The sequence below is a fragment of the Lissotriton vulgaris genome, chromosome 5, assembly GCF_964263255.1.
Source record: "Lissotriton vulgaris chromosome 5, aLisVul1.2, whole genome shotgun sequence".
Lineage (NCBI taxonomy): Eukaryota > Metazoa > Chordata > Amphibia > Caudata > Salamandridae > Lissotriton > Lissotriton vulgaris.
Genome location: NC_141693.1, coordinates 1575238546 through 1575382724, shown reverse-complemented (window position 1 = coordinate 1575382724; position 144179 = coordinate 1575238546). Strand labels below are relative to the sequence as shown.

Genomic DNA, 144179 nt, shown 5'->3' with positions numbered 1-144179 from the left:
TTTTAAGGGTTCAGATATAGTTTTGGGTTATGGGGTACAGGGGTAGTTTTAGGGTTTAGGGATAGGTATGGGTTTTGGGGTAAGGGGTAATTGTAGGGTTCAGGGCTAGGTTTGGGTTTTGGGGTATGGGGGTATTTTTAGGGTTCAGGGGTAGGTTTGAGTATTGGGGTACAGGGGTATTTTAAGGGTTCAGGGCTAGGTTTTGGGGTACAGGGGTATTTTTAGGGTTCAGGGGTAGGTTTGGGTTTTGCGGTACAGGGGTATTTTAAGGGTTCAGGGCTAGGTTTGGGTTTTGGGGTACAGGGGTATTTAAGGGTTCAGGGGTAGGTTTGGGTTTTGGGGTACAGGGGTATTTTTAGGGTTCAGGGCTAGGTTTGGATTTTGGGGTACAGGGGTATTTTTAGGGTTCAGGGGTAGGTTTGGGTTTTGAGGTACAGGGGTATTTATAGGGTTCAGGGCTAGTTTTGGGTTTTGGGGTATTTTTAGTGTTTAGGGATAGGTTTGGGTTTTGGGGTACAGGGTATATTTATAGGGTTAAGATGGATTAGTGTTTAAGGGTGTTGGGGTATTTTAAGGAGTAAGGGTGGGTTATGATTATGGGGTGCAGGGTTATTTAAAGGGAGCAGGGTGGACACCCGGAGCTGGAATGTACAGAACCTGGGTAGAAAAAGCAATGAAACATTGGGCAAAACGCTTGCTTTTTTTTCCCGTAATCCCGCGCCCCATACACGCCCAGGCCCCCAGCACACGATATGAGACGTGGCATGAAGGGCGGAACGTACCACACGCCCCAGCATTTGTCACGCCCCCAGAACACGCCCACAGCACAACGCAGACACGCCCACAAGGGACTACTTTGCTGGCACGGTTCTTTTACCTTTTAAATGTATATGGTGGGCGTCTGCATAGCCTATATCCTTCTGCTGCAACTGCCCTTTCCAACGTTGTATTGGGTGTTGTGATTGGCGCTGTGGTTCCTGAGATTACCCGCCTCAAAGGTTTGGGCTCTCTCTTTATTATATTAGTATAGATAACTACTATGCATCCGGTCACATTCTCGAAATAAAGGATAGTCCACTAGTGTGTGTTTAAAATTTTGGTATGAAAAGATGAATTTAAATAGTGTGTCAGCTGGTCACTTCAAAACAGCTAGGAGTAGATTATGGGCGAGATAGCGAAAACCAGAGGATATCGTCATTTAAACCTGTGTTGTTGCTCCTAAGTCTATGCACCCAACGTTGTTCTTTGTTAAACAGGAACTGTGTAATATTCGCAGTTGATAGTGGAATAGCTGGTTCGTCCAAGACCGTCCATGTTAGTTCATCAGCCTTATGTCCCATATCATGAAAGTGGGTTGTGATGATATGGGACCATTTTGAAGTGGCCAGCTGGCACACTATTTAACTTCTTGTTTTCATGTCAAAATTTTACATGTCAGTACTGATTACTGATTAGACAGATCCCTTACACCACTACAGCAATGCCCTTTCCAAGTAAAGGTGGGTCCTTCTGTTGTTTGGGTAGTGGCCACAGTTCCCTTTAATGCAGCTCCTCTTCATTCTTGATGGTGCACAAAGAGGCATTTACTGCACGCGGACTCTTTAGTCAGCACATGAACGCTAATTGCTTTTTTGTCAATGTTCTGTCATTTATTTGTGTGAGCTGGTAAATGTTTTTCAATTAGTCCGGCTTTCCTTTTATTTAAACAGTAAAAGTTAATCAAAGGCTGTGAGTCTTCTTCACTCCGTGGTTTTACGTGCCAAGAAAAGTCCATTCACACTTTTCTAAATAAACTAGAAAAAAAGGTCAGAGGAAGGAGATTACCTGCATTGTGTTGCGTCCATTGGTTATTTTTGTGTGAGCGTGTGTATAGATAGATAGCTAGATAGACAGATAGATATTTTTTCACTGAAAAACAAAGGTTAAAGTGACATTATAGTTAGGTGTTGTAATACTTCAAAAACTGATGTTTAAATACGAAAAAACTCAAATTCATCAGTTACAATTTGCAAAGCTAACTATAACTTGAGCTCCCGCTATGCACTTCTTATAACCTCACATATTACATCATTCATGACATGTTAAATGACATCACTGATGACATCTCACAATACTATATCTATCTATTTATCTATGTATCTATCGATCAATCTCTCTCTCTCTGTAGTAAACACATTTTCTACAGAGGATACTGCAATAAATGAAGTAAGCAGGTGTTTCTCTTTGTCACAGAAATGATGATAAATGTGTTCAAAAGCTAAAATAAGAACACATATTTTCCCTGAGTTTTTGAATGTCTTACTCATTCACGTCATTAAAACATTCTGGCAAGTAGAGAAAAATATGTACTTTCAACACCTGTAGCAGTTTGGCCACTATCTCTCTAGTGATTAACTAAAGCTCCAACACAGAGCTCTAATGAACTAGAGTGTTAACATTTTGTATTCAAGGCAAAAGTGAGGCACTCCTGAACACCATTTTGTTGGAATAGGAATTGTTGAATGTAAAGCCGTTCCTCTGCTGCTAGCTGGCTGAAGTAAATGAGCACTGAGATATGAAACCTGTGATAGGACGAATGGGGTTTCAGTTATTTGAGCATTGAAGGGGACGTATGGAGTTTGAATTATTTGAGCCATAATGTATTTTTTAAAGGGCTAAAAATAGTTAAGGAGGGAGACATGTCTGCATAAATGCAGTATCTCTTTACACATCTGTTTACTCACCCTACCTATCTTCACAGTCACTTAACAGTTTCCTAATGTTAAAATAGAAAAAAGATGTAATAGACAAACGTTGTGCGCAGTGGGGGCTGGCCACCCCTTGCTGGGTTGACCGCAGGGTATGGCCTTGAGGGCAATTCCCTCTAAGCACTTTGTTTGCAGTAATGGTTGGGTGCCCGCAAAGGATTGGATGCAGGCACAGAGGACAGCCCCAGGGGAGTTGCCGCCTGCTGAGGGTTGAGTGCAGGGCTGGTCCTTGAGACTCAGCTCTGCTGCCAACCCCACCAGTGTACAGGCAAAGGCTGTGCGTAGTGAAGGGTGGCAGCCAGTGGAAGGTTGGGTGCTGGGCCAATTTAGAATACAATTTAAAAACAGAAATTCACTGAAAAAATCTAAGGTTAAAGTCACCATATAGGGCCAGATGTAGGTAATCACATATTACCGATTCCTAAATACCGCATTTTACCGATTCGGTATTTAGGAATCTGTAAATGTGATGTAGCTAATGATTCGGTGAATATTTCCGAATCAGTAATATTCGGTATTTACCGATTCTGTAATTACTGAATCGGTAATTCCCATTCATTCCTATGGGCCTGGAGACCCATAGGAATGAATATGAATTACCGATTCGGTAAATACCGAATCGGTAATAACGGGAAGACTTACAAGGGTGGCAGGGTGTCACATTGACACCCTGTTGCACCCCTGAATAGTGCGTGGGTGCACATGTGGCACACATACATGCCCTAACGGCATGTATGTGTGCCACATGGCACTGTTAAAAAAGCCTAAAATTGCTTTCTTAACGGTTTTTGATATTTAACACCAACTTGTAGTTGGTGGTAAATAACGAATCCTTAAATGAGGAATGCACTCACTTGAGTGCTCCCTACATTAGGGATTCGGTAAATTACCGAATCGGTATCTTAAGGATTCGGTAATTTACCGATTCCTTAAATTACCGATTCAACAAATTACCGAATCCTTCAATTTGGCCTCCTACATCTGAAAAGCCTAATACCGGTCGGTAACGGCCGAAATTCAGTAATTTTGGCCGTTACCGACCGGTATTAGGCTACCTACATCTGACCCATAGTTAGGTGTTGAAATGTGACAAGAACCCACATTAAAAAAAAACGAAATAAGCCGGTTATAGTTTAGTTAACTTTAACTGAAGTCCCAATAATGCACTGCCTGTGGCCTCACATATTACATCACTCATGACATGTTAAATTACATAATTGATATCACTCACTACAATTAAATCATAATATTGTTCAAATTAACAACAAGTACCACGGTTCCCAGGGTAACATGTGAGGTCATAAGCAGTGCATGATAGGAGAGCAAGTTATAGTTGATTGACTGAACAATATCTTTGTGTATTTCAGTGTTTGTTTTAACATTATTGTATCATTTCAACACCTAACGGTAACGTCACTTTATTATTTGATTTTTTCAGTGAAAAGATATACATATACATGCCTGCGTGTGTATACATATGTTTTTGTGTGTGTGTGAGTATATATATATAAATATAAGCAAGCTATTACTAATAGGGACCAGACCTATCCAGTAGCCCATCAATTTGAGACAGAGCACAATAGTAATCGAGACCTTCTAAAATTCAGGTTCAGAAGGATGAGAAAGGGGGTGACGGAACTAAAAGATTGAGGATTCTTGAATCTAGATACATAGTAGAGTTACAGACTAAGGCCCCTGGGGGATTCAACAATGATGAAGAGTTATGGGTACATATAGGTGAAATCGGCTTGGCGATATAAACATACAAAGAACTGCATCCTACCTCCTGATAACATAAGGATATTGCATCCCTCCTTACTGTCATTCTGCATTCTCACCAACTTCGTCCGGTTCTCAGAATTCCGCCTGCTCACATATGCTCTGTCCTGAAGATGATCTCAAATCACTGAGATCGAAACAACGTCGACCCCCTACAACAAGTACTCCATGCATTTTTTTATAATTTGTTCAAGAGGAGTTCTCTTGTGGGTTGTGTTGTCAATGCGATGTACATATTTTAAAGTCACCCTCACTTATCACATCACGCTTGCTGTCACTTTTTTATGTGAACACATGAACTATTTTTAATATTGTTGAAAATAAATAATATATGTTATTTTGATTGGAATGTGTCCCTGGTAACATATTACCTTGCTCCTTCTGGCATTAATTGCCTACCCTTGATTTAGAAATATTGTTCTAAATTCTGACGCAACTCTTGCCTCTTTCTTGGACCATTTTGGCCACATAGTAACCATTGTCCTCTAAAAACATTATATCACCCCAGGTTCTAGTATTGGGGTACCCTTGTTTACCTTACTACGGATGGAAAGGGAAGACACTCAGCATCAGCATCTGATTAGCCTAGAAACCAAAACAAACTTGCGCATATTAGTTCCAGTGAAACTGGTTGCCATGAGGCTGTATCAAAACTGCGGGAGAAAATGCCCTTAGAGATGACTGACTATCCATGAATATTTGGCGGCAACTTTGAATTTGTGTTGTCACTTGTTAAGAATACAGCTGCCACTATTTTAGATACAATCTGAGCCTTTTGGCTTATACATTTGTCTTCTTTTACTTGAAGAAGTTCTATGCATCTGTCTAGAGCAGGCCGGAACCGGAAGCAAAGTTCTGGGCCGTTTCACTTGGAGGGACAAGCGTGGCTCAGTGGTTAGAGGCGGCAGACCCGGAAGCTGAGAGCGGCCCTGGACCAGGGTTCGATTCCCCGCCTTGGCGGGTCTCGGGCTTAAAAATTCCACGGACTCGATAATTCTCGCGCCGGTGCCTACTCGACTCACGGGGTCACACTCTGCAACTCTGGGCAATAGCTTGCTTAATCTCCACTACGGCCCCTCGCGGCGGGATGCCTGGCTTTCACCTTGTGGATACCCTGCCGGGGTATCTCACAGGGGAATACCAGGACGGGTTCCCTAAGCAAGCGCCCTGAGACCTTCGGGTGATTTGTGCGCTATATAAATCAAATACATTACATTACAAGGCCTATACCCCCAGGGCTGAGGAAAGATCCTGCTGCTGCTGCAGCTGCCAGAGAGAAGAGAGAGAAGATAGACTGCACATTGTCAGGAGAACCGGCCTTGTCTTAAAACAGAGCTTAAGACCATGGATCCTGGCCTCCGAGGCAAGGAGCTTGTGAAAAAAACTTATCAAGAACAAAGGCTAGAGGTACTGCCTGCCCCCTACAGACTTTGCAGACGAGTAATGGTAGAGAAGAGAGCATGCATGCATGCTTGTACCTCGGCTGCATCTGTGAAAATGAAGAGTGTGAGGCTAAAGTGCACGCAATAGCGTGTCTGTGCCTCCCACTGCATCTGCCTGCGAATGAGGATTTGGGGGCAGCCGACCACAGGGAGGTTTGCCCCCTGGATAATTTGGGGACGTTTGAGCACTCCAACGACTGCGATTTTTGGATTACTTTTGTAGCCCAAGAGGTATATACCCGGGCATTTGGTAGGTGCCAGCCACCATTTTGTTTTAGTAACATGGTAGCTGGTACCTAGCGAGTGGTAGGTTTTGCGGATCAGCATTTATAGCATAGTTAGGAAAGGAATGTTGTTGGCCTTTGTGTGGAATACTCTGTTGGTGTCAGCGAGTTCAGAGCTTACCGTTATGGTGTTGTTCAGCAACAAGATGGTGGCTCAGGCTTTAGAGCTTCTGGAGGCCACAGGCGCCTTGGACCTCATCGCAGAGGGGTGCCGCAGCGTGGCGGTCGCCTCATGAGGAAGGCCAGAGGGCATCGTGGCGGCGGTCATGGCATGTTCTCCTTCGCACCTGAGCCCTGATCGTGACAGTGCTGAGGGTGGAAGATGGGGCTGCTCCCATGTCAGAAATGTGGTACCGGGTACGGTGGAAGCCTATAGGCAGGCGGCGGGAGGAGCACCGATGCGGGAAGGCGCACAAGGCCTTCTCCACAAGTAGCAAGGCCTCGCGTTCAATTGTGAGGGGTGGGGGCCCTCACAAGCACTGCCCCAGACAAGGGGAGGGGGAGAAAGAGTGAAGCATGTGTGGGCCAAGAAGGCCGTTCGGGTTCATGCAGGCACAAACTGGAGGATGGTGAGGCTGGAGGGGACAGCCTGTTGTTAGAAACAGTGGATCAGGGACAGAGCAGGGAGGTTGAGGGGCAGGAGATAGACTTTAGACAGGTCTCCCAGCAGCTTTTATTGGAAAGTGGGGATGCTCATGGGCTGGATAGGGGTCTGCAGGAGGGGGCAGGCACCACAGGCACCACTCTGAGTAGGACAGGTGGGAACGGAAGCAGGAATGGCCAGGGCGTGCTCCGGGCTCGGAGCCTGAATGCTGTTCCTTGTTAATTGCTCTTGGGGGTGTCGGGTGCTGGACACCCCGGGGAGGGGTCACAGGATGCACCTGGGGCTTTTGTTAACCTTCTACCTTTTCTCGCGCGCAGAATTAAGTATTGTCACTCGAACACACCAAAGCTCAAAAGTCCGACACCATGCCTTTGTAAGTAAGTACTGTGATCGGGGTGGTGGCAGAGTAGCTCGAGATGTTTGAGTCATTGAGGCAACCCAGACACAGGGGAAACAGTGGGCTTTCTGACATGTCATTTCTCTCCGTAGATTGAGGGATTCGTGGGATGGTCAGTCCAGCATGGATGGCCAGGGCGCTTTCCCCCTCCCACTTTTTTCATGCAGACAGTATTTGCTAATGATTACAGTTTACTAGCGTGTGTTCTTGTGCAGCACATGCTGTGGCACACTAGTAGTTAAGTTAGGACGGTATTTCGGGGTCCCTCATATACACAGTTCCCCTTGCCTTCCAGAACGTGTGCACCGCTGTGTGATGGTTTCGAGTAATGGCTCAGGGTTCGTCCCCCTTTTCTTGTCAATAATTGTACGTTACATGCAGTCCCGATTTTCATACCACTACCATGTGTTCAGCTGATCGATTTTTGCTTTTGAGGATGCCATGGGGTGGCGGCGTGTGTCTCCAGACAGGACACGGGCGCACTGCGAGCCCATTCTAATCTCCAACAGCAAGGAGGTTTGGGCCCAATGAGCATGGGAGAGGTGTCCAGATTTCCACTGTCACGGTTCCACCTCATCTGAGGGTTTGGGAGACACGGGCCGAGCTTCAGCTCAATAGGCAATTCACCTGTGGAAATGCTTAGAAATGTTGTCTATGCCTGCCATTTTCGGTGCCATGAAACGCTTATTATTCATATTGGTGGTATTTAGATTTTATTTCTGCTACGTCTTGTGGTAGCTTGCATTATTCCAACAGTGACGTGAGACATGCTTGTGGACATGAATGCATGTTGTCTTTACTCGCTAACACCGATCAGGGGTATGGATCTATGGCTTCCAGCAGATAGATCAAAGTTCTTTGACATGTCCTTGGAGTCAATCGCAAGTCCGTCACTATGTCATTATCAACTAGTGATACGAGTCAAGGATAGGACGCATGGGGGCATTTTCAGTGCTAGATTGGCTATGTCATGCAAATCATTGGCTTGCGTCGTGGACGCCTGCATGCGCAGTCCAGGTGCTAGGGAGCTGCTGTTCCATTGTTTTGTTGTTAACGGTTGCCTGTGGAGGGTGAGCTGTTCCGGTCATTCCACAGTGGTACTTCTGTATGTATTGACTGTCAACACAGAAGGAGCAAGGGCAGCACAGCCGGGTGTACCATGCTCTTGCCTGCTCTGAATTAGGGATGGACTTCCGGGTGTGCTGAAAACCGGATGGCAAATAACCTTCTCATGTGAGTAAACTCTGTTATTTCCAATTTTTCGAACGGAGAGGCGGACAAAGTTGGCAGAAGCACAACAAGGGGATTTTGTTTGCCTTTTTACAGGTAGTAAGCGTTGTAACGGGCCCGGACAGATTTAAGTGAATAGGTTTGAGAATGCCAAATCAGGCCGAGCTAGTTGGATCGGATTTTCCTCTTATTGTTTGGAGAGGAAATATCCACTGAGTTTGGAGGGGCACTGTCTATTATAATAGATTGGGGGCCATGTCACCCACATACAGTTTATATTGGGGGGCAATTAGAAAACCCGGTTTAAACCTCTTGCAGTGGAGAGTAGAAGCGTTGTTAAGTGTAGCGGTTTTGCAATTACACGTCAGCCCCAGTTGTGCTTAATTAACTTATGCAACTACAGGCCTCAGCTCATAGGTGACAGGAGGAGTAACCATATGAGTAGATGGGCAAAAGACTTGTATGGTACTCATTGTGGGGTGCCTAGGGGACTTTTCCAGAAGTTATCTGAAGAGCAGTACTTGTGACACACTATGGGGTTTGCACACAGCAGGGGAAAGGGCCTGTCCAGGTAGTCACCGGCAACGCTATTGTCCATTGTGTACCTTGTTTAATCCCTCAAGGTGAGAAAGACAAGTCTGGACTTCTGTAAGCGCGGCTAGGGCCCTCCACAGATTTTTCGCAGCGAGTTCCCCTAAGCTATATTTGGCTAGGTGGTTTAATAATGTTGTTTCACTAAGTAAGTCAAGATCATGGTTGACAATTGCCTTCGGCCCAGGCCATCCTTTTAGCCTTAAGGCGTTCCTGGTTCGCTTCATTTGACACGCTTCGAGTTGGATACAGCAAACGACCTCAACGAAAGGCCCAGGCCTGACCGTTACGGTAGCCATACACTCACAGAACTATGTGCACCGAGGCCCAATAGAGCCTTGTGTTTAAATACCATGAGGCGTCCAGTGCACCTCATTTTCAAAACCAGAAACAACAAAAATAATAACTTGCTCCATCTTCCAAGGCCAGACCTAGTGGTTTTGCCAAGCTTGTTTTTTTTCTTTCACTGAGGCACCTAAAATAGTTATTATCTACCATTGTATCCATTTAATAGAGGCTGATCACAACAATTAAAAGATTTCCACGTCGGGGAGATTATAGTTCATGATGCCCAAATCTACGCTAATCAGAGACTATGGCAAGATGTTAATAAAGTTTGGCGTACAACGAAGAATGAACTGCTTCTTGGCGCTGTGAATAGAAGTTATTGACAAGCTTGTGCGTGGTACCGCTATAATCCTGACCAGAATTTGAGCCGGTGCAAGGCAGAATGCACACTTCACCATAGTTTACAAGTGGTTCCATGTGGTGGAACACCTTTAACCAATCCCGGGTTTGCGGCCACCTGTGAACTGCATTCTGGGATTTGAAGTCTTAATTTTAACAGGGTAAGCACTGGTTCAAAAATACCAGTGTGGACATTGACGTTGGCCTGAACAGTCACTACCGGATGACGGTATCGGGGATGACACTAGGCTAGTGGGCAGTTCTTCTTTTTTTTTTTTTTTTTTTTTACAGAGTTTTATATAGCGCTAACTCGGCCCAATAGTATCGGGTACCACAGCGCTTTCCACAAGCACGAGTTACGTTACATCATGAGGACACATTCATTTTTATCAGGCACGAACAGCCTATTATTATGACAACAGGCACAAAGTTCCCTGAGCTGCCAATACTTAAACCCAGAATTGTTGAGAAGTGTGTGAGAAGTGTGGCTCAATGTTTAGAGCGGCAGACCCTGATGCAGAGGTCTAGCCCGGGACCAGGGTACAATTCCTGCCTCGGCGGGTCTTAGGCTCAATTTCCTCGGACCTGATAATTCTCTCCTCGGTGCCTATTCTAATCATGGGTCCCACTCTGCAACTCTGGGCAATAGCTTGCTTAATCTCCACAATGGCCCCAACAATGCTAGGATGGCTGGCTTCACCTTGGGGGCGCCCAGGAGTGGGCACCTCACAGGGAAAATCCAGGAAGGGTTCCACAGCGGTATGTGTACAAGCGCCGAGATACCCTCATGGGTCAATTTGTGCGCTATACAAGTACTACTACATTTACATTTACAACAATAACCCCTTTGAATAGTTCAAGGCATGTTAAAGATGAAGCCAACTTAAGTGAAAATCTCTAATCATTCAGTTGTTAAGCCATTAATCAGTTACCAGTAATGAGATGCGTAAAGGTTACAGGATAAGAGGCAATCGGCATGCAGTTACTCTGCTCAACCTACCAACAATGTCTTCAAAAAGGTACTGAGCGATTAAAGAAAAATATGAATACGGGTTCAGAAATAGCTCCGGCGCAGACCTAGCACCGTGATAACTTCCACACGTGAGTAGCCAAGCATGAGGAGGTGCTCGCCTTCTCCTCCGGGTTGGAACTCTGCGCAGAGATGATGAGAAGTTCCCCATAACTTTTTAAACCAAGTTGACCAAATCCATTTTATTTCAGCTCCTTGGTGAAAAAAATTGAAAGTTCTCACGTCTCGAGCGCCACAAAGCCCAACAGGGCGCTTCGTGAAAGGAGCCAAAGAAATCCGAAATATTAGAGTAACTGAAAGTGGGATCTACCGCCCAGCAGAGAAAGAAGAGAGCGAAGATTGTTTGGCAGATTCCACCCACCCCTTATTTAATTGCGTTTTTTTCAGCAATAAAGGAGCCAGTTAAACTGACAGTACTGCAAAGAGCAAACGATGCCCCGAAGGGTCAGGGCGGCTTGGCATCATTCCAAGACCCCGGGATGTGCTCATTGTTGTGTCCTGGGCGCTGAGGTCGCAGTCTAGGGGCTGAACAAAGGGAGGTGTGGGGCAGAAAGACAAAGCAGGTTTTCATTCATCTCCATAGTGAAGTGTTGCAGGAGGAGCACGGCCGTTTCTACCATTAGGCAAGACTAGGCGGCCACCTAGCTTTACTTTCGTAGGTTCAAATAAATAAAAAAATACCCCTTTTGCTGCCCCCTCCCTTTTGCCGCCCTAGGCGGCCTCCTAGTCTTGCCTAATGGTAGAAACGGCCCTGGGGCATGGAAAAGTAAACCTGGGTTGTATCACATGCGGGGTGTGGTGGTCCCGACCTCATTTCATAGGATCACTTTTGTATTGGGTCTAGCTATGGATCATCTCAGTTGTCTTCCAATTTTCAGCCCCTCGTTTTACCATCTGTGACTAGGTTGACCACGGAAATTAATAAAGCGATGTTAGGCATGCCCAAGTAAGGGTTAGAGGCCAGAAGGCGGCCCTGGGTTCGGTGACTAGCTTGGCTACGGAACTTAATAAAGCGATGTCAGGCATGTCCAAGTAAGGGTTAGAGGCCAGAAGGCGGCCCTTGATTTCAAGTTCACAGGCCTGTTGAGCGGCAGAACTGTTAGGACTTGTGTTCGACCTCCTAGTCACAGGTTCAGATCCTGGTAGGTCCACTAAGCATTTCATTCATCTGAGGTCAATAAATCAAGTACCATGGAGTTGAGTATCACTAAACATAGGGGAATTCTCCCGCCCTATAGCCTTAGCGGACAGCCATGCAGGGTGGAAGTTGTCATCCAACAAGTGTGCTATGGTCCTCCAACGAGCACAGCCATGGGGACCTCGCGCAGGAGGGTAAACAGCGTCATGCGTATAGTCACAGAGACTAGGGGTTTGGTTTTAGCCGGTATGGGTTACTGCACGCCGAGTCCACAGTGTGTTTAGATCCAGATGGGATACACCTGTCCAAAGGGGAAATGGACCCTTTCTTGTTTGATCCTGGGGGAGGCCTTGGAATCAGCAGGGTGTAGGTAATTAGGTCTATTGCGGTGGGGGGCCCTGGGGTGACGGTGGCCACACCCAGTGCCTTGGCGGAGTTACAAGGCAATCCAAAGGCTGTAAGATACAGATGCTTACCCTCTACAGGAGCACAGTAAGGGTGCTAAAGCCAATTATCCCTAGGGAGGTCCTCGCGTGGGATCCTGGAGGAGCGATGGTGCCCCGTTAGTCCTACGGTCGGTTGTAGACCTGAGCAACCGGGGGTTGCCTGCAACTCTCTACCCCCGTAGCGGGGAGGGGCATGAGTAAGGGGTGGACTGGCGGTCTGCCAGAGGGAGGGGCTATCTCCTCCCCCAAAATTACAATACTGGTTGGTTAGGGCCACTGGGTTTTATGGCTCATCATGTGGGCAGGCGGCGAGGGGCGGCCTTCCCTGGGATCGCCCGTACGTTAACCCACCATGTTGGCATATTGTTATGCAAATAAACCTGCAGCAATTTTCTCCACCAAAATTGTGTTGTCTATTTATTACATTTATTGCTGTAGGAGGGCTGGGGAGTGTGCCGATATTGGCACTAAGACTTTAGACAGGTCTCCCAGCAGCTTTTATTGGAAAGTGGGGATGCTCATGGGCTGGATAGGGGGCTGCAGGAGGTGGAAGTGTTGGCTGGGACAACCAGTGACAAATGGAATCCCATAGATTGGGACAGTGTTGCCTGCCTCAACAGCCAGGCAATAGGGCCCAAAAGAGAGCAGAGGACAGAAGACAGGATGGTACAGGAGGAGGTGTGGGGTGAACCCCTCTGTCAAGGGGGGCGTGGGACATCAGATGTGGTGGAGCGGGCCCTCTTCAAGGGGGCCTGACTCCAGTAGCAGCTGCAGAGCTGAGTCGGTGATCGGAAGGGGAAAGAGGAGCGTACTATGGGGGTGTCCAGGTGGGGGCGGGGCTCAGATGAGCGTGGAGAGTTTCAGTTATGGGAACGTACCAGCACACAAGGCCTGCCTTATTTCTGACAGGTTGCCGTGGATGCATTGATAGCAGACCCGGGAGAGCTTAGTACGGCTCAGCGGCCCTGAGGTGAAGAGAAGGCTCAGCCCTGCGTGGCTAGCTGGAAGGCGTCGTTGGACCACAAGATCTCACCCCAGGATGGTTTGCCATGACCAAAGCGGTGTAACGGGCAGGAGGGTGGAGAACACCCCCAGACTGTGCTCCTTTATAGAGAAGTAGGTCTGTGTCAGCAGACAGGCTGGGAGGGCAGTCTACGTGGTCACAAAGGCAGCAGTACAATACGATTTAAGTTGACTGGTTTTGATGAATATAGCCTTGAGGAGGGTGAAGTGCGTGATGACAATGAGGTGCAAATAGTAGATGGGGAGAGTAGGCAGCATCAGGAAGGGCGAGGGAGTGCTACTAATCGTTCTGGCTGTAGTGTCTTGCAGGTGACAGGTTCCCGACACACTCAAGGTGGAAGTGGTGGAGCCAGCAGAGACTGGAATTTGCAAGACAGCTGGCCCACAGGAGGGCACCGACTTCAGAGCCAGGTAAGGCAGTTCACAGCGCATACACCCATGCGATGGTATCTTTAGGTGTGGAGGCAAATGAGTCTCAGGACAGTGGGGAGGCCCACCTGAGCAAAGGTCGTTATGTAATGGATACAGGTGTGGGAACACACGATCACACACCGGACACATGAGACACAAGTGCAGGGATCAAAAGCTGAGGCAGTTCATGTGAGGTAGGGTTGGCAGAGTCAGGGAAGGAACAAATGGGGTTATCTTTCAAAGGGTCTGGCAAGGCTGTAGGGGAGGAGAAGAACGCTGTACAGGATAGCAAGGCAGAAGTAGGGGGAAGACAGATAAGGGGGAGAGTAAGGAGCTGAAAATTTAAAAACTGCCTTATATGTGGATGTCAAAACCCTTAGGAGCACATCTCATGGCGGCCACTGTAGAGAAAATATGGAAGGATGAATACGTTGAAAATATGAAATTGCTGCACAGGGAACTAAGGTCAAAAGAAGGATCCAAAGAGGAAGAATTTGAACTCTCCAAGCAGCCGAAGTTCCCGGTCACCATTGAGAATTGAACAGCAGCTTTCCTTATTACTGCTAGCATATATTGCAAAAAGTACCCGGAGAGGTCATTCGCAATGTTTAAAAACATGGATGTGATTAGAAAGGCACAAATAAATTATGGGGAATACGCATGGGTACTGTACGATGAGGAGTCGGGCACCCCACCTGAGGAGGGATGGGGGCGCGGTAGAGGCCCCATCCCCAACAATCTATGCACCTGCTGGGGTTAAAACAAATAGAGCTGCATGAGGCAATATTGCAAAGTTCATCATGAGTGCTCCAAGTGTGCAGGCAGACACTCCCTGGTCAACTGCTTTGATACGGGGTCAGGCGTCAGCATTGCAGGGATCGCAGCAGGGATATGGTGGGAGTTAGCAGGGACAGGCAGCGGGTTACAGGGGGTTACAGGTTGGGAGGACAGAGACCTGTGGGGAAGGGTTTGAATGCCCATTAAACTGGACAGACTGGATTTTTGGCTTGCTCATATGACAAACAGGCTGATGCTCAGGTTTTACTGCAGGGGTTGACATGGGGTTCCAGACTGGGATACCAGGGCTCAAGGTTGAGATGCTGGGCAGATAATTTGAAATCAGCCAATGAGCACGGGCAGGCAGTGTGGGACAAGTTGGGAAAATAAATTCAAGAAAATAGGATGGTGGGCCATTTGATGATTGGCCAATGGAGGACTTAATTGTGTCTTCCGTCAGGGTGGTTCCAAAGAAGGAACCAGGCCAGTTCTGACTGCTTCAACATTTGTCTTGGCCAGAGGGCCAGTCAGTTAATGACTTTATTCCTGAGGAGCAGGTGACCGTCACATACTCATCGGTAAACATGGTCTTATATCTTGTGAAGAAACTAGGACGGAGGTTGCTAATGGCGAAGAGTGACATTAAGCCTTCCTTCCGTTTGTTGTCAGTACACCCGCACATTTCAGCTGTTGGGGATCCAGTTTGAAGGCAAATGGTGCGTGGATAAAGCACTACCCATGTGTTGCTCCATCTCTTGTGCCATGTTTGAATGCTTCAGTACCTTTTTTACAATGGCTGTTTATCAGATGTAAAGGCCATGACAATGAGACACGCTACCTTAATTACTTTTTTTTTGTGGGGAACCACGGATTGTCAGCATGCGCTGTCAAGATTTTAGGAGCTTATGGGGGACCTCAGGGTGCCGCTGGCACTGGAGATCGTGGGGCCAACTGCAGTGATCTCATTTCTCAGAATCAAAATCAACTCCAGTTTAATGGAAGCCAAGTTGCCTGAAGATAAAAAAACGTTGCCTGAAGATAAGAAATGATCTATGAAACAGATGCTGGATTCGATGTTGGGTTTAAAAGAAAGTGCAGTTAAGGAGGTGCAGGTTTTGTTAGGGCATTTGAATTTTGCATGCAGGGTGGGGAGAGAGGGTAGGAACTACTGTAGGAGACTGGGTTTGGCTCTTTCAGGGCTCCCATTGCTGCATCATCACGTACGATTGTCAGCTGGGGTGAAAGAAGACTTGAGGATGTGGAGGGTTTACTGCAATCCTTTAACAGGTTTCCCTTAGCATCATTGGCAGAAGCGTATTGGGACACTAATATTTTCTGTGACGTGTCGGGAGGTATTAGGTTCTGTCTATACTGGCAGGGGCATTGGTGTACAGAGGAATGGCTGCAGGCATGGAAACATGGAGGCTGCAGCTTTGCTTATTTGCTTGTGGCTATAGTGCTTTGGGGAGACATGTTCAAGCACAAAAAGATTCTGCTTAGGGTGTTGTGTTTATATCCAGGACCCTAATTCGATATTCTCGATGTATGCCCTTGTGGGGTTATAATCAATAATATCCTGATAAAGGCATAAGAATCAGATCTATATTCAGTAATAGCCCATGCAGTCCTAAGCACAGCACGGCTACTCCCATCGACTCCTAGAAAGCGCAACGCATTCTTTAAACAAACCAAGCCTCCAGCAGCCCAGGAAATCCCCCCTGCTTTTGTTTTGATTTGAACAAGAACTCCTAAAGTCCAGAAAGAACTGTTAGTTCTTAGTGACGTCTTATGTCCAACCTTACGTCAAACCCGGCACCTTCCAGGTATAAAATACCAACAGTTGCCTTAAGCAAACACACGGTGGTTTGGAGCAGAGCGGCCATCTACTTGCCCGAGAGCCCAGCTGATGCGAGAAGCCCACGGAAGCCGCCCCTCCTGTTTGACGCACTGAGAGAGACGCTGTCTTTTTCTCCAGCCGAGAAAATCCAGCTCCGGTGTTTCCAGCCTACCCTTGCAGGTTGCTGGGATATCGAGTCCTGAGGAAATAGATACCAGACCTCCCACATTCTATTACCAAGGTACGGAGCTGACTAAACCCTTAAGAGAATTCTTGAAGCAGATTCTTGGCAAAACAAATCTTAACCAACTTAACTTAAACTGCTACTTACTCATCCCTGCCCAAGTATTAGGCTTAGGTCAGGTACACAGGGGTAGGCTTAGTTAGAAGCACTAGTTGAATACGTTAGTCAATGTATTTATGTATGTATATATTTTATCTATTTTAAAGTATCATATGGCTAAGAAACCCTATCAATGCTTTTACAGTATTATTTCCTAATACTACTTTTACTGTACGCACTTTACTTTACTTCAAGTATTGCAATTGTGGCAATTCATTTCTCTTGCATGAGGAAGAAGACTGCTCAATAAATAACACCTTTTATTGAAAACGCCCGTCTCTCTATTTCTCTGCATTCTGGTGAAACTAAGTATGCACTGCTGACTGAGTGAAATAGCTGTCTATTGTTTTCACACAACTCTAGAGATACACTCTTATTCTGAGGGAACAAAGTTGTCATGTTTATGCAGTTGTCGGAAACCGAATCCCTTCTTGTCTGAGCCAGGGAAGTTCATATCTCCCTATTCATTCAAGAAAGTTTCCAGTGACCTCTGAGCTAGCTGGCGCAAACCTAAATTAAGTTTAACATAGTCAGTAGAGACCTATATGACCTCAGTCCTACGTCTACACTGCTGTTTATGTTATTCCAATGCGCAGAGCCTATTGGGAAAATAGGAACTACACTACATGGCGCCCAACGTTTGGTAAGGCGATAATCAAACGCAAGACACTAGAGTAACTCAGTCTTGCTTTTTCACACAGACCCCTTTCCCCGTAAAAACTCCAATAGACGTCTGGAGTGGGTGAAAGGTTAATATCCGCCGGAACTTAGTAGGATGAGAATCCTATGTATTCGTTTTTGGTTTGATCAACGTTGAAGGATACAGTGTTCCAAAATATTGTGCACCTAATCTTTGTTTCCTTGAAACTCGATCTGCAACAGAGAACTTTCAGTCAGTAAAATGACAGAAAGTGACGAAGAGAGAGAAAGAGAAGCCTTAACAGCTCGACTCTCCAAGACAATGACCCGAGTGTTATAATCATTCTGGTCAATATAAGAAGAACTATAACTCTTAAACTTATAGAAAACTGACTGACACCACGAGGTGGTACAGTCATATTTGTGGTAGGGGCACATGAATATCTACAGACAGAGGTATTCTATTCATGGATACATTTTCCAGCAGCACACGCTGTGACAAAACACTTCCACTATTACAAAATAGAGGAACCTCCGGATAAATACACTCCTTTCGAGGACGTTGAAATCCCACTCAATTACCAAGAGCACCTGCTCTGGTTTAATGGCGCCCTAACATAATAATCACATCACCAGGCTCGGTCCACTAGGTAGACCAGGAGCAACGTGGCCGGTCCTATGCAACTATGCAACACACCCAGATTACGAAATAATGTCAAGCGAAGAACTCCTAGTTAAACTAAAAGAATTAACAAAGGCATATAGAGAATTAGTTCAATTGGCAAGGGATGATATAAAGAACCTCCAGAAATTGAAGGAAACAGATATAGCAGATCAACCATTTGAACTCGCCAGAATCATAGAAAAATCCTAGGAAGAGCTAGGAAGAGATAGTTTGGGTGGGAAACCGGTAAAACCCCAACTAAGTGAAAATCCTGAAAAAACATTTATTAAAAATAATTTAAAAACTCCAAAAAAGAGTTGGGATGGTAATAGACAATCCACTCCCAGGGAAAAGCATTTCCAGTCCAGAGGAAGGTCTCCTCAGCGTAGAGAGAGATCTCCAGGCCGAGAAGACAAGTCTCCCCAAAGGGAGCCCTCTGAAAAAAGATATAACCTTAGAGATAGGGATAAAATAAGAAAACCAGGCAGATATCAAGATGCTGATACACGTCCCTCTCGATCCTTCTCACTCAATCTTTCTCGATCTTCCTCACAGAAATCGGAAAGAAGAGGACGGTCAGAACACAGAGAAGAGCACGTCAAGTCCAAAGACAAGGAACCTGCTCATCAAAGTAAAAAATTACAATTTCCCCGAAAGAAGGTAGCAAGTATTAAGATTAAACATGCCGAGAGTTCTGAGGACACAACTGAAAAACGGAGAGTGGGCACAGACAATGCTAGACAGCGCAGCAGAAGTGACCATAGCTCGCAAGATCCTGATGAATCTTCTGGAGACAGTGGACACGAATGAATACATTTAGGTGGAAACTGCAGACACACGAGTTAGTGTGCCCCATAAACTACATGAAATAACATTACGTATAGAGGGAGATAAAACTAAGAAAATAAAAGGCCTCTTTTGGGAAAAACGTTCAAAAGGCTATGACATCCTGTTAGCTGAGAAAGACTGGCCACCAAAGTTTGTCAAATCATATCCCGATTCATAAAAAATACACATTGGCAAGAAAATGCGCAGTGGCCCAAGCTCCTGCTTTATACAAAAATTATGTAGGATGGGATGAGGATTCACCTCACCACAAAATCCAGTTAAAAAATCAGCCCACTGCGCAAAGGCAGTACCCAGTTAAACAAGAAGCTAAAAAGCAAGTCAGGGAGATCTTAGATCAACTTGAATATCAAGGGGTGATCGAAACATGCACCTCTCAAATGAACAATCCTTTGTTTCCTGTCTCCAAGCCAGACGATTCATATCGTCTAGTTTTGGACTACAGACACCTTAACTCCTGTAGTAAAACATTTGCAGTACAAAACTCACATAGTGCAGCACTAATGAATAACATTGTGCGAAAAAAATATAAAACGACATTAGATATCTCTAATGGATTCTTCTGTCAAAATATTGCACCCGAAAGCAGGTATTTGACCGCTTTCTCAATAATTGGATCGCAAAAACAATTTTGCCGACTCCCCCAGGGATTCAAGAATAGTCCAGGATTATTCTCAGCGAGGGTAACAGAGTTACTACATATATATGATGATGAGGCATTATCCTATGTCGATGACATCTATCTCACAGACGATGACCTGGAGACTCACTTAAAAATGGTGAACACCATAATACTTGGGTTCGCGTCAGAGGGTTACAAATTCAACTTTAAAAAGTCACGAATTGCCCATCTAACTGTCCTATTTTTATGTAATGTAATGTAATGTAATGTAAAAAGAACTTATAAAGCGCGACTAACACCCAGCGGTTTCTTGGCGCTAAAGCATAAGGAAAACAAACAATCCGTGGGGCTGGAAGCATTAATTGTAGGTATTACGGAACAGGTGAGTTTTTAGAAGGGACCTAAAGTGGGTGTGGGGGAGGCTAGTCTTAGGCCTAAAGGAAGGGCGTTCCAGAAGGACGGGGCAAGGAATGAGAACCTCAGTCCTCCCTGTTTTTTGCGTTTGAAGGTCAGGATCTGGAGTAAAGCCAGATGGGAGGAGCGGAGATTGCGAGAAGGGACGTATGGGTGCAGTAGTGAAGAAATAAACAAAGGACCTGTGCCAGCAAGGGACTTAAAAATAATGCAGCCCAGTTTGAACTTGCACCGCTCAGAAACAGGAAGCCAGTGGAGGGATTTTAAAAGAGGGCGTACGTGTTGGTGTTTGGGCTGATGATGAACGAGCCGTGCGGCCTGATTCTGGACAAGTTGTAGTCTCTTTAGTTGGTATGCCGGTATGCCAACATAAAGGGAGTAGGGTGACAAATTTGCTGAGATCGTCCTTGTTCCAATTCCGGGCCAAGAGGTTGCCTTCCAGAGGTCTACCAAGGCCGGGAGTAGCCGTAATAGAGAAGGAGATTATGAAATGGTCTGACCATAGACAAGGTGAGATGAGAGGGGCAGATATGTCCAGGTTGGATGTCCAAATCTGGTCCAGAATGTGACCCTTAATGTGGGTGGCTGACTTTATGTGTGTCAGGCAGTTCAAGCTAGATAGGAGATCAGTAAATGAGATAGAGCAAGCATTCTCCTTTACGTTCAGAAGGCCAATAATTAAAATCGCCTAAGACCAAGATTTTTGAGTTAATAATGAGAAGTTGGGAAAGCATGTCCCCAAACATCGTCAGAAAATCAGGCATAGATTGGGGGGGGCGGTAGACTAGGACACAGATGGAGTAGCTGAGGATTCCAGTCTCAGCACAAGATAGTCGACTGAGGGGATGCCGACTGAAGTCAGGGCGGAGAGCCGGATGGAATTTTTGATCATCGCTGCTACCCCACCTCCCGGCCTGCCGGAAGCTCTGTTTGCCTGGATCGTCAAGTGAAGGCAAAAGCCTGGCAGACAATTTCTTAGAGAAATGTGCTGTACTCCAAGCACCAAAAACGCTGAAGAATTTACAATCAATACTAGGTTTCCTGAATTTCGGAAGAACATGCATTCTAAATTATGCTGAGAGAGTTAAACCTCTCTATGAGTTGATAAGACCAGATTTCAAACAAACCAATTGGACTCAGAAACACACAGAGATTTTGAGATCATTGCAAACAGACATGTTAGCTAAAACAAAATTACAAACTCGAGAAAACATACGCAATCTTGTAATCCGAGTCATCCCAGGAAGATGCAGATTCACATACCTGACCTCTAATGAGGGAGAAACGGTACCTATAGCTTACAAATCACATTTGTACACTGAAGCTGAAATGAAATTCAGCTCTACAGAAAAAATTCCGACTGCGGTTCAAACTGCTGTAGCAAAAGAAAGAGCCCTAGCCCAAGGCAGAAGAATAGCTGTTTTCTCATCAGAACCAGCCCTTGAGGCGTTAACAAGTCCACTTAATCTGATTAAAGTGGCCTTAGATCCAAAATGGATAGAATGGGAAAATTATTTTGCTACAGAGGACGTGAAATACTATTTTGACCTAAAACTGAAAAAACTAGATGATCTAGTATATGAACGAGAATATCCTCTGCCAGCTGAAATTCTGCCTCTAGAACAGTGTTCTTCAATCTGTGGGGCGCCCCCCCCCCCCAGGGGGGGCGCGATGCCATCCCAGGGGGGGGGGGGCGCACTCCACCCTCTATTCATACCATTGTTTCCCACATCGTAAGTCGTTTTCCTTCTGGTATTTTTTTACCCATTTCAAATCAGGATTTTAGATGGGCCAGCTCCGGAACAGCAGCCCAATCAACACATAGGAACGTCACCACTGACGTTCCACCAATGAGGCGGCAGTAGCATAGATGCCAGGAAGTGCCGCGAAATTTGCTTGCAATTAACTGCTGCATAAATCAACTTGTTTCTTCATTCCTGCTGTTTGTTTCGTGCCTGCTGCCTTTTCTGCCTTTTCTGCCTTGATTCTTCTTTGTGTGATGTGGGGGCATGCCTGGTTTTAGCGCAGTGCAGTGACGTAGTTTGCTGGTCTCTTGACACCTTCGAAGATCTCCAACAGGTACGTGGAATGGGCTTTTGTAATGGAATTTCACACTAATATAGTGCTGGGCCATTTAGTGCTGCCCAGTTTTCGAAGTCCGTGGGGGGAGGGTAGTGGGGGGATATGGAGGGGGTTCAGCGGTCACGGAGGGTTGGAGGGGAAATGTATGGGTCACGACGAGCCCATGCTTTTTGATTTCAAGGGAAACTTTGCCTCCCTTCTGGGAACCGTCCCGAGAATGGGTTAATTAATAGAGCTGCAGTGGGAGGCAGGGAGTCTCCTCTGCTATGAAACCGAGAGCAAACGAACAGTCTACAGTGGACTATTATTTTGTGTGTTGTTTCATGGCAGAGGAGACTCCCTGCCCCCCAAATGCAGTTGCAATGACTGTCTGTCCAAGTTTCTAAGTGCTTGGTGAAGTGGCATAACACAAAAAGTTGCCCCCCCTCGCCCTGCAGAATGTGTGGAGAGGCCCCAGAGTTTCACATATACCTATTGGTCTTGGGCTGAATGGGACGCCACCTGAATGGATGAGGGGCCCCTTGCGCCGCAGGAGTTGCAGGGGCCTGTTTTGCGCCCCAGGCTTGGTGAAGTTAAGCTGCAATAGTACTATTTAGTACAAAGTTAAGTTGCTTAGCCTGGGTGTATAATGTAGGTAGGGACTGTTCCATTTGCTGGGTAGGTATGGGAAGCATTGGAGTTTAGCTTACTTCCAAAGTGCGTTCATGAAACCTGAGATGGTCAAAGGATTTGCAAGATACAGTTAGAAAGAAAATGAGGAAGGAAATGCCTAAAGGTCTGCTGAAGGACATTTTGATTTCTGCTTGGTGAGTGAGTTAATCATTTCGCCCCTTAAGGTGGTGGTCAAAAGAAGAAAGTGTCCATACAGGCTGACTGACACCCTATCCTGGCCTGAAGCATAATCACTCAAATTTTTTTTTTAAACGTTTTTTATTGCAGAACCAAATACACAGTACATCATTCAATATGGGATCTACTCAAGCAGATTCGTCGCCCTCTGATCTCTGCCCACCTGCATTATACACAGCCATTCGGCCCACATCCCGATGGCCGGGCGGCGTCTTTTGTTTCCGTGGCGTGTTATTACATTGTCTATCAGTTACGGTCAATGTATGAGGCAATCCGCTGTCTGCTTTTCTAGTTTCCTCCCCGTTCCCCTCTGAAACATTCCCTCCCTCCTCCCCCCCAAGTGTTGTCGCCTGCGCCTATAGCGGAGATATAAAGCCATGTGGTGGTGGACAGAAGTTTCTTGCTATTTATTGGGTGTGTGTGTCTGGTGGGGGTAGTATCGTCGTGGCAGCCCCAGCTAGGCTCTCTGGTTCCCCTGTCTCCTCCTCTCCCTCTTCCTCCACTGAGCTGTCCCGTAGTGCCTGCACTAACATCTCCCAAGCCATCGCTGCCTCCTGGGCCCGCTCGTCTGATCTGCGACGGGCCAGTTGGTATCTAATCGTACTCTCGCTCGCCGCCCATTTTAGAAATTCGTTCAGCCATCTCCGGTGCGTCGGGCTCGCTTTCGACTTCCATCCCTTAGTTAGTTCCCTCTTAGTTAAGATTAGGCCCATGTCAATGAATTTGCTTGATAGTTTATTTTTGGGCGTGTGTGGGAACCAGTGTAATATACTGACCGCCGTGTCATATTGCAAGTCCCTGTCCGCACGTCGTTCAATGTGTTGCCTATTTCTCTCCAGTATATCTGTAGGTGTGGGCAGTCCCTCAGCATATGCACCAAGTCCGCTCCTATTTTATTGCACCTGGGGCATTCCGCATCCTCTACTCCGAAATATTTTGCAATATTGCTCGGGGTGAGGTAGGCCCTGTGTATAATATAATAGTGAATCAATTGGAAACACGCATTTCTAGTGCTCTTCCTAGCCCTCCGTACCAATTGGGACCACGTGGTGTCTGGGATTTCCATCTGTAGGTCCATTTCCCATTTGGCTTTTAGTGTCGTCAGAGGCTGTAAGGTCTCGCTCAGCAATCTCGAGTACAGGCACGATACCGCCTTGAAGGTGCCCGCAGCCATCATAGTGTACTGACAGGCCAGTGTAGTCGTTGGCTCTAGCAATTCTTCTCCCCAATACGCCTGAATGGCTCTCACCACCGCCGCATGCAGTAAGTGATCCCCCTCGGGAGGTCGTAGCGCTCCTGTAGAGTCTGATATGGGATCAGTACACCGTCATCGTATAAATCCCCCACCATCTGCAACCCTGCATCCTCCCAGAGCTGTAGTCTCGACCAATCCCCACCGTGTGGGAGTGCTGTTACCACGCCTAGTGGGATTTCGGGCGCATACGGGTGTCTGACTCCCGCTTTCTTCTGCGTGCAGTTCCAGCATAATCGGAATGTCCGTTCTTCTTGGGATAAAGCCCGGAGCACCAATTTCTGTTGCAGGGCAATGTAAGCCAGCACGTGATGAGGGGTACCGTTGTCCCTCTCCTGGTCCGACCCGCGGTAAACTCTCGCGATTTCTTGCGTAAAGGTCTGTAGTTGGGCAGCCAGGTAATAGAGCTTGAAATCTGGGACCGCCAGGCCACCCTCGTCTTTTGGGCGGATCAGCGTTGCTAGCGCAATCCTGCGTCTTCCCTTTCCCCTTATGAAGGATGTAACCATTGATCTCAACTGCCTGAAAATCGCCCGGGCACCCAAATGGGGAGAGTCCTGAAGTAGTATAACAATCGCGGCAGGGCCACCATTTTCAGAAGAGATATGTGACCCGCCACCGACAGGGGCAGGGTGTTCCAAAAGGACATACTGCCCTGCAGAGTGCGGATACCGCGACCGATATTACCATCCAGCAAGTCTGCGGGCTCGTGGTGTATATGTACACCCAGATAGGTCAGGCAACTAGGTTCCCATCTAAGTAGTGGGCGGGTCGGGGGCTGCTCTTCCTCCTTTCGTAGGGGAAAGAGGCTGGTTTTCGGCCAATTAACTCTTAGGCCTGACAAGTCACCGAATCGCGCCAACAGTCTCTCCGCGCCATCCACGGCCCCCTCGGCATCCTCCAAGAACAGGAGAATGTCAGCCGCATATAGCGAGATGAAGTGTTGGGTACCCCTGAATTCCAGGCCTTTGTAATAGTCACCTCGCCTAGCCAGTGCTGCCAGAGGTTCCACCGCTAGCGCAAACAGCAGGGGGGAGAGTGCACATCCCTGTCTAGTGCCCTGTCTTACCTCGTATTGGTGCGACACCAGAGTTCCGACCCTTACTCTTTTTCTTGCTGACGAGTTTAGTACCTTCGTCGAGTTAACCCCTCCCCTGCTGATGATGGAACCGCTCCGTCATCAGCTACGGTTGGGCTGTGCTGATGACGGAGCGGTTCCGTCATGGCCCGGCCGCCGCGCCTGCGCGGCGCTGATTTCGCGCCTGCGCAGCTGTTCTAATGAGCGGGGTGGGTCATGACGGAACCGCTCCGTCACCAGCATAGCTCAACCGCGGCTGGTGACGGAGCGGTTCTATCACCAGCATGCGGCCGCCGCGCGGCCGCCCCACCCCGTTAGCGCTGCGGCGGAATAGCCGCCGCAGCGAAAGGGTTAATGTAGCCCTCACCTAGACCAAAACTCTGCATCACCCTATAGAGGTACTCCCATTCTAGGCTATCAAAGGCTTTCTCTATGTCGACAGCCAGTACCAGGGGGGCCCTTGCTTCCGGGGGCGGATCGCCTATCAGTCTGAGCAACCGTCAGATGTTGTGCGTCGTGTTCCGGGTGGGTATAAATCCGGATTGGTCCTTGTGGACCACGTCTTGCATGTGAGTCAGTAACCTGGAAGCCAGCACCGTGCTCAGGATCTTGTAATCTGTTGTGAGCATGGACAGTGGTCGATAGGATGCCGGGTCGGTACTCTCCCTTCTTGGTTTTAGTAGAGGGATCATTATGGCTTCCCACAAAGATTGGGGGAGTCGGCCCTTGCTCATGGCTTCGTTGTACATTACTTGGAGCCTTGGGGCTAATTGGTCTAGGTATCGCCCGTAAAACTCGATGGGCAGGCCATCTATACCTGGAGTTTTATTACGTGCCATTCGCTTAACCGCTCCTCTTATTTCCACCAGCTCTATCTGGCCCCCTAGGGTGTCTGCTTGTTCTCTCTCCAGCCGTGGTAACCGCAGCTCGCTTAAAAAGGCGTCTATCGCCTCCCTCTGGTCCCCCAGCGCACTCTTATATAAGTCCTCATAATATGACCTGAAGCTGTCTAAAATGTCCGGTTGTGTATTGCAAATGCGACCCCCTTCCCCCGCTAAAGCCAGGATCGGGTGGTTGTTCCTAGTAGGGTTCGCTAACCAAGCCAGAAGCGTTCCAGTCTTGTCCCCCTCAGCATGTGACTTTGTTAGATACGTTCTATAATCAAAACTACGAAGGCGCTCCGCCTCCACTGCCACAGACTCCCGCGCTTTGCAAACCTGCTCCTGAAGTTCGGGTCGGTTAGGGCGCGCTAGTTCAGCCTCCCTCAGAGTGCCCTCAGCCTTTTCTATGTCATCCAGCAGAGTCCTGCGTGCTCCCGCATATTTCCCAATACATTGCCCTCTCACTACAGTTTTGAAGGCGTCCCACTCCACAGCTCTGGTAGAAGCGGAGCCCTCATTCTCTGCGAAGTATTGTGAGATCCTATCCCCCAGCGCCTCCCGGAAAGGTGGATCATCTAACGTGTCTGGCCGTAGCCTCCACGTCGGGATCCGCGATATTTCAGTCATCCATTCCAATGTCAGGAGTAGAGGATTATGATCGGATATTGTGCGCGCCAGGTACTCAGTCCGGGCCACCGCGGGAAGCACCGGCTGGGAGCACAGGAAGGTGTCAAGGCGAGCATAGAGGTCGTGTAGGCTGGAGTAAAATGAATAATCCCGCTCCCCCGGGTGTTGTGTGCGCCAAGCGTCTATCACTTCCCACTGTCCCTGCCATTCCGATCTGCATCTCGCCAGCCTGTGTATTGGGGATGTATGCAGTGGTGGATGTGATCTATCTAGTGCTGTGTCTGCTATAGAATTAAAGTCCCCTCCCATCAGGACCGGACCCGTGAGGTAACTAGCCACTACTCCGGAGAGCTTTGCAAAATAGGCTGCTTGGTCTATATTAGGTGTGTAGATACTACTGAGTACGATGTGCCTGCTTCTGAGAATGCCCTCAATCGCCACAAACCTTCCCTCGGGGTCCACTATGTGCCTAGTTACCTGGAAAGGGGTGCCCGCTCTTATCCATATTAGCACCCCTCTAGCAAAGGCAGAATATGTAGTGTTGAATAGGTGCCCCTCCATCTACGCTGAAGTGCTATTCCCTCTTTCTTTGTCAGGTGAGTTTCCTGCAGGAAAGCTATATGTACCCCTCGTCGGACCAGATAAGCGTGAATCTTGTGCCTCCTCGCCATAGTATGCAGTCCCCTCACATTCCAAGACACACATTTTAACGTTCTTGCATTAGCCATTGTCCCACAGTGTTCGGTACAGATCAATTGTGTTCCGTTTCCGGGCAGCAGGTTTGACACTGTTTCCACCCCCCCTCAAAACATTCCCTTCCCCCCCTCCCATCACTATGCCTTGAGCCACCCCAACTTCTCAAGGCCCCCCCCCTAGAACAGGACCTAACTTCAAAAGAGTTGCTCCGATCCAAACTGTATGTGGGCAAACGTGCTCCCAAACTACCTATTCCGCGGTCTGCACCGCAAAGGTCCTAATTCACGGTCGTAGCCGTGAGTGCATTAAGGGCAATCGGGGTGTGGACTAGGTCCAAAGGTAGAGACAGTCACCCTCCCCGCCCCCATTAGTTAGCAGCGGGCCAACAACCTGACAATCGACTCCCCACCCCAGTACCTCACAGTTCGCAAGTCTTTTCAGCTGCAGGAGTACTCCCTTATCGCCTTGTGCTTGTCAGATGCTCAGGATCTCCTCCGACGTTTGCGGTGTCACCAGCGGGCCCTTGGTGCTTGCTGTCTCGGAGGCCTCCGACTCCGATCCTGTGTTTTTAGCCTCTGAATTCGAGTCCTGTCGCGATGGGGAGGCGCACGGTCCCGACAGTGATACTACTGCCTGTAGTGCAGCCTGCCGCTCCGCCTCTGTCTGAGACACCGACGGTTTCTTCGATCCCTGTCGTCGCCAGCGCAACCTCTGTGATTTCCGCGGCTGCGTTCTTGTTTTCTCTCTCTCCTCTTGGACTCTGGCACCGTCCGTGCCTGCTTTATACGTTTCCCACCAGTCCCAGGCATCCGCCGATGTGGGGAAGAAGTGTGTCTTGTCATCCAGGACAACTCTTAGTTTGGCAGGGAAGAGCAGGGAGTATCGGATGCCTTCTGTGCGCAGTTCGCGTTTGATGGATAAAAAGGAGGCTCGCAGTTTCTGCGTCTCATATGTGTAGTCTGGGAATAGGGTCACTTTACTGTTTGCTACTTGGAAAGGCCCCGCATCACGGGCCCTCTGAAGCAAAAGATCCCTGTCCTTGTAGTGCAGCAGTTTAGCCACGACCGGTCGCGGGGGCAGGCCAGGCTTGGGGGGCCTAGCCGGGACACAATGGGCTCGCTCCAGGGTAAAGAATGGCGATAGTCCTTCCGGCGCCACCGTGGTCTTAAGCCAATTATCCAAATACCCGATCATATCTTCCTCCTCTGTTTTTTCGGGCAAACCTACTATTCGAATGTTACTGCGCCTGCTTCTATTTTCAGCATCCTCAGCCCTCCTTTCCAGCGTCTGTATCCTGCCCAGGGCGTCCGTGAGCCTCTCTTCCATATTTTTATGGGCAGGGGCCAACACCTCCATAGTGTCTTCCACCTCTTTGACTCTATCTTTGAGTTTGTCATGATCCGCCCTCATGAGTCCCAACCCTGACACCACCTGCGCGATGTCGTGTTGCAAAGCGTCTTTAGTTGCCGCAATGGCCTCCAGGATACGGTCCTGAAGTTGCTGTAGGTCCGAGGGACCCGCAGGGCTGCTCTCTGACGAATCCAGGGTCGCAGCTCCCTCGATTTTACCTTTAGTTTTCCCCATGGCGGAAGGGCGGGTCCCACACCAGTGGCCGCGGTCTGCAGCGTCGTTCTTCCGGGCTCAGTGTCGCGTGTTACAGCTACCTTAGTGTGTCAGCTCCACAGGTAGTCCCCTATCAAGGGGGGTGCGTTCGGTTCCCTCTTCAGGTAAAGCTCCGTAGGCTTCCCACTATTTCTCAATCCGCAGTACCTCAGTTTCAGTGGCCAAGTTGGCTGCAGTTCCTCCGGGAGAGCGTGGTTTGCTCACGCACTCTCAAGGGCCTGCGGTCTCGGTTGTCCGTGGCAGGGAAGAATTCCAGGGCTCAGGCCAAGTCCTGTCTGTGTCGCGATCTCACTCCTCGGTGGGGTCTTCTCAGCGGCCTGGACCTCTCCTCCCTGGGGCCATTCAGTGGGTCATAGGCCTCTCCCCCGTCGTCCGCAGCCCCGGCCGGCCGCTCGGATCCTCGCCCCCGCTCTGCGTTCCCTCTATGCTCTCAGGGTGTTGGCACCCGGGGCCCCAGATTCTCGCGCCGTCCTTAAGGGCAGGTGAGGGTCCGCTAGTAGCCGCCGGAGGTCCACACAGCACCCCCCACTAGGTAAGTCACCGTTCAGCACCCCCTCGAGAGCATCCACCGTTCTGTGCTCCCTGCTTCTTTCTACATGGTCCGGGTGTGGGCCCTCCGTGGTCAGTCTGCTCAGCGGTGCGGCAGTAGTCCCCCGGCTGCCCCCCCGGACCCCCTGCCAGTCAGAGACAGCACCGGTCAATGGGGGTAAGCTGCACCTCTTGCCTCGCTGAGCCTCCCTTCTCTGGCGGTCCCGGGCAGGCCCCCCACTCACACGCTCAGCATCGGAGCCGCCGGGCACCCACAGCGTCCGTGGTCGGCTAGCGGTCTTCTCCCCGGTCTTGGAACCGGCCGGGCTCCGCGGCGCTTTCCGGTCGTCCCCAGCCACTGCTCCCACCTCTCAGCCGCACAGGTGGCCGGCAGCGCTCCAGTCGCGCTCCGAGCGGGCCAGGTAACAGCCGGGCAGCCACCGCAGTCACTCCTCAGGCGTCCCCCGTACCTTCTGCCGCCATCTTGGCTCTCGGGTCGACCGGTCCGGTCTAGGTCGATCGCCGGCGGGACCCCCAGGGCTCCGAGACTCGCCACAACGTCGCTGGGTCGCTTATTCAACAGGGCGGCCTCTACTCCCTGTCTGTTCAGCCGCCGGAGAGATGTCCCCCAACTGGAAACGCCTCTCAGTTCCCCTCGGCAGCCGGGGCGCCCGCCATTTTGCGCACCTCCGTGGTCTGGCGATCAGTCACCTCTTTCTCCGCTGGCGGGCGATTTCACCGCTCCACTGGCATTACCGGGGGTGCAGCTCAGGTTAACACTGCCTCCGGTTCGTGAGTGGGGGCTCTCGCGGGCGTCACTGCATCGTTTTGCAGGAGAATCGCGGGGATCTGGCTCAGAACTCGTAGCTCACGCCGCCATTCCCTTCGGCTCCGTAGCTACGCCCCCCTGAAGCACAATCACTCAATGAATGAATGAGTACATCTGCCAGCAAAACTGAACAGTGAAATACAAGAACCTGCCTCGGGTAGTGGGGATGCAGCGAAGCTGACGCTGCTGAAACAGCCAAGTGCAGCATACATTCCACCTTTGCCTTGTTCTGGTTCACTCAGCAGGTGTAGTTGAAGGGCTGGAACATGGGGACACTGTGTTTCCAAAGGGATGTTCTGTATCATGACTACTTTTATGGCAGTTAAGTACTTTCAGGCAATTGTTTACAGTGACCTCAGGATCAGGACAGTTGATGCACTACTTCAACAAGTGCTCTTGGGAGGTATGTGAGGCAAAGGCTGGTGCAAGTATCCTGCAGGTGTTTGAAAAACACCAGAACATTTTTTGTCCCAGAGAAAACTAAGCCCTCAGACCAGCAGACGAAAGCTCAGCTCATAATGAATGTGAAATGGTGAGTGAGTGAGTAAGTGAAGGAAATGGTGGATGGCAGAGTGGTTTAGTGAAAGGGTGAATTAAAGGGTGAATGGACGGATAATGAGAGAAAGGATGGATGGGTGAGTGGGAGGATGGATGAGAGAAAAGGTAAATAGATGGATGTATGGGTGGATGGATGAGTGAAATGATGGATGGGTTGATAAGTGAAAGGGTGGATAGACGAAGGAAAGGGTGGATAAGTGAGTGAAAGGGAGGGTAGATGGACAAAAGGATGGGTAGATGAGTGAAGGAGCGAAAGGGTGGATGGATTAATGATAGGATCAATGGATTGATTCATGAGTGGATGAGTAGATGGGTGGGTAGGTGGATGGAAAGCTGGATGATGCTTAAGAGAAAGGGGGATGGCGAGAGAAAGGGAGGATGGATGGGTGGCTAAAAGGTTGAATGGGTGAAAGGGTAAATGGCTGGATGGATGGATGAGTATACAGATGGATAGGGTGAAAGGGTGGATGGAGGGATGGATGAGTGAAATGATGGATTGAAGGATATATGATGAATAGTTTGCAAATGGTGGAATATGTGTTGCCATGGATGGGCACACCGATGGAAGGACATGGTGAAATGAATGAATGGTGAAGGACTGAAAGAATGATTACACCCTGTAGCCCTCAGAACATTGACTTTCACATTTACATGAGTCATTGTATTTATATAATATGTGTGTGATGTAAAGCACTCCGACAACCTGCCGTACATACTAGGGATGAGTAGCACTATAAAAGAAATCAAATACACATGAGGGACGGTCTATGCGAAGATGAAGGGCGCCATTGGAGGGTGGTAGCAAGGCTGACTGGCCGCACCGAGTATCAGGCGTTTCCCTGAGAGGCTGGAAAGGTGGGGGCGGGTTTGTTACTGGGGCTGACATTGCAAAGTTCCTTGTATATCCAGCATTTTTTAGGCAACAATAAAAGCGGCATTACTTATATTTAGGTGTGGTTCACCAGGGTCTGGTGCCTAATGTACCTGCTGGAAGATTGAGTTTTGAGCTGTGTAATAAGCCTCCGTCATCTAACTACACCCACTCACAAACCTGCAGTTAAGTAAACCCACTTATTGTGTTGGACATTATTTACCAGATAAGGCCGGGATATGAAGGTGGCCGTTGGTTATGTGGTGTACGAGATTCCAGAAATTTCTGTCAGGTGGTGGGGGGGGGGGGGGCGACATTTAAAAAAAAGCAGCTGGGGGGGCTCAGCCTACAAAAGTTTGAAGACCTCTGCTATAGAACAATATACCTGCGTAATCTATATGGACAGATTCGCACAACACTAAGATGTAGAAAAGAAATCCTACGATGCAGCGAGCGTGATTGTTAAAGGTCGCTGGCGCGCTGGTAAATTCAAACCAATGATTACCAAAACTGAATCACTCAGGAAATGTTCAGCTCAGCGAGCTGAAATTAGAAATTTAAAGATGGCGCTTGAAAATGCCGATCGCGAATTCCCCACACTAATAGTGTGCCATTCGCATTTCTGCATCAAATCATACAACAGTGACATGCAGACATGGATCAAAAACGGTTACAAAGATGACACAGATGCCACAATAAAGCATAAAACGCTTTGGGAACAAGTAGTTCTTGTAAAGAAAGAACTACGAAAGACTCACGTGATACACACACTGAGTCATCGACGTGATGGCGTTCACGTTGCAGGGAATTAATTGGCTAATACAGCCACAGCGGAAGCGGTTCAACCGGCTTCCGTAGCCACGGAAAAGTGTTCAGAAAAACAAATAGATGGAGAAGCCATGCTGGCAGTAAAAGCCTCATTAAAAGGCGATTATGCAGCATTACCGCTCAACTATCCACTCAGTAACACATACATAATTGATGCAAACTCCGTTCCGTTTGCTTGAATCCCTGGAGCGGGGGATAGGGTAATTCCAAACACGACAAAATAGAAAATAGCAACCCTGCCCAGGCAAATATCAAGGGTCCCAGTAGGGATCCACAAGTTTGTAGGTGGGATGACTTCAGAGACACATCGGAGCCAAAGACTTTACTGGTATTTTAAGAACATAGTTCTTTTATTGATATTTTTTTATATACGTTTTTTGTGACACAATAATTAGTGTTTATAGGGCATATTTCATATATATACATTAATATTTTCATATGTGATAGCACACAAAAACAGCAAGTGGCTGTATAAACAATTTAAAAACATTCATAGGCATGTTCCTCAAACTCCCACACACACCATAACACCTCACACACAATCTGGGGCTCCCTTATTTAATCAATCTCACATTCATTCATACAAAAGACATGTGGAGGAAGGCACCCATGGCTACCATAGAGTAGAATACAGGTTATTTGCACAGGGGTGCGGATTCTGGACATACAGGAGATGATAATATATTCCACAGGGGGTATATAGCTGCAGTCCAAGATGTTTACGCCAACGCGCGTTTCGGTGTTTAGGGCCACACTAGGCCACACCTTCCTCAGGGCAGGGGTGTGTATGGACGAGGGGGGGGAACAAGCACACAAGTGAGTGTGGGTAAGATGGCATCCACACTTTTCTGAATCGGTAAGGGGTCCGGCAGATCAGTCCGAAGGTGGGTACAAAAAGCTGGGCGAGGACGGCGAGTTTCTATATTACCACCTCAGATAGCAGAGCTGGATCTGTGTTATTGCAGGGGTGTACGGATCAGCGTGAAGATGCTCAAATAGCGGGAATCAGTGGGAGGTTCCTTGTTTCAATGGGATGGACTCTCTTCTCCCAATCAGTACGGAGGTCGTTCTAAACCAGCTCTGTCAGTGAATTCAGGATCACTGAGGGCAGCGAGCCCAGGCGGATATCCTAGTCGGTCCAGCCGATATGCTGAAGATAATTTCAAGCAAGTTACACGGGATTTGCGCGCAAGCACTCGAGAAGCAAATTCCGCGATATCCGTCTTCGTACCTCCTCCCTGCGGCAAATCACTGGTGGTGCCTGTTTGCACAGGGTGGTCACTCCTTGACCACAGGGAGATTCTTCAGTCTTCTAGTTGCAGTAGAATGTCGAAGGTCCAGAGTTTTGTTTCAAGTTTCAGTTCAGGATAATCTAAAGTCTCTAGACTCTGCTCCTAGCTTTATACTGATTAAAGGGGCTGGATTACCTTCCAGGTCCCTCCTATGGGTTGGACCAGGGAAGGGGGTGGTTACACCCCTTTTCCTTTGTCCAGTTTTGTGCCAGAGCTGGGGCTGGAGTGCCCCAGCAACTGGTTTGAACCGGGCTATGCATGGAGCACCTTGTGGGCCCTAGGCAGTGTCTCGTTTCATTCAGTCCTCCCTGCCCCAATACACTATGGCCTGTCTGGGGTGGGGCTAGCACCTCCCAAGACAACAAACCTATTGTCCAGGCCTCCCTCGCTGGAAGGACTCCCAGCAGCAGGAGGTCAGATTTGTGTCTGTGGCAGCAGCATCCATTTTGTGTTGCTGAGGCTCTGGTTAACTTTAACGGGGATTAACAGGAACAACATGTCTTCTCCCTCTAGAAGGGTGGAAGGCTACCCCCATCACCAGAACTGGCGAGGGGGTAGTATTCCAAAGCGTATGACACCTTACATGACATGTTTTGATAAAGCCAAACCAAAGTTAGCATTAACCGCGAGGATTATAATGCACTTAAGAGTATATGGTATGGCTATATCATAGAACAGCTATAAGGACATGGTTCCGAAAGCTGCAGAGGGGCTCAGCTCATGCTAGAGCATCATCTCACATAAAACCAAGCACTCTGCCTTCAGGATTGGTAAGGCCTGCCATAGGAGTGACTTATTGGTGCATATGTGTCTATATATGAGGTTAGATATAGGTATACTATATCTAAAGCAAAGGGTGATTACACCACCTTGCCCCAGCTGAGTGATTAGCCAGTTATGTCAATGTGGATGGCCAGCCAGGGGTGGCATAATACATGCTGCAGCCCCTGGTAGGCCTTGGATGCACCTATGCCCTGGGTACCTATTGTACGCTATACAGGGGCTCATAAGGTGACCCAATATCCAATTGGAGATGTACCTAAAGTACATGGAGTCCATTTTACAGTGAGAGCAGATAGCCTGGGGCCCTGATTAGCAGGATCCCAGGCCAACTAAGTCGAAAACCAGCTAAACACTAGGCAAAAAGTTGGGGTAACCATATAGTCAGATATTCACCTTCCTACAAATATGACATCCAGTGCATTATTCATACGTGAATACAAATGGTGACATGATTTGACTACACTTTAATCACTATGAACACATGCAAGAAATGTTGCACCTTGAAGTCACTGGTGGTGGTATATCCGTGTTTCATAGGCTGTTTGAGAGTAGACAACATTTTTTTTCTTCACTTTTTCTGGTATCTGAAGCTCTGATGAAGTCGTGAACACAACGAAACACATGTTGGTTATTGTGAAGAACCATTGACTATTGTGAAGAACCATTTGGAATGCAATAAAGTGCTTGCAAAGAAAAGATTGAAAGAACAATATCTGTCGGAGACTACATTATTATTAAATACTGTTGTGTATATGAATTACGTGTGCCATTTATGTGTATATATATATATATTTATAAGTTATATCTAATGCAGTTGAAATTGGAGTTAGCTAAAGTATCAAAGATGTACTAGACAGACGAAGCATTGAGGAGGCAGAAAACGGTACAGTGCATCTCCTCTGTTTCTGGGTGGCAGTTGGCAGAGAAAGTGCCATCATTTAACAAACTTGGGGGGAGGAGCCAAGATGGCGACGGGAGCGGACGTGTAGTCCCTCGGCTCCTCGGTCCTTTGTCCCTCGCGACGATATCCTGAACTCTATCCTGCCACTGGGTGATAGCGAGAGGACGGCAAGCGAGCGTGGCATTGACTGGTGCTTCTCCCGGTGTCCCTGCCTGCCGGGATCCCGACATATTACCGAGTGTTTGGCGGCGTCCGTCCCTACCCCCGTGATTGTGACCCTGGACGGGATGAAGATATGGCGGCCGCCGGAGCTACGAGGGGTTGCTGATGCAGAGCGAGCCTGGCGTTCTATCTGGCGCTTCTGTCTACCAATGTATGCTACTACTCTCACCCCGTTCACTGTGTGCAGGCAGACCGAGAGTCCTCGCGGGTGCCGCCCCTGTCGAGATCTACAGGTGAGGTGCGCGGCGCTACCCCTGTAATGGCGGACACCGCCTTGGATACGCACTGGATTGTTCTGTGGGGCCCTGGGCACTATACTGACTTTGGAGCCGTGCCTGGGCTCGTGGAGAAGATAAATCCCCCGGCCGCTCTTACATACAGCTCTATCCTCTGCGCAATATACAACTTGCGGGCTGACATGCGTGAGGGCTTTCTGTCGCTGGGCAAGAGAATTGATGCTGTCACGCCCGGGGCGGATTGTACACAATTGGTCTTATTTCCTCGCCGGGATGCTCTGCCTATACTGAGTCCAGACCGGGCTACAATGTTGCCTCACGAGTGCCCTACACCTTGGCTCCTCGACAGTGCTGGCGCACGCGTTCTACTGCCTGCCTTTTCCGTCAGCGTTACACTGTATCCATCTCTTTCGGAACCTGCAATCTCTGCCTTGACTTTATTGCCGCTGGGAATGGCGCCGCAGGCGCAGAATCTGGTTGCTTTGATTGCTCACGCTCCGTTGGCCTTGCTTCAGACTTTTCTTATTTTGCTACACTGGTTGGCACAACTTCAGGATGTTTATGGACTTGGTCGGGAACGGACCCATCCATTTTCTCCTGTAACAACAGCTCCCTGCCAGGAGCGGCCATCTTGTTCCTTTGTTCTCCTAGTGGAGGTCGCCCCACGAGGGCTCCGGCGGGGGAGACATGAACGGTCTGGCCAGGGTTAGCGGACTGCACTTGGTAGATTATGCATTCCTGGCTAACAAGATCTCGGACTGAAGCGCTCCTATAAAGTGTACAAATGTGCCTCTATATGATCTATATGACGCTCGTAGCTCACTGCTTTTGCTGATATGTGTGTGGGGAAGTGACGGACTGGGTTTGATTGGCGGGTGGGGACTCGGGATGGGCCACCTACTCAGTGCGACCTTGTGTGATACATTTGGTCTCTCCCTATTTTATTCAGTGCTGTATGCTATTTATTCCTTTTTATTGTGTATAGGGTAGTAGACGTGGTATGGCGTGGGTGTCCGGGAGACTCAGTAATTGGTGGGCTCCTCCCCCCCTTTCTTCTTCTCCCTCGGGAGTTTCCCTTCTGTGGGTTCTTGGGGCGACAGGCACGTTAGTGGGGGGGGAGGGCCGTAGCCTCTTCAACGTGCAGGGTGGGGGGGTGGGGTCTCTATTTCTTCTTTCCCTTTTTCTGTTCCTATGGCCCTTTCTTCTTTTTCTATCTCCTAATTCCTTTTTCCTTCTTGTCTATCTTGGGTCAGACGGGGGGCTGGGTTTGGTTCTTTTCGGGGCGATCTTTGCGCTTTACATCTATGTCTTATTTCATGGTTTATTGTTTCTCCGACCAAGATATTGATTTATATGTATAGCCACTGAATGATAACATCTTTTGCTCTTTTTTCCCATCAATGCGATTGTTTGAGGGCGCATTTCCTCCCACGAATTCTCCCATGTAATAATGTGCTTTTTATGTGTTGTTATATCCTTTTATTGCTGCCATACAATGATCCCTCTAATATCCTATTATATCGTGGACAAATCAGATTGTAACTCCAGAGGTGATATATTGATTGGGCGGGCACTCACTGGGGCGACATGTATTTTTGCGCTTGTGTATCCTTACTGTGATGATTCACGTCAGTATTCTTATAATGATGGTTCTTTTTTGGATATCCCTTTCCGTGGTTCGCCCACTCAGCTACCTGACCTGACCTTAGGACGATTCGTCAAAATTAGAAAATGAAACCTCTTTATCCTTTTCCTTTGGTCCCTCGCCAGTCCACCGTAGTGTCGTTATCCTTGTCGTCTATTGCAACACGAGGTACCTTGGAAGATTGTATATTGTCATGGCGGCCGGCCCGCAGTGGTTGTAGGCAGACGCTGTGTACTATGGTTGCGATAAATAAAGGTTTTAAAAAAAAAAAAAAAAAACAACCTCTATTCTTGTTGACAGCGCCAATTCAGGCTGAAAGACAACAGGTAGATTAGTTCACGCCTGGACGAAACAGGAAGTTCAAGGTTATTCAGAAAGTCTACTTGGGTAGGGGATAATAGTTGAAGTAAAGGGTTGGGGAGTTTAACGGTCATATACAGTTAAGCAGATCTGGAGAAGGTACAATATTACTGTATTAAGTTATTGTGGGGGGGGGGATTTTGGCGGGGGTATCCTAATATGGGTGAGATAAGATATATAGTGAGATTTTAGTTTTGGGAGGCAAAGGCCTAGGTTGTTTTATGATGTGCATCTGTTTCAATAAAGTGGCCTTTTTTACACAATCAAGGTGTCAGTGGTCTGTGCTGTTCCCCCTAATCCCCAAAGCACATGAGGAAGAACTTGAGGCCTGTGAATCTGCACTGTCACTGCACTACTGAGGAGCATGAGGCTTGTGTGCCACTGCATGCGGGATTTCTTCAACCATGGCCTTAAAGAAAATCGTGAGGCCTGTGTGACTTGGGACCTTGGCCACACAACTGCTTCCTTGAGCATGGCTGACCACAGCCACCCTGAGCACTACTGGCCTCATCCCTTGGCTGTCTCTTCAAGCACACCGACTGTGGCTGCACCATCGTACATCCCTCTATTGCCCCCAGAAGTAACAGGAGGTCACCGTGTGCCACACTTGGTTATCGGGCTTCCTTTTCCTGAAGGAATGACCCAGATCATCAGACGTTGGATTCAGCCGGTGCTTGGAGCGGCGTGATCCTGAGATCACAAATATAGAATACATGCACTGAACCAACGTTGGAAATTAAACAGCCTCTCCAGCGGCACATTGCAGACCAGCAGAACGCTGCACTGTGCATGGGTGCAACATTGAAGAGGAGGACTTGAAACTGGACCTTTACTACATCTGGACAGAGACCCTTGTGAAGCTAGATTAAACCACCTAGTAACTGAGATACTTACCAAAGAAATGTTCTGCCATAAGAATACCAGACGTTAATGAACTAATTTCCTTAAGTGTAAAGTCTTACATCTTTATATTAAAAAGGATAACTGCTTGGATAATATGTTTCTGTATTTATTTATAGAGATGTACATATGCTGACTGAATAATCATTTGTTACAAGTCAGAGGACCAATTATGTGGCCTTTCAATAAACCAATGAGGTCGCAGATGGGATGTGTACATAAGCTGTTGTATAGCAGGAGGAACAGCAAGGACAAACATCTTAAAACACTACAACTTAAAGCATATACAAATGACTAGGTTAATGAGCAAGTAGCTATTCAAGAAGGTAGAAGACCAAATCTGGGTGGTGGTGGGTGGAGTGATTTAGGTGCACATACGAAGTTTTGATGTGCGTGTGTGTGTGTGTGTGTGCGTGTGTGTGTGTGTGTGCGTGTGTGCGTGTGTGCGTGTGTGTGTGTGTGTTTTATGTGTGTGTTTTATGTGTGTGTTTTATAGGCTTATATGATACCAAAGAACTTTTAAATTCATTAAGGGATATGCCATTTAATACAGAATCGCAGCTACTGACTTGGCTCAATATTGAAGCCCTATATACAGTTACACCCCAGGACGAGATACTATGTGCTATCAAAGAAATGCTATATCAAAATGACCCGGACCACATGATGTCTCTACACTTTTGGAATGAGTCAATTTCACCCTGACGAGAAAAGTTGTTGATTTTGAGGGAACCCTTTATCTTCAAATAAAAGGAACATTGACAAGCAGTACATTTGCACCAAGTGTAGAGGGCATTCTGTTCACTTTTCGAATAAAAATATATATTTTCCACACTCAATACCCTTTTTGGAAATTGATGATCATGGAAATGATACATAAATGACATTATGATAATCTGGCATTCTTTTCTACAATTGAACAAAGGATTCAAACCAAGGAGCCAGTTTCTTTCACCGACATCACATAAAACGATTGACACTATTGAAACCTTAAGCATCAAAGATTGGGAGAAATTAGATTATCGGAAAAATGTTAATCTAAACGTAACCAAAAAAAAGAATGGGGTATTCTGGAGATTTTACAAAAGACACCCCAAGCTACAATTTAAATTGGCTGACAAGGGAAAAGCACTGATTATGATGAACAAATCATTTTATATGGAAATGCTAACAGCCAATGTTTCAAATGAACAGATCTACATGTTACTTGATCAAGGCCCAACAGGTGCTTTTCAAGCATTGCTTGGTGCGGTTTTACATAAGGCTCTTGATATGGAATGGATCGCTGAAAAAACAAACAAAACAATTCTTGTATACTTCATTTCCACATTGACCCAAATTACATATGCTACCAAAAGATTCCGAAAGACTTACATAATCGTCCATTTCGTCCCTTCGTTTCAGCATGCCGCTCTATCCATGAGGCTTAGGGCAATATGTGGATGACTTTCTGCAACTGATAGTACAGCAAATGGATTCTTACTTTAAACACCACAGCTTTCCTCAACAAAATGAAAACCATCAACACTTATCACCACCATGAGCTTTGGTTGTACACGATTGAGTGAATTCACGGTATGCGTGCATCCCACATTCAGAAGCCAAAAAATGTAATGGGCTTACTAAAACAAGGTGAAATACGTGGCAACAAAATGTTTCTACTAGAAATCTTACATTTTGCGTTACAACACAGCTCCTTTCTATAAAACAATCATTCAATCATAAAACAATTTATGATTGAATGGAACATCTATAGGTTTCACAGGATCTAAATGTGAACAAGACTACATTCTAGATAATCAACAGTGGAAGGAAGGACAACTTCTGTACTTGTGTTTCATAGATGATATTTTTATACTTTGGCATAATTTGGTTGAAAAGCTAATCACCAAAATTGTTGACATCATTTTGAACAATCCAATATACATTTCACTCATCACCTCTCTTAGCACAAATCTCCCCCCCCCCCCCCACTGTGGTCAAGACACCGGCAACTAAGGATAGCGCCAACATGAATCCCCCAAAACACTGGTCCTCCTTCATCCCCATGCAGGAAACAGAGATAGTCAATCTAATCTCCAACGCTAAACCCTCATCCCACACCCTAGATCAGCTTCCCCTGAGCCTGGCTAAAGACCTGAAACTCAGCTTAGCAAGATCATTAACATCCCACTGAGTTCTGAAATCGTACCAGACTGACTCAAAGTAGGCCAAGTCACGCCACTACTAAAGAAAATAGGGCTAGACACTGAGGATATGAACAACTTTAGACCTTTATCGAACCTGCCTCTTCTATCCAAAATCCTGGAAAGGTGTGTACTCCCACAGCTAACCCAACACCTGGATAACATCAAGCTCCTAGACCCCCATCAATCAGGATTCAGAAAGGGCTGCAGCACCGAAACCGCAATCCTCAATGTCATAGACGATCTTCATAAGTCACTTGGCTCAGACCAATGCTGCCTTCTCATCCTTCTGGACTTATTGGCCGCTTTCTGCTCCTCAAAGTCCTTCAAGAAAGAGCTGGCCTTGAAAAGACAGTCCTCCACTGGTTCTCTTCCTTTCTCCTCAACCACTCGCAAAGAATAAAAATTTAAAACTTTGAGTCCGACCCCCACCCCGTCAATAGAGGTGTTCCACAAGGGTCAGTACTCTCCCCTCAACTTTTCAATATCTACATGGAACCTCTTACCACACTACTCAGAAATTCTAACATCCCCTTCCACCTCTATGCGGATGACACATAGCTTTATCTGGAAACCACCTCCATTGACGACATACCTAGACTAAATATCACGCTCAAAGAGGTTCAACACTGGCTCACAACTAACCACCTAAAACTCAATCTAGAGAAAACAGAAGTACTCCTGATCTCCAACAAAGATGAAAACCCCCAAATCGAAGAATGGCTCAAAGCCATTGAAGCCCTCAATGGCACCCTCACCTCGACGGACTCGGTGAAATCTCTAGGTATCACCCTAGACCCCAAACAGCCAAACAGTACATGAAAAAACACATTACAAGATCCACCAAAAGCGCTTTTCTCAATCTGAAGCTACTATACAAAATAAAACCCTTCCTTCCCCCGAAAGACCTTCAACAGACCACCCAAGCACTGGTGCTCTCCAGAATTGACTATTGAATTGCAGCCCTGACCGGGACAGCAAAATCACACTTAGGCCCCCTGAAAACAACCTTCAATGCTGCAGCAAGAATGGTCACAGGAATTAAGAAATTTGAGCACATCTATCGCACTCAGGGAACTTAAATGGCTCCCAATTGAATTGAGAGCCAGATTCAGAATGGCCTGCCTCACACATAAAGCCCTTCACACAGGCAAACCAGAATACCTGGCCGCCAAACTCAAAAGGGCCGGCCAGTCCAGGAACCTCAGGAGTTCCAACACTCTACTACTCATCCCACTGAAAACTCGGAAACATAAAACCGCAACTAAATCTTTTGCTGGAAATGCACCAAAAATTTGGAGCTCCATCCCCCCCCACATCAGAACGACCCCTTCATTCCCGAAATTCAAGAACCTACTCAAAGCCCTCTTCCTAGATCGCTCTCGAATGAAACGATAAGAGCACAGGATACACGGGAAATGGTTCAACACCTTACCGCAAATTCGCTTTTATTTTGGGACAGTCGTCTCAGAACTAGAAAACGTCGGTGTCACCCGTCTTGCCTGAACAAAAACAAATCTTGGAGGCTCGTCTTGATTGATAGACACCCTATTCGCTCCTAGCACGTTAGCTCCTTATGTGAGACCTTCACAGCCTGAACCCTCATGTTCGACCACATTATCTGTATTGTATATATGCCCATAATGCTCATATTTGTACATGCTTTGGATTGTGTATATGCCGATAATGCTCATTATTGTACATGCTGTGAAGCGCTCTAATACCCTCGGGTCCAGCTAGCGCTATACAAAACTCCTAAAATAAAACAAGCATTGGAAATGCAATAGGTCTCGCATTAGAAAAGTTGGAGCTATTGGTCTTGTAAATGACTTTTTTTTTTATTTATGTGTTTTTGAAAATAGCTAAATTAATCGGTTTGTCATTTACAATGCCAATAGTTATAACTTTTGCAAATGTGACACATATAGCATTTGTAATGCAACATGTTTTGTATTTACGTTACTAAGATGTATTGATATTACAAATAACAATGGCTTTTTAAATAATTAATACTTAAATAATTTATTTAATTTATAATGGCAATAGCTTAAACTTTTGTAAATAACTTTTGTGAAGAATATGTTCAGTGTATTTTATTGTGACGAAAATCCAAGAACAGAAGTGAATTATTAACATCTTTTTGTGACATTTGTAATAAAGCTTGAAACATTGAGAGAACATATTTGAACCAGTGATGCTGTGGTGGTGCTGAGTGATGCTGTGGTTGCGCTGAGTGGTGCTGTGGCTGCGCTGAGTGGTGCTGTGGTTGCGCTGAGTGGTGCTGTGGTTACGCTGAGTGGTGCTGTGTTTGCGCTGTTGTGAAATCAAATAAAATCACCCTCAAGATGTAGGAATCAAAGAAATGCAGCAGGTGAGGTGGAATGGACGACATAGTGGGAGCCATGATGCCTAAGAAAGATATAGTCATGGCTGGGGCAAGGAAATATCATCGAGTATAAACAGTTTGAATCATAAACAGTCGTCAATGAATGAACAAATCTCAGTGTTAGAGACCCCGATGGAGTATCAGCAAGCAGCGCAGGGTGTCATGGGTCAAGTGAAGAAACGGAACACCAGGGCCACATGCCGCAGAGAGCTAGCGGGCGTGGCTGAATTGCATATTGAAAAACATAGGGACATCTTACAGTGCAAATGTAAAGCAGCGACGTAGCGATAAAGCATGCGAGCAAGGGAAAATATACAAGGGAGGAAAGTATAAACAGTGTGCTCAGTATCGTAGTTGTCAAGCGTTCAAAGTGCATATAGTGTGGACGCTTGTATTTAAGGATGGAGACACAAATCAAGGTGCCATGCAGAAACAGAGCTATATATATATCAATAGTGAAGCTAATAAAATAGCAAAACCAACAAACAAAATGCGAGCGGAGCGAAAACCAATCGCAACCTGTAAAGAGCGCATATCAGTGGGCTTACCTCAAATGACGGTCTAAGCGTATCGGCACTTCCTGAAGTGATAGGATTTGCAATCACAAGCTCCTTATATTATGCAAGCCAAGCGCGCGAAAACCTAAATTGGAAGAGGGGCAAGGAAAAACAAGCAACGAGGGGGGGTGAGGGGTTCATGAACTCAAGCAATGAGGGGGGAGGTGGGTGAGGAGCTCACGCACTCAAGCAACGAAGGGGGTGAGGAGCTTACGCACTGAAGCAACGAGGGGGGGAGGGGGTGAGGAGCTCACGCACTAAAGCAACGAGGGGGGCGAGGAGCTCACGCACTCAAGCAACGAGGGGGGAGGGGGGAAGGAGCTCACGAACTCAAGCAATGAGGGGGGAGGGGGGTGAGGAGCTCACGCACTCAAGCAACGAGGGGGGGAGGGGGGAGGAGCTCACGCACTCAAGCAATGAGGGGGGTGAGGAGCTCACGCACTGAAGCAACGAGGGGGGAGGGGGGAGGAGCTCACGCACTCAAGCAACGAGGGGGGTGAGGAGCTCATGCACTCAAGCAACGAGGGGGGCTAGGGGGTGAGGAGCTCACGCACTCAAGCAACGAGGGGGGAAGGGGTGAGGAGCTCACGCACTCAAGCAACGAGAGGGGGGGAAGGGGGGAGGAGCTCACGCACTCAAGCAACGAGGGAGGAGGGGGGTGAGGAGCTCACGCACGCAAGCAACGAGGGGGGGAGGAGCTTACGCCCTCAAGCAAAGAGGGGGGCATGGGGTGAGGAGCTCACGCACTCAAGCAACGAGGGGGGGAGGGGGTGAGGAGCTCACGAACTCAAGCAATGAGGGGGGGAGGGGGGGAGGAGCTCACACACTCAAGCAACGAGGGGGGAGGGGGGGAGGAGCTTGTGAGAAGTTGGCCTGATATATAGTGTTCACTATTCTAGTGAGCACTTTGCATCAGTCCAAACAACCCTTATTGATGATTGGTTGTAAGTCAACCTTATAGACCAGCTATCCTAGTAGCATGGATACGAGCAGTCTTCGGGCTAAACTCTAGAGGGCGTGTTAAGCCAGCTGTTATACCATCACATATACCCCTTGAACACCAAGTGAAAGGACACCACACAAGTGTTATGAAAATAAACAGTGTATTTATTTAGATCACAACAGCCCTGTACTCTTTATGAGGACAGGGTACTAAGCACACAACAAAACTCTTACGAAAATACTTTAAGTTGCACAATTTACACAAATGCCCGAGGGGCACGAAAAACCATATACTATGAAAGTGGAATGCGAAATTACTAGCAGGTAAGTACTGGACTAATAGGCTTTGGAATCGCTAGGACTACGTTACTGAACCTTCAGATTACTAGTAGGAGGCCTAGGGGACTCGGGTGCAGAGTGTGCACTCTCACGCGGGATGCGGGACAAAGTCTATGGAGGCTAGTAAAAGCAAAGTTAGTGTTCTCGGGGGAACCGGACTAGTTAGGCTGAAAAACTAAAAGGATCTGGACCCTTGGATAGTGAGGCTATGCTGGGGCACCGAAATGCCGAAGTTACCTAGCCCAGGGGCTGCGGCTGCATAGGTCTGGAAAGACGTCGGGAATCCTCGTTGCAGTCTATGGAGCCTGAAAGAAGAAGTTGCTGGCAGGCGACCAGTGAAGATTGTTCGGAGGATCCAAGCCTGGATCGAAGATGGAAGACACCTGTAAGCAGAGGGGACCAAGTTCTGAATCACTAGCCAGTGATTAGATGGGCACCAGGATGGCACCGGATGGAGTCACCCCGACCAGGTGAGTGGGCGACGCTGGGCTCTGCAGTCTCACGGACCAGGAGGCGTTGTCGGCGACCAGGATGGAGGTGCGAGCTGTCCCACAATGGTTGCTGCTGTCGACGTCGCTGGACCCAGGATTGGGGCAACAAGTCTTGGCAAATTCAAGCCCACGCGGTGGACCTAAAATGGCGTCTGGAGTGGACCAGGAGGGTCCGGGGTGCTCCTCTTTTGGAAGGGAGCAAGGGCCAGTCTGGAGCAACCAGACCAGCAGTGGTGATGTCGTCGGTCGTCGTCGGGAAGGCCACAAGCCAGCGGGCTAGTAGCCAGACAACGCGGTGAGCAGCAAAAAGCAGAAGGGCCCCACACAGATCTCGTGGATGCTGGGGGGCTGGACTTCGGTGCTGGAGCTGCTCAGGGTCGTGGCTTCTCGGACCCCAAAGCACTCACCAGAGGATCCCTCGGCGGTCGTGCTGGATAGAAGTCGTGCAGTTCTGATGATAGCCGGTCCCTCGAGGTCTCGTCGCACCTAGGGTTCTCAGCTTAGCTGTAGAGGTAGGTAGAGGTCAGAGGTGCCAGTGAAGCCGGGTCTCGTCGTGCTGGTCAGTCGTATTCCAGAGGAATACGTACAGCAAACCGCTGTGTTCTTAGATGGTGCCTGAGGGTGCAGGGTGACTACTCCTTAGTCACAAGGGAGAAATCTTGAGAAGAAGTTGAGAGTTCCTTTCGTAGAAAGTAGTTTCTTGATTCAAAGATGATCTATTTTGGAAGGGTCCCCGCTCCTGCCTTTATCCTAAAGAAAGGGGTGGGTACGCGACTAGGTCCTGCCCTAGGGGTGGGACCAGGAAGGGGGGTGGTTACACCCCTCTCCCATGCCGGACTTTCCCCAGCTCAGGGGCTGGTGTGCCCCTGGAACTGGTTCTAGCCGGCAGATGCGTAGTGAGCACCGGGGTGCCACTTGCAGTCACCTTCCTCTAAAGCCCTGCCTACCCAGGATACACAAAACCCTGTCTGGGATGGTGCTAGCACCGCCCCTGACAGGAAACCCTTTGTCCAAGCTCCCCTCGCTGGAAGGACTCCCAGCTGCAGGGGGTCAGACTTGTGTCTGTGGTGGCAGCATCAATTTTGTGATGCTGAGGCTTGAGTTAACTTTAACCGGGGTTCACAGTTACAAACATGTCGTGTCCCTCTAGAAGGGTGGAATGCTAACCTCGTCGTGGCGAGGGGTTAGTATTCCAATTCGTATGACACCTTACTCGACATGTTTTGATAAAGCGATACCAAAGATAGCATATAACCGCGAGGATTATAATGCACTTAAGAGTATATGGTATGCGTTATCATGGAACAGCTATTAGGACTTGGTTCCGCAAGCTGCAAACGGGCTCAGCTCATGCCAGAGCACCATCTCACACGATTCCAAGCACTCTGCCTTCAGGATTGTCAAGGCCTGCCATAGGAGTGACTGATAGGAATCTGTGTGTCCATTTTAGGGTTAGATATAGGTATACTATATCTAAAGCGAAGGGTGATTACTAACGGTGGGCGGCCAGCTACGCTCCGTGCACGGAGTGTGCGTAGTGCCGCCTACTCCGCATTTTGCGGAGCGGGCGTAGCCAGGCGGCACTACGCACGCTCCGCAGACGGAGCGTAGCTGGCCGCCACCCGCCTCCCTTCCGCCCTCCCTAAATACTTTAAATAAAAGAATCAAATAATTTAAAATGCACTTACCTTGCCCGCCGCTGCCCGCCGCGTCCCCGGGGCTCGCTATCTTCCGTCTTCCGTCTTCTTTACTAATGCGCATGCGCGGGCGGCCGCGCATGCGCATTTTCTCGTGAGAAATGCGCATGCGCGGCCGCCCGCGCATGCGCATTAGTAAAGAAGACGGAAGACGGAAGATAGCGAGCCCCGGGGACGCGGCAGGCAGTGGCGGGCAAGGTAAGTGCATTTTAAATTATTTGACTCCTTTAATTTAAAGTATTTAGGGAGGGCGGGAGGGAGGCGGGTGGCGGGGCTGGTGGCCAGTGGTGTTTGCGGAGTGGGGCTACGCGGAGTGCGGAGGTGGGCGTAGTTTCTCGCCCACTTCGCGTAGCTCCGCGAAGCCCCACTCCGCCAACTCCGCCCAGGGTTAGTGATTACACCACCTTGCCCCAGCTGTCGTGCAGCCAGTTGTGTCAGATTTTAGATGGCCAGCCAGGGGTGGCATAATACATGCTGCAGCCCCTGGTAGGCCCTGGGTACACCTATGCCCTGAGTTACAGGGTCTGATAAGGTGGCCCAGTACCAATTGGTAAATGCACCTAAGGTACACGTTGTAATTTAGTGAGAGAACAGCTAGGCTGTGGGTCTCATTAGCAGGCCCACAGCCAGAGAAAGTCGTAAACCAGTGAAACAAAAGCAAAAAAATCTGGGTGATCATAGGATTACAGAGCCTACTCTCCTACATGACCCCCCCCCCCAAACTTTGGGACAATAAACTAACCTTGACCAGGTGAGTCTTCTTGCTCTAAGTGGAAATACCTGGAGAGCCCATCTGCATTGCCATGATCAGTGCCAGGTCCATGCTCCACTGTAAAATCCATCCCCTGTAGGGAAATGGACCACCTAAGCAGTTTGGAGTTTTCACCCTTCATCTGATTTAGCCACAAGAGGGGATTATGGTCTGTCTGAATTTTGAAATGAGTGCCAAACAAGTATGGCCTCAGTTTCTTCAGGGCCCAAACCACAGCAAAGGCCTCCCTCTCAATAGCTGACCAATTTTTCTCTCTGGGGGTCAGCCTTCTGCTTATAAAAGCAATGGGCTGGTCATTACCATCAAAATTCAGTTGAGATAGAACAGCTCCCACACCCAACTCAGAAGCATCTGTTTGGACAATGAATGGTTTGGAGTAGTCTGGACTCTTTAGGATAGGTGCTGTGCACATGGCCTGCTTTAGGTCATCGAATGCTTTTTGACAGCTTGCTGTCCACTGAACTTTCTTTGGCATTTTCTTACTTGTCAGTTCAGTAAGTGGAGTCACAATTGATCCATAATTTCTGACAAATTTCCTATAGTAACCAGTCAGGCCCAAGAAAGCTCGAACCTGAGTCTGGGTGGTTGGAGGAGCCCAGTCCCTGATGGACTGTATCTTGCTCTCCAGTGGCTGAACCTGGCCTCCACCTACAAGGTGGCCCAGGTATACAACCTGTGTCTGCCCTATCTGGCACTTTGTGGCCTTGATAGTGAGACCTGCTGCTTGCAGTGCCTCTAACACTTTCCTCAGGTGGACCAGGTGATCCTCCCAGGTGGAACTAAAGACAGCTATATCATCAAGATATGCTGCACAGAAGTCATCCAGCCCAGTGAGAACTTGATTCACCAGCCTTTGGAAGGTGGCAGGTGCATTTTTCAGACCAAAGGGCATTACCACAAATTGATAATGTCCACCAGGGGTTGAAAATGCTGTCTTGGGCTTGGCATCCTCAGCTAACCTGATTTGCCAATACCCAGCTGTCAGGTCAAATGTACTTAAGTCGTTGGCAATCTATAAGCTCATCTGCCCTTGGTATTGGGTGGGCATCAGTCTTAGTGACTGCATTGAGACCTCTGTAGTCTACGCAAAACCTCATCTCTTTCTTACCACCCTGGGTGTGAGGCTTTGGCACTAGAACTACTGGACTAGCCCAAGGGCTATCTGAGGGCTCAATGACTCCCAGCTCCAACATTTTCTGCACTTCTGTTTTGATGCAGTCTCTAACATGATCAGGCTGCCTGTAGATTTTACTCTTGACTGGCAGGCTGTCACCAGTGTCAACCTCATGGGTGCACCAATTGGTTTGACTGGGTGTCAGAGAGAACATATGTCTGAAGGATTGAAGAACCTGTTTACAATCCTTCTGCTGATGTTCAGAGAGGCTGCCACAAAAGACAACACCATCTACAGACCCATCATCAGGATTCTGAGTGAGCAGGTATGGGAGAGGGTCACTCTCTTCCTCTTGCCCCTCATCTGTGGCCATGAGCAAACTCATGTCCTTCCTGTCAACATATGCTTTGAGCCTGTTCACATGAAGCACCCTGTGGGTGCTCCTGGGAGTTCCAAGGTCCACCAGGTAGGTGACCTCTCCCTTTTGCTCAAGGATTGTGTGGGGCCCAGACCATTTGTCTTTGAGTGCTGCTGGGGCCACTGGCTCCAACACCCACACCTTCTGTCCAGGCTGGTACACAGTCAGGACAGCCTTTTGGTCATGCCAAGCTTTTTGGAGTTCTTAGCTAGCCTCAAGGTTTTTGGAAGCCTTTTCCATATACTCAGCCATCCTGGAGCGGAGACCAAGTACATAGTCCACTATGTTGGTTGCAGGCTTTTTGAGAGGTCTCTCCCATCCTTCCTTCACCAGACACAGGGGTCCTCTTACAGGATGCCCATACAGAAGTTCAAAAGGGCTGAAGCCAACCCCCTTCTGTGGGACCTCTCTGTAAGCAAATAAAAGGCAGGGAATCGGGACATCCCATCTACGCCTGACATTTTCAGGTAGTCCATGAATCATCCCTTTTAGGGTCCTGTTGAACCTTTCAACAAGCCCATTGCATTGTGGGTGATAGGGTGTAGTGAACTTGTAGTTGACATCACATTCCTTCCACATAGCAGTTAAATAGCTTGACATGAAGTTTGCACCTCTGTCAGAGACAACCTCCTTAGGGAAGCCCACTCTGGAGAACACTCCAACTAGGGCTCTTGCCACAACAGGTGCTGTAGTGGTCCTAAGGGGAATAGCTTCAGGATACCTGGTGGCATGGTCCACCACCACCAGTATAAACTTGTGCCCTGATGCTGTCTGGGGTTCCATTGGACCAACAATGTCAATCCCCACTCTTTCAAAGGGCACCCCCACCACAGGCGGCATTGGTATAAGGGGGGCCTTTATTGTGCCACCTGACTTACCACTTGCTTGGCAAGTGACACAGGAGCGACAAAACTCCTTGGTATCTTCATTCATATGAGGCCAGTGAAAGTGTGAGACAATCCTGTCCCAAGTCTTGTTCTGGCCTAAGTGACCTGCAAGGGGAATCTCATGGGCCAAGGTGAGAAGGAAACCTCTCAGAGACAAGGGGATGACCAGCCTCCTGGTTGCACCAGGCTTGGGGTCTCTTGACTCAGAGTATAGGAGTCCATCTTCCCAGTATACCTTGTGGGCACCTGTGGCGTTCCCTGCAGCCTCAACAGCAGCCTGCTGTCTGAGGGGTTCAAGAGAAGGGCAGGCTAACTGTTCCTTCCCCAGGTCTTCTCTGGAGGGTCCCCCTGAACCCAGAAACTCAACCTGATCAGGTTCAAGTTCTTTAGGCTCAGTTTCCCTCAGCTCTTTGAGGTCAGCCTCCTCTGAGACTTGATCCTCAACCTGGGGCAAGGGGGAAGGCAATGCCTTAACCCTCCTGCTCTTCTTCTTGGAAGGTGTCTGGTCCATTGTTCCAGGATCCAGCACCTGTTCAGTGGGGCATCTTCTGGCCTGTGACCTAGTCACAGCAAGCACATGTGCTGGAAAGCCTAACATCTCCATGTGAGTCCTCTGCTCCACTTCTGACCATTGTGATGACTCCAAATCATTGCCCAACAAACAATCCACTGGGAGGTTTGAACTAACTACAACCTTCTTTTGGCCATTTACCCCTCCCCAGGAGAAAGCAACAATCGCCATACTATGACTGGTAGTGACGTTGCTGGCATTGGTCACCAGGAAATCTGTACCTGGCATGATCTGTCCAGGGTCCACAAAGTTAGGTGTCACCATGGTGACACTGGCACAAGTGTCCCTATAGGCCTGAGCCATTTTGCCATTTATCAAAGGTGTCTGCCTGTATTTGCCCAAAGTATTGGGACTGACGTCAGGGGATATATACACATCCCCTGTTCAGACAAAGACAGCCTGAGTGAGTGTGCCAACTAGGTTGTCATACCCCTCAGAACCCAAGGTTAACCCAACTAATCCCTTGGGAGGTGCACTACCACTGCTGACTGTACTAGGGGGTGCAGTTGCCTTAGGGGCTGCAGTGGCAGGAGTTTGCCCTCCTTTCTTGGTGCACTCACTAAACCAGTGAGTTTTACTTTTACAGTATTGGCACCACCTTTTTGACTGGCCTTCTTGAGTCTTCTTCTTCTGGGAGGCCTTACCCCCACCCTCTTTGGTTTGTTGGGGACCTGTTGAAGACTTCTGGTCATTTTGTTCACCTTTGTTATCGCTACCCTTCTGGTCTGCTTTCTTCTGACCACCCTGGTTCTGGCCCTGGTTCTGCTTAACCCTTGTTCTGACCCATCTGTCTGCCTTCTTTCCCAATTCTTGGGGAGAGGTCAGATCTGAGTCAACAAGGTGCTGATGCAACAACTGGTTCTGACAATTGTTTAAAATCTGTTCCCTCATGATCAGATTGTACAATCCTGTATAATCAGTAACCTTACTGCCCAGCAACCAGCCCTCCAAAGCCTTAGTGGCACAATCTACAAAGTCAGACCAATCCTGAGACTGAGTTTTCTGGGTATCCCTAAACAGCAACCTGTACTGCTCAGTGGTTAGGCCAACCCCATCTATAAGTGTACTTTTCAGGACTTGGTAATTGTTAGCATCCTCAGCTCTAGTAGTGAGGAGCTTATCTCTACCTTTACCTTCAAAGGAGAGCCACAAGACAGCTGCCCACTGACTCTGGGGGACGCGCTGGACAGTGCAGGCCCTCTCCAAAGCAGTTATCCATTTGTGGATATCATCCCCTTGTTTAAAGGGGGGCACTATCTTACTCAGGTGTCTAGTGTCTAAACTCCTGTCTTTTTCTCTTAGGAGAATGCTGCCACCATTGAGATCTAACCCACTTAACTTTTGCTCTCTAGCAAAGGCAAGCCTCTCTTTGGCCAGGGCAAGTTCTTCCCTTTCAATCCTCAGATTGGCTTCCCTCATCTTAGCTTCATGCTCCCTTCTCTTAGGGGATGACATCCCTCTATGAGAAGAGGTCTGAGAGCCATTGGTTCGAATGGATCTGTTAGAGCCTCTAGATAGAGACCTAACTCGTCCATTCCCAATGTTAAGTCTGCCTGAGAGTGGCCCTGCGGGTCCCCCAAATCCATTCTCATGCCTACTTAAGTTGGTCCTAGTGAGTCTACTGACTTCTACCTGACCTTTGTCTGCCTCATCCTCTGATACCTCCTCTTCCTCCTCCTCCTCAGCATCATCTGCTGCCTGGAGGTGGCGGGCAGGGTCACCAGTGGTTCCCTCTAGGGAAGGCATGTTCCCATCTGGATGAGAAGGATCTGTGTTAGCAGCCCTCCTAGCATCATAAGTCTCTAAGAGACCAATCAGAAAAGGAATTGTAGAGTTAGAACCCTGTTTTAGCTTCCTGGATGTACAGATTTGTCTCATCTCCTGGAAGCTAAGAGCAGCATATCTGGAAGGGACCTGTGGAGGGTCCACAACCACAAGAGGGGTCTCTGAAGACTCTCCGTGGTTAGACATGCTTCTAGTGTGGTGTAAGTGATGCACCTACCTACACTATTTGTTTGCCTACTGATCCCTTGCTAAGAGTTGTAGTCAAGGTGTGCTAAGCCTTGTTGACTTACAACAGCTGGTTCAGTAGAACTCAGAGTATTCTAAGCTAAGTTATATGTACCTTATACTTATGTGATCTTTCACAAGATATTCTTAGGATACGTGTGGTAAAACAACAGCAAGCTCAAATCCCAACCGCTGCTCACCAATGTGAGAAGTTGGCCTGATATATAGTGTTCACTATTCTAGTGAGCACTTTGCATCAGTCCAAACAACCCTTATTGATGATTGGTTATAAGTCAACCTTATAGACCAGCTATCCTAGTAGCATGGATACGAGCAGTCTTCGGGCTAAACTCTAGAGGGCGTGTTAAGCCCGCTGTTATACCATCACATATACCGCTTGAACACCAAGTGAAAGGACACCACACAAGTGTTATGAAAATAAACAGTGTATTTATTTAGATCACAACAGCCCTGTACTCTTTATGAGGACAGGGTACTAAGCACACAACAAAACTCTTACGAAAATACTTTAAGTTGCACAATTTACACAAATGCCCGAGGGGCACGAAAAACCATATACTATGAAAGTGGAATGCAAAATTATTAGCAGGTAAGTACTGGACTAATAGGCTTTGGAATCGCTAGGACTACGTTACTGAACCTTCAGATTACTAGTAGGAGGCCTAGGGGACTCGGGTGCAGAGTGTGCACTCTCACGCGGGATGCGGGGCAAAGTCTATGGAGGCTAGTAAAAGCAAAGTTAGTGTTCTCGGGCGAACCCGACTAGGTAGGCTGAAAAACGACAAGGATCTGGACCCTTGGATAGTGAGGCTATGCTGGGGCACCAAAATGCCGAAGTTACCTAGCCCAGGGGTTGCGGCTGCATAGGTCTGGAAAGACGTCGGGAATACTCGTTGCAGTCTATGGAGCCTGAAAGAAGAAGTTGCTGGCAGGCGACCAGTGAAGATTGTTCGGTGGATCCAAGCCTGGATCGAAGATGGAAGACACCTGTAAGCAGAGGGGACCAAGTTCTGAATCAATAGCCAGTGATTAGATGGGCACCAGGATGGCACCGGATGGAGTCACCTCGACCAGGTGAGTGGGCGACGCTGGGCTCTGCAGTCTCACGGACCAGGAGGCGTTGTCGGCGACCAGGATGGAGGTGCGAGCTGTCCCACGATGGTTGCTGCTGTCGACGTCGCTGGACCCAGGATTGGGGCAACAAGTCTTGGCAAATTCAAGCCCACGCGGTGGACCTAAAATGGCGTCTGGAGTGGACCAGGAGGGTCCGGGGTGCTCCTCTTTTGGAAGGGAGCAACCAGACCAGCAGTGGTGATGTCGTCGGTCGTCGTCGGGAAGGCCACAAGCCAGCGGGCTAGTAGCCAGACAACGCGGTGAGCAGCAAAAAGCAGAAGGGCCCCACGCAGATCTCGTGGATGCTGGGGGGCTGGACTTCGGTGCTGGAGCTGCTCAGGGTCGGGGCTTCTCGGACCCCAAAGCACTCACCAGAGGATCCTCGGCGGTCGTGCTGGATAGAAGTCATGCACTTCTGATGATAGCCGGTCCCTCGAGGTCTCGTCGCACCTACGGTTCTCAGCTTAGCTGTAGAGGTAGGTAGAGGTCAGAGGTGCCAGGGAAGCCGGGTCTCGTCATGCTGGTCGGTCGGATTCCGGAGGAAGGACGTGCAGCAAACCGCAGTGTTCTTAGATGGTGCCTGCGGGTGCAGGGTGACTACTCCTTAGTCACAAGGGAGAAATCTTGAGAAGAAGTCGAGAGTTCCTTTCGTAGAAAGTAGTTTCTTGATTCAAAGATGATCTAATTTGGAAGGGTCCCCGCTCCTGCCTTTATCCTAAAGAAAGGGGTGGGTACGCGACTAGGTCTTGCCCTAAGGGTGGAACCAGGAAGGGGGGTGGTTACACCCCTCACCCATGCCAGACTTTCCCCAGCTCAGGGTGTGCCCCTGGAACTGGTTCTAGCCGGCAGATGCGTAGTGAGCACCGGGGTGCCACTTGCAGTCACCTTCCTCTAAAGCCCTGCCTACCCAGGATACACAAAACCCTGTCTGGGATGGTGCTAGCACCGCCCCTGACAGGAAAACCCTTTGTTCAAGCTCCCCTCGCTGGAAGGACTCCCAGCTGCAGGGGGTCAGACTTGTGTCTGTGGTGGCAGCATCCATTTTGTGATGCTGAGGCTTGAGTTAACTTTAACCGGGGTTCACAGTTACATACATGTCGTGTCCCTCTAGAAGGGTGGAATGCTAACCCCGTCACCAGAATTGGCGAGGGGTTAGTATTCCAATTCGTATGACACCTTACTCGACATGTTTTGATAAAGCGATACCAAAGATAGCATATAACCGCGAGGATTATAATGCACTTAAGAGTATATGGTATGCGTTATCATGGAACAGCTATTAGGACTTGGTTCCGCAAGCTGCAAACGGGCTCAGCTCATGCCAGAGCACCATCTCACACGATTCCAAGCACTCTGCCTTCAGGATTGTCAAGGCCTGCCATAGGAGTGACTGATAGGAATCTGTGTGTCCATTTTAGGGTTAGATATAGGTATACTATATCTAAAGCAAAGGGTGATTACACCACCTTGCCCCAGCTGTCGTGCAGCCAGTTGTGTCAGATTTTAGATGGCCAGCCAGGGGTGGCATAATACATGCTGCAGCCCCTGGTAGGCCCTGGGTACACCTATGCCCTGAGTTACAGGGTCTGATAAGGTGGCCCAGTACCAATTGGTAAATGCACCTAAGGTACACGCTGTAATTTAGTCAGAGAACAGCTAGGCTGTGGGTCTGATTAGCAGGCCCACAGCCAGAGAAAGTCGTAAACCGGTGAAACAAAAGCAAAAAAATCTGGGTGATCATAGGATTGCAGACCCTACTCTCCTACAGAGCTCACGCACTTAAGCAACGAGGGGGGTGAGGACCTCACGCACTGAAGCAACGAGGGGGGGAGGGGGAGGAGCTCGCGCACTCAAGCAACGAGGGGGGTGAGGAGCTCAGGCACTCAAGCAACGAGGGGGGAGGAGCTCACGCACTCAAGCAACGAGGGGGGAGGGGTGAGAAGCTCACACACTCAAGCAACGAGGGGAGTAGGGGTGTGAGGAGCTCACGCACTCAAGCAACGAGGGGGGGAGGAACTCACCCACTCAAGCAACGAGGGGGTGAGGGGGTTGAGGAGCTCACGCACTCAAGCAACGAGGGGGGAGGGGTTGAGGAGCTCACAAACTCAAGCAATGACGGGGGGAGGTGGGGGAGGAACTCACGCACTGAAGCAACAAGGGGGAGGGGGGAGGAGCTCACATACTCAAGCAACGAGGGGGGTGAGGAGCTCACGCACTGAAGCAACGAGGGGGGAGGGGGGAGGAGCTCACGCACACAAGCAACGAGGGGGGTGAGGAGCTCACGCACTCAAGCAACGAGGGGGTTTGGGGGGTGAGGAGCTCACGCACTCAAGCAACGAGAGGGGGAGGGGGTGAGAAGCTCACGCACTCAAGCAACGAGGGGGGAGGGGGGTGAGGAGCTCACGCACTCAAGCAACGAGGGGGTAGGGGGGTGAGGAGCTCACGCTCGCAAGCAACGAGGGGGAGAGGAGCTCACGCACTCAAGCAACGAGGGGGGCGGGGGTGAGGAGCTCACACACTCAAGCAACGATTGGGGGAAGGGGGATGAATGTCGAGTAAAGTGAAGTGTAAAGGGAATTAAAATCAGGATATGATCTTTATATATAACATACGTGAATAGTTGGATAGTTTTCATTGCATCCCAAAGTCAATGAGGTTTGCCATATGGTTTCTTTCTAAATGGTGCTCCATTCAATCTGTGCAAGCCCTTTTTGTTGGTGCAAAGTTCCTGTTTGGATTGCAGTCACGCATTGTGCAACTATAAAGTTTTCTGCATGTAACTATTTACTTGTATTTTTTTGCAAAGTACTGTAGGAATGCGGCTTATATGAACATGTAAATAAATACTAAAGTGAGGGTAAACGGCTGGATAGCAATAAAAACGCATGAAGCAAATTGTCTAGGGCAGTTGGGATAGACTCGGAGGAAAGGGCGTTGGATTAATCTCACTTAATGACAATGCATTGTTTCAACAGAGCAGTAAGAGTTGCACAGAATTATTTCCTCTTCTACGGCTCACTGTGCTTCTTTGTAAACGCAAGGGTTGGGTGTGGAACGCTAGCTGTCTTAAAACGCTTGGTGTTAGCACCATTGTTATCAGAGAGGTTTGAGCCCCGGAGAGGCGCGGAACAAGTAGGTGTGAAGAGCAGGAGATCGCCATCTTTATGACACACACGTCCGTGCTCAGGGTCACTGATACTGAGGAAAAGAACCCGACCCAGAGTCACAGGACGAAATAACGGGCGGCGAGAGGGGAGGCAGCGGAAGGAGTAAGTATGGCAGAAATAAAACGCTGGTACCGGAGAGTGGGGATGAGCACCGGTGCCGTGTTCTAGAGCCAGGCCTGCCATGAAGGGAACGTTTTAATGCTTTTTAAGGATAGAAATGGGTATAGCTAGGTTTTTTAACAAAGCCGAAGGAAGCACACGTGGCCTGTTCATTTCTTAAATGAGCCAGATTACTGTGCAGTACATAAAGTGAATGGAACCATTCTCGCTTGGCATCTCGGTGTGAAATTATATAGACTCATGGCGTGCAGTTAGTTAGGGTAATGGGCCCTTGTCACATTATTTATAACTCTCATTAAAGAGTTTTGCAAGTCGATGATTTCATGCCTAGAAGCAGAAAAGGAAGTTACTGACACGACAAATGGGAGATGAATAACCAAGGAATTCAACACCTTTTCTGGAGGAAATGGACACCTATGTGGGCACAAAAGTAATTTTAAATGTGGCACCAAATAGCAAATGGATGCCCTGCCATGTGTGCCTGTGTTTGTGGGTTCGTGTGCAAGGGTGCCTGTGTGTCTATTGTGTCTGTGCGCATGTATGGTTGTTAGTCGGTGTGAAAGGGAGCTTGTGTGTCTGTGCGCATGTATGTTTGTTGGTCCGTGTGCAAGGGTGCTTGTTTGTCTGTGCGCATGTATGTATGTTGGTCCATGTGCAAGGGTGCTTGTGTGCCCATTGTGTCTGTGCGCAGGTATGTTTGTTGGTCCGTGTGCAAAGGAGCTTGTGTGTCTGTGCGCATGTATGTTTTTTAGTCCGTGTGCAAGGGTGCTTGTATGTCTGTGCGCACGTATGTTTATTGGTCCGTGCGCAAGGAAGCTTGTGAATTTGTACGCATGTGTGTTTGTTGGTCTGTAAGCAAGGGTGCTTGTGTGTCTGTTTGGATGTTTGTTTGTGTCAAGAGAGCTTGTGTGCATGTATGTTTGGTGAGGCGGTGAGAGAGAAGCTCACAAACGACAACAATGTCCATCAAGAACGGGAGGAGGAGAGAAGCGCGCAAAGGGAGTGGGGCAGCGTTTTTGGGTGTGGGGCAGTGGTCTCTGTGGTGGGGCGGGGCACAGACCCCGGAAAGGCAGATAAGTGTTTAGGAATGGGGGCACGGACAGTGGAGGAGGGCGAGAGCTGATATGTGAGAGAAACAGAGACAACAAATGCTGCAAAGAGCAGAGACGGAAATATATGGAAGGGAGGGACTGTGAATGGAGGGGGAGGTAGGCAAATAGAGGGAGGGAAGGACTGGGGCATGAGAAACGAGCGAGGGAGAAGGGTAGGCGGAGAGTGAAAAAAAAAGCATCAGAGAGCATAAAAGGAGACACGGCCTGGCAGCCGTGAAACTGAAAGTTCGGCCGGCCGGCCGTGAATAATTAGGGGATGACCGCACGCTGAGAAGCTTGTGGGAGGGAGGCAGGGCTGCCTTTGATGTGGTAATGCGAGGCAGGCAGGCAGGCGGCTGGTGGCATTGTGCACGCGCTTTTTAGGGCTTGCGCTTGCGCAATGACCTAAAAAGCACATGCACTGCATGGAATCGCCAGTGGAATCACCAGTGGTTAAACTCTGGATAAGCCACTATAGAGCTTCGCCAGCTATGCGCAAGCGCATCAGCAGGCGAGCCCTAAAAAATAAAAAATAAATTGCATTTTGGGATATTTAATTAAGATTGATGGTGCCACCATTATCACCAATGTTTTCTGGAAGAGTACACACAAAAAGAATGCATCACATTATCGAAATTTCCATCCGATCTTGTCAAAACAGCACTTACCATATTCTCAATTTATGAGACTCAAAACAATAGCTTCCACTAGCGAATTCTACACATCTGCCGTACAAGAGCAGAAAATAAAGTTGAGCGGGCACGGATATCCCAAAACTGTCCTCAAAGCTGCTAAACAATCAGACCGGGCAAGATTTACTAGGACAATGTCAAACATTAATTCCATAAAGACTAGGTTTTATTTCTAAATTCCCAACAGTTAGTTCTATAATCAAAACAATCATTCATAAAGATGGGAAATTCTTCAAACTGAAAAAAGAATTCAAAATTTGCAAACATTCGTGACAAGAATTTTCAATTCTATTAAGGACTAGGAGGCGAGGATTATGCTAGTCTCATTTCTTTATTGAAATACCCAGCAGCCAAGTAAAAAAACACATTACCCAGAAACACTTGGGTGATAACCATAGAGTCTTGTAGTATAAATAAGCGTACAGACAATCCCACTTCCTCTTTCTTTGGTGAGGAGAATCCAGGAAACAGTAAACAATCCAAAACAGTCAATGCAACAGCAGAGTTCAGTCCATGGAAGGTAACGAAGGGAGACATCCCAAACAGCCGAAGGCAGAAAACAGGAAACATCTTCAGAGAAGAGAACAGGCACTCCTACGTGGAACCGGAGATGCATCACTTGGGATCAGAGCCTGAAAAGAGACACAAAGCCGTAATACACGTCCAATAAAAAACAGGAACATGTCGAAATAAGGGTGGGAAAAGAAGACAAAGCAATAGAGACTGTTGTAACAGAATAATGCATAAACAATTGTCAGTATCACAATGTATAATCTATGGGTGGGATAATCCTCGCCTCCTAGTCCTTAATAGAATTGAAAATTCTTGTCACGAATGTTTGCACATTTTGAATTCTATTGCAGGACAGGAGGCTCCGATTATGCTTGTTGAAAGCTCATCCAACACCACAGAAGCAACCGTAGGTACAGGTTTAAAGTAAAAAGTCTTAAACACAGAATCTGTCGACCAATCAGCAGCTTTCATAAGGTCCCCCAAGGTGACTCCCAATGAAAAGGCCTTAGAGGCCATGGCCCCACGAGCCGAATGAGCACCAAAAACAGAAACATCAATACCAGCCTCTCCCATAAGCCACCGTACCCAGCGAGCCAATGTAGCAGGAGTAACGGGGCGGAAAGGCTTCAGCAATGCAATCAACAACTGACCTTGCATATCAGAAAGAAGAAGCGAAGTACTCACCTCATAAGCCTTAAGGCATTGGACCACACAAAGGTTGGGACGAGCCGGAAAAGAAGGGTAAGAGATAATCTCAGTATCGGTTTTGGTGCGCCGGGAAAGGCGAAACGTAACCCCTTCAGGAGTAAAACTCCGACCAGCAAGATCCAATGCGTGAACGTCTGAAATCCGTTTGCAAGAAAGCAAACACAGTAACATGGTAAGCTTGGTCGAAAGTTGTTTGCGGGATAGCAAGGAATTGACCGGCCAGGCTTCCAAAAAGCGCAAAACTACCGAAACGTCCTATAAGGCCACATATTTGGGACGCGGAGGAACCGCCATACGAACGCCTTTAAGGACTTTGGACACCAAAGGATGCTCCCCCACAGGTTTACCATCAATAGGAATATGGCCCGCTGAAATAGCAGAGCGGAAGTTGTTGATAGTACGGTACGCCAAACCAGAAGCTGAATATAGGGAAGCCAAAAAATTGACAATTAAAGAGACATCCGCTGATGTCGGATCAGCTTGCCGTTGAGCACACCAATCACTCCAACGTTTCCAGGAACCTCTGTAACGTTTGTGGGTAGCTGGAGCCCAGGCGTTGCTGAGGAGTCTGGTAGCGTCCGTCGAAAGGCCTGACACAGCCCACCGTTCCCTGAAATCCGCCACGCCAGGAGAAGGAGAGAGCCTGACTGAACTAGGGGATGCGGATTCTGAAGCGGATCTAACAGGAGATTCCGCTTCTGAGGCAAAAGAAATGGCAATGCGCAAGTCATTTCCAGGAGAACAGGGAACCACGGTTGAGCCCGCCACAGAGGAGTGATCAGAATCAGCTCCGCCTGAAAACGTGTCACATAGGCCAGAACCCTGGGGATCATCATAAACGGAGGAAACGCATAACACAGGGATGTCGGCCACGGTTGAAGGAAAGCATCCGTTGCCAGAGCCTCCGGGTCCGGTCTCCAGCTGAAGAACCGGGGAAGTTGGGCATTGAGCCGGGACGCAAAGAGATCGATCTGACAAGGGCCCCAAATCCGTAGAAGTTGTCAAAACACACGCGGATGGAGTCTCCAGTCGCTGAAATCCCTCAGGTACCTGGAGTTCCAATCCGCCACCACATTGCGACAACCCGGAAGGTACTCCGCAATAACTGTGATCCTGTTGTGTAGACAGTAATGCCAAAACTCCTTGGCGATCTCCGCCAACAACCTCGAACGAGTCCCCCCGAGCTTGTTGATATAACGGACTGCTGATACATTGTCCATCCGGAGAAGTATACAGCAGCGGGACTGAAGTGTAGACAGACATTTGATCGCGAACGATCCCGCCAGCAACTCCAAACAATTGATGTGGAGAGAGCGTTCTTGGGGTGACCATCGTCCCCCGGTCGTGGCCGAACCGCAGCGGGCTCCCCAGCCCCACTGACTGGCATCCGACTCGATCACAATCTCCGGAGAAGACCCGAAGAGGGCCCTGCCGTTCCAGGCCTCCATGTGGTTCAACCACCATGTCATCTCCGACTTCGCCTCCTCCGACAGAGGGATGTGGTCGGAATAGCGAAGGCCCCTCTGAAGATGCTGAATCTTCAAGCGCTGCAACGCTCGGTAATGCAGCGGAGCCGGAAATATAGCCTGCAGAGAAGACGCTAAAAGACCGATAACTCGAGCTAATGATCTCAACGACACCGTCGGACTCGAGACAACAGACCTCAATTCCCGCTTGATGTATCGAACTTTCTGACGAGGTAGCAGAAGTTGACAAGAGAGGGAATTGATTTGGAACCCCAAGAAATCTATCACCTGAGTAGGTTGAAGTACAGATTTGGGAACGTTCACTAAAAATCCCAGAGACTGGAGAAGGTCTACGGTCCACGTCAGATGAGTCATAAGCTTTACTGGACAATCCGCTAACAGGAGGATGTCGTCCAAATAGATGATCAAGCGAACTCCGCGACTGCGGAGAGACTCCACGACCGGACGCAACAGTTTCGTGAAGCACCACGGTGCTGACGAAAGGCCGAAAGGAAGAACCTGATATTGATACCATATCCCCAGCCACTGGAACTGAAGAAAGCGACAATGGGGCGGAAAAATCAGAACCGAGAGGTATGCATCCTTGAGGTCTAGACGGACCATCCAATTCCGTTCCCTCAGGAGATCCCTCAAGAGATGGATTCCCTCCATCTTGAAGTGGCGGTAAACCACCCCTGCATTGAAGTCCTTCAGATTGAGGACCAACCTCGATCCCCCTCCCTTCTTCTCCACAAGGAAGATTGAGCTGGCAAAGCCCTGAGGATGGCGCACCGTCGGCACAATCGCCCCCTTCGCCTCCAGAGACCTGAGTTCCTCTGTGATGAACTCTTGACTTCGGCTTGAGAAATGGAGAGGAAAGGGAGGACGGGACTGACGAACAGGTTGATAAAACTCTAGTTTGAAGCCCTGAACCGTCTCCAGCACCCATGCATCGCTGGAGATTGATCGCCAGTTCTCTAGGAAAAGGCGAATCCTGCCCCCCAGAACAACACTGCATGCAGGAAGAATTCTCACCTGAAGTGGCGGAATCGTGGTAGCCGCCGGAGGATCCACCAGCACGTCCTTTTTTAAACTGGCCACGGCCTTTTCTGGAGGGATAGAAGTTCGAACGTGGGGTATATCCCGAATCCTGCTGACCACCCCGCTGGGACTGGTACCCTTTCTGGGAGGGCTGTTGCTGACCACGGCCGGAGGAACGCCCCCTACTTCTTCCGGCCCTGTTGAAAACCGGACGAAAGGTCCGGCGCAGAGACGCCTGTGCCTTATCCAGGCCGCTGAAGGTATTCACAAAGTTGGTCAGCTCTTTTAAAAATGGATGTCCAAAAAGCAGACCCTGAGCCGCAGGGCCCGACTCTGAAGTAGCCAATTCTTGCAGCTTAGGGTCCAATTTCAGTAAAATTGAACGGCGCCGCTCGGCAGAGAGCACACAGTTGGTATTACCCAACTGGCAAATGGCGTGTTGAGCCCAATTAATTAGCTCCTCCGGATCAACCATCCGATTGGTACTCTTTGCAAGAAAACCAAGGTCCAACATTTTGGTGAGGGGCCCCAGGAGATCCAAAACCTTGTCCTGGCAAGCCCGCCAGGACCTATCAAGACCCTTTTTGGGATCTTTCGCAAATTTGCGCAGGTACGTCGTCATGGTGGGATCCACCTCAGGGGTCTCCGCCAGATGATCAGCCAAGTCTGGTTGTGGGCATTCAGACCGGAGACGGGCACGCACCTCCTTTTCAAAGGGCTGACGTATGTGCTGCTGGACGTACTCCGTCACAGCAGGGGAAGGAAGCCAAGCCGTGGACTGGGGGTGGACAATGTCCGCCGGCTCAAAAGTAAGGACAGGTGGATGCGTCGACGCATCGACAAAATGTTCTTTACACTTCCTCTTCTTGGGAGGGGGAGGGGTGGGGTCCGAGGACGAAGAGGACTGCAGGTCATCACTCTCGTCCTCCTCCACAATAGTGGTAGGCTTGGTAGATGATAAGGACTGTGCCAACTTCTTAAAGTCCGAAGCATGCGGATTAGCAGGCGAAGAAGAAGAAGCTTTTTTAGCTGCAGGGACCCAACCCTGTTGTCTGGCATACTGAGTCAAGTGCCGCTTTAGAGGCGTTATAGCACGTACCATAGCTTTATTCATGGAGTGTTGAACTCCCTGGTCTAAAGCCTCCACAAGATTCTGCTCCATGGTGTCCGGAGCCTCATCATCAAACTCCTCCTCCTCCTCATAATAGTACTCACTCATGGTTCACAGGTGTTGTGAAAATTATGCCCACAAAGGAGGAAGGAAAAATAAATACAAGCCAAAGGCTAATGCAAAGGGGAGTGAAAAAACCCTCACAGCAAGCCCAACTGTAGACAAAAAAACTACAGGCAAAATACAATTAAAGAGTGGAGGGTCGGCTCACTGTATCAAAAAACGTCACTCTAGGCAAAGCCTATGCAAAATTATTACAGCCGGAGTCTTTTTCCAGGCTCCGGCGTCAACAGGGGTTAATTCTGATGGCCGTGGGCGCTAACGTCGTGAAAGACGTCTGTCAAGAAGCTCCGGTACAATGTAAACACAGAGCGCCGGAAATGGCACAATGCGCATGCGCGAAGACCGGCTGCCAAACAGAAGAGAGGAGAGCTCGCGCAAGCAGCGTGAGGCTCCCAAAACCCCCAAGGACCACTCCACAAGCACAGAAAAGAGCGCAGGCACAAAGCGCCCTACTCCTGGAAGGAGTAACCTCGCTCCCAGCCGCGAGTCGCCGGAAAATAAAAACGGGCGCAATAAACACAACGCGGCGAAAAGCGCAAACCGAGCGCACTACAAGGCACACACAATTCAGCAATGTAAGCACAACAAAGCGCAATAACAATGATAAGAAGGTAAGAGCACTTAACTGGCTGCGAAGCAGAAAAGAAAGAGGAAGTGGGATTGTCTGTACGCTTATTTATACTACAAGACTCTATGGTTATCACCCAAGTGTTTCTGGGTAATGTGGTTTTTTACTTGGCTGCTGGGCATTTCAATAAAGAAATGAGACTAGCATAATCGGAGCCTCCTGTCCTGCAATAGAATTTGAACAACTGTTCTTGGAGAAAACTATGTTTGCGTACCAAAGAAACAACAACTTTAAAGAGATTTTAACGAGAACCAACGTGAAACCTACTACTCCTGGAAAAGGTACAAGAAAATGCACTGCCTGTATACATTGCAACAATGTTATTGAAGGAAATGTGGTGAAACACCCCATGACAGGACAAAAGATCAGGCTGATTCACTCTGCGACGTGTGACACTAACAATTGCATACATTCTGGGAAAGGCCCTTATGGAATGCTTTTCATGGGAAAAACAGAAAAGAAAATCACAACTTGCATATCTGAACATAAAATGAACATTAGAAACAATAATTTAAAATCCAGAATAGAAACACACTGGCTTGAACATAATCACAACATCGGTCAACTATGGTTCAAAGTTTTAGAACTTGTGGACAAGTCACTTGAGATGGACAAAAACAAACATCTACTTTAAAGAGCATTCACGTGGATTAAACAAGTAAACGCTTTGCAACTGACTGAAAGGGAAGTCGAAGAACAAAAGAAATTAAATGCCGTTTACTATATTTTTTTGTCATTTGATTTAAGTATTTTCATAGTATTCGTGGCTGTAATGATGCCGTCGTCATTTGTGCACAGAAGTTAGAAATGGAAGTGTGAGCACAACCACTCCAATATGGCCGCTGAGTTTATGATTTGCATCCTCACAAATTCATTGGTGGAAGGTCACATGATGCATGTGACACGCTTAAATTTCGGAGATACTATGGTGTGCGATTCTGTCGGGTAAAACTATGTGGGTGAACCAGAAGATTGCACTCCACGGGTAAGCCTCATTGACATCGGGCATCTTGTAAAAGTGGAATGGTGCATGCTAATTCTTCACTTGATAGATCGATGTCACAGTGTTTCGCATTTCTATTTCCGCGTTTGCAAACAAGGCATTTTCTGTACAGGAAACGGTGCATGTTCAGACAAGTGTGTTAGGTCACTGGTCAGCACATGACCACGTCAGTCGCGTTTGCAACACATTTGATCATTCCATACATTCAGCAAAATCTTAGCACATAACATCATACTGCACACAGACTTGGCACTTTAAAAGCCAGCAAGTTGCGTAACTGTAACAACTAAGGACACATCTTGAGTAATGCTTATACAGGCGAGAGTGCTTGGGCGATACAACACGGTTTTAAAATCTTATTGGTGACAAACACAAGTTTTTATCAGTTTTACACACAAATTGCACCCTGTCACTTAAGAGGATAGGATCGTATGTACCTTCATAACGATTTGTATTATAACTACTTATGCATGGACAAAGGACAAACCGAAGGAAAATGTACTGTCATCCTGTCTTTATTTACTTACACCACTCATTCTTAACACTGACGGTATCGAGTGTAATCGGCATGATATAGCTATAGTGTATGTTTTATACTTTATTTTAATTTGCACATTGTGATTGTACTAATTAGGAAATTGCAATGATTTTAAATAATCATGCAATAACATGTTCATCCATTCATTCGTTCGTTATCCATGAAGCATGGTCACTGTTTCGCCACAGTTTAATAGCGGGGTAAATATAGAGGGGCAGATTTACAAGCCCCTTGCGCCACTTTTGCGTCATTTTTAACATGGGAGAAATGACGCCTAAGTGGCGCAAGGGGCTTGTAAATCTGCCCCTCTCGGGCTTTGGGGATTTTCTGCATTGATCTGTTAATGGCATGCCTGAGGCAGCGACAAACCCACACAGACGCACTGCGTTACAATGATTCTGATCCACTGTGACATCGAGGGGAAGGATTTCCGCAACATGAGGTGCATTCACTGGATAAGCGGGCCATTGTGAGAAGTTTACACAATTCAGTCACACTACACCTTTGTTGAGCCTTCCAAAAATATCCTATATAAATAGGTGGTTTTTGTTTCAGTTGTCCCCTAAAGAAGGACCACGTGGTCTGACATGCACTGGGGCAAATAATGGATCTTACCGTATCATTTGAAGAGAAATATCTCTCTAGAAATTAGCATTATATGTTGATTTTGTGATGCGGATGTCGTATTTCTGCACCATCATGAACTGAAATTAGGTTCTGTTTCTGCTCCAATCAGACGGATGAATTCAAGTGCTGAAATATTAAAATAGCTTTGAGAATTACGCAAAAAGAGTAAGGTTGGTTCTAAAAACAATACAGCCTGCACCCACCAGGCATTGAAGACAAATATAAACAATGGGACTACTCCCAGCCTAAGGAGCAGCTATCATTGTCAGACTTGGAACTGACACCTATCACAAACCCATAGACCGGAACAAACTACTGGGGTTTTACGGTTTCCCTCCACGCCAACTGCGTGAGAACCTACCATATTCTTCAGGCTACATCAGAACTGCAGCAACATGTCGGACTTCAACTATCAGGTTGGGCCACTGAGTGATAAACTCCAGCAAAAATTACACCTTTCCCCACCTCCATTATCAAAAGATTTAGGAAAAGGGGGCATAATAGCAGCAGGGAGTCACTTTTGGGCACCATTGGAAAACCTAATGCGTAACTATGTACAATATAATTTCTAATCAAATTAGGAACATTATAAAAGAAGAACTGGTGCATTCTGAATACAGGGAATTTGAATTTTAAAAAATCCCTTTTCCATTGGAGGAAGTTAGACCATCCAGGAGCTTCTGGTACACACCAGAGCAACTAAGCCCTCTCCAGAATACATTACCAACACAGTGAGGGGAATTATGCCAGTTACAGAGCAATATGCTTGTGGTAATTGCAGTGTCTGCCCTTTCACTAGAAGTTTCGAAAGTTTGAACTTGGGTCTTCGCCATGAGTTGGTCCTTAAAAACATACTGGCATCTTTTGGTGTGGTTTCCCCAGTCTTTTTGCTTCTGGCCTCCTGTTTTTGACCGTGTGCTACATTTTATTTTTGCTGGCATTACGACTCTGGACACTTTACCACTGCTGACCTGTGCTTAAGTGCAAGTGCTCTATGTCTAAAATGTCATAGTATTTGTTTTATCAATGATTGGCCTATTTGATTTACCAGCAAGTCCCTACTAAATAGCACTGTGTGTGCCCAGGGTCTGTACATCAAATGCTACTAGTGGGCCTGCAGCACTGATTTGCTACCCACATAAGTAGCCCTACAAACATGTCTCAGACCTGCCACTGCAAAGAGTGTGCAGTTTTTAACTTCCATGTCGACCTGGAAAGTACACTCACTTGCCAGGTCCAAACATTCCCTTTTATTACATATGTCACCCCTAAGATTGGTCCAAGGCAGCTCCTTGGGCAGGGCGCAGCGTATTTACAAGATAGAACATATACAGTTGTTTTACATGTCCTGGTAGTGAAAAACTACTTAGTTTTTCACTACAGCAAGTCCTACATCTCCCATAGGTAAACATGGGGATGGCCCTGTAACATTTTTTAAGTGTAATTTCCTAAGGGGAGCAGATAGAAAATTTGGAGTTTGGTTTCTCTGGACTCACAACTTAAGAATACATCACTTGGTAAAGGTGGTTTTTAAATTGCAGGTCTGAAAAGGCCATTTTCAGAGAGTGAGCAATTTCTTACTTTAATCTTTCTGTGCCTCTGCCTGTCTCTGAATACAAGCCTGAGTCAGGGTGACAGTTGATCTCTTGTGCATTCGCTCTAGATAGTCACACAAAGGGAGCGGAGGTGTGCCCTGCATATCCTGATGGCCCATCACCAGGATGATGGGCCTTCCTGAGCTAGAGTGGTGGCCTGAATAGAGCTGTGCCTGTCCCCACACAAAAAAGTCTCCAACCCCTGGAGCTAGGGCCAGGAAGGACGGGGTCTTGTGCACTACAAAAAACTTCCAAGTTTCTACAAGGGCTTGAGTTGAGCTTTTTCCTCCTTTTGGAAGTCTCAGGGCCATCAAAGACTTCATCTGCCAGCACCTGGGCTCCTCTGCTGAGAATCCTGCTCTGCCAAGTGGTGTCAAATCCAGTTCAGGGCCCTTGGAAGTGAGTTCTGGTGCTAAAAGAAGAAAAACATGCATCAACTCTAAGCGTCTCTTCGGAATCAGTGCAACCTTGCAAAAATCGCCACATCGCCCTTGCCTGCACCAAAGCTGTGGTCCCAGCTTGCTGAGTGCACGATGCACCAACCACAGTTTACAACCCAAGCTCTGACTTTGCCACAGGACCCCGTAAACCCGCCGCTGAGTGAGTCTCGAGCACCGCATCTCGCACTTTTCCGACTCTAACGCAGCACTTGTGGCTCCACATCGGCGGCACGGAATCGACACGTCGCGCTTTGGACATCGATGCATCATCAGTACAGCATGGTCTTCAGGAACCGAGGTATCACACTCTCAATTGACGCATTACCTCCCCTGTGCCTCGCATAGTCACAGGTCGTTAGTGTAGCGGCTCAATGACCGTGCATCGCCTCCAGAAACCGACGCATCACTTACTGCAAGCGACTCATCACCTCCTTTGTGTAACACATCGTCACTGAGCGCCAATGTGACAACGACCTGCATAGCAGTAAGGAACCAAAGCATCACCAGCTTTAGCAACGCTTCCCCTCTATTGTGCCACGCATCGTCTTTGATTTTTCACACATCGAAGGTACTTTGTCCTGGTCAAGCGCAACCATTGATTTCTAAGAGCTATAACTTTATTTAAGCTTGAAATTTCATATCTTGACTTGTGTATGTGGGATTGTTGTCGTTTTTGTCCTGTTTTAATCTAATAAATATTGTCTAGTTTTCTAAACCGGTGTGGAGTACTTTCGTGGTGTTTTCACAAATACTTCCTGTGAGGACTTCTCTTGCCAAGCTACCAAGGGAATGAGCACAGGTTATTTTGAGGGTGTCATTTACTTACTCAGGCTAGAGTGAGGGTCCCTTCTTGGACATCGTGCAAATCACTGCCAACTAGAGACCCCATTTCTAACACATAACAACTGTAACTCGTCACATTTGATTTTCAATTTGTGATATATAGGAATGTTGTGTCATAAAATAAGACTCTGAATGTGTGCACACCAAAGCAACATAAGGTGTAAGAAGGAAAATGCACTCATGACCAATCTGTATATTGAGGTAGAACATGGAAAAAGAGACATGACCTGGGTGGTGATTGAGAAAATGGAGGACTGTGGATCCCCTGCTATAATGTCTAAAATACTCCTTGAGAAGAACAAGAGGTGGATTTATAAACTTAAAACCTATCAATTAGGCCCCAATGATGATATCCAATGGAAAGACCTGAGCAACCTATAGGAATCGCCCTAACTAATGATATATTCCACCGGTCTACTGTTATCATGTCCACCTTGTACAATAATGCAATTATTATAAACGTAGAGTACACCCAGCTTGTGCAGATGATGTTCTGGGGTATTTTTTAATGCAAGCCTTTTTTGTTCTAGCATAGCCTTCTACTTACACTTATTTCTCCTCCACACCACAAATAATATTAACATGTTAAGAACTAATATCTGGAACTGGTTTGAATAGAGTGAAAGACAATGACTACCTAAATAATTACTATTCTTTCAATATAATTCATAAATGATAACTATTCTCCTTTTTATATCATTTAACCATGATTGTGCTAATACATCCAGATACCAAAGCTAGGTTCATTCTAAATTTTGTAATTACTATAATCCAGGTGCCTTTAGCAACTGAGCATACTGTGCGTCTTTATACACATAACAATGGTGACAGACAACTTGACTAGAGTACGATGCAACTTACTAGTGACCACACTGTGCTCGCCCAACTCAATCATGTGACTTTCTTAACGAATGGTAACATGTGAAGTGCATGACACATTCAAACACGCATGACACATTCAAACACACCACATACGCGGAAGTGTGCAACCTGATAGATTTCGAACAATGGGAAATTTTATAAACAAAACTGATTTTCTTACTTGCCAACATTCAGCCGCAAAGACAGGGGTAGGTGAATCATCCAGCCGCTTCCTTTGACGAGGTAAGTTATTTGGAGAGGCACTTTGGGCACGTCCTCAATATCTTCCTTCTTTCTATTCCCTGGAAAACACAAACCCTGGGCGTGGTTCACGTAGTAGCGCTACGCGAAGTGCACTATGCAAGCTCCGCGAACTGCGTAGTGCGATAGGGAAATTGCTGGTCGCACTGATTGCACAGTGCCAGATGCTTGTCCGCAGTGTGCAATCATTGCAAACGGCATCTTGCACAGTGCAAGCAGTCATTTTCTGGCGCTCGAATAGATGTGTACTCGGGCGGGAGATTTCTCAACGCGGACTAGGAGTTTCTCATCGCGAGCGGTCGCGAGCATACGCGACCACTCTCAATGAGAAACCTGAGCTCCCCTCTTTGAGAATCTCGCCGGGAGGTATATTTTCCATGCTTGCGATCGGCAACTTGATGTTGCTGATCGCGAACTAGTAAAAAGTCGCGCCAGGATGTTGATTTTGCTCGCTAGCGGTCGCCAACTTGACGTTAAGGACTGCGAGCAAGCAAAAAATGCCTGCTATGCGTTTTTGCACCATGCTACGTGCAATTTGCGTAGTAGCGCAAACAACGCACACTCCGTGTAGCATAGTCCTACGCCCAGGGTTAGAAAACACACTAAGAACCGGATGTTTTCTCTTAGAGTGTGACTACACTGACATCATGTCCCCGTGCCCTGTGGGACATAAAATAAGCCCAGCCGGTGTGAGTCTTGTAAAATAACCAGACTTAGCAGCCATATATTCATGTTGTCATAAATGTGCTGCCTAGTGTGGCTCCTATTGCACAATACTGAGTGTGATGTGCTGTGACATCATCAATGAATGTGTTTTTCAACTAAATAATGTTTCACTTGCATGGAATGCTTAGGAGACTTCTCACAATTTAGCTGACAACAGTATCCCATGGACTTATTTTATCTCTATTTTTACAGTAAAAACACCTGGCTCAATCAAAGTGGAACGTACATGAGTTTATGCATGCTAGTGTGTTTCTGATTTTTTTTACTTTCTTCGAATGAAGTACAGTTGAGTTAGCATCATGAAATACAAGGAATCTCGTTGGTCCTGACAAAGGCCCAGTAACCCTTACGACAAGTTACAGCTATAACATGTAGACCTGACCTCTTGACGCTTTGATAAAAATCACCTCGAAGCGTCAATCTGTACTTTTGTATGTTTTTATATCGGGCTACTGGGCAGCGCATGCTCTATCTGTTGCTGGGCATATTGTGGCTTACCAAGAACACAAGTGGGGCTTGGGGCTTGGAGCCTGCCCATTCCTTACCATCGGTTTGCTTCCTCGTCACTATCATTTACCTGCTTCTTGGTTGTGTCCGACCTTGCCAATCTTGTGTTTGTTCCTCCCATGAAGTCTTTCCTTTTTACAAACTCTGAATGACTGAGGGCCGGGATCTGTCTCATCCCGGGCTGCCACACACGACGGGGGTGGGGGGGGGGGGGGGGGGGGCTGAAGCACGGTGAGTTCAATGGGTGTTGCGCGCCTGGGTATCGCTGCTTGTTCTTCAGGCATTGTATTTTTCTTTTGTGTGAGGCACTCCATCAGACTGTGTGTGTTTTTGAGCTGTCTCCCTAGTGTAATTCTCTCCCCTGCACTGTGGCACAGAACGCGCAGCTGTAAATAACTACCACTTACTGCATGCAGGTGATATTTCCCTTGATGGTTTGGGTCGTGCCACCGATTGCACTGTCAATGTATTTTGCCTTTAATCTGGACGCGAGTGTTAATACATGGTGTGTGTCAGCCGTGCCAGTGAGACATGGCGGCATTGTCGCTTGCTACTTCAATGCAGGTCACAGAGGCTTTCACATGAAGCCATACTAAGTAATTGTGTCCAAGGGTCCAGACGTTGACATTAACATTTGTGGGCCGATTTTAATACTTGATTGTGGTTTTCAACACTCATATCATGAGTGACTTTACACAACAACATATTGTCCCAATCACTCACATGCATATATTTTTGTGCTTTCCCAAGCGCACTATTTTCTCTCTATTCACTCTCACTGTGCCCTCACTTTTTTAGGAGCACCTTGTCTTTTCGAGAAATGTAAATGTTGTGTTATATTAGTATGAACCGTTTTTGCATTACATGAACGCAATTGGCAAAATAAATGCACTTATTTCATATCCAAATAAGTTGTAGAGAAGTTTCTTAAGGACACTATTGCCGTGGAAGTTCAAGGCTACACTTCGCCCACAGGGGCCACATTTTGTGATAATTACAAAATGATGTTGCCAGCCGAGTCAAAGGCTTTCATTTTTTAACTTTAGCCATGCTGCATAGTGTGGTTAAAGCCATTGTCAGAGCAGAGGTCATAAAGGCGAAAGCTATTGGCTTTGCTAATGCTGATTAATCTTACCAGGAGAACCCAAGAATATGTGCTACTTGGTCATTTTAATATTTTCTTATATCAAGTCACTCAGACAAAAATATCAATAGCCCCCCCCCCCCCCCTCCCCTCCCCTCCAATGATCTTGGATGATGGACTCCTCGATTAAAAATGCCACGGGTACCGTTTGTGAGCTTCCTTTTCAAATATCATTAGAAGGGTCTGAACCAAGTCGAATAAGGATCTCAAGCGATCCAATGATGTGTTTAATAAATAAGAGACTTTGGCCCTGAATATGAGCTTAGGCAGGTCTCGAGTCGGGGTACCACGCGGGTGGACGGCGTCCCCCCACATATTTTAAAGGGAGCTCGGGAACTGGAGCAAATGGAGCCACACATTCACTCCTTGGCCTCTCTGGGGCGAGATCGGAGCTCATTCAGAACGCTGCACACGCGCTGCAATCTCATCTAAGGGTGAGCAAGGGAAGGCAATGAGTCCGATGGTGGCCTGTCGTGACGTCAGCGTTCCCCACTTCTTTTTTTTTTTTAGGACTTTTGCCCTGAGTTTAGGTCCAATTTATTGCACCTTTATAAAGAACAATACCCAGGGTACGTTTTGGGTGTAATAAAGAACACATATGGAGAGGTGTGGTTGAAGCAGCCAGAGCAGCTAACTTCGGAGCACAGGGTTCACGGTTCGATCCCTGGCTCCGGCGGCAGCTCAGCCAGGCCCGGACTGGCCGTTGAGGGCACCGGGCAATTCCCCGGTGGGCCGCATGGTTGGGGGCCGGTTTTGGGCCCCTGGGGCCGTTTTTGTTACAGGGCCGTTATGCTGCAAAAACGGCCCTGTAACAAAAACGGCCGAAAACCGGCCCTGTCACAGAGCGCGGTCGCACCTCTCCCCCTCCCCTCTCCTCCCGGAGGTGGGTAGGGGGGCCGGCCGAGCACTTTGCCAGGGCCATTTCTGGTTCCCAGTCCGGCCCTGAGCTCAGCTCAGCACCATGGGGCTCTGGGCAATAGCTCACTTAATTTCCACGACGGCCCCCAGCGCCTTGAGACTCATAAGGGTGAGTATTTACAAAAACGGATTTACAATATCTACAGTTGGTAGGGAATAATGTGGATTTAGTGTTTTACACACTCAAATCTGCAGGATAGATTGAATACTGTGTGCCTGTCCCCCCTTTTAAGTTCGGCCAGTTTGACGAATTATCGCCAACTGGTAATTCAAACCTCTGTGTAAACGGGGATTTACACACGGGTCAAAATACAACAAACTTGAAATGAGTCCCTTTAACTCCACTGTTAATGATTGATTTGCTGATCGGAAGAGATGGTCATGTAGAACTCCTTTACCTGCTCCCATATATCCCCTCTCAGCTAGTTCTTGTCCGATCTCTGAACTTGCAGGGCAGCAGAAGCACGGGTCGGGTCTGCTCTGCCTGTCTGGGCTGGGGTCAATCGAAAGCGAGGCTCTGGTCTGACGCGCGAGTGACTCTGCTCCAGCCCAGTAGGCTTTGGAACGCTAGATCTTTTGTCTATAGCCCTGCCTGGGTCAACGTGTTTTATTGAAGGTGATAACAGCAGGAACGGGGGTGGAGATGGCGCGCGGAGGAATGCACGCGCTCTGCCACGGGTCGTGTTGCGGCAGGTCTCGCGTTCCTCGCCACGGGTTTGGCACAACGAGCCTCACATGCCGGCGCCTCTACCTGCCCGACCGTGGCTGTTGGGCCCCCGGGCCATGGATTTGTCATCCTCTGCGGTTCGGCTTTTCGGGGGCGGTTGTTTGTTTAAAACCGGAGTTATTTCTACCTCGTTAGGTACCGTGGAAGGGTGCGGGCTCACTGAGGCACATGTGGCCGGGTGAGGGTGGAGGACCATGGGCCCACGGAGGGATGGAAATGTGGGTGGAAAAGGGAACAGAAGAAAAGGCGGAATGGATGGGAGGGTGAAAACTGGGTAAAAGAAACAAAGAAAGATCTGACGAAATGTGGGGCTGATGTGAAAAAATTGGTAGAGACGGGTATCCGGAGAGAGAGAGAGATACAGTGAGCCAGAAATCACGAAAAGGAAAGATAAAGGGTGAAATAGTTAAGGAAGAAGGGCAAAGGAAGAAATGTGACAGGAGAGGGAGGGATGCAGAAAGAGAAAGAAAGTGAAAAACTTACGAGCACGGAGCGAGACTGAAATGTGACATCCGATGACGCTAGAGCGTAACGAGAGCATGTTGCCTTGGAAAGAGTAGGAAACACCTTGTGCATTTTCCCAGCAGGAAATTAGTTTGAAAGGAGCCTTGATCGAGGATACAGTCGTGAAGAGAAAGCAGGGAAAAGTTCATTGTGTATAGAGCAGACATGCTCGGTCTGGAACAAACATAAGGGAACAGTGAGTGGTACAGAGAACGCCAGGGTGAAGCCTGAAAACGCCTACTGTTTGCACTACCGGAGTCTGTTTCCTGGGCACACATCCTATCTTGTGCGGAATGTCTGCAAGATTTAGCAGGAGCTCCCAGCCCCTCACCCCCTCCCGCTATCCCCCAAAGCCTCCCACCTACCCCTCCCAGCCCCCACCACCCCAAGGCCTCTCAGACATTCTTCAGTGCCTCATTCTCACAGGCTCTTTCACCACCCTTTTCCCGCTTAACCCTCCGCCGCATTCCAGGCTTGGAGCAGAAATAATCCCTCTCCCAAACCTGACAAAAAATTGACCCCTTCCCTCTGCCACAACCGTGCACTCGGGAGCTGACACTTGTGTAGACCCTCCAACTCCACGGACGCCCCAGCCCCCGGTAGAAAACTTTGTACGGGGCTGGCACCACCCTCCCTCCCCCCCCCCCCCAACAAAAAAAGTGAGAGATGAAAATCCTCAAAGGAATTCCTCCGCCATCCAGAGGCAGGATAACGAGATCCGCGGAACAGAGGCAGCAGACAGAGGCACTGCCAGGTCCACAGACAAACTCTTTGAACGTACACAAAGTTTGGCCTCGGGCATGAGGACAGCAAATATCTACACGCATTGCTGCCGGGGGGAACTACTGGGGCCCTCGCGTGCCCTGTCGCCTGGAAGAAGCTAGGGGTTCTAAAACCAAACGGACGGTAGAAGAATAAAACACTTTTTGACTGCCACAGCCTGAAGCTAGCTACCCTCTGCTCTGCGCTTCTGTCCGGAGCTGCGGGAAGTGACTGGAGCCACCCTCAGCCCTCCGGCAGAGACTGCCTGAGCTGCAGGAACCCTAGGAGCTGCGGGCATCAAAGACACCTCCTGGGCTCCTGAACGGTGAAGGGACTTTCAAGTCGCCATCTGCCCTCTTGGATGGAGTCCGGGGATGCAGGAAAAACTAAAGCACTGCTCTGAGCTGCAGGGAGTTTCCAACTGCAAGAAGTTGGGTGAATACAACAGTTTACTGGAGTTCCTCGTCGTGCTACAGGGAGTCCTGAAGAAACAGGTACCGAAACCATCCCCTGATTTCCTGTATGGGTATCTTTTCCAACCAGAGGGGCGTAAATCCATCCCTTTCCCACCTGCATGGAACACCGGAGCTGCTGGAAGAGAGCGTACTCACCCCCTGCCCTCCTGCACGGGCTGCTGTAGTTGCAAGAGGGACTGAAGACACCGCCTGTCCACTTGCAGAGAGATATGGAGCTGCACATTTGCTGCCAAGACTCCAGAGGTCCTCCATCAAGGAGTGTGTGGTCTGCAAGAGGGGAGTGAAAACACCATCCGCCCTCCTGCAGGGAGTGCTGGAGCTGCCAGAGCGGAGTAGACACCACCCGACCTCCTGCGGGGAGTGCGGGAGATACTAGATGGGAGTGAAGACGCAATTCGCACTCCTGCAGGAAGTGGTGAAGCTGCCATAGGCAAGTGTGGACCCTGTTTGCCCGCATGCAGGGAGTGCGGGAGCTGCATGGAGTTGGCGTCATCCTTCCTGCCTGTAAGTGGTCTGTATTTTCAGTCTGTCTCGCCCGAATAGCTCGGAGTCTGAGCCGATCTCCCTGGAAAGGAGTGAGCTGCAGAAATGGATTACTGAGAACTCTGTGCTGGGCCGCCCTCTGCCATTCCGTTGCGCCTTTGATGAGCTCTGTGTGATGTTACTGTACTGACGGGCCGAGCAGGCAGAGGGGCCTGCTTTGAATCCTCCTTGGTTTCACGGTATTAGCCTTGAGTCACTGGTTTGCTCCTGCGACTGAACTTCTCTACTGTATTGGCCCCGAGCCGGGCCCTGGAGGACAGCCCAGCGCTCTGCTTTGATGAACCGTTCATTTTACTGTCCTGGCCCAGAGCCCTGCCTCTCTCTGCTCAAAGGCAACGTGGACCACCACCTTCTGAGTTTATGGTGAAAAGGACTTGTGGATATTCTTGCTTCTGTGTCCCGGTTAGGAGAGGTCCCAAGACTGAGTTACTACCTCCTTTCTCTGAATGAACATGGACCGGCTCGGGGAGAAGGCCAGCAAGCTGCTGGAGAGGCTCCGGATCACCGACTCCGGGAGTGCCAAGTTCGGCCGTCGGAAGCAAGAACCGCCCGCCAAAGCCACCACCACCGCCACGGCTACCCCCCAGCCAGACACCGAGGCCCCGAGGCAGCCGGCCCAGCCCTACCCCGACCCCGAGAAGGCGTCCCGGCCTCCCCTGCTGCGGATGAGCGCCGCCCTGCGGTCGGGGGAGCGGCAATGGTCCCGAAGCGGCTCCGGCGAGGAGCCACCCGAGGGGGGCTGCTACCGCTTCAGCAGCGGCGCCGACAGCGGCTTCCAGGACGGCGGCGGGGCGGTGGTGGCCCGGCGCACGGAGGGCCGCAAGCGAGCCTCGCTGGAGGCGCACCGCTACAGCGCCGGGGACTTCGGGGCGGAGTGGGGGCGGCGGTACTCGCAGGACGCGGCCCGCCACAGCACGGGCAGCGACCTGGGCAGCCACCGCCACAGCAGGGAGCACCGCTACAGCACGGGCAGCGAGCTCTGTGCCCACGCCGGCCCGCGGGCCTTCCAGCTCTTCGAGGTGGGCGCGGTGGACGAGTGCCCGCCGACAGGGAGCCACCACTACCCGACGGCCTACGCCCCCGGGCCCGAGGGGGTGAGCAGCCCCCGCTCTAGCTTCGCCAGCGACACCAGCAAGCACTCCAGCCCCCGGACCAGCCTGAACCTGGACTGCCCCAGCCGGCCCTGCAGCAACCGCACCAGCGGCATCAGCCTGGGCTACGACCAGCGCCACGGCAGCCCGCAGCCCAGTGGCTGCTACTCCCTGAGCCCGGGCGAGGGCGGCCTGGTGCCCTACCCGGAGCTGGACGAGGCGCTGCACCGCCTCTGCCACCTCCGGCCCGGGGCGCTGGCGCAGGACAGCCGCCACTCCTACCCGCCGGCGCTGGGCATGGCCGGCCACCCGGAGCCCGCGCAGCCCGTGCGGCGCTCGGTGGCCGGGTACCCGGAGTGCAGCCGCGGCCTGCGGTTCTCCACCGGCGCGCAGTACCAGGAGGAGCTGGCCGTCATGCTGCGCGGAGGGGCGAGGCGGGGGTCCGAGGTGCGCGCGGGCCCGGCCGACGGCCCCCCGAGGCCGGGCTTCTTCCAGCAGGTGGCCTCGGCGCTGGTCGGCCCGGTGGCTGCGGGTGCCCAGGAGGTGCCCGGCGCGCACGAGCCGGAGGCGAAGGAGGACTACTTCGGTGAGTGGAGTGTGTGCGGTTAAACTAGGTAATGAGTGAGAAGCGTCACATGCAGCTGCGATCATTTGATCTAAAGCAGACCTCGATGCGATGGAGAGCGCTCACAGAAGCATTGGGAATTTAGTTACATCTGTTCAGGTGTCCAAAGAAACATGCGGTAAAGACAACAGGTTCGGCTTTTGCATAGTGAATGCACAGATCGGAAGCCCATTCACACAAGTGAACAGCCAATCATGCACACACAGCGCCAGCTTCCAAAACAGACCTACAGGCCTCCAGATGCACAGACCACAGTCTTGTGCTTTGAAGGGCACACAATGCAAGATTCATTTACAGACTAGGTATGTCACAGATATGACATTGTCGGATACCTTCATACACACAGAAGTAGAAGAAACATAGGGAACACGTAGGTAACAGTGTGGAATTATCGCCCACAAAAACAGAACAGGTGCAGCGTGCTGAGCAACAGCATAGGCTTTCCTCACTCACAGCAAACGTACAGTAAGAGCAGCGAGAGTCCCTTACACAGAACTTCACGCAGAGGCAGTGAAGGCGTAGAGCACACAGACAACAGGCATCCACTGTAGCCTACATGAATATGAAAGGGCCCCGCTCTTGCATACACACACCAGCCGCGCCATGTTCTGTGGCAGTGCAAGATTTCAGTTCACTAGAAAAAGGCTTCAAACGCCTATTCTAAGTTATAAACACAACAAGATGATGGACGCAGTGCTGAAACTTTTCAACCACTCACCCGCAGTAACGGAGCTGGGTTTAATCCATCTTTCTTTTGCTCACCACGCCACTACAGTTTGGACCCAGCCATATTCAAACCAGTCTTGACCCTGTGCCTCATGGGAACAGTCCAGCCCAAAATGGAAAGCCAAGTTCTCCCTGGACCGGAAACAAGCATCTTGGGACCGGTTTCAGTGTATTACTCCTCAGCAGCCAGTCTAGCTTGAATCCAGTGGCACAGCGAGCAAGGTACCCATGTCTGGGCATACCCATGGCCACTTAGGGCGAACATAGCAAACACAGTAAGATCATGAATGGAGTGCTGAAACATTTTAACCCCTCAACCCCAGTCACAGACATCCTAAGTTATACACACAATGGGTAGAACACAGCTAGTAATGTTACAGGCTTCCCCCACACATCACAGGAACGACACAGGTGAAGACAGTTTCCCTTGCACACAGCAATCTTTCGGCACTTAGCAGCAATACAAACTCCCATCACAAACGAACAGGTACAGCAAACCGAAGCAGTGCAGAGAAGAAGCAGAGTGTGGTCAGTGGAAGCTTGTCATATACACAATAGTTACAGTAGAAACAATACTGCAGGCTTACCTCGCACACCCTCTGTCAAGCCTAGTACATGCAGCAGGGCAGCAAGCTTACTTGAAATTTAAAACTGGTACAACAAAAACATCAGTGCAAGCGTCACACACACAAACACAAGATAAACAGATACAATGAATCTGGACAGGAGTAATGCAGGCTTTCTTAATTCAGATGGGTACAATACAGTCTGGATCAGTTCAAGATTCTCTCATCCAGAGAGGAGGTACACTCAGCAACAGTGAAAGCACTCCTGTTTCAGGCAGAGCGCTTCAAGCATGTGCATAAGCAATCCTCTCCACTCACAACAATTGTATAGTAAAAGAGCCAGTACCACCGTTCCTCAACGCAAAGCAGATGGCAGTAGTACCAGCCTTCATTGCACACACATCAGGTACAACACTGGAAGCATCAGTGCAAGCCTTCCTGTCTCACACAACAGGTACAGTACGAGCAGCAGCACTGCAGCATTCATCGTACAAGCAGAGCAGGTACAACATGCGTACCATTCCCTTAACAAGCATGTTCGGTACAGGTAGCAGTGGCACTTCATCTCTCACAAAGAACAATAACTGCGTGAGCAAGAGCTGAGAGCAGTTTCCCCTTACAAGCCAAACAGCTATAACTATTACCATGCAGCACAAGCTTCCCTCACACACAAAATGGGTAAGGAACATATAGCAGTGTTGTATTAATTTACACATGCCTACCATAGAGCCGAGGGGGATGCAATGCAAGCTTCCTTCACTAACTGTACCCCTAGAACACAACAGCATTGTGGTAATTCACACATGCATTCCAAAAGGCAGAGGTGGCGGCAGTGCAAGCTTCCTTCACCAACTGCGCAGCCAGAACACAGCAGCGTTGTATTCATTCACACATGCATTCCATAAGGCAGAGGTGGCGGCAGCGCAAGCTTCCTTCACTAACTGTACAGAAAGAACACAGTAGTGTTGTATTGATTCACTCATGCATACCATAGAACAGAGGCAGCAGCAATGCAGGCTTCCTTCACTAACTGTGCAGCTAGAACACAGCAGCGTTGTATTAATTCACACATGCATTCCATAAGGCAGAGGTGGCGGCAGTGCAAGCTTCCTTCACTAACTGCAGCTAGAACACTGAAGCATTGTATTCATTCACACATGCATATCGTAGAGCAGAGGCAGCAGCAGCGCAAGCTTCCTTCACTGACTGTACAGCTAGAATACGGCAGCGTTGTATTCATTATCACATGCATACCATAGAGCAGAGGCATCAGCACAAGCTTCCTTCACTAACTGTGCAGCTAGAACACTGCAGCTTTGTATTAATTCACCCATGCATAACATAGAGGAGAGGTGGCAGCAGTGCAAGCTTCCTTCACTAACTGTGCAGCTAGGACACTGTGTTCAGTCATATGTGCATACCATAGAGCAGAAGCAGCAGCACAAGCTTCCTCCACTGACTGTACCCCTAGACACAGCAGCGTTGTATTAATTCACACATGCATTCCATAAGGCAGAGGTGGCGGCAGCGCAAGCTTCCTTCATTAACTGCAGCTAGAACACAGTAGCATTGTATTCATTCACACATGCATACCATAGAACAGAGGCGGCAGAAGCGCAAGCTTCCTTCACTTACTGCACTTCTAGAACACAGCAGTGTTGTAGTCATTCACACATGCATACCATAGAGCAGAGGCTGCAGCAGTGGGGCAAGCTTCCTTCAATAACTGTGCAGCTAGAACACAGCAGCATTGTATTCATTCACACATGTATACCATAAAGCAGAGGCGTCAGCTTTTCAAGCTTCTGTCACTAGCTGTACCCCTAGAACACAGCAGCATTATATTCATTCAAACTGTTTAACAATGAGAAGAGGTGGCAGCAGTGCAAGCTTCCTTCTCTAACAGTGCAGCTAGAACACTGTAGCATTGTATTCATTCACACATGCATACCATAGATTAGTGGAAGCAGAAGCACAAGCTTCCTTCACTAACTGCGCAGCTAAAACACAGCAGTGTTGTATTTATTTACATATATACCATAGAGCAGATGCAGCAGCAGGTCAAGCTTCCTTCACTAACAGTGCAGCTAGAACACAGCAGCATTGTATTCATTCACACATGCATGCCATAGAGCAGAGGCAGCAGCACAAGCTTGCTTCACTGACTGTGCAGCTAGAACACGGCAGCTTTGTATTCATTCACCCATACATAACATATAACAGAGGCGGGCGGCAGCAGCGCAAGCTTCCTCGCAAACTGTGCAGCTAAAGCATGGCAGCTTTGTATTCATTCACACATGCATATGATCGAGCAGAGACAGCAGCAGTGCCAGCTTCCTTCACTAACTGTGCAGCTAGAACACAGAAGCGTTGTATTCATTCACTCATGCATACCATAAGGCAGAGGTGGCATTGGCGCAAGCTTCCTTCACAAACTGTACAACTAGAACACAGTAGCGTTGTATTCATTCACACATGCATACCATACAACAGAGGCGGCAGCAGTCCAAGCCTTTCTTCACTAATTGTGCAGCAAGATCACAGTAGTGTTGTATTCATTCGCACATGCGTACCATAGAGCAGAGGCAGCAGCAGTGCAAGCTTCCTTCACTAACTGTACCCCTAGAACACAGCAGCATTGTGTTTATTTGCACATGCACACTGTAGAGCAGACACAGCAGTGCCAGCTTCCTTCACTAACTGTGCAGCTAGAACACAGAAGCGTTGTATTCATTCACTCATGCATACCATAAGGCAGAGGTGGCAGTGGCGCAAGCTTCCTTCACTAACTGTACAACTAGAACACAGTAGCGTTGTATTCATTCACACATGCATACCGTAGAACAGAGGCGGCAGCAGCGCAAGCTTCCTTCACTAACAGTGCAGCTAGAACACAGTAGCATTGCATACATTCACACATGCATACCATAGAGCAGAGGCAGCAGTAGTGTAGGCTTCCTTCACGAACTGTGCAGCTAGAACACTGTAGCTTTGTATTAATTCACCCATGCATAACATAGAGGAGAGGTGGCAGCAGTGCAAGCTTCCTTCACTAACTGTGCAGCTAGGACACTGTGTTCAGTCATATGTGCATACCATAGAGCAGAAGCAGCAGCACAAGCTTCCTCCACTGACTGTACCCCTAGACACAGCAGCGTTGTATTAATTCACACATGCTTTCCATAAGGCAGAGGTGGCGGCAGTGCAAGCTTCCTTCACTAACTGCGCAGCCAGAACACAGCAGCGTTGTATTCATTAACACATGCATTCCATAAGGCAGAGGTGGCGGCAGCGCAAGCTTCCTTCATTAACTGCAGCTAGAACACTGAAGCATTGTATTCATTCACACATGCATATCGTAGAGCAGAGGCAGCAGCAGTGCAAGCTTCCTTCACTGACTGTACAGCTAGAATACAGCAGCGTTGTATTCATTATCACATGCATACCATAGAGCAGAGGCATCAGCACAAGCTTCCTTCACTGACTGTACAGCTAGAATACGGCAGCGTTGTATTCATTATCACATGCATACCGTAGAGCAGAGGCAGCAGCGGAGCAAGCTTCCTTCACTAACTGTGCAGCTAGAACACAGTATTTTGGTATTCATTCACCCATGCATAACATAGAGCAGAGGCAGCAGCGGAGCAAGCTTCCTTCACTAACTGTGCAGCTAGAACACAGTATTTTGGTATTCATTCTCACATGCACACCATAGAGCAGAGTCAGCAGCAGTGCAAGCTTCCTTCACTAACTGTGGAGCTATAAAGTGGATAGCAGTAGTACACCCTCCCCGATAGCGCACAGAACAGGGGTATCAAAGGCCGCAAAAGTGGAAGCTTCACTCTCACACAAAACAGGTGTAAGAAGGGAAACAGCAGGACAAACGTCCCTCACAAATATGGGAGGTGCCCTATATTCGACACCATTCTCATACCCCTAACAGGCACTGCAAGGGCTGCACGAGGGAAAGCTTCCTTCTTACACGCACAGGTACTGCCCAACTGCAGAGCAGGGTTCAAGCCACACAGAATTAGGAGGGCACAGGCTGCAGCAAATCAAGCACCACTGACACAGAGAGGACGGGTATAGCACCGAAAGCACTAGTGCAAGCTTCCTTCACTCACACCAAACAGAGAAGACAAATAGCATAAGGCGGAAACAGTGCCATCTTCCCTGGTACACCGGACAGGTCAGCATCCTTCACGCCCACACTCCATTCTGATTGGTAATCTGCAGGCACTCTGCCCTTATGCACGAAAGAATGGAGAGCAGGGCTGCACACTTCCCCTACACACAGAAAAGTCACGGGCAGTTCAAGTATCGATCCATCAGGTAGAACAGTTCAAGTCCGCCGACAGCAGCAGGGAGCAGTGATGGCAATCCGTGAGCCTCGACAGCACGTGCAGAATCCCCTCACATTCAGAGAAACTGCTGCACTGGCAGTGCAAGGAGTTCCAACAAAAAGGCAGCAAGACAAAATGAAATGCTAACATAACTCATTTTCTTCTCGTAGTTTGGGCAGCAATCGAGTAAGCCTCCCTCACACAGAACAAACAAAAGCTTTGCAAGTCTCACTCACATACAAAACAGATACAGTGTGGGCAGCGGAAAGGAAAAACCCACAAACAGAAATGTATCTCATACACAGCAGCGGTCAGAGCCTTCGCTCTCTCACACACCACCCAGTGAGTGCTGGCAACACGAGTGCAAGTTTCACTCACACACCATCAACAACACAAAGTACACGCGATACACACAAAACTGGTAGTGATCTGCCAGTAATGCACGCTTCCATCATGCAGAGACTGGTTTCTACCAGCCGTGCAAGCTTCCTACTCTGGCACACGGAAGCACCAGTGCAAGCTTCCTGCTCTGACACAGGGAAGCACCAGTGCAAGCTTCCTACTCTGGCACACGGAAGCACCAGTGCAAGCTTCCTGCTCTGACACAGGGAAGCATCAGAGCAAGCTTCCTTCTCTGACACAGGGAAGCACCAGTGCAAGCTTCCTACTCTGGCACACGGAAGCACCAGTGCAAGCTTCCTACTCTGGCACACGGAAGCACCAGTGCAAGCTTCCTGCTCTGACACAGGGAAGCACCAGTGCAAGCTTCCTGCTCTGACACAGGGAAGCACCAGTGCAAGCTTCCTTCTCTGACACAGGGAAGCACCAGTGCAAGCTTCCTACTCTGGCACACGGAAGCACCAGTGCAAGCTTCCTGCTCTGACACAGGGAAGCACCAGTGCAAGCTTCCTGCTCTGACACAGGGAAGCACCGGTGCAAGCTTCCTTCTCTGACACAGGGAAGCACCAGTTCCAGCTTCCTGCTCTGACACAGGGAAGCACCAGTGCAAGCTTCCTGCTCTGACACAGGGAAGCACCAGTGCAAGCTTCCTACTCTGGCACACGGAAGCACCAGTGCAAGCTTCATGCTCTGACACAGGGAAGCACCAGTTCAGTTTCCGTTTAAATAACTTTATTCGATTCAAAAGAATCATAAAAGCTTACAAGAAAATTTGTACATTCATTTTAAAATACAAAAAGTTTTAGCAAACAGTACACAAAAATTGATATTGAGTTACATAAAATCAGTAAAATTTGTTCATGATTCATAACGTTTCCTAATTAAAAGAACAATTCTGATAAAACTGAGCGCAGAGCTACAAATGGTAATGGTTGATAATGACCTCAGGTAATCAAAACCTTCTTGATAAGTACAGGGACAAATGTCCCTTACAATTGGCTAGATCATTGCAAGCTTCCTTCATCCACCCAGCCAGTGAGTGCGGATTTTGAAGCTGTGTGGGCTAGCATAGGAAATATGGAGAGAACACGAGGGGTTTGCTCTGGTTTTGTAAGATCACTGTGGGAGTGCTGCCTGCAGGGTAGACATTTTAGTGGCACTTTGCACTTCACAATTGTGTAGCAGCCATTGCTGTGGGGCCTTGTGGGAGAGCCAGCCCTGCGGGTGCATGTGAGTTAGGCAGGGGAATGTAGGCTTGCTAACTCGGACAGAGATGCGCAGGCGCTAGCTCTGGGAGGCGGTGTGTGATCTTTGGCTCTGAGGCAGGAAGGCCAGCTGGGGAATGGCGATGGCGTTAAAGCGCCCACTGTGAGAATGGCGTTAAACGCCATTGTATTTAGCGTCCAGGAGCACTGCTCGTCTTAGCACTCCCTGGAGGGTGCCATAGATGGTAGCCGAGGAAGATGACGTAAGAGGCTGACCGTGGGAATGGCGGACAGTGCTCTCGCGTGAGGCCAGTGGAGGAACGCTGCTGGTTCTGTGGACGGTGAAGGAGTGCTGTCTACGAGGAAGGTTTAGGGGCTGTGGCTTCGAAGATGGAGTGAAAGAGTGTGAGGGGGCCTTTAGCAGTGGTGTAAAAGCTGTGGCCACGCAGTCGACATACTAGCATTTGCACTGCGTAGTTCTACCTATTGTGGGGAGAGCTGTAGCTGGTGCTTGTGATGGTGAGAGTGCAGGCTGTGGGGCAGTCTGGGATTGCTGGCCCTTGAGATGGTATGATACTGCAGGCTTAGGGACGGTTTGGGAATGCTGGCCCTTGTGATGTGTGAGCGCAGGCTCTGTGATGGTCTGGGATGTTGTGATGGTTTGAGAGCTCTGGGATGGTCTGGGGATGCTGGCTGTTGTGATGGTTTGAGAGCTCTGGGATGTTGTGATGGTTTGAGAGCTCTGGGATGGTCTGGGGATGCTGGCTGTTGTGATGGTTTGAGAGCTCTGTGATGGTCTGGGATGTTGGATTGGTTTGAGAGCTCTGGGATGGTCTGGGGATGCTGGCTGTTGTGATGGTTTGAGAGCTCTGGGATGTTCTGGGGATGCTGGCTGTTGTGATGGTTTGAGAGCTCTGGGGTGGTCTGGGGATGCTGGCTGTTGTGATGGTTTGAGAGCGCAGGCTCTGTGATGGTCTGGGGATGCTGGCTGTTGTGATGGTTTGAGAGCTCTGGGGTGGTCTGGGGATGCTGGCTGTTGTGATGGTTTGAGAGCGCAGGCTCTGTGATGGTCTGGGGATGCTGGCTGTTGTGATGGTTTGAGAGCTCTGGGATGGTCTGGGGATTCTGGCTGTTGTGATGGTTTGAGAGCTCTGGGGATTCTGGCTGTTGTGATGGTTTGAGAGCTCTGGGGTGGTCTGGGGATGCTGGCTGTTGTGATGGTTTGAGAGCTCTGGGGATGCTGGCTGTTGTGATGGTTTGAGAGCGCAGGCTCTGTGATGGTCTGGGGATGCTGGCTGTTGTGATGGTTTGAGAGCTCTGTGATGGTCTGGGGATGCTGGCTCTTGTGATGGTTTGAGAGCGCAGGCTCTTGTGATGGTTTGAGAGCGCAGGCTCTGTGATGGTCTGGGGATGCTGGCTCTTGTGATGGTGTGAGCGCAGGCTCTGGGACGGTCTGGGGCTGCACCCTTTTGTGAGGTGGGCACTGACCTGAAGGAGGAGCGCTTTGTTTAGCAATAACTTACCATTTAAAAGCACCTGCTGCTGAGTTCCTTGTGCGTCCAGCTGTCAGGCAGCAATTAAAATGTCAAGCTAACTCTTGTGATTAATGTTCTTTCTAGACAGAGAAATCAGAGTGTTGTCCAGTGGCAGTTTTGGCTCACCATGAGGTAGCACAAAGGGTTAATATGCTGCTAATAACTCATACCGTGCAGGTCACAGATCTGTAATGTATGTGGCTAGCTGAGTGGATTATTTGTTTTCATCACAGAGAACCTTTTGTTTCTGCAGTTCATAAGATACAACCCTAATATAGAACAGTGACTGCTATGAACTGTCTTCAAAGAGCTTCATGCAAACTGCATAAAATAGGTTACGAAGTTATGCATTTTTTCTCCCATCTTTCATTATCTATTCCTAATGTTGCTTAAAAGGGTTGGTTTGGGTAGATATATGTTCTTATTAGTAAACCCAACCTTAACCAGTCATTTACAATAAATGAGATCTGTGTGTGAGAGGGGCTATGGAGAGATGAGGGGCACTTTGTCCCGGTGGCAATGAGGAAATTTGATGAGGAGTTCATGAGGGAGCGCCAAGGATTGTCGCACAGGGTGCTACCATCACCGAAACCACCCTTTGGGGCGGTCTGGGCTTGCTGGCTTTTGTGATGGTGTAAGAGCGAAGGGTTTTGGGGTGGTGTGAGAGCGCAGGCTTTGGGATGGTGTGAGAGCGCAGACTTTGGGAAGGTGTGAGAGTGCAGGCTTTGGGACGGTCTGGAATGCTGGCTCTTGTGATGGTATGAGAGCGCAGTCTTTGGGACAGACTGGGATTGCTATCTTGGGATGGTGTAGAAGCGCAGGTTTTGTGATGGTGTGACAGCGCAGGCTTTGGGGCGGTCTGGGATTGCTGCCTCTTGGGATGGTGTAGAAGCGCAGGTTTTGTGATGGTGAGAGCGCAGGCTTTGGGGCAGTCTGGGATTGCTGCCTCTTGGGATGGTGTAGAAGCACTGTCTTTGGGTCAGACTGGGATTGCTGGCTCTTGGGATGGTGTAGGGGCGCTGGTTGCATGGCTGCTTTAAGAGCTTTGGCTTGGAGGGTGGTACAGGAGGATTTGCTTTTGGGCTGGTGTATAAACTCGGGCCTTGGAGATTACATGGTGCTTATTTTGTGGGGAGGCAAGGCTGTCGGTGGATATGAACTAAAAGCCTTGGCCTTGAGTGTTGTAAAAAGCGCTGTGGGTGGTATAAGAGGAGTATAGTGTCTCCGGAATGGTGTAGGTGGCTTGAGAGGGCTGACCCTCGGAATAGCGTGAGTGCAAGTTCTTGGGGTGTGCCAGGGCCTGGGCGTGGCCAAAGACCCATGGTTGCAAAACGTGGGATGCTGAGGATAGGGAGAGGATGTGGCCTAAGGGCTAGGGTTGTCGACCTAAAATCTGAGGAACCAGTTCGAGTTTTGGCAGGGACGCTCAACATCATGAATTCTGGGCAAACCACTTAATCTCCCTGTGCCTACCGAAAATGAATGTGTCCTTATGTAACAACTGGTGCTCGTGTAAAGCGCTCTGATATCCGATACCTTCGGGTCAAGTTCACTCTGTATAAAAGTCCAGAGGAAAAAAATATACTCTTTAGCGTTAGGTTCTCAGGATGGTGTGAGTGATGACGTATGCATGTTGACGTAGGATCGCTAAATCGGATGCTGCAGGAGTGATGGCCCTGTGGGATGGTGCAAGAGCACCCGCGCCTCTGCGGGATGGTGTGAGTCGATCACTGACGTATGATGCAGGAGATCTGGCTCCGAGGATGTTACTCGATCCTGGCGGGATGGGAGCGCAGGAGAGGGCTCTGCGGCCGGGGCCCGAGGCTATGAACCTGCGGCTCTGGGACAGTCTCGGCGCACGTGCTCCGCGGGGTGTAGCCAGAGTGCTGGGCCCGGGTGAAGCGCCCCAGGCTCCCTCGGTGTGTGAAGGGCGGTGCGGCGGCGCTCCTGTGAAGGTGCGCCCGCCCGCCCTCCCGGACACCGCAGGAATCCGAGGCGGGCTGCAGCCGCCCGGGCCGCGGCCTGTCTTAGCAAGTCCTCGAGTGCGGCGGGCGCCCGTGCCCCCACACGCCCGGCGGCGGCCTCTGCCCGCAGGAATGCCCGGCATGCCTCGGCGGCGGCGTGCCAGCGCCCGCCCACCCGGAGTCACGGGGGCGGAGGGGGTCTGCTGGCGTCAGTGATACCTGTAACTTACTGAGAGCCCAGCATTCTCCAGGCACTCTGTCAGGTATGGGGGCTCCTCGATAGCAGCACCCCATCCCGCAAACGACTGGAGAGCTTTCGTAGCCCCGTCGGTCTACACGCACCCTCCCCATCAAGAAATGGAGCCCAAGTGATTCACCTGAGGCGTGGCAGGAGTACGACTCAACAACAGCCCAGCTGCTGTGGAGGGCCTGTCTGGGCCCCTGATCAGAGACAGAGGCGCAGCTGCCAGGGATTTGTGGTCGCACTGTACACTGAGGTGTGAGGTTTACTGTTGTGCTCTTCAGTGGGGCTGTTACACTCAGGGCCTGATTGAATGGGCCCCCGAAAGTCCAAAACACTGCTCAAACTCAAGCTAGTTTGCCATTACTGAGGAAAAACTCAGATTGGCTGCCATTGATATCACTCGACAAACACAGAACATTTGGGTGTTGGATTTTAGATAGTGCCTACCCCTCTGGGGCACTCCTCATCAAGCCCCGCGGTTGTTACATAGCCCGGATGGGGGAGCAGGGTCTGATATTTGTTACACATCGGGTGGTCATGTCACATAGAAAGTGGTGTTTGTGATGCACGCTAGGATTGCTCCACCTGGTAGGGTGCTGTCACACTGTGGTGTGTGGAGGGCTGTTGTATCATTAGGGGAGAGTGCTGCCACACAGCAAAGGGGTTGTGAGTCACACTGTGGGGGTTGGAGTGACATTGGAATTGAATTGAGTGACATTGAAAACATTTGGGGGTCTCAGTCATACAAGTCACACTTCTGAGTAATGGTTCCAGCCATCTACTTTTGTGGGCAAAGTTTGCATTCACACTGCAGTGTAGATGTTATTGGTGTATCGAAGAGTTTGCTGTCAAATAATGTGGCTGGTATTAGCCACAAGTAGAGACGTCATGAGGTGAAAATAGGAGAAATATGAAAGGGAAGTTGATTTCCAGGATTTTAATTACGTTTAGAAAAGAGTTTTGCTACATCAAGAAATGTTGTACTCATTGTGCTCGGGAAAGGCGAGGTAGAGGTTTACGAATGGTGAGGCCGTGGGGACATTGGAGTTGGAGTTTCTGCCACTGTGTGTTGGGGGCAACACTGTTGTGTGGCTCTTGCTGTTTCATTCTTGGACGAGGTGTTGTGAGACACTGGTTGGTTGTGGTCACACATTCATTATGGCTGGGATAACTCTTGTGCCTTTTGTGACACAATCATAGTAGGTAGTGTCGTGCAGCGTAGGGGGAGTTTGGCAAGGCACAGGATGGAGGATATGGGTAGCTTCCCAAACAGCGGAACAGTGTTGCCGGCATCACTGTTGCGGGAGGAGTGACAAATAGACCTAATGGCATGAGGAGGATGAAGACAGGACTACCTTTAGAAATTCCCTTACGACTTTGTTATAAAGAATATGCAGATCAGTACTTTCTGAGCACTGCCATTTGTTTGATGGTAGGCTAAGAGGTTGGACTGCTGTTTCTGTTGTTCAAGATGAGGATATTTCTAAGACAGGCCTGCCCTTTTGTCTCTCTCCAATTACTGCTTCAGAAAGGCTGATGCCAGCCAAATGCAAAAATGCCCACACTACATTGCGCCTGTGTTGTGGGCACCAGACTTAGTGCTACCTGCTCTGAGAAGCATTACTTTACGCAAAAGGCTGTGTATGAAGAGAAGCCTGAGAAGAACAATTGAAAGGAGAACCAACCAAAACCTTTTCTGAAGGTTAAACAGTGGATACACATCCCTGTCTGGAAAATATGTATAAAGTGGAATCCAAACCATCTCCCTTTGTTTTAGTTTCATGTTCTTCATGAGTAAGGAAGGAGTACTCCCCAGAGTACTCTAAGGACTGCTGTGTGACCAAGCCTGACATCCAGTCTCCCAGAGGTGACCTAAAGTCTGCATTGTTTGCTGGAGGAGCTGAGGGTATGGCTAGTGTCTAGTAGCCTGCCTGCAGAGAGAGGGAAGGTGTCTGCAGGAAGAGAGGCTGACCAGGTGGAGAAGCTCAGCATGTTCCCGGTGTGAGCAACACCCCAAAGAAGTGGACTGACCGAGAGAGCAAAGCCAGGCATGAGCCATGCTGTGACTGAGTCTCCTGGTCTCTCACTGTGGTGCCTATTGAGAACTACACCTTTGAGACTGATCAAATTCTACAATTCGTGTCCGCCTGGCAGTCTCTGTGGGCCACTGTTTGTTGTCGCCTCTACTGATGGCATCAGAAGCCATGACACTCCAATCGGCACAGCAGGAGTTGCGTCTGCCTTGCCGTAGGACTTGTCTGCAATAGGCCAGTAGAGTGTCGCAACTTCTGAAAACTACAGCGGGGGCGGTTGTGGCACAGGGTTGGGTGGATGTTTGCTGTCACACTTAGTATAAGAAGGTTCTTGTCAAATACTGGAATTTGGAGGTATACTTTTACACACTGGTGAAGGAGTATATCACAGTCAACAGCAACCCAAGGGGATGAAGGTGCACAGCAGAAAGGAGGAAGGTTCGAAGTTTTGGGCTCTTTCTCTGTAGCTTGACTAGAAACATTTAAGGACTGATCAATGCTCATTGAGGTATAGAACGTCTTTGCTTGTGGTTACCAGTACAAAAGAAAACAAATGATGGAGGGAATGCTGAACAATGCAAACATTCATCCCAAGTTACAAAGATCTGAGTTTAATCCATCATTCTTTTGCCCACCACCCCTGTTTGGAACCAGCCATATGCAAGTCAGTCCTGACCCTGTTCCTCATGGAAACAGTGAATGAAAGTAGTAGCCCACACTCCTGGGTTCCGAGACCTGTCTTATGTTTGGTGCTGCTCACCAAAGTAATAAGTGGAGCCAAAAAAAGAAAGAAAGCTTTCTTTCTAGAGTCCCCTCACTCACCGGGGTTTCCCCACGGTGACATGCTTCATCATTGGGGCCATCCCAGTTCTCTACGAAAAGGGGCGTGCTACGACTTGCGAATTACGTAGGAGCACTTAATTGTGAAGGACTATGTGTGGTGCAGAAGTGTGGTGTAGTGGGGTGGGTGTAAGTGGTTAAAAATACTGTGCTAGTGGGCCTCAATAATTTATTATGCTCCTAGGTTGGTATATTAAAAAATGGAAACAGTCCAGCCCTAACTGCCAAGCCAGGTCCTCCCTGGACAGGAAACAAGCATCCTGGGGCCGGTTTCGGGACATCACCTCTCATCAGCCAGACTAGCTTGAATTCAATGGCGCAGTTAGCACGGGACCAATGTCTGGGCATACCCTTCCCACTTAAGGGGACAAATGCAAAAGGAAACAAATGATGGATGGAAGGCTGAACAATGCAAACATTCACCCCCAGTCACAAAGTTCTGGGTTTAATCCATCGTTCAGCTGAGAGTGTGAGCACGGAGTAGCAGGGGCTTCTTCAAGCTGAGTAGTAATTCAATGGATTTAGGATGTATAAGGAGGAATGAGTACTGAGTGGACGGGGGAGGGGGAATGACAAGTGACGGATTGATCAATAAGGTCACAGGAGAGATGTGTGACCATGGCATTGGCAGTGAAGGTGGGATGGAAAAGATAGGACATCAGTGGGAAAGGTTTGCTTGGACCGTAATGAAATCGAGTGGCGTCACATGAAAAGCACGTAGGAGAGTGTGCACGTTTGTGTGTCTATTTAAATTACAAACCAGAGTGCTCCAAAAGAAGAGGTTTTACAATCAGGGCCTTGTGTTTTTTAGGTCTGGCTTGACAGTGCAGCAGTGGGTTATGCTACACAGCATGGGCAACCACACCAACAAGGCCAGTAGGTTCTGTCTTTTCTGTTATGCGTTTGAGTGGTAAGCGGAGACGGATGGGAGCGCAGGGTGTATTTGTGGTTGCGTTGCTGCTGTCCGTGCTGTACCTGTGCCCAAGAGCAAGGGTTGCGCTGCTGAATCCCATGCACTGTCTGTTCTCTGTGATGCAAGGAAGCTTGAAAAACAATTTCACTACACAAAAGAAAAAGAAACCATTTCTTGCTTTGTGTTTGAAACTGGACCAGTCCACAAAGTATACCCACTGTCGAACGCAGGTGTTGTGACTTATATCCCTTATTAGTCCCTCAAGCTTTTCAGGTTCTAATTTGACAGTGATGTATGTTATAAGATGTTTACAGATTAGTATTGATATTCAGCCGAAAATTGACCAATGACTCAATGTCCCCAAGGATATTGTTCTTTAATACTGAGCTGTACTTTTAACAAATCTTTGCTTTCAGGTGTGTTAGTTCCATGGATCCACTGGAGTGAACCCATATTACGATCCCAAAAAAATAGGTAGTTAATTTATGTTAAATGAAACTGCGTGGCTGTTATGTCTCTGGGCGGACGAAGTCACTTGGTTCCCGTACACATGCCGATGTTGCAGACGGTCACATTGCCTGCCCGGCTGTGAGCTGTGGACACTGTGGTTTCCAATGGACAGGCTGCTCACACCCCACTCTCTCCTTCCCTCTTACAGGCACGTGCATAAAATGCAATAAGGGCATCTACGGGGTGAATAATGCCTGCCAGGCTCAGGACAGCCTCTACCACACCCAATGCTTCGTCTGCGCTACCTGCGGTGAGTGAGGGAACGGGGCGCCGTGTTTGGGGGTGTCAGAAACGGTGTACCCCTGGGGTAGGGATTTAGGGTTGGAGAGAGACGGCTCTGCTTGGCTAGAAAGGCGAGGGGGAGAGAGACCGATCGGGCGCGAAAGGTGCAGCTTGGAGGGAGGTGCGCAGAGGGATGGATCATGAGGAGGGAGGAAAACAAACATTCCGCACATTCCCAGCCCGATACGTCACCCCCCCCCCCCCCCCCCCCCCCGATGGCCCCGTCAAGACTGCAGTCTACTCTGCCGGCGAGCACAGTCATCACTACTTCTTGTTCGGAGTCGCCCGTCTTTGTCCGTTTGGGCGCCATTTCCTGGCTTTGGGGATCCTGTTAGTCAAAGGTGCTCTACTGTGACAGTGAGACCAGAGTACCAAGAGCTGTTTTGACACGTGGGCGCTCCTCCAGTGCCTTCGACTTCCCGTCTGCCCCCAGGTGCCCTGTCAGCTTCCATCAGGGCGCCCCTCTTAGAGCTCGAGGCATCTCTCAATATAATCTCCTGTGTCTTCTCCACACATTGCACTTCGATCAGTGAAGCTGACATTATTTTCTTCCTTGCAACCTCCCCTCACTGTTTCTCTACCCATTCCAACTTTTTTCCCCTTGACACCTTTCTCCCTCCCCATCAACAATTTGGCATCACCTTCTATTCAAAATGTATCTGTTCCGGCCACCAATAATCAATTTTCTGTGCCAATTTCATCCCATCTTGACCACCGATGGTCCAGCATGCTGATTGCTCTTTCTGCCTATTCGCTTGCTCCTCTAACACCTCAACTCTGATACCTGTCTTTTTTCCCCCCTTCATGCCCCCACAGGTCAACCCTCTCCTCACTTCATCTTTCTTCTCTGTGTTTCTTTCTCCTCTTCTCCAATTCCGCCTCTTATGAATGGTCTTTAAATATATTCAACGTCTGCTCCCCCATCCCTTATCCTACTCCTCCCGTTCGACTCTTTGTCCCTTCTTGCTCCCTACTCTTTGCCCCGCCACCCCCAGTTTAGGCTGGTCCCCAGCACCGCTTCAGGTGTGCACACTCGATTCAAACCTTTTGCTACTCTTGTCCGTAAGCTCCTCTTTCATGTTGCATCTTTTTAAGGGATCTTTGAGATACCACCCCCTCTAGCGAGCGTTACTAACAGTTTCTCTCTGGCATGACCTTTTATAGACTGTCTTTAAAGCATGTTTATAACTCTCTGAGGAGCACTGAGACAAAGGCATAACGTACATGCACAACATACACACAAAAAATAACTTCTTGGACTAACGCACATGAAGAGGGTGATTGCTTACTGAAAAGCCCAGTGCTAGTCACATTCCTCCCAAGTGATACATAGCTAGGTATCAGGGGACTTATGCCCCTAGCGAGGGGCCTCTGGCTATGCTTAGGTTTTAACGGTCTTGGTCTGCCAGAGATAAGGGCGACCCCTTTCAGTAGTCAAGGTGATGCCGACACTAGATAGTGCCTAAGCAGATGATGCCTTTCAGAAAGAGCCCCGAACTGAGGAAAAGGCTCAAGGGGAAAAAACTCCTACTCGGTGGTGGTGGATGAATAGAGCCAATCAAGAAGAGATTAAACACTTTCAAGATGCAGTAGAAAGCAGGAGGAAAACTTGGAGCAGCCAGGAACAGCTAGAGACGGACTATTCCATGAATCCCCTAGAGAAGGTCTGAAGCGAGGAAACACATTGACAGGACTGACGAAGTAATGTGATGCAAGGAATAAAGGAATCCCTTCCTTCCATACCCTTTAAGCAGGAAATTGCCTGAAAGTTAGTGGTGCCGCCATGTTAGGTTGGGAATCTCTCATAGACAATGATGTGGCAGCCGTCTGGGATTTGGAAATACATTTATCCCAGAAATCCACACTAGAGGATTCTGGGAAGCAGAAGGATTTAGGAGAATGGAGGTGCCCAAGGTATCTCCTATCGTGCTCCCAACCCACCCCCAGGGAGAAGAGAGAAGACGCAAAAGACTGTACCGGTTAGCGGGGAAATAAGGAAAGTTTGTCGAGGAAGTGTATCTGGCCGAAGGCGCTCCCAAGGCCCTGTTTACGCCCAGAAAGCAGAACAACCCAACCTAAACCAGCTTGAGAGCTGCAATCGGGTGCGATAACTAGGTGGCACCTATCCCCACCTGCCCCCATCGTCTGAGGACGCGCATCTTTCAGTCACTCTCCGAGAAGGGTTAAAGAGAGAGAAATGGGAGGGAGAGAAGCAGAGTGAGTGATTACTTTATGTCGAGAGGAAGGTTGGGAGAGAGGTGCATAGATTAGAAATTGAGAGGCTGCCCATGGTGCTCAGATTTTCTTTGCTCTCACTCTTCTGTAGGACGCACTCTGAGGGAGAAGGCCTTCTATAACGTAAAGGGTTCGGTGTACTGTGAAGAGGACTACTTGGTGAGTACTTTGTAAGGCCGCCATGTTAAGTGATTAATGAGGATTGCATGGTGTGTGTTTTGAGAGGACAGCCTATGTGAGGATTCCTAGGTGAGTGGTGTGTGAGAGCGACTTCGTGATTGATATGTAAGAAATCACTGTATGTCAAACCTAGGACACAAAAATATCCTGACAAAAAAAAATATGTCAAAAGTATTAAAAGCAAACAAAAATGAGTTTACGTACTTATAAAATAATGACACAAAACTAAAGTACAAATATAACAGCAAAATATAGTAATTACAAACATCAACTACCAAAATCTAGTTTACAAAAGTATAGTATTTCTGAAAAATATTAGCTTTTACCATAATATTGATTACAATATTAGAGTGTACACAAAAATTGAATAAAGGTTTTTTTTTAAAAATCCATATAATATGGTACACATGTAATTATGTAGTTTTTTTATTATAATATTTTCGAATATTTTTCCAAGCAGACCAAATATAATTTTCTAAATATACAATCTCTAAAATGTAAAATATAAATATTATGCTTTAATTTTTTTAATAAAAATGAATACATTATACAAATCAACCAATTTTTAAAACGACTTTTATTACAATATAAGTTATAGTAAATTTTTCAGTAACTATTAACATTAACTAAAATCTGATCTACATATATAACTCTTTCACGTTGCATCTTTTTCGGGCTTCTTTGAAATCCCATCTCCTTTATCGAGCGTTCTTAACAGTTGTTAGGTTTCTCTCTGGCATGACCTTTTATAGACTGCCTTTAATGCATGTTTTTTACTCTATGAGGCGTGCTGAGACATAAGCACAACATACATCGTGCTTTTGTCTTGGCACGAAAAACTGATCTACATTTATAACAATTTTTTTTATATTCAAAATGAAAATTAAGAATGATGGAAATGTATTTTATAATTAACATTTGAAATTAAAATTTTATAAACCCAAAATGTATGCATTATTCATGAAAAAATGTAATCTGATCATGAATATTATTTGTCTAACATACATACGTTTTAAAGATATTCCACACAGGTAATACATATTTATAACATAATTTAAAAAGTTTAAAATAGAGCACAAATATAGATAACCTTAGATAAATGGGTGTTAATTTGATATATTTATTCCATTATGCAGATTCACTGCTCTAACTCCAGTGCCACTAACATTTTAGAAAAGCAAATTTTGGAGGGTAATATTTATTAATCTAACACTTCTTCGATAAACATTGGGGAAAGTCCTTTTCTAACTCCAGTATCATAAACACTGGAAAAAGGAGCATAAATAATGGGGTTTAATGTACTTTTCTAAAAACAGTCACTCAGGCATTGGGGACAGTGGATATATTTGAGGGGCAGGGAGATAATCCAGATTCACTACTCTTAATTCCAACAGATATTGGGAAAAGTGCATGTTTGGGGGATGGTATCGGGTATATTTTTCTAATTCCAGTTCGACAGATAGGGGGCAAAAGACATATATTGGGGCTGGGGATTATAATTTACTATTGTAATAACGAGCCCACAAACACTGAGAAATGAGCATATATTTCAGAGGGATCACATTTACTAGTCTAACTCCAATCCAACACTCATTGTGGAAACTGTAAAGATTGGGGAGATGTACCATTCTGACTCCAATCCAACAGACACTGAGGACAGTGCACATAGTGGGGGCCAGGTTTACTCTTCTAACTCTAATCCAACAGATATTAGGGAAAGTGTATATGTTGGGCTATTGAGTGTCAGATTTACTATTCTAACTCATATCCACGAACCTTGGTCAAGTGCATATATTGAGTGGGAATGGATTACAATTCAAATTCCATTCCCACAAAAACTGGAGAAAGTGTATATATTGTTGGGATCAATATTATTATATATAATTCAACAAATATTTTTTAAATAACGTGTAACATTTAAATTCAAATTCTTTTTAAAAATACATTTTAAAATTAATCTTTAATTTCATTTCATTCACGACTACATAGACTAAAATCAAAACTATATTTTTCTGCTAATGTCAGGGTTCATGTATAATCTTACATTTAGTAAAATATAAAGAAAAAAAATTCATACACAGATAAACAACAAAAGACACCCCCATATATTTTTTTACCTTAAAAACATGAAATACTAAACTAAAAAAACAGCCTAAATAGTGAACCACATTTTTTCATTTAAATTAATTTAAATTATTAAAAATAGTACTTTTGAAACATACAATTTAATTATAATCCCCAATATTTATTTATTCACCCTGATACAAAACCATTAGCCACCCATTCCACCAATACAAGCTATAGCCCGTTTTAGTAAAACAAAAATGCATTATATAAATAATTGCTCAATTTTTACATTTTAACAACTTTAAAATATTTGGATTTCATTACATTGAATAGTTTAAATTAAAAAGATTATCATTTAAAATTATTAACATGATTTTGAGTAAAATAACCAATTCAGTGGAATGTGGGGCTTCTCAGTGTCATATCCGAAGCTTGTTCCTGGATGCTGATAGCGACTTCACAGTTTGATTCCAGATTATGGCCTGGTAAATAGGTTGACACTTTTATCGGTGATTGCAAGTAAGCGATCGGAATATCCAGTGATGGTGAAAAGGCTTTTCTTGATAGTATGACTGCTGCTGCTGTAAATAGTAGTGGTGTCTTCAAAGTTATCAAAGTAAAAGAGGACAACCAGTCTATGGAAAGAGAAAAGAGCTCCAGGACTAGGATAGCTGCAGCAAATAAAGGCAACTGAAAGAGGCCTTCCAGGCTGCTTGAAAGTGAGAAAGGCATACAGCCCTCAGATAAGCCAGATAACAGGCGGCCATCTTGAAATAACTTTTTACAATAACAGATACTGGAAGAAAGTCTGGAGAACACGAAAAGGTCAACACAAACTAAGTAGTTAGACAAAAATAAATAAATAAATGGTTGTATATGTGTGTATATATATGTGTGTGTGTGTGTGTATATACATATATATACTTAATCCATATAATTAAACTTAAGCCATAAGTAAACATACTCCATACCTATCAACAACTATGACGGACAATTACTTAGAGCGGGTAAGCACGAACGCTCATGTCATAAAATACCCATTCAAATTATCCAAGAACGCAGCCAAAAAATTAAAACACAATTTATTGAGGAAAAAACCGGACACGCTAATCTTGGACCCCTCGCACACAGATAAGGGTATTATCGTGAATGACTTGATATTCTTCACTAGAATACCATTACAGAAATGCTTAACATAAAATGTATAACCAACATGGCACAAAACTTATGAGCCAACCATCACCAAGGAGTAGAGCGAACCTATGCATAACTATATATAAAAACGGTATAGTACTCATACAAGCAGCTGACAGTGAATTAGAAAAATTCGACAACTTCTTCTCAACCTTAAAAGAATACGTAGAAAATTCAAGATCTCAACGACACCTGACTACACAAGAAGACACCATAGACCCCTCCAGTACTACCAACACAGACTGCACACCAACTAGAAACCTTCAGGATCCACTAAAGCCAACACATCAAGGAGACATAACTGGATTAGGAGGATCGAAATCGGGGAATGACACAGTAAGAACCGAAGTGGACACACAATATACAAATATAGCCCGGGTACTCTCTCATAAAGAAGATTCAACGCATCTCCACAATAACAGAAAGGAAACAGGAAAAATTGTAATGGATACACGATATGAGAATGCCAGCCTGAAACCTTCTCAGAGGGAAGATTCGACACCTCTCAACATGGACATGTCATCACCGACGAGTATGGCACCCAATAAAAATATGGAAACAACTGATATAGAAGATAACACCGCTTCCTTACCCCACGCTACCACAACACGAAGGTCAACTAGAAAGACACAAAAGAGTTATCACCCAAACTTGGTATTAAGAGCACTAAACAAAGAGAGCAGCGTGAACAGAGACGGAGCAGACAACCGAAATAATGACAAAAAGAGAAGATGTCCGATGAAGAGGACAAAACTTAAACACGGGATTGCAAAACGAGGATATAGAAATACGAGGGTGAACGCCCTTAATACCTCAGCCCAGACTCTAGAGGAATCAAAGAGCTTCAAACACAAGTAGACAATATTCTAAGCACGTTACAAGCGATGGAAAAGGTGCTTGAAATGACAGTAAGCACCCACACCAAAGATGAACACATCTGAGAAGTTCTACGTATTTCTCAAAGAAAGGACAATAAGATGGCATTACCCTTATCAATCAGGCAAAATAGGATAGGAACCTTAATTACCTATCAGAAGAAGAAACGCTATCCTTATTACGGGAATATGAGCCTACAAACCGCGACAGAGGGGAAAAAATTAGAACAGTCCAGATCGATGCTAATAGAACATCAAGACAAAATGAAAGGAAAGCCAATCTTAACAACTTAAAGCAAGTCCAACTAATCTCCGATTCTCAGAACATGAACACGAGGAACACAGGGAAACATCTGAAATGCCTACTTCTTAACTGTCGATCGGCAGCAAAACATGCATCAGACATAGCTGACCTCATCATGAACAAGGAAATTGATGTGACAATCCTGACAGAAACGTGGCATTCGGAATCCTCGTCTCCGTATATGGACCTACTAGAACCCCCACAGTATAGTATTGTGAGACTTGATAGTCTGAAGAAGACAGGGGGAGGGGTTGCCTGGATTTACCGATCAGACATAGAGGTCAGCCAAGATCTATCAGAACCACTCGAATCGTGTGAACACCTAAGTCTCAAGATAAGAACAGCAGATAATCAAAGATGCAATCTGCATGCGCTTTACCACCCTCCAGGTAATAATATTACTTTCATAGACCAGTTAATGGAAATCCTCACCACCAACGCCAATACGGAAAATAATAACATTGTTCTAGGGGATTTTAACCTACACTGGAATGACAAAGATGACAAACAGGTTAATGCTCTGAAAGACCTTCTAACGGAGTTAAAGCTTAACCAAGCATGCACGCAGCCAACACATGTAAAAGGAGCCACATTAGACTGGATAATCTCAAAAACCAACAATACCTCAATTCTATCAATTGAGCCGTGCGAGTGGTCAGATCACCATGCCATAACCTTCCAGATAAACACTATGAAAAAGAATAAGACCATACAACCTACCAGACACAAGAAATTTACGCGAGACACTGAAGATCCGAATATGGAATTACTAGTAGAGAGCTGTGAGAAGAACCTGAATCCACCAAACAACTTGCAGAATGTAGAGGATCTTACAGATCATTACACTAAAACAGTAACGAATATAGTCAACGCCACGATGCCACTAAAACTGAAAAGAGTCACAGAGAAGTTTAAAAATCCATGGTTCAGTGAAACACTGAATGAAGAAAGGAGGAAACTAAGACTAGCTGAAAGAAAATGGAGACAACACCCATCATCTCCCGAACTGAAATCCCTCAGAAGAATCAGGAGCGAATACAACAAAAAGATCCTAAATTCCAAGAAAGAATTTATCAGATCTGAACTAGATAATGCCAAAAACAGACCTCGGAAACTATTCGAGATTCTAAAACAGCAAACCAATAAATTGTCCAAAACCAACCAAGAAACTACAAAAACTCAAATAAGTTGTGAAGAGTTCTCAACATTCTTCACAGACAAGGCCAATACACTAATAAGAGAGCTCAGAAAAGAAGCTGGCAATACGGACAACCGAACACCCAACATCACCTTGGAAAACACCCACATTAGGACAAAAAACAAAGCACAATGGGCTAACTTCAAACTACTTGATCAAAATACCATCGCCAAAACACTATCAAACATCAAACCTAACAACCACTGTAGTGATCCACTACCCTCAAAATGCCTCAAAGAAATAAACCACATGGGGATTCCCATCTGGACGAAAATAATAAACGCCTCGCTATCCCAAGGGATCCTTCCAGATTGCCTAAAAACAGGTCAAGTCGTCCCCATCATCAAAAAACCTACTGCGGACCCAGCAGATCCAAATAACTTTCGCCCAGTGACCAACATCCCTATCCTTGCCAAACTAATAGAGAAATGTGTACAAAACCAACTAAGCCAACACATTACTAACTTCTCGCTACTAGACGACTGCCAGTCAGGATTCAGAACAGGACACAGCACAGAAACCGCAATCCTACATATTGTCGATGATGCACTACAGGCTTTAGACCTTAATCAAACATGTCTACTTATCCTCCTTGACCTATCATCAGCATTTGACACAGTAAACCATGAAAAATTACTGAACAGGCTTCAGGACAGGATGGGACTGTCTGGAAATGTGCTAAAATGGTTTGAATCATTCCTTCAGAATAGAACGCAAAGATTCCTGGTCAACCAATCACTATCACCAGCATGCCCCAACTCAATTGGAGTCCCTCAAGGCTCTACGTTATCTCCATCACTGTTTAACCTTTACATCGAACCTCTCACAGAAATCCTTCAAAAATCTAAAATATCCTATCACATGTACGCGGATGACACGCAGATTTACATCAAGATCACATCCATGGAAGACATCAAGAGAATGAATGAGGCCTTAAAAATGTCACTACAATGGCTAACTGACAATCATCTGAAACTAAACGCACAAAAAACGGAATTCTTACTAATCTCACCACCAAAGAAAAACACAGAGGTGAAGGAATGGTCCAATATGATCAAAGCATTAGACTGCACCCCTACTCTAGTTGGCTCAGCGAAATCACTAGGAATCACACTAGATGAGAACCTAGACATGAAAGCCCATATCAATTCAATGGCAAAAAGCGCCCGCTATCATCTGAACTAGATTAGAAAAGTGAAACCATTCATATCTAAGGCGGACCTCAAATTGGCAGTTCAATCACTAGTTATCGCGAGGATTGAATATGGATGTACAACGCTAGCAGGTCTACCAAAAATCTCAACAGCACCACTGAAGGCATGTCTCAATGCTGGTGCAAGACTGATCACTGGGTCGAGGAAATTTGACCACATATCCCCACACCTGAAAGCATTAAACTGGCTACCTTATGAAGCCAGAATCCAGCTAAAAAGGGCATGCATAACCCACAAAGCGCTCCACTGCAATACACCTAATTACCTTCCTCAGAAAATTGAACTATCTGGAGGAAACAGACCGGCCAGGAGTACAAAGGAGCTGGTGTTGAGAACAGCCATCTTCCGGAAGAAGAAAACGTACAATAGAGCTTTCTCAGGAGCAGCCCCCAGAATCTGGAACTCACTTCCTCCAACCATTAGAAAGATACCAGACACAGCATCCTTTAAGAGAGAAACTAAGGCCTTCCTAATGATTAAGTTCCTTCCATAAGGCAGGGCTCGGGACTATAGAATACATAATCAAGTACTGGAATTGAAATATGCACAGGAAATAGACACTTATGATCGATCGATCCTGCTTACACATATTTTTAGCTCTATACTAAACCTATATTATATGCTATATATATATTTTTTGGTAGTAACACTGTAAGGGACATCAGGTGTGTAATGTGCAAGGGCTGCCTGTTAAGTACTATATGACCACTGCCTGGAAAGTGATAGGTTAAGAATCACTGGTGAGGGATGTGTGTGGAAATTCTGGTGAGGAATGTGTGATGGCTACTTTTGTAATCTTAAATGATGTCCAGGAGTCCAGGTGTAGATTAGGTAAGATGATTCATTAAAATGTTAAGATCAGGAGCGGCTTTGGAGCCGGAAACTGCCCTTTTAGTCTTGGATGCTGGATTCATTTATATTACAAAAGCTACCCCGAGAGAATTGTGCTAGAAATGCATGTGCAGTGATGTTTAGGAATACTCGGTGAGTGATGGACAAGTGGTTCCTTGTGAGTGAAGTGTGAGGACTGCTTGGTGAGAAATGTCAGAACTGCCTGGTAAGCGAGGAGTGCAGACTGCCTGGTGGATGATGTGAGAAAAGAAACTTGTGAGCAATGTGCATGAACCTCATGATGACTGCTACCTTGTTAGTGATAGGTGAGAGCTGACTGGTAAGTAATATGTGGGGACTGGTAAAAAATTCCTGTCCCTTTTTGTTGTATCATAAACCTGGTGCATTTTTCTATTTTCTCTAGTTTTCAGGCTTTCAGGAAGCTGCAGAAAAATGTTGCATGTGCGGACACCTAATTTTGGAAAAGGTGAGTATTTGCTACACGTTGTGTGCTGTTACAGACAACGGATTTGTAGATCAGACTTGAGGTACAGATCAGAACTTCTTGAGTTCCCTAGTGATGGGCTTGCTGTTAATGAGGTACCTGGGATGCCCCGAATTACCCTGGCAGGATTCTTCCCCTTAGGGTGCCCTGCAGATTGTGAACCTGAGCTGTGTATGTGTGTGTCTGCAAGTTGAAGATTGAGGTGCCATAAAGGAGCTGTGTGTGTGTGTCTCAGTACTACCAGAGCATGATGTGCTACTATGGATACAGATCAGGATTAAAGTGCATTAATGAGACTAAGTAGGGAGTGATGTGAATTATCAGAGCAAATGTGGGTGCCAAGCGGGCATTGTTGGTTAGGAGTGAGGTACTTTAGCTGAGCTTTGATTGTGGTTCCACCTTTGGAATAGCAGTTCCTGTTACATGTCACTATTGGGCTATTCTTGCAGCGCAGTGCCTGGTCCCAGTACTGCAAGAGCAGGGGTTGCATGTCATACAGCTGAAGAGACCCTGCAGAGCTTTGATTGTGGTATGTGCAGGAATAGCAAGAGGTGTTAAAGGATAGTATTGAGGTGCATGGCTAGAGCTGTGTGTGTCTCAATACTGTAATAACAGGTGAAGCTGTAGGTATGACTTCTGCTGTTGTAGAAATCAAGGTTTTAGGTGTTACAGACCCCACCTAGGGTGCTAAAGTAGATTGGCTTTGGGGGCTTGTAGTCAGGTAAGTTGAGTTGCACTTGTAGAGCTTCAGGGATGCACTGTGGTAGCAAACACAAGGAGATGATGGACGGAACGCTGAAACTAACTTTTCACACACTCACCCCAGTCACAGATCTGAGTTAAATCCATCATCATTCTTTAGCTCACTTCCCCACCCCAGTTCAGACCCAGCCATTTGCAAATCAGTCTTGGCCCTGTTCCTCATGGGAACAGTCCAGCTCGAACTGCCAAGCCAGGTCTTGCCTGGACCAGAAACAAGCATCCTGAGACCGGTTTCGGCGTAACACCCCTCATCAGCCAGGTTAGCTTGAATCCAGTGGCAAAGTGAGCAAGGGACCCAAGTCTGGGCTTTCCCTGCCAACTTGGGGCGAACAAAGCAAACACAAGGAGATGTTGGACAGAACACTGAAACTTTTCAGACACTCAACCCCAGTCACAGATCTGGGTTTAGTCGTTTATCGTTCTTCAGCTCACTTCGCCACCGCAGTTCAGACCCAGCCATATGCAAATCAGTCTTGGCCCTGACCCTCATGGGAACAGTCCCATCTCGAACTGCCAAGCCAGAACGATGATGGATTCGACCCAGATCTGTGACTGGGGGGAGTTTCTGAAAAGTTTTAGCGCTCTGTCCATGATCTCCTTGTGTTTGCTTTGTTCGCCCTAAGTTGTCAGGGTGTGCCCAGACGTGAGTCCCTTGCTCATTTTGCCAATGGATTCAAGCTAGCCTGACTGATGAGGGGTGTTACCCGGAAACCGGTTCCAGGATGCTTGTTTCCGGTCCAGGGAAGACATGGCTTGGCAGTTCCGACTGGAACTGGGTCAAGACTGATTTGCAGTTGGCTGGGTCTGAACTGGGGTGGCGAAGTGACCTAAAGAACGATGATGGATTCAACCCAGTTCTGTGACTGGGGGTGAGTGTCTTAAAAGTTTCAGAGCTCCGTCCATCATCTCCTTGTTTGCTGTATGCACTCTGGTAGGTGAGGGTTGGGTGCTGCAAGTCATACTGAAAAGCTGTGGTAGCTGAGATGTTGCGCTTGTGAGGTCCTATAGTGTTGGTGGCTGGGCTGCTGAAGTATGCCGCTTTTGGTGGGGCTGCAGTTCGCCAGACATAGGAATTTTGGTAGGTCAGGCTTGTGTGGTTGGTGCAATAGTAAGATAAATTGGGTTGCTTTAGATTGTAGGGGTGTTTTAGTAGGTCGGGCTAGTCTACTGCATTTAGTCATGCTTGTTTGGTTAGAAGTTTGGTTATTCAGGCGTGGGCACTCCAGTATGTCATACCTGGCCGCTGTAGGATGCACCAGTGCTGTAGCAAGTACCACTGTTGATAAAACCTTATGGAGTGTTACATAGATTTGTAATTGTTTCACTTCTCTGAAACACCTGTCAAGACACAACACCAGACACACCTAAGCACACAGACAGAGCTGCTCTCTGGTGAATACAGGGGTTCTTTGCACATTTGTGTTTGCCTTGCTTCTTGGCATGCAGTGATAAGTACATGTTACTTTGATTGACCACCACTTTGCTGATTCTGCATCAGTGAGAATAGTCTCCAAGCACAGTCAGTCACAAGCCTACTTTAAGCATTCTGCTGAAGTATGCATGGATATCGTTGGTCAGCATCTGTTTGCAGTTACAAAAAGCCATAACACCCTAGGACCTAACAGAATGTCTATGGGTTCAATCTCAGAAGCGCACTGGTATGTCAGACTTGAGTGCTGCAGTAGTAGGCTGAAGTGCCTGGTTATGCTGCAGTCAGTCATATTCAGTCTCATGTTCTTTGTGCTCCCTCTAGATCCTGCCTGCTCTGGGGAAGACCTTCCACCCCGGCTGCTTCCGCTGTGTGGTCTGTAACAAGAGGCTTGATGGCATCCCGTTCATGGTGGACTTCAACAACAAGGTCTACTGCGTGACCGACTTCCACAAGTGAGCACCCCTGCCCTCGCACCTCTCTCATCCTTAAGTATAGGCATGCATGCAAGGTGTATGGTGTGAAGGCTACCTGTCTCCATTCAGGTCACAGTATATTATGTTTAAAATCACAGGAACCACACAGTACCCTCCTGTGTCACCACACAACTTACGTCGCACTCCGTTGTGTTCCTACAGGCCTCCCACTTTTATCTGCACACAGTCCATTTCTCACCCTCAATAACTCTCCCAGTATGTTCATTATTCCTACATTTTGCTTCAGCATTTGCTCCCATTTAGTACTCTTTCTCCCTTTGTCTACCTCCCTAGCTCCTATCCACTCTCCCCTGAATCTCTCACCTTGCCTGCTAGTCTGCCTAGCTCCCTGTCCTTTGTGCCTTTTGACTAAGCACTCCTTCTCCCCTTGTTGGGGAAAGATCTAATATATATACTCTGGAGTCTCAGCGTACCCGCTGAGAGAGTCCACTGCGCCAAGGGAGCCACTCACAGCTGAGGTATGGTATGGCATCCCTTGCCAAAGCACTCCCTCTCCCTTTTTGGGGGAAGGATCCAGTATGTAGGCCTTGGAGTCTCAGAGACCCCTCTGAGAGAGTCTACTGCGTAAAGGGAACCTCCCGCAACAGAAATAGGGCAGTGATACCACTTCCCCTGAGATCACAGCTTACTGGACTTTGGACGTTGCATTGACTCGTTTACGAGTTTGTGTCCCCGTCACCCTTCCCCTCCTCTTTCCATGCGATGTCCTTCACCACCTTCATTACCTGTCTACTTCCCCAGCTCGTTCCCCCCCCCCTGAATTTTTCCCCTTGCCTGCTTTTCCCCTTACATATTTGTTCTTACTGTTTATCTTGACCTTACAAGTAACTATGTTGCCATGCTCTAATAACTGTGTAACCTTTGTAACAATGTAACCTGTAACTATGATCTGATGCGCATGTAAAGCGCTCTGATACCTCCGGGTCTAGCCAGCGCTATATAAAACCTTTAAAATAAATAAATAAAAGAGTGATGTAGACAAATGCCCTGTGACGAGAATGCAGAGCATAAGTATGTTGGTGGTAGGTTGGCAACGTATAGACATGATTGATGAGGAATTCAACCTAGCAAAAGACAGTACATCGCACAGAAAAGCATTTAATAGTAACATATTTACATTAGGGTTATGGTAAGAGTCATCAGGCACCAATATCGGAGTGGAATGAGGGGATATTTTGCAGGAATTCTAGTTCTTACATTTGAGAATGTTAGCTTTCAGGACAGAACTGAACAGAGAAAGGAAGACTCTCGGAAGCATTTCCAGATTGGAAATCCAGCCGAAAACTGGGTAAGAGTATGCTTCACTTTATACCATTAGACGGTGGCCTTTTCTTCAAGGCTTCTTGGTCGCCCCGAAACTTATGCAAGTATGCATTTTGTTTTTATGGCACGAACATAGCCAAATGGCAGCAAATCACTGTAGAGTCGAAGGCAAGGATGCATTCAGAGATTAGCTGCAGAGGCCTTTGGTTTGTGGAGGCAGGGGTCTGCAGTTTCATGATATAGTTCTCTTTAAACAAATTGCTAAATTCGAGCAGGGCTGTGGCAGTCCTAATGCAAACAAGGATGTCTTTCCAGATCCTGGAACAATAAAATAGTCACACCAGGGTAAATAATGCCCCTTTACACATGTGTGTCCACCTTAACCACTCCCTGAAACATGCATTCTGCTTGCTATTAGGGTTTCTTGCTGACCAGAGTTTTTACCAACTTGGTCGGTATTTTCGTGTTAAGGCTGGTAAAAATATATTGATATGTATCCATAGACTAGATTTTGTAGTATGCAAACTAGTACTACTCATGTACAATGCTGTTCACAAACCTACAGTTAGAAGTCTCTGCCTCTCCTATATTTTTTTAACTCGTTTACAGAGATCTCTGCATACATAGGTATGTGTCTTTGCAGTAGATGTAGGAGATACAAGGGGAAGTTGCTATATAATGGGGAACATGTAATACTAAATGGGAGGGGTAAATGGAAATGTAAGGTGCTCTGGAAAGGAGATGCTTATAATATCACGCACCCATAAAAGACTGCAGAACATAGGTGTCAAAACAGGTTCAAATATACTCCAGCCCAGCCTTGAAGTGCATCAAGCTCACACATGACTCCTCACAGGTACTGTAAAAAAATGGAGAGAGTGAAATAAAATATCCCACCACCCCTATTAGAACTAATGTTAATTTAATAAGATTGCATTACAACATTTATATACGGCTTGCGACCAGCATGGGGCCCTGAAGGCCTTGCCTACATAGGCAGCACTCTACACTGTGTACTGTCAATGTGCTGTTTTTGTTTAGATCCTATGTGGGAAGTGTTTCCATGTCATATATAAATTACCAAGGAGGTGGCGTTATCACGTTGTGGGACGCATCGATGAAGAAGGATGGGAGAGGCGCACAGTTTATGGTTTTCAGTAAGCTGTAATCTTTGGGAAGTTTTGGAGATTCCTTTATTGTATTTTTTTATGATTATAGTCCATTTAGCTGGTTACTTTCGTGAGTTGTCGATTCTGAGATTTTGTTTAAAGTTTATGGTTCTGACCAGGGATAGGTTGGGGGGAGAAATGGTAGAGAGATTTGCTCGGATAGACTTTTGTTTTCTGAATGTCATTGTGAGATTTCAAGAAGCGGTCATAGTAGGTAGCTTATCGCAACCTGCAGTGGTGGACTAAATTAAATTCTTCAGTTGGCCAGTGGCATGTGGTAGATCTCTTCAGGTATTCCATGCCTGTTCACTTGGTGTTGGGCTGTTTATTGCTTGTGCACTTTTGGAGATGGCCATTACCCATCAGCTCTTTCTTATGTGAGTGAAGAGTGTCAAACAATATTATGCAGCCTGAATGATCTATAATCGGCTGCAATACTCCTGAGCTTTATGTTATTAGTTTTAGTTAAGGCGAAGAAGGACGTATATTGTGTTGTAATTGCATTTATGTAGCACTTACTATCCTTGGCAAAGGGTTAAAGTGCTTGACTCCAGGCAGCATGTTGCTCCAGAGCCCAAGGTGTATTTTTCCTTCTGGTTATTGTTGGTTATTGGGATTAGCATTGTGTTCTTACGGGAACTGTTCCATGCATTTGCTCCAGTTTCTAAGCAGTAAATCAAATAAACAGGAGTTAGATGTCATCTGTAGTGAGAGAGGGGAGGTATGTGAATCCATGCAAATCGTTAACGTATTAATACATGAGCTACAGTAGATTAATTATTGTGAGGCTCCAGTGATACATCTTTTAACCCCTTGGCCACAGCGGTAATTCTGCTGCAGCACTAGGGGGTAGAGGGGGGCCGCGCTGCGCCACCATGCTCATGACAGAACCACTCCGTCACGAGCCGCGGTGGCGCTGTGCTTGTGACGGAATGGTTCCATCACGGCCCCACCCGCTCAATGAAACGCTCAGCGCAGACGCTTTATCAGCGCCGCGCAGGCGCAGCGGCCGGGCCGTGACTGAACCATTCCGTCACCAGCACAGCGCCACCGCGACTAGTGACGGAATGGTTCTGTCACGACCACGCAAGGTGTTAAACAACAGATTGTGATCTTTGAAGTAAGGTGTGGGCAATTTGCAGAAATCCAATAATGGGGATTAAGGCAAACATACATTTGAGCTGTCCTCGGAGAGAGGGAGTATGCAGAGGTAGTACTTAATTTGGAAAAAAAAGATAAGTGCCGGTGCTCAAAGTTTTGCTCCAAAGCCCTCGGTTGGTACAATTAAACATCGGTGTGCCGAATAACAAAGCTGCATATGGTTGAATCTACCTCAGTCCTCTCTAATTCACTACCAGACACTGCTTACCACTAATCTCAGTCTTGCTGTCTCCCTTTGTAATGGCTATTAAGTCTTTCTCCTTTCTTCTGTGTGTGCTTTTTCCCTCTCTAGCTCTGTTCAGTGTCTGATGAGTAAAATAAGTGCTGGTCCCCCCAAAATAAGTGCCGGTGGGCTACACCAGGTCACATTAAGTACTGTGCAGAGGATGGAAAGTAAGTAGAGGGTCCTTTGAAATAAATGGAGAGACAACAATTTGAAGTTTTAAGTTAAGGTGAACTTTCAAGGGAATATAGAGAAGACTCTTATGCGATGGCATGCAATTTGAGGAGGCAGAACTGTAGATAGAAACATTTGTATGTGCGACAGTGTTATACTCAGTACTTTTGATCAACGGTAGAATCAGGTAAACATTATGTTGCCCGAAAGGCTACTGCTATATCCCTGCTTCAGCAGAAAAAGATGAGTTACTCAAGGGCTGAAAGGGCACAGTAATAGCTGTATCCATACAAAGGGAAATATAGAGAGGTTTAGGCTGTGGGAAACGGAGCAGTAACCTCATGACCATAGCACCATGAGAGAGGATATAGGGTAAAGAAGAACATTGAAGAGGACATTCTGCAAATGCTGGAGCTGATATATTTTGGATGTAATAGTAATGATGTCATTCTGGCTTCTGAGATCCTAGCTCCCTCGTCTTCTTTCTATGGCTCAATCCCCTCCCTGGAGGATTCCGCTCACCCCTTCTGTTCTATCACTGGGGTGCCTTCCTCTTTGAAATTTTGATGATTCGGCTTCCTGAGTACTTAGGTTTTGTCCATTCAGCAGTCGAGATGTTCTTCCAAATTTAAGGCTTAGTCTAAGCATTGGAAGAATTTTCAGTCCTGGTATTCAAGGTAGTATGTTTCTACTGTGAAATGTGATATCAACATGGTTCTGCAATTTCGTTTTGATGGTTTTTAAAAGGTGTTGGCTGTTTCTGATTTAAGTACCCAATGGGCAGCGATTAGTGCCCTTAGAGATCCCCGTGGATGATTTTTGGAGGATGAACAGTTGGGTTATAAATTACTTAGAAGTATTTCTTTATCCAGACCTGTAGTTAAATTTTTCATCCCTCCTTGGGACTTACCAGAGCTTTTAGGCCCATTGAGTTAAAATTCTCCACATTTAAGTTGTGGGCAAAGGTTTGTGAGCACCCATGGTCTAGCACATGTACGTAAAATCGCTTCCCTGCTCACAGTTACTGGCAGTAATTGAACTGCTCAGCACAGGGGCATATCTGCTAATGTTGATATGTCCACACATGTAGTATAGTGTACCCTGCCTTAGGGCTGTAAGGCCTGCTGTAGGGGTGACTTACCTATACTTCATGCATTGTATGCCATGTTGTGTTTTCTCTTTTGTCTGTCCCAAGACACACAGTCTGCATGGGCTTGGTGAGGAGTCCCGTAGTGTGGCTGATACCCTTTAGCTTTCTTGCTGTAGGTACCTGGGGTTTCCTTTACTACGGACTTTAAGGGGGTGCTAAGTGTATTGCCAATTGGGGAAATTTTACAAATTAGGGAAACCGATCTAGCACTGGGGACCTGGTTAGCAGTAACCCATTGCACTTTCTGTCAATTGTATCGAAAAAGTGGGGATGACCATGTCAAAAAGGGTACTTTCCTAATCTAGCCCTAAAAGTACCTCTTTGGAATGTAGGGTCAGGAAATCTTTCTTCCAACCTTTTTCTGATCCTTTCTCCCCAGTCTAGGTTTGTGCCATCTTTTAGATATCAGGAGAGCTGTGTTTAATTTGAACATTCAGATTATTTCAGGAAATTCGATCTGCACACCTATTTGTGACTTTTGGGATGAAATGAAATGAAATGTAAACTTATAAAGTGCGGTTGCTGCCCTGGGGCGTCCAAGCGCTAAGTAGAAAGTGGAATCGCTGTCAGAGGAAAGCAGCTGGGAGAATTAATAGTGATAATAGAGCTACCAAGATTTCTCTGAGCAGGTGGATCAGAGAGACAATTGCCTTAGCTTATGAGATGGCTAAAGTTCCTTGGCCAGATAAGATCCTAGAAGATTTACTAGGGGTGTTGCAGCTTCCTGCGCTGAGTTGAATCAGGTGTCCTCAACGGTTTGTGACCCTCACATGTTTGGGAATCACTATAGAATGCAAAGGTTGGCTCTGGGTTGTGATAATTTCGGACAGAATGTACTAAAGACAGTGGTGGCAGGAAGTTAACGGACTTATTTTTTGTTGCCTTTTCTTGATTTCAGTTTTTTTCTCTTTAGTAAAGTATTATTTTGCATTTAATGATGATATGATTTACTCTACTTATTACTGGCCAACAGAGCGTTGGAATTCCTCGATAATAATAACTTGGGTGAGGACATAGGGATAATAGGCATTTTCTTAACGAGGCAAGAAATGTCTATCTGAAATGCTTCAAGGTCAGTCCATGCCATCAATTGTATAGTAGTGACTTTTACGAGGGTCCGAGTCTCTAGAAACTTAATTCTGAAGCCCATAATATGGATCTAAAACATTCACTGAATTCACAATGTACCAATGTTCTCAAAAACTAGTGCCCAGGTTGCCTTTCGACTAAATAAAATTGCCAAAAAGATCACATATTTCTAGGGGCACTGCATATAACAGTACATATTAGCTAGGGTGAAAGTCGTAGAATTGAAACTTTCTCACAGTGACACCTTTCCACTACATTATAGCAACATTGACTGCTCATATAGTATCTGGCCTTGATGCCTGTGATGAAAATTAGTTACCTTTCCTCTAGCGTTGGTATCCATCATGGATTTACATGTGTGAAACCTCACCATCATCTAAATTGAAGCCTCCGGTATTTACTAATAAGTCCCAAAAATAATGTGAAACGCATTAAAAACTGTAAGTCTGCAGCTACTCCACATTGTTGCGTGAAGCGGAAAGTGGGCTCAAGGCTTTGCCACTGAACAATTTGACATCTGATTATTTACTTTTTAAACCTTTTATTTGGTTTGAAGCTTTTTTTTTCAAACAATGATGGTCTTCAATTAATATAAATACAATACCTATGTATTAAAGTTAAAATATATAATTATTAACTAATTTTAGTATTAAAAATTTTAATAACACAATTAATAGAAATATTAACTAAATTGTGTGTAAACATTTACTACATATTAAAAATGCTACTGAGAGTGTATTTAAAACTAATTGATAAATATAATTAGCATATTTAAAGGAATTATTTAATACATGTTTAATTTGTTATTGTGTTGTAACAGTTTAATTCTAGGTTAATAATCAGTTTTTTTAAATTAATGTAAAGTTTTATTATACACATATATACATATACATATTACCCAGTTACGGTCGCCACAGGGTAGTTATAGTTATGTCAGCTGTTATATAGGAAAATCGTTTTTGTGTTGCTAATAACTTTGGCCCCGTTTAACTAAACTTTCCAAAAAGGTACACATTTCTTTGACTACTTTATGCATGGAGAGGTTTGGTGTGTTTCGTCAAGTGGTAGCCCAGAAAAAAGGCCCTTCATGCATTTTCCATAGACTTCTTTAGGCAGGGCTACAGAAAAAACTGCTGAACGGAATTACACCACATTTGGCAGAAAGCTAGATCTTGGTTCTCAGACTGTGCTTTTTAGGTCGAGCCAGAGTCAGCGAGCCTGCGCTGCTCTGCGAGACATGCAGTATCTCATCTATCGGCATTGATCACACCTCTAGTTTCCCATTTGTTCCTTTGTAGTCTTTTGAAAATTCCCTTCCTTTCAGTGGCTAATTGTATCGTTTGTCCCGCCTTTCAGTGGGTAGTTGCCATTCCTGGAATCTGGCCCTGTTACTTATAGTATTGCTCTTCGGTTTCATTTCATTATGTTGTTCGACTTCTTTTTCTACCAGGGCAACCCTGACTTTTAACACCTATTAGCTGTTCAGTCCTCTATAATTGCTGTGCTCCTCAGAGTGCAGCCTGTCACGCCGCCAAGCTATCTCCTGAGAGGATTGCAAATCGGAAGAGGCCCGAGGCAGACGGGCTGGGGCTCATAGCGCAAACGCTTACTGCATGAGCAGCAACGCGCATGCAAAGAATAAAACACTATCTCTCGATCCCCAGGCATTCTTCCTTGGGATTCTGTTCTGCGCTCTAACGTGAATTATCATTACTGAAGAGGTCGATGACGCTGGCAACCTTCATGTCTCGGGCGCTGAGAAATGCACATCTGTCAATGTGTTCAAATATACAAAACACAGTTTCTGGTCTTGAGACTTCACCGGAAAGTAGATTTGTAAAGGCATTAATGAAACAATGCCCCCGCCCCTCAACACTAAAACCTCTTTCATAGGGTAAGACAGAAACTAGACACAAAGGTCTCATGTACCCTATGCACCATAGGAACAGATTAATGCATGTGCGCATATTTTAGGAGCCCCTGAAGGGCTACTCAAGAAGGTGTGATGACAAGCGTTCAACGCCCTCAGTAGTAAGCGCTATATAAATGCAATTACAACAATACAATACAATTTAAAGAACTCTAAAGCGGCTAGATTCTTCACAACTGTCAAAAATCGCTTGGTTCACTGAGTCGTCAACTGTGGGGGACAAACAAATCATTGCTGCCCTCTTGTAAGAGTCCAAGGGGAAGGAGCTCCGCACCATCGACCCCCTCATGACACCTGTACCAGGTTGGGGGAACACCTGGAGCCTGCTGGAGATCCAGCATATTAGTCCTCCATAGAGGTCAGCGTTAAATAAAAACACAGAAACGGACCATGCTTATTTTTTTGCTTCAGGGACTATCCACATGCCTAAAGCACAGAGGGACACAAGGGACACAGGCGCACAAAGAAGCGGAATTCGAGGGATGTTTGTATTCATGGCATTCCCACCAGCCATCAGGGTCAAAGAGTTCCTGCAAATACGCAGTATGCCGACACTGAGCAGCATGATGTTCACATGCAGACCTGGGTTCTCACTCGGAGGTTCACAGTGGCAGAGAACGACTACAGACACATTTGCTGGTTGTGAAAAAAGCCTTTGATTTAAAAGCAAGTTGGGTGCACAAATACAACATCCTTCAGTTTAGACACACATTCTAAACTGACGGAACTATATCCTAACTTAGTCAACTAACCCATCTCTTCTCCCCTGATACACCACTCCCCCCCATGAGGTTCTAAAATCTGTCTTTTAACACAAACTAATGTCTACCTTTTAGCCTGCTCTTTATTTTCTCATGCTTGTATTCCTTCCAAATTCCTGTCCAGCCAGCCCACCCTAGGCTCATGCTGCATCCTCTTGCTTTTTGTTATTGTCTGTCCTCCACTTCTCTGTTTCTAACCTGCTCTCCCCTCACTTTTTCTGGGCTCTCTCTTTCCATATGCCTCTTGTGACAAAACGTAATATGCCAATAACGCCCCTGCCTAACCAATCCGTAACAGAGCCTGGTACTCTGTGCCAGGGTGGTTGTTTGTCTTTGCTCCTCTCAGGGATTGTGAATATCTCTCTATGTAGGCAAAACTGTTTTTCTCTGCTGAGGGATTGTGATAATCCCTCTGTGCATGTGTGGGCTTCAACAATGATGCAGCTACCTTACAGGGGGGTGCTACAGGGGACTTTATTCTGGAAGCAGAATGTACTCAGTTGGGAGTCGTATTCAAGTTATCGCACTCCAGTGTATCAACAGATATCACATGTGAAAACAAATCGGAACAGAAGAATGAATCAATGGAAGGGGAAAGATACACGGAAAGAGTAAAAAATGTATTCATAAAAAGTTTTATAAATTTTAGAAATGCAATTCACAAATAGACATATGGGGACATATGAAAAAATTAATTAAAGCAAAAAAGTTTTGAACAGAGAAGTAGGCAACATAAGCACATCAGTTCAAAACTGAACATCAACTCCTGATAATTACGGCAGACAACCAATTTAAATTAAATAAAAAATGGTTGTAGGCTTGTTCCAAAGAAACATTGATGGAGGTGTTGACGTTTCGGTCTATGGTGCTATCGTCTTGTAGACCACCTTCAGGACCAAATAATTCATTTGCTGGTAGAGAAAACCCTGACAAATCACAAAGGCAGCTTGCTCATGTAGATAGGAAGTGCCAGCCGCTGAAAACGGGAAAAAGGATCTTGACTATGTCGATTTTAAAAAACCGCTGTGTTGTCAGCTACTATTTAGAAAGTTGTCTTTAGGGGGTAATCGAATTTCGTGTTGTGCAGCGTTGTTCTATATATCGACCGGAGACGGATCAGGTTTGTCGACAAACCTGATTTTTCAGGGGTTTCTCTACCAGCAAATGAATTATTTGGTCCTGAAGATGGTCTACAAGACGATAGCACCATAGACCGAAACGTCGACACCTCCATCATCTCCACCAATGTTTCTTTGGAACAAGCCTATAACCATTTTTTATTTAATTTAAATTGGTTGTCTGCCGTAATTATCAGGAGTTGATGTTCAGTTTTGAATTGATGTGTTTATGTTGCCTTCTTCTCTGTTCAAAACTTTTTTGCTTTAATTAATTTTTTCATATGTCCCCATATGTCTATTTGTGAATTGCATTTCTAAAATTTATAAAACTTTTTATGAATACATTTTTTACTCTTTCCGTGTATCTTTCCCCTTCCATTGATTCATTCTTCTGTTCCGATTTGTTTTCACATGTGATATCTGTTGATACACTGGAGTGCGATAACTTGAATACGACTCCCAACTGAGTACATTCTGCTTCCAGAATAAAGTCCCTTGTAGCACCCCCCTGACCTTAATTATCTAGTGCACAAGCATACAAGGGTAAATTGGGTTTCCCCTGCTTTAATTACGCAGCTACCTTACAGGCAACGGTGCCATTTACATCTGTGTCTTTGAGCCCTCTCCCCACTACTCTGTGCTGAGACAGCCATTTCTTCCCCCTCCAAAAAAGGACCTCCATTTAGTGAGAACAACTACAGACACGTTTGCTGTATCTAAAACAAGCATTGGCAAAGACAATAGATCTCAGCAGTCTGAGAGCCATAGGCGTTGGCAGTGTTAATACGTTTGTGTATATCAATAAAAACAGCCCCTCAGCCATACCCAAATGAACTTACATTGTCATCTCCTACAGCTATCGGATTGCCGAGACCTATTGCCTTTGCCAATGCTTGTTGTTATTAGGTGTAAATCCGTTCAGTAGTTTATGAGAAATTAAGGTTGAAAAATAATTGTATATCTGGACAGTTGGATCAGTAAAAATTAAAGCGTTCTGATTGGCCCCGGTAGCTTTATGTGAAAATGTCACATAAAACATACCCTTTGAAACTAACAAAACCAATGATATGTACCAGTTATAGTTATCTCAAGTAACTATAACTCGTGCCGTAAAGTAACCATAACTGGATCCCCTGCCATCAGTAGCAGCTCATATCAAGTGAAAGTGATTGGGCAGTATGGGGTGGGAAATAACAAATTTTAAAAAAATTAAAAAAAGAACTAATCTGCCCCTCTTTTGCTTTCTGATGTGCACAAGCTAAGGCTGCTAGACTCCCCTAAAGCCAATCCAGATGCTGCTTTCATGCGGAGAGAAGCGCTAGGATTGGCCTGAGCGGGCTGGTTTTCCAATTCACCATGGGCTGGGAGAAGATCCTGTGCCTGCAGTTCCCCACCCGCCAATGCAGCTTGGGTTTGAGAGATGTCAGCGCGCATGTCAGTTTGGCCATCCTCAGTCAGCCAGCCAAACAGACATGCGAACTGACATGCTCCTACATGCTTCCAGTGCTCAGGTAAGTATGCCCCCCAAAAACTCAGCTGCCTGAAGAAAAAGAAAATGATGATAAAACTTTTATTATCATTTTACTTTGCAAACTTGTCTCTGCTGGCCTGGCAAGGGGCGACGCGACCTGCCAAGCACAGTGTTATCAACAATGATGACATTTCAGATGTGATTAGGAATGTTATAAATGTAGTCAATTAATATGTCATGGGTGATTTATTATGCAAGGGTAAAAGCAGTGCATGGCGAGGGTGCTGGTTAGAGTTACTTTAGGTTCCTTGTTATGGTTACTTGAGATAGCTATAACTAGTGAGTTTCAGTGGTTTTGTTAGTTTCAAATGGTACGTTTTATGTGACATTTTCACCTAACTATAACATGCCTTTAGCCTTTAATTTTTTCAGTGGGAATACATATATATTATACATGCAGACACACTACACTTTTTTATAGGATGGTAGAGATCTCCACATATTTGTGGCACGTTAATAGTAGTAACTTTTTACTTGTAAACCTATTGAAGGCTGATTCTCTAACGATTTGAAGGGGTGGAAAAATGTAAGTATACACCTGGGTGTAAATGTATGCTTGAACTAGTGAATAGCAGAAACATGTGGAGTTATACCTAGGTGTAATGGTAAATATACACATTTATATTTACCTTTGTAAATAGGCCCTTGATGGAGTGAGCTAAAATTTGTATTTTACTCTCATTTAAAGCGTAAACATAATACTGCAAATATAAGAAGTCACTCAAGATACAGATTTTAGAGCTATCTGAGCTATTGCTAAATGTTATTAAATTAAAAGATGCCCAACTGTCTTCTTAAAAATAAATCCATAGGATTGTAATAAAATCCTCTTCCGTTTTCGGTTCCAGAATCTTCTAAAAAATCAAAAAAAGAAAACCGATCACCATTTTTTTTCTTGGTGAAAGGTGGTAACCCTACTTTCTACTCTACGCAGAGCGAATTATCATTGATCCAATTCATGTTGCAAAATGAATGGTTAACATTAACAGTGATATTTCTTTTTAGCTTTTCATCTTTTAATAGATTTAAACATTGTGTCCCACAAACTGAATAAGTTTACAAAGTTTTATCATATTCTCTTCTAGTATAGCATCTAATAATGTATTTGCCTATAGTATATTACATAGTATGTTCATCAAATCAGTACAAACCTCAATTTTGTTTCCTTCCAGGATTTTTGCCCCAAAGTGTGCAGTGTGTGGACAGCCCATCCTTCCTTCCACGGTGAGTTGGGTTCAGGGGTCAAGCAATGTAAATTGATGGTTTATTGGTTCCCGATTTCAATTGTGGAGGAAGGAATGACCCTGTTAGACTGTCGGATCATTGTCCATTTATACATCCATTTCCTTTGGTGGGGGGGAGGGTAATAAGTGCCCACCGTAGCCAGTTGTGAGCGAAGATCTCAGCAAAGGTCATTTGCATAGACGCCATCTAGGTTAGCATCAATAGAGGATGATGTGCTGAGTCTCAGAGGAAAATTACACCGTTTAGTGGACCGGAAACAAACATCCTGGGAATGGTTTCAGGGTATGTCACCCTTCTTCAGCCAGGCTAGCTTGAATCCAGTGGCACCGTGAGCAAGGCACCCACGTCTGGGCATACCCATCCCACTTAGGGCAAAAAGTGTTACAGCAAACAAATGATGGACGGAATGCAAACATTCTCCCCCACTCAAAAGATCTGAGTTAAATCCATCGTTCTTTTGCCCACTACGCCACCCCAGTTTGGACCCAGCCATATGCAAATCAGTCTTGACCCTGTGCCTCATGGGAACAGTCCAGACAGGGTCAGATTGATTTGCATATAGCCATGTCTGAACTGGGGTGGCCTGGACTGTTCCCATAAGGCACAGGGTAAGACTGATTTGCATATGGCCATGTCTGAACTGGGGTGGCGGAGTGAGCTAAAGAATGATGATGGATTAAACCCAGATCAGTTGACTGGGGGTGAGTGCTTGCAATGTTCAACACTCCGTCCATCATCCCCTTTGGTTTTTCATTCTGCATTGCACAGCGGGGTGGAGGGAGAAGGCATTGCAGAGTCATATGTATTAACAAGCGTTGGTAAAACCAATAGATCTCGCCTTTGGGACTTATTGGCTTTGCCAGTGAGTTTAACCATGACACACAGCATTCCTGATGCTATGTAGCATGGCCAATAAACAGGAGAAAAAAAAGCCTACGCAGTCAGCAGCGTCATTTTATAGGCACATGCAGTAAGTGTTATTTTTTTTTTTTACTGATATGAGTTGGATTTATAAGAAAAATAGAAGTAACCCTAACGCAACCGCGGCCCATCCTTTGGGGTTGAGGGGCCACGCCCCCTCACCTTTTGCCCCTCAAGAAGTGTTTCTGTCAGGCTGAACAAAGGTCAGCCTGTTAGACACTGTTCATTTTCAGGTCAGGCAGCCAGGAGGTGGACATGTTCTAACTGTACATGCTCCTGGCTGCCTGAGCTAAACTTTGCTGGGCTGAGAATGTCACAGCTCCTGTGATCGTGACTGCCTCAGCTCAGCAAAGGTCCTGGAGGCCCTCCCCATCGTAACTAAGGAAAACGTCACTCATTACCTTGGAACTGGGTGCTTTGGTTTTAAGCCCTGAAGTGCCCGGGCTGAGTGTCAATCAATGACACCTCGTAACAGAGTGGAGTAGGGTCAGCAGTTTCACTGATCCAATCCCACTCCGCTGTCAAGCTCGGGACTGTTGCCTTCCCTCATTAGCTGCCCTATGGTCAACCAATGAGGGAAGGCAGTAGTCCCAACCCTCCTGTGTCTGCCGAGGCTGAGCTGCAGGTAAGTGATTTCTTTTTTTAATTTTTGTTTGGTGTGTGTGGATATGTTTGAATACTTGGTAATGAATGTTGTAAATGAATTTGTGTGTGTGAATGCATGGGTGTGAGTGTGTATATGTGTGTGTGTGTACCGTTCGCCCCCCTCCGTCCTAAAATAACCGGTTGCCAGTACACTAGCGGGTGGGAGAGAACACATGATGGGGAAGCAACACAAAGGAGGGATTTATGGAGGCCAGGGAAGCAAAGGGAGGTCAAGGAAAGCAATACAAGGGCAGGCAGACCCACAGGAGCAAGGGAAGCAACACAGAGGTCAGGGTGGATGGAGCAGCGTAGGAGGGTGTAAGCATATAAACAAGAGAGTGTGCAACATGGAGTCAAAGCACACTGAAGAGCAGCTTAAAAGGCTAAGCAGTGTAAAAGTGCAAGCATATGTAAGAGCAGCTTGGGGAACAAAATTGTGGAAAGTTACATTTTTATGTTATAAAAAAAATGTGTTGAGAAAATCTGGCAAACAGTAAAAATGCATACCCACTCATGGAATACTTAAGAAAGAGCTGCTTCAAGTTTTTATAATTCTGATAGTGTTAATGATAAGAAATTAATGTGAACTTATAAGTATAGAAAAGGCTGTAGATGGAATGATTTAAAACTGATAATGAATGGGAGAGCAAATGAAATGACTAATCTGTATGAAACTGTAAATGCACCGTGAGCGGCTTGAAGGTAGACCTTTTATAATGGTATGAAAAGAAATGTGCTAGAAGAAGTAGGAATTTTATAAACAACAGTGGTCCATAGGCAGAGTAAATTCAACAAGCAAAAATAAAATATAGACACAATGGTAGCTATATTTGGTTTCCTGACCTGCCCAGCCGGGCGAGGGTCTAATGTTTACTATAAATCAGTTACAAGAAATGGTTCGACGAATATACAACGTGGGGTACAGGCCTGTGTCCCACAATTCACACAATAACCTATACACAAGGAAAACAAAAACAAAGGGGCTTTTTAGGCAAAAGCTGGTGGTTAGCAACACTTCCAATTGAATAGTGGCAAAGTGCAGCAAAACAATGAACCATAACACCTTTACAATTCTGATACAAATGCTTGTTCAGTATAAGCTGTTAGAAGGGTGTCGACGGCTTTTCGTTTCGCTTTCTGAATCATGCGAATCATCATCCGGACATGTATTATGCCTAAAGATAGGCTTAATAGCCTAAGGGGGAGGAGAGAAAAGATAAGAGTTACCGGAGGCCCTACATTGAGGCTTCCTGTGGAAAAAAGGGGGAGACATAATTGAAAACATAAACAGAACCAAACAAACGTTTGATATATCATGCGGCAGACCGATGTGCGTCTGTCAAGGTGAAGGGTCAATTCTTTCTAGGATGCAAGCTATAACAGAGCTGTTTGGAGTCCAGCGTTAGAGTGGGGACCAAACATGGCGATACTCTGGTGTCATATTCCTTTTTTATAAACATTTCTAAAAACGACAGATTCACGCGTTAAAACATTAAAAGGCAGTACGCTCATACCAGTTCTCAAGGAGTGACTTGTAATCGGAAAGATAGAATCGTGCGAGTGGCTTTTGTGCACATAACTTGTTCGTTGCAGTGAGTGCAGAAGTTGCTATAAAGTGTTTACTGCGTGATCGATATACATTGCCGTACTGACTACAACAATTGCCGGTGGCTAACTGCGGTGTGAGGCGTGTGTTGTAAGAGGCGCTAGGTGCAGTGGGGGCGTGTAAGGTAGGGTAGGCTTACCAATAGTGGCTGTGGCGGGGATAAATTCTGTTGCATTCATTGTGATCACAGATTAGGGATTGCCTAGAGGGAATAGAGTGGCTGAATAAGGATATATCGTGATCGTGAAGACAAGGCATATTATACAGCGGTACACGGCTTACCAGAATCGGCAGTAATAAGGGTTCGTTCCGTGAACCCCAGTGCGCCCCGAGGTAGTTAGCCTGCAGGGGACAAAGTGTGTGCGGTTTGAGGTTAGGTGAAGGGAATACCAGTTGTAAGTGAATTGCCGTTGCGAATAGTAAACGCCGCACTTACCGATGTGAGGGATCGAGGGTCGGTGCAATGTCCGTCGTGCCACATCGCAGAGTGGATGATCACGGAGCCCGCTCGGCGAGTTTAAAAGGACTTCCGCTATTGGGCGTGTGAGGATGGTGATTGGCTTGTGCAATTTGCAGTGACAGTGAGGGTGGACTAGGGATTAGAGAACCAAGGTGCTATTTTGGCGGCCATCTTAAGACAGGTTTTAAGAAGTGCATAGGAGAGTGACATGGATAATGTTTACACACAGTGGTTGGTTACAGTATATTTCACATATTGTTTGAGTGTTCTTAAAGAGACCTCCTTGTACTGGAGAATTCCAAGAGTTAATATTAGAGCGTTCCGATCCTCAAGGAGGTTCAAGCCTATGGTCAGGCTGTTTGTTCTCAAGATCCATTTTAACTCTTCTTTGTTGAGGATCTTAACAATGTCCCCGCCTCGTGCGGGTGTCTTTATTGCAGTGATTATTGTCCATCGGATATCATTCTCTGAATGTCCCATTTGTAAAAAATGTTCCACTAGAGGGGCACTCGTAGTTTTACATCCTATCCGACTTCTGTGTTGTGAGATACGGAGGCGAATCTTTTGAGTAGTCTGGCCCACATACATTTTATCACATGGACAAGAAATTGCATAAATCACGTTACAAGAATTACAATTCGTGAACGTTTTCAGTTCATTTTTAAAGTCATTAAAAACAAATTCTTTGCAATCAACAGTGAACTTGCAAACCACGCAGTTCCCACACCTGTGAGAAAGGGATACCTTTCCAGCACCGAATACTTTTTGCACCGGAAAGTAGATACCCTTGCAAGAGTTTGCACTACTTTGTATCACTTTGTGAGACTTTGCCCTGGTCACATTCTTAATGCATCTGGTCAGATGTTTCTGTTACGCATGCTCTTCCAGTCAAATTAGAAACACATGTTTTTTTTTTACAAGCAAGGTTTTTATGACAGGAATTTTGACTATGACCAAGGGGCCCCCTTGGAAGGTGGAGTCCCTGGTTAATTGCTCTCTTTGCTCATGCCTTAAAGTGTCTCTGTTGTAGACAATCCAGACTGAAAGGGAAGAGGGACGTTCTCATCGAGGAAGTTAAAACAGGATATCTCTGAGTGTGGACTTTGAGGATGCTATCCTCAAAAGATAAAATGGGGACACTTATGTTGCCTATCTTGAAATATGAACTAGAAAAGTGGAGGTCTTCATCCTCTGAAGGTAAACAGGAAAGGCAAAAATTGTCTATGTAGAAAGAAAGCGAAGAAACACTTCATTTGTTGACCTCAAAAGATTGCGTTGGTAAAGCAATCTAAAATTTGGAAAGAATGAACACATTGCTTTGGAAGGAAAAGGAGGCACTTAGAACTCTGGAATCAAGAAGCAGAAAATTGTTCCTGGTGCTGAAATAGAAAATGTGATGAAAATGAAGCGTTTGTATAACGTCACATCAAAACCAGTAGGCATAAAAAGACCTAGAGAGGATTATAAAAAAGTAAACCGAAAAGTAACAGGAGATCCCATTCTATAGAAAAAGTTGAGGATCAACAAGAGGATTCTAAAGTTGGGTATAGGAGGAACGATATCCCCAAACTCCAAGTGCTGGATGAAATTGCATTTAAGAAATTCAGGAGAAAGAAGAGGAAATATGAATCTGTGTGTGCTCTTACTTTGACAACTCGCTGGTTAGGATGAATACTTTCCAACGAAGGCAACCGAATCTCCAGATGTTAGCTTACTTTCTGTACCAATTGATGCTCGCTGTCAGCATCACAAAGTCATCACTGCTTCCTCAGAAACAGAAGAATTTTCCTGGGGCAGCAGTCAATACCAAATTGACACTGACACATCCCATTCACAGGAGAGTGCTGGTCCTGCATACGTACAATCCCTTTTGCCAGATGTCTTGGACTCTGACAGGGAATAAAGGTATTCTGCTCATTTGGTATTAAATGCAAGTCTTTGCATGACACTATTCAATAATGGAGAGACATTCAGAAGTCTCCCGTCAATCGGAATTGAGATATTCTAGTAGGTTTAAAAGGTAGAAAGAACTGCATTGGTGGAATGATATGATGAAGGGCAAATTATTCAGAATACCAAGTCCACATGATATTATTACAACAGATGTGTCCTATTTGCGGTGGGAAGCCCACGGTCAAAATCTAGAAGTCAGAGGTTAGTCAGAACAGATGTTTGGAAACACATAAACATCCTTGAATTAAAAACCGTGCATCTTGTACATGAGGCTACCTAAAGTTAAATTTGTCAGCACAGTTCAAATGCTAAGAGACATCTCAGCAGCAATGTTCTACCTGAACAAGAAGGGAAAGAAAATTGCTTATCTGTTGTCAAAGGTTATCTAAAATAATTGCCATTAGGCCAAATTAAGACATGTTGTCTTTATTGCCAGTCATGTAGCAGGACAAGTGAAAACAAGCCAATTTCCTCAGAAAAGCGCAAGTGACATCCCACAATTTGGACAAATAAAAAAAACTTTTGTGTTAATTTAAGCAAAAACAATATATATATATATAATATAATAATATATATAATATAATAATATATATATATATATATATATATATATATATATATATATATATATATATATATATATATATATATATATATATATATATATATATCCAGCACCAAAAACATGTACATGAATTCACATCAATATTACAATAAATATACAAATTCATCATGATTCACAGCAATCTGAAAATAGATCACCCCGCTCATCAAGCGCTATCTATCACTCCTTAACACTCTCACATCCACTCCATATTCACTCTTCCCCCAACACCTAAAAAAGCGAATATTGTGCATTGATACAATAGAGACCATTTTTCTCTAGCCTTCCATGGGTGTGTCATGAACTGGATTTGCAACTGCTTGGTCAACGCACTTTTCAGTAGACCTCCAATATCCTCAACTTTAGGACCGAACACTTTTTGAAATTCTTAATTCACCCAGATCCACAAGTGTGGTATCTTGATTTATGAGTATATTCTAACCTTGAAAACATGAGTAGTAATACACAGCCTGTGAAATGCCTCCTTTACTCATGTGCTCGAGTATGTGGCATCTTCCCAATCAGTAGGTGGCTGCAGAGTTCATGTTTTGAAACCTGGAATTTTGACTTGTACCTCAATTGGGATGGATTCACACACCCTATGATCCTCATTTGTACTAAGGATACAAAGTTTACTCCTTGTGGGTGCTATTGCAGCCGCCATGATATTTTGGAAGTCCCAGGCTTTGTTGTAATAACTAAAATTGATATAAAATAAATATTGCTAAATGAAATGAACACAAAGGTTTTCTCTGGGTATTTCCACATGGGATTCAAGCTCATTACTAAATGTATATAAGTTAAGTGGGAAGTGTTACTAAGTTGTTATGATGGGAGATGAACATTATCAATTCAAGATAGTGCCTTTTGGGATAAAATCTAAACTGTGTTGGTGGAACTTCTCAGGTGCCACATTATTGACATGCATTTGTATTTAAAAAACTGCCTTATAAAGGTGAACTTGTTCCAGTGGTGTCATATAAGTATACGAAAGGCTATTCATACCTCACATACACAAACACAGGAATTAATAATCAATTTCACAACTTCTTCAATTCATCCCTCTCAAGAGAAGACATTTCTGGGGGCAGAATTGGATACTCGGAAAGCAGCTGATTTTCCCACTCAAAAGAGGGTACTGGCCCTACAGCGGTATGTTTTCCTTTACCAGTAATCACAGTCTCTGATAGTCAAGACTATAAAAAGTTATTAAGAATGAGTACATCCTGTGGTTATAAGTCGACAAATGCAGCAGGAGTTAAAATTGCGGCCGCAAGAAAACATGACAATGGGCAAATACTTTATGGAAACATCCCCGCTATGACTGTCACCACAGATGCATCACACACAGGTTTAGGTGCTCTCTTAGGGATCCTGAAAAGCGGGGATCAGTGAACACAAGAGACAGTGAAACATATAAACCCGCTAGGTCGAAATACTGTTCCCTAGACTTGAAATACATTCTCTCACAAATAGAGGTCAAGACTGTTCAAATACAAACAGAAAATGCTAGGATAATGTTATAAATCAACAAACACTAGGAACAGAAGCATGCCTTGTTTCAAAACTAGCACAAGAAACAAAAGAATAACCCTAGTTCCAGTCCTTCTACCAGGAGAGCAAACCACACAGGCAGTCGAGCCATGCTAACAAGAAAGAGTGACTCACAGGGGAAACATCGTTTACAACGCAGTGTTTACACCGCATGACCTTTACCACGCAGCCATTACGACGCAAGTCATTACTATGACTTGCACTGGATGGCGCTCTTGGTTAAGGAATAGTGTGATTTTCTATTCGAACACCTTCCCTACTGTTACGTGGGCTGGAGTTAGAATAGAAAATCATATAAATCCTCAATCCAGCGCCCTCCAACGCAAGTCGTTGTAACGACTTGAGTTGTAAAAACCGCAATGTAAAGTTCCGCGATCAAAATGATCGCGTAGTACTGTCAAACATCCGACTCGCAGTTGGGAATAAAACTAAGACATTGTAAACATGATTTTAAAAAACATGGGGCACACCATAGATCCACTTGCAACGAGGGAAATGGCAAAACTTAGCATTCCGGTATCCACACCAGCAGTACAAGTGCAATGCTTCATCCATGAAATGATACAGGACATTTGCTCTAGCATTTCCTCCCGTGCTACTCATTTCACGTGTGATCAACATACAGACAGACAAATATGACAATGTTGCTTACTGCGCCTCTATAAACACGACAAACCTAGTTCTCCCACATTCTAGCTCTAGCGCATAACCAGATAATAAAGATTTTCTAACATTGAAATAGGTAAGAGTGTGGCACCCCCTCCTTCCAAACCCCCTCCCCCCCCCCCCCTCCCCCCTGCTACAAACCAGCATCATAGGTCATGAGTGTGCAGCGTTTTTCCAATTGATTTTGCCAACAGAACACATGGAGGTTGTCTAGGAGGTAATGAAATGTGCACAACATATTCAGCGACGTTGGGAAGGTTTATAATGCAGTAGAGTTAAATTACAGGAAAAATACAATTGAAGTAGTCATTGTCGAATAACTGATGACCTTTATTAAAGTCAACACTTTCTTAATGCTCACCAAGGAGAAAAGGGCACAAACCTGTTCAAAATAACAGTTGCGAGTAATTAGAAGATTCCTAAAGAGAACCAACCCCAGGTTTATACCAAAGGTTGTTTCGGGGTTTCGTGTTAGTCAGTCCATTCACCTACCCGCTTTGTACCAGCAACAGTGTAGACCTAAGCTGTGAGCTCTACACTTGCTAGATTTTAGAAGAGTGAATATATACTACCTACATCAAACTAAAACAATAAGGAAATATCTAATTATACTATTTGTTGGCAGGGAAACATTTTTCATGGAGACCAGAGGACCATTTCACAAGATGTTTCCATATGTAATATCCCCTACAAGAAATGTACTAATCACTATTATGTACACAGTAGGTCTTCAAAGTGGAGTATGGACCCCCCTGGTGCTTAAGTGGATCTCGGGGAAGGAGGGGAGAGAGCACGCTGTGCCCAAGAGGAGCATTTATTATACCTCGAGGGAATTTATTATACACTGAGGGATTAGAGACAAACATTGTGCTTAAAACAGTTTTTAGTGAAAGAAAACAGTGGCAAAGAGCCACTCTTTAGTAGGCCATCAGTAATGCCTTGAGTCACTCATGCTGTGGCTATAAGTAGCTGTCAAAGTTGGGGAAGGGGGTGAAGGGCTCCTTATAACCCCGAGAGTCTCATCTAGATTAATATGCAACCCTCCCACCTTCTTAGAGAAACTAAAATGTAAGACTATTTTTTTTTAAGCCTTTGTGGGTGTACAGTCAACATTAGGCTGAGTCATATGGCTCTGCCTTAATCAATGCCCACGCTAAGAGCTTGGACAGTTTTAAACATTTCTGAACCCAACCACTAAATGGTGGAATAATGTACAGTATGGGAATCTCGAGGACTATTGCATAGTATGGGAATCTAGAAGAGTCTAAAGCTGTAAAACCATTGTTGAACGTAAGTAACTGGTTTTCTATTGGGAGAGGAGGAAGGGCTCTGCATAGTGTCATCAGCGGAGGGCGTAGCTGAGCTTCATATTAGCAGTGGATTGAATAGCTGGGCCTTAGGAGACATTGGAGAAAATCTCTTTTGGGAACTATAATCACGGTATTGCTCTGGAGAAATAAAAACAGAACAGAAAAGGAGGGAGAATGGTGAGAAGGGGGTGGGAGGGACTGCATGACAGGCCTTTCATGTAATCTCTACCGTACTGTGCTTTCCAGGGATCTGATGAGATTGTCCGGGTGATTTCCATGGACCAAGATTACCACTTTGAGTGCTACCAATGCGAGGTACGTGTCAGTGCCTTGTGGGAACCCTTGAGCCCACACAAGGGCTGGTGGGTGGTTTGAGATGCTGGAACCTTTGAAGTTATTCCTAAGCCTTTACTGCATACAGATCTACGTTCTGATTCCTAAATGAGGTGGAATAGTGAATATTAGTAGAGTCCCAGGGGCGTGCACTGTAGACCTGAGATCTTGTTTCTTATGGTATAGTTTTATAGGAGCTAGTGTTGTGAATCACAGGGCTGTATTACATGTAAGTCCCTCACCAATTCCTAGCAAAGGTTGGAACAGAAGCAAGAGGGGTTGGTCCTCTAGTTTGTGAGCCCAATCAAGATCCAAATGGGCCTGCCAAGTTAGGAGCTGTGTACTCCTATATTAACGCACCTTGTTTCTCTTTTTCCTGATAGGATTGCGGCCTACAACTGAGCGACAAGGAGGGATGCAGCTGCTTCCCCCTGAATGGGCACCTTCTCTGCAACTCTTGCCACATCAAGCGGTTGGGAAGCACTCTGAAGACCCCATTGACATACCGTTGAGATGGTTTTCCAAAAACTTGCTGACTTAGTCCACGAGGAATATACTCCTGAAATCCTGAGGAAGCTGTGGAGTTTGACCAGGCTTCGTGTCTCTCACCGCTGCTTATGCAGAGAGCACACCGCTCTATTGTGCTGAAAGGACCCTCTCAATCAAGCGAGAGGTTGAGAGACCAGAGCGAGGAAGATTGTTGTCCTGGCACACTGCATCACCTCGCCTGCAGATAACTTTTTCCAGTAAACACTTACTGCTGCGTGTCGACTGAACTGCAGTGACACCACAAAATGCGGGTTTTGACTATAGCTGCCACAAAACTGAATAGTGAGCACCAGATGAGCGCTCTCCCTTCACAAGAGGAGCTTTCGCTCATGCTGGTATTGTGCCATGGAGCTTCATTCTACTGATCCCAAGCTGAGCTTCATACTACTGTTCCTAAGCTGAGCTCCATCCTACTGATCCTAAGCTGAGCTCCTTCCTACTGATGGCAATCTGAGCTCCATCCTACTGATAGCAAGCGGAGCTCCACCTTATTGAGAAGGCACTGAGCTGAATTCCACTAAGGACGACATACGGATCTCCATTTTCCGGGCCCAAATCTCTGCTCCATCCTATTGAAACCAAGCTGAGCTCTATCCCACTGACTAAACTCAGTTCATTCCTGCTGATACCAGGCTGGGTTCAGTTGTATCAAGTAACAAAATATAATTTTCTTCTGATACCTAGCTGGGCTGCATCCTTCTGATCCCAAGCTCAGCTCATTTTGTTCTGGGAGCAGTCTCCCGAGCTCCATGCTACTGACACCAATCTCAGCCTTATCCTGCGTAGTCCTGCTACATTGTACTGAAGACAACCTGCAGAGCTCCATCTTGCTGAAACCAAGTTCTGCTCCATTCTTGCAACAAACTGAGCTCTTTCTACTGACACCAAGCTCGGTCCTATCCTGCTGATTCCAGGCTCAGCTCAGTTCTCTTGAGGGCAACAAGCAAAGCGATGTATCACTGACACAGGTCAGGTCTAGCCTGCTGATTCCAAGCTGAGCTCCGTTCTTGTTGCAAGTTAAGCTCCTTCCTACTGAAACCACAGAGCGAGTCCACATTTGCAGTAAAGCTGGGCTGACGGTACATCTTGACCCAAAGACTGAGCTCTGTTTTGAAAACGGAGAGTAATGCTGTTTTAATGGTGCCCCAAACTCTGTTCTACTGCGGGCCTTAGTACCTGCTTGTCTGCCCTCTTGCTGCTGCCAGCAATCTGAGCTGTGTTTTCACGTGTTAATATCCAGCCTTGCTGCCTTCTCCCTGGCTGGTAAGCACAGAGCACTTCCAATGACTAGAGTCCATGCGGCACTCTGCGCCCGACATCTGACCATCGCTATCTTCGGACCAAGTAAAGAAAGAAAGCCTTGCTGATCCTCAAGAACTTACACACGAAAGGAAACCTCACTGGTCCTCACCAAGAGGTCACTAGACACTACTCTTGTAGGCTCACAGTGGCTTTTCTTGTGACACGAGGCCTATGAGGCAGTGTAGATGGAATCTTACCTCCTCACCCTTTTCCCAGCACCCACTACCTTCCAACCTCCAAACCATTTAGATTGAACTATTACTGCCTTCACTTGAAAAATAGTGAGGAGAGGATTACAAAATGCACTTTTAAAATGTTGTTTTTTAAAGAAAATGTTTCTTTTGTATTTTTCTCTTGGCTATTAAAATGTTTTTAAATGCTCTAGGAGACTGTCTCGTGTTTTTACCTAGGTAATCACTGACCACCAGCAGATCCTCATCTGTGATGCGACACTCTCATGGCTTACTGATCAAGGTGTGTGTTAAGCGCGAATACTCACCCGTAAGGGTCTCAAAGCGCTGGGGGGAGGCGTTGTTGCAGGTTCCAGTCCATCAAGGAGGGGGTGTGTCGAAGAGCCAGGTTTTTAGGTTTTTTGCGAAGATTGGGAGCGATGTTGTCTGTCTGAGGTGGAGCGGAAGGTTGTTCCAAGCTCTGACCGCGAGGAAGGAGAAGGGGCGGCCTCCTGATCTGGTCTTTCTGGTGTGGGGGGCTGCTGCGTAGAAGAGCAGGGATGATCGTAGGGTCCTTTGGGTTGCACAAGGAATTTGAGTCCAGTGTCGTGGAGTCTCTTGTGAGCGTGGGTGAGCATGTTTAGGGTAACTCTAGCTTCGATGGGGAGCCAGTGGAGTGTGCGCAGGTGCTGGGAGATGTGGCAGTGTCTTGGCTTGGTTGAGGACCAGTCTTGCGGCAGCGTTTTGGATGTTCTGTAGCTTGCGGGTGAGGTTTTTGTTTATTCCGGCATATAGTGCGTTGCCATTGTCGAGTGCTGGTGACCACGGCTTGAGTGACGGTCTTTCTGTGTTCGAGGGCGATCCATTTGAAGGTCCTACTTAGGAGGTGGAGGGTGTGGAAGTAGGAGGACGAGATGGAGTTGATCTGGCGGTCCATTTTGAGCTCTGAGTCCAGGATGATTCCCAGGTTGCATGCGTGGTCCATGGGGGTGGGCGTGCTTCCGAGGTCTGGCTTCTGAGGGTGGGGGGCCACCAGGTGTCGTTCCAAGCGTCGTGGTTTGGGCCCATGATGAGTACTTCCGTTTTGTTGGTGTTTAGTTGTAGGCAGCTGTTTTTCATCCATTTGGCGACGGCTTCCATGCCTTCTCGAAAGTTGTGCCTAGCGGTGTTGGGTTTGTTGGATAGGGAGAGGATGAGTTGGGTGTCGTCTGCGTATGACACAATGTTGAGCCCGTAGATTCTGATGATGGGGGCGAGCGGAGCCACGTACACGTTGAAGAGCGTCGGGCTGAGGGAGGACCCCTGGGGCACTCTGCAGGTGGTATGTGTGGGGTGTGACCCTCTGCGTTCTGCCGGAGAGGAAGGAGCGGCCTTGTCTTGGATCCCTGTGTCGTGGAGTCTGCTTATTATGTTGCGGCGAGAGACAGTGTAGAACGCCGCTGAGAGGTCGAGGAGGATGAGGGCTGCTGTTTCTCCTTTGTCCAGCAGGGTGCGGATGTCGTCTGTTGCGTCGAGGAGGGTGGTTTCCGTACTGTGTTTTTTTCTGAAGCCTGATTGGGAGGAGTCGAGGATGTTGTGCTCTTCGATGAAAGTGGCGAGTTTGCTGCTGATGGCTTTCTCAATGACTTTCGTTGGAACGGGAGCAGGAAGAGGGGTCTGTAGTTTTTGAGGTTGGTGGGGTCCGCCAAGGGTTACTTCAGAAGGGGGTTGATCTCAGCGTGTTTCTAGTTGTCGGGGAAAGAGGCGGTTGCAAGGGAGCGGTTGATGGTGTGGTAGGGCATGAGTGTGATGGCGTCAGTGGCTCTGTTGAAAATGTGGTGGGAGCAGGGGTACGTGGGGGCCCCGGAGGAGATTGACTTAATTGTCTTCAGTGTGTCTTCGGTGGTGAGGGCTGCTCAGTTGTAGATCACTGGCTTCAGGGTGTTGGGGATGGTTTGTGAGGGTTCAGTGTGTTGGTTGTCTTCGTCAAAGTTGTCGTAGATGCTCTTGATTTTGTGGTGGAAAAGGGTGCTGAGTTTGTCACAGAGGACTTGTGAGGGAGGGATGTCGGTGGATTCGCTAGTGGGTTGGGCCAACTCCTTGGTGATGTTTAAGAGTTCTTTGCCATTGTGTGTATGATTGAAGATTCTGTCTTCAATCGCTTTTATCCTCGTTTTTCTGATGAGTTGGTGTTGGGCGTTGCTGGCGGCTTTGAAGTTGTTGTGGGCTTCTGTGGATTTGGTGTTCCTCCAGACTTTTTCGAGGCGGCGGCAAGTGGCTCTGGCCTCTCGAAGTTGGGTGGTAAACCATCTAGCTTTCTTAAATGTTTTTTATTTTTTTATAAATCTTTTTATTGGCATTTAGAATCAACAAAGGCATAATTGTCAAGTCACAGTTTATTTTCCGCACTTCCGAGCAACCCCCTGGCCCCCCACCCCGCCCACATCAACAGCAACACAAACCGCAGTTCAATAGTATCCCTCTTTCACCCACCGAACATAAGGATGCCTCGCAAGTCCCAGGCTCAATACCAACAAGCCCCTAATAAGGGCGGTGTCCCAATCAGTGTGATTATTAGCATGTCAATCTGCCCCCAAACCCCCATCAAAACCATGATACTTCCGCCATTTTCCCCACACCCTGCGAAACGTCAGTGGACAACCTCTGGCCTTGTAGGTCACTCTCTCAGCCGCCATGTACAAATCCAACCCCCTCCTCCAGTCTCCCACTTTGGGGGGCGGTGCGCTCCCCACTCTCGCGCCAGATCTCTCTTTGCCACTATTAGGGCCAGTAGGGCAAAGATCAAGTGTGGGCGGCTCAGGTCCACATCAGTAGTTATTCCCAATAATACAAATTTGGGGTCTAATGGGAGCGTCACCTCCAGTATCTTACTCAACTCCCCCAGAATGTGCGTCCAGTAAGTGTTAATGATGGAGCAGTCCCACAGGGTGTGGAAGAAAGTTCCCTGCGGGTGCCCGCACCTCAAACAGCTGGAATCACTAGTTCTGACCCACCGAAGCCAGTAAGTTTATGAGGCTCCCTCAGCCATGTGCAGGTCCATATCGGTGTCTGCTTGGTCGATTTATGTGTCCATCCCATCATCCTCGTCGCCCTGTCCCATACCTCTATAGTGATTTGTGTGGCTGGTAGTAGCCGTTGCTTCCCGACCCCCCCCCCCCCATATAAGTAGTGTAGGCTAGTGCAGCATTCCATGGTGGCCCTCTCTAGCCTATATGTCGGGTGCTCCGCAGGCGCATGGAGCCACTCATTTATTGGCGCCAGATGTTTGGCCCAATAATACACCTCCACGTCCAGCATGTAGATCCCCCCGTTATATTGATTTCTTTGAAGCGTAGCTAGGGCTATTCTGGGTTGCTTCCCCAATCACAATAAGGTGCGCAATTCAGCATTTATCACTTGGAATGTCTGTCTGGAGCAGGGAAAGTATTCATTCTGCAGGGCATACAGAAAACGGGGCAACGTGATCATTTTAAACACCGCCGCCCGGCCTAAAATCGTAGGGCATCATCTGCAAAGTTCGTAATCACTCTTTGGATGTTTTTTTGGTAGGAAACATGCTTGTCGATAGTCAGATAGATCCCCAAGTACTTAAACCCTAACTGAGTGACCTGGAGGGCGCCTGGAAGCGGGGGCCACTCTTCCTCCACGCCTGGGCTGTGTAGAATCGATTTGTGCCAGTTGATCGTGTATCCGGAAAAGGAGCTATACCTATTTAAAAGTTTAAATAGCGCAGGTACTGTAGACGCCGGTTGTGTCACATTTAGGGGAATATCGTCTGCATAAAGCGAGATCTTTTCCACCTGTAGGTCCCTCTGCGTTATAAGGAAGCCTTGCACCTCTTCTGCCTGGCGGATTTCCCAGGCAACTATTTTGATTGTGAGGGCGAATAACAACGGGGACAGGGGGCATCCCTGGCACGGCCCCCTGCGAACAGGAAAGTCGTCAGACAGTACACCGTTTACGTTAACCCGGGCTCTGTGTATAAAAGTCCCACCCACTGCTGAAAAATGGGGCCGACCCCAAACTTGATCAGCGTCGTCTCCAGAAAGGGCCAATGAACAGCGTCAAATGCTTTTTCAACGTCAAGAGAGAGAAACAAATGTGGGTCTTCCCTCTGCTTCTTCTCCATGAGCCAATTATGGGTCCGCCGGAGGTTTTGCCTTATCGTCCTGTCCGGCAGGAACCCCGTCTGGTCCCGATGTACCAAGCCAGAGATCACCTGACGCAGTCGAAGGGCCAGGACCATGGCCAGGAGCTTAGCCTCCACATTGAGGAGGTAGAGTGGTCTATACGACTCGCAGATGTCAGGGGGCCTGCCCTGTTTATATATAATTCAGAAAAGGGGGTGGTGATGAACAGAGTGTCTGAATTAAGCAGACCACTCTTACCCAGTCCAAAGATCAGGGCTTGATCCATCACCATTTTTTAGCTCACTGCACCATCCCAGCTCAGAACTTGACTTTATGCAAATTAGTCTGACCCTGGCCCAGTGCATCATGGGAACAGGGCAGACCAAACTACCAAGCCAATTCTTATACTGGGAAGGAAACAAGCTACCGGGGACCGGTTTCTGGCATTTCAGCCGTCTTCGGCCCGGCTTGCTTGAATCCTGATGGTGCAATGAGCTAGGGACTCACATCTGAGTATACCCTTCCACGCTTATGGTGGACAAAAATGATTCAGAAAAGGGGGTGGTGATGAACAGAGTGTCTGAATTAAGCAGACCACTCTTACCCAGTCCAAAGATCAGGGCTTGATCCATCACCATTTTTTAGCTCACTGCACCATCCCAGCTCAGAACTTGGCTTTATGCAAATTAGTCTGACCCTGGCCCAGTGCATCATGGGAACAGGGCAGACCAAACTACCAAGCCAATTCTTATACTGGGAAGGAAACAAGCTACCGGGGACCGGTTTCTGGCATTTCAGCCGTCTTCGGCCCGGCTTGCTTGAATCCTGATGGTGCAATGAGCTAGGGACTCACATCTGAGTATACCCTTCCACGCTTATGGTGGACAAAAATGATTCAGAAAAGGGGGTGGTGATGAACAGAGTGTCTGAATTAAGCAGACCACTCTTACCCAGTCCAAAGATCAGGGCTTGATCCATCACCATTTTTTAGCTCACTGCACCATCCCAGCTCAGAACTTGGCTTTATGCAAATTAGTCTGACCCTGGCCCAGTGCATCATGGGAACAGGGCAGACCAAACTACCAAGCCAATTCTTATACTGGGAAGGAAACAAGCTACCGGGGACCGGTTTCTGGCATTTCAGCCGTCTTCGGCCCGGCTTGCTTGAATCCTGATGGTGCAATGAGCTAGGGACTCACATCTGGGTATACCCTTCCACGCTTATGGTGGACAAAAATGATTCAGAAAAGGGGGTGGTGATGAACAGAGTGTCTGAATTAAGCAGACCACTCTTACCCAGTCCAAAGATCAGGGCTTGATCCATCACCATTTTTTAGCTCACTGCACCATCCCAGCTCAGAACTTGGCTTTATGCAAATTAGTCTGACCCTGGCCCAGTGCATCATGGGAATAGGGCAGACCAAACTACCAAGCCAATTCTTATACTGGGAAGGAAACAAGCTACCGGGGACCGGTTTCTGGCATTTCAGCCGTCTTCGGCCCGGCTTGCTTGAATCCTGATGGTGCAATGAGCTAGGGACTCACATCTGAGTATACCCTTCCACGCTTATGGTGGACAAAAATGATTCAGAAAAGGGGGTGGTGATGAACAGAGTGTCTGAATTAAGCAGACCACTCTTACCCAGTCCAAAGATCAGGGCTTGATCCATCACCATTTTTTAGCTCACTGCACCATCCCAGCTCAGAACTTGGCTTTATGCAAATTAGTCTGACCCTGGCCCAGTGCATCATGGGAACAGGGCAGACCAAACTACCAAGCCAATTCTTATACTGGGAAGGAAACAAGCTACCGGGGACCGGTTTCTGGCATTTCAGCCGTCTTCGGCCCGGCTTGCTTGAATCCTGATGGTGCAATGAGCTAGGGACTCACATCTGAGTATACCCTTCCACGCTTATGGTGGACAAAAATGATTCAGAAAAGGGGGTGGTGATGAACAGAGTGTCTGAATTAAGCAGACCACTCTTACCCAGTCCAAAGATCAGGGCTTGATCCATCACCATTTTTTAGCTTACTGCACCATCCCAGCTCAGAACTTGGCTTTATGCAAATTAGTCTGACCCTGGCCCAGTGCATCATGGGAACAGGGCAGACCAAACTACCAAGCCAATTCTTATACTGGGAAGGAAACAAGCTACCGGGGACCGGTTTCTGGCATTTCAGCCGTCTTCGGCCCGGCTTGCTTGAATCCTGATGGTGCAATGAGCTAGGGACTCACATCTGAGTATACCCTTCCACGCTTATTACAGCATTACAGCCGAAGACGGCTGTAATGCCAGAAACCGGTCCCCGGGAGCTTGTTTCCTTCCCAGTGTAAGAATTGGCTTTTGTAGTTTGGTTTGCCCTGTTCCCATCATGCACTGGGACAGGAACAGACTAATTTGCATACAGCCAGGTTCTGAAACTGGGATGGTGCAGTGAGCTAAAAAACGGTGTTGGGTCTAGCCCTGATCTCTTGACTGGGTGAGAGTTTTCTGCTTAATTCAGAGACTCTGTCCCTCACCACCCCTTGTTGTAAATATTTTTGTCCACCCTAAGCGTGGAAGGGTATACTCAGACATGAGTCCCTTGCTCATTGCACCATCAGGATTCAAGCAAACCGGGCCGAAGACGGCTGTAATGCCAGAAACCGGTCCCCGGAGCTTGTTTCCTTCCCAGTGTAAGAATTGGCTTTTGTAGTTTGGTTTGCCCTGTTCCCATCATGCACTGGGACAGGAACAGACTAATTTGCATACAGCCAGGTTCTGAAACTGGGATGGTGCAGTGAGCTAAAAAACGGTGTTGGATCTAGCCCTGATCTCTTGACTGGGTGAGAGTTTTCTGCTTAATTCAGAGACTCTGTCCCTCACCACCCCTTGTTGTAAATATTTTTGTCCACCCTAAGCATGGAAGGGTATACTCAGACATGAGTCCCTTGCTCATTGCACCATCAGGATTCAAGCAAACCGGGCCGAAGACGGCTGTAATGCCAGAAACCGGTCCCCGGGAGCTTGTTTCCTTCCCAGTGTAAGAATTGGCTTTTGTAGTTTGGTTTGCCCTGTTCCCATCATGCACTGGGACAGGAACAGACTAATTTGCATACAGCCAGGTTCTGAAACTGGGATGGTGCAGTGAGCTAAAAAACGGTGTTGGATCTAGCCCTGATCTCTTGACTGGGTGAGAGTTTTCTGCTTAATTCAGAGACTCTGTCCCTCACCACCCCTTGTTGTAAATATTTTTGTCCACCCTAAGCGTGGAAGGGTATACTCAGACATGAGTCCCTTGCTCATTGCACCATCAGGATTCAAGCAAACCGGGCCGAAGACGGCTGTAATGCCAGAAACCGGTCCCCGGGAGCTTGTTTCCTTCCCAGTGTAAGAATTGGCTTTTGTAGTTTGGTTTGCCCTGTTCCCATCATGCACTGGGACAGGAACAGACTAATTTGCATACAGCCAGGTTCTGAAACTGGGATGGTGCAGTGAGCTAAAAAACGGTGTTGGATCTAGCCCTGATCTCTTGACTGGGTGAGAGTTTTCTGCTTAATTCAGAGACCTTGTCCCTCACCACCCCTTGTTGTAAATATTTTTGTCCACCCTAAGCGTGGAAGGGTATACTCAGACATGAGTCCCTTGCTCATTGCACCATCAGGATTCAAGCAAACCGGGCCGAAGACGGCTGTAATGCCAGAAACCGGTCCCCGGGAGCTTGTTTCCTTCCCAGTGTAAGAATTGGCTTTTGTAGTTTGGTTTGCCCTGTTCCCATCATGCACTGGGACAGGAACAGACTAATTTGCATACAGCCAGGTTCTGAAACTGGGATGGTGCAGTGAGCTAAAAAACGGTGTTGGATCTAGCCCTGATCTCTTGACTGGGTGAGAGTTTTCTGCTTAATTCAGAGACTCTGTTCCTCACCACCCCTTGTTGTAAATACTGTTTATATATAGGCACGATCGATCCGGTGGGAGAGTACTGTCTTGAGCTGCGTCGCTAAAGAGTGCCAGAAGGTGGGGTATCAAGATGTCAGTTCCTTTCTTGAAAAATTCTGCCGGGAGACCATTCGGGCCCGGGGCCTTCCCCGGCTGATGTCTAGCTATTGCCTCTCTTATTTCTGTGGCCATTATGTCGGCCTCAAGGGACTCACTATCGTCGTCTGATAAGACTGGGGTGCGGATCTCAGCCAAATAGGCTGTGATTTCGTCCATGCCACCCAACTCCGTGGCCTTATAAAATTCCCGGTAGTAGGATGCAAACGCTTGAGCGATCTGGGGTCTCCTGTCTGCAGCCGTTCCCGTCCGTCAATCACCCCATCTACCCACCGGGCATCCCTTTCCCTGCGACTTAGCCAGGCCAAGAGCCATCCGGACTTATCGCCAACATCGTACAACCGGTGTAGGGTTGCAAGAGCCTGTGCCTTTGCTTCGTTCGTAGCCAGTTCCCTGTAGTGTCGTTGAGTATCCAGCAGGCGCCGAAGCACCTTTGGGTCTCTGTCTGTCAGGAGCTGCTGTTCGAGGTCCAGAATTTGGGTTTCCAATGTGCATAATTCCTCTTGGGCTTTCCGCTTCTCCCAGGATACCCTACTTTGTGCCCTATCACGGAGCACAGCCTTATAGGCTTCCCATAATGTAACCCCAGACTGTACAGAGCCCATATTTTTGGCAAAATAGACATTTGTGTCTGCTCAAAGGCCTTCAGTATCTCGTGTTTTACAGATCCCAGGCCGTCAGCCTCAGCTCCCATCACGAGGTTGCGGCCTCCCTCCCAGTCGGACCAGTAGTGGCGAGTGGTCCGAAATACCCTGTGCCAAGTAGTCAGCTACATCATCAGCCCTAAGAGCGTGTCGTGGTAGGAAGACCTAGTCCAGGCGGGAATGTACGTTGTGTGCCCCCGAGTAATAGGAATAGCTTCTCACGTCCGAGTGCAACCACCTCCACATGTCCGTCAACCCCAGGGTATCCATAGTCCTGGCCAGTGGCGTTGTTGGGGAGCTGTCAGCTCGGGTCCCTGACCGGTCCAGGGGGGTGGACATAACATTGTTAAAGTCACCAGCTATGATGTGTAGTGTATCTGGTGTGTCTAGTAGTACCTCCGCCACCCCGATCAGCGTTTCGGGGTGGGGGGGCATATACCGAGACTAAAGTAACCCGTTGTCTCCCCCAACCATCTAGCTTTCTTGGCGTCTGTGTTGTTGTTTTTCTTGAGGGGGGGGCTATGGTGTTGGCGCTGTCAGAGATCCATCTGTGTAGGGTTCAGGCTGTGGTGTTGGGGTCGTCGTTTCACTACTCTGTTCAAATAAAGTATTTATGGACAAGAAGTGCAATTAATTTGCTTTTTTGCTTCCTTCATTATCTATGATGGTAGAGCTGGAGTATGACTTTGGCTCTGAATGTCATGCAGGGTCAAGAGGCAGAGTTAGGTGAGGCTGAGGGACAGAGAGGTGGCATTAAAAGGTTGCATAGAGACTTAGAGCTTGTGTCTTTCTTACAGGGAGACGAGAGAAGAAAGCGATAGAGGCAAACATATTGTCACAGTATATTATGTTTAAAATCACAGGAACCACACAGTACCCTCCTGTGTCACCACACAACGTACGTCGCACTCCGTTGTGTTCCTACAGGCCTCCCACTTTTATCTGCACACAGTCCATTTCTCACCCTCAATAACTCTCCCAGTATGTTCATTATTCCTACATTTTGCTTCAGCATTTGCTCCCATTTAGTACTCTTTCTCCCTTTGTCTACCTCCCTAGCTCCTATCCACTCTCCCCTGAATCTCTCACCTTGCCTGCTAGTCTGCCTAGCTCCCTGTCCTTTGTGCCTTTTGACTAAGCACTCCTTCTCCCCTTGTTGGGGAAAGATCTAATATATATACTCTGGAGTCTCAGCGTACCCGCTGAGAGAATCCACTGCGCCAAGGGAGCCACTCACAGCTGAGGTATGGTATGGCATCCCTTGCCAAAGCACTCCCTCCCTTTTTTGGGGAAGGATCCAGTATGTAGGCCTTGGAGTCTCAGAGACCCCTCTGAGAGAGTCTACTGGTTAAGGGAACCTCCCGCAACAGAAATAGGGCAGTGATACCACTTCCCCTGAGATCACAGCTTACTGGACTTTGGACGTTGCATTGACTCGTTTACGAGTTTGTGTCCCCGTCACCCTTCCCCTCCTCTTTCCATGCGATGTCCTTCACCACCTTCATTACCTGTCTACTTCCCCAGCTCGTTCCCCCCCCCTGAATTTTTCCCCTTGCCTGCTTTTCCCCTTACATATTTGTTCTTACTGTTTATCTTGACCTTACAAGTAACTATGTTGCCATGCTCTAATAACTGTGTAACCTTTGTAACAATGTAACCTGTAACTATGATCTGATGCTCATGTAAAGCGCTCTGATACCTCCGGGTCTAGCCAGCGCTATATAAAACCTTTAAAATAAATAATAAAAAAAAAATAGAATGAGATGAAGGGATCATGTTACACAGACAGTTTCTGAGTGCCATTGAGTATACCATTCATTTTGGTAGAAGTGTTTTGGCTGGAGGTGTTGGGTTTTAACATGTATGTCCCAAAGATGGACATTTTCCTAAAATGACTCCAGATTTTATTAAAATTATTCATGACTGGGCATCTAAGATTGGAAAGGGTCTTTGCTTATATAATATGCTAGAGCAACATTATTAAAATAAAAAATGTTTTTAGTAAGAAAGTGTGCATTTTTAAGCTTCAGGGAGACCACTCAGTATTTAAATGTGTAAATTAAAATCCAAGAGGGAGTTGGATTTGTAACAATATGTATGAAATATTACATCTGTAATGAGGGCGTTACCAGACATTCATCCTGAGACAGCGGAGAACATAATGGGATCATGCATGAAGTTGGTTCCAAGAGCACTTTTACAAATGTTTCAGCTACAATAAGGTTTGGCAAGTCGCTTGTCTCAAGTGGTCACGTCATTGAAGGATACAGTGGTGTTGTC

The 144179-nt window shown here is 47.0% G+C and overlaps 1 protein-coding gene across 2 annotated transcripts; it reads left to right on the top strand.

Moving 5' to 3' along the window:
- The first annotated feature begins 77875 nt into the window (after nucleotides 1-77875).
- AJUBA (ajuba LIM protein) lies at nucleotides 77876-133297 on the top strand. Of its 2 annotated transcripts, XM_086923665.1 has the most exons (8): nucleotides 77876-79308; nucleotides 94774-94875; nucleotides 97234-97301; nucleotides 105430-105492; nucleotides 108026-108156; nucleotides 120940-120991; nucleotides 130978-131046; nucleotides 131448-133297. In XM_086923665.1, the coding sequence occupies exons 1-8, from the start codon at nucleotides 78078-78080 to the stop codon at nucleotides 131574-131576; spliced, it is 1845 nt and encodes a 614-aa protein (XP_086779791.1). In that variant the 5' UTR covers nucleotides 77876-78077; the 3' UTR covers nucleotides 131577-133297. The 2 variants fall into 2 exon arrangements, with proteins under 2 accessions (XP_086779791.1, XP_086779792.1); XM_086923666.1 differs by lacking the exon at nucleotides 130978-131046 and having other exon boundaries at nucleotides 77945-79308.
- Nucleotides 133298-144179: the final 10882 nt, after the last annotated feature.

Bases quoted from the DNA above. Each gene is read 5' to 3' on its own strand.
- AJUBA (XM_086923665.1), top strand. From the start codon at position 78,078: ATGAACATGGACCGGCTCGGGGAGAAGGCCAGCAAGCTGCTGGAGAGG. The intron at 79,309-94,773 runs GTGAGTGGAGTG...TCCCTCTTACAG, and splicing joins GGCGAAGGAGGACTACTTCG to GCACGTGCATAAAATGCAAT. The intron at 97,302-105,429 runs GTGAGTACTTTG...TATTTTCTCTAG, and splicing joins ACTGTGAAGAGGACTACTTG to TTTTCAGGCTTTCAGGAAGC.